The sequence below is a fragment of the Eretmochelys imbricata genome, chromosome 5 (genome assembly GCF_965152235.1).
Source record: "Eretmochelys imbricata isolate rEreImb1 chromosome 5, rEreImb1.hap1, whole genome shotgun sequence".
In the NCBI taxonomy this organism is placed as follows: domain Eukaryota; kingdom Metazoa; phylum Chordata; order Testudines; family Cheloniidae; genus Eretmochelys; species Eretmochelys imbricata.
Window position 1 is genome coordinate 61,402,995 of NC_135576.1, and position 144,179 is coordinate 61,547,173.

Consider the following 144,179-nt stretch of genomic DNA (forward strand, 5'->3'; position numbering starts at 1 on the left):
CATCTATGGGGCATTGCTGGTGATGGGCCTGGTACCAGTGGAGTATGCTGCACTGCAGTCTGCTCCTTTCCACCTGTCTTTGAAGCCATTGTGACTTGGCTAGCTTGTCTCTTGGCATCTTCCGTGTCCCTCTTTATGGGAGGACCTAGAGCTCCATGTCAAGTTTCTGCACTTGTATTTTGGGTGGCTCCTTTTGGCATGTTGTATTGACATTTGAGGTGTCAAATTTGAAGCTGGCACTGTTAATGGCATCAGCACTGGTGCTGATGATACCAATGCTGGAGCTGGGCCTGGATTTGGTGCTGCTTTCTCTGCAGAGGTCTTCATGGTTGTCTGCATATTAGATGGAACACTGGAAGATATGAGTCTGACTATTAGAGGGGTCTTTGAACTTGGTTTTTCTGGATTTCTCATAGATTTCTCCAGAAGACAGAGCTTCAGCTTCACATCCCTCCACTTGTGGGTTCCTTGCAGAAAAGGAGAGGCACCTGCTTGGGAAGCAAGACTCTCCCAAGCAGAACAGCCATCTTCTATGCCTGTCTTTTAGTGGAATTAATCTGTTACAGGACAGACAAGGCTTGAAGTGGGTTTTGAGTTCACCTTTTTTTTTTTTTTTTTTTTTTTGAGTCCTGTGCAGGGTATGTGTGTTATGGGAGAGGGTTGTATAGGTAGAGGGGCAGTCTGCAAGCACTTTTTGGTTCAGCAAGTGCTAAAGCAGCCTAGGGTAATAAAAATAAAAGAATGAAGGTGGTTCTGAAGAATCTCATAAGTTTTTGAGAAATTTAGCCAGGGCTAAAGTCTAGTGGGTCAGACACCAGCTAGCTTCCATCTTGCTTCCATGGGTGATAAGAGGAAAGTGAGGGAGGGTTGCAGCTGCCTGCCCTCATACTGGAGCATGAGGCAGCACAGGGCACATACACCCCAACAGACACTGCTATTCAAAAAAATCTGGTATTATGTGCTTGGGGCACATGCATACCTACCGTGGGATCCACACTGACACATACACAAAGAATTAAAGATTCTATGACATTTTTTACAGTAGGCCAGTTAACACTGAGATCCTGGCTAAATTCCAGTTCTGGTGATTCTTTTTACTTTTTCTGCAGTTTTAAATAGTTACCAGATCAGGTCTTTCCTGTTCTAAACTGTTATCTGTTGGACTCTGGTGCATGCAACAGAATTTCAGTGGTGAAATAATTATTGTACACAGTAGTTCATGAAGTATTCGGGGTTTCTTCATTCTAAAAGGGCCTGCGTTAAATATATTGACACAGATTCTTTGACCTGCCTGTACTGTGCTCACAGGACTAAAGTGAAGGGCGTGGGACAGGACAAAGATAATTGTATGCCAGTTTGCAACTTCTGAGATCCCAGTGAAAGAGCACTCCCATAACTGCTTAAAGTTGTATGTCCCTAATGGACCATTTTGGCAGCTGCCAATAACAGTGATACCCAAGTTATGCCTTTTTCAAAGAACATCCCTATCCCAAAGGGTGAGAAGAGTGTGTATGCACTTATGCTAATGTTTTGAGCAGGTCCTCTGACTCATTCAGTGAACAAGATGTGTGGCCCCATAATATTTACTGCACACTCTTCAAACTGTGTCACTATAGCATATGAGTGCTTCACAACATACCTGTGAGGTGAAGGGGTGATATTATCCCCCTTATACCCAAAGAGAATTGAGGCACTAATTTTGGGTTCCCAAATAAAGATGCTGAGGGCCTGATTTTTTCAGAGTACTGAGCATTATATAGCATTTTATATGTTCAGAGCACTGGTCCCACTGACTTTAATTGCAGCTGTGAGTGCTCAGCACTTCTGCAAATTAGAGCCCAGGGTTTCAAGCTGGGCACTCACAAAATGAGCAGCACACAATTCATGACCGCCTGTGAAAAATATAAGTGATTTGCCTAGCTTTACACAGGAAGTCTGTGGCTGAGGCAGGGATAGAATCCAATTCACCCGGGAAGCATTCAGTTGCCTTTATCATAGGACTAAACATTTCTTTTCCAGAAATCCCCGCCTCATTCACTACACAACTTCTGACTTGTGCAACAAAGGAAGCAGGGGTCCTACAGACAACAGTCTCGTTCACTACACAACTCTGATTCACCCCAGAGCATGGTACAGTCTGTACACTGAATGAGGCTGGGTTCCTGTGGAAAAAATAGTATGTGATAATGTAATTAAAGACTACCATAATGCATATGCACAAGGTAGGGTGACGATATTTCCTAAAGGGAAAATGGGACACCGTGTGGGGATTAGCCCAAGTCCTCCCTCCCTGCCCCCTCCCACAGGGGGCTGGCCAAGTTGCTTGCCTGAGCCCGTTCCCCCACCCCCACCTGCACGGGACTGGCGTCACTGCTCACCCAAGCCCTGCCTGCCCCCCCATGTTCTTCCACACCCCACATTTTTGACAAAATGGGATATTTGTCCCATTTGCGCTTGCCAACTGATGAAGTTGGCAAGAACAAATAGGACAAATGCCCGCTTTTGCCAAAAAAATCAGGACAACCAGGACAGGGCTTTAAAAAGGGACCATCCTGGCCAAAATGGGACTTATGGTCACCCTAGTACAAGAGGACTGAAGATAGCACACACAACTCTAATACTGGCATTTCCTAACTTCTGAGTGCTGGTGAAGGTTGAAGTCATTCTTTTGACCTAGTTTTTTGTGTGATTTCCTAGGTTTTTTTTCTTTAAAGCAATAAAAAAAAAGTAATTCTACCATGTGGCATAGTGACACCCCATATGGTTCATCAGCAGGGCTGAAGCCTTTAGATCCACTTCATGTACCTTTGCCACTCGATGAAGCTGTAGCTCACGAAAGCTTATGCTCAAATAAATTGGTTAGTCTTTAAGGTGCCACAAGTCCTCCTTTCCTTTTTGCGAATACAGGCTAACACGGCTGCTACTCTGAAACCTGTAATTAACTGACACAAGCAATAATTTGTCATCCCCTATGTCAGGGATCTCAAACTCAATTTACTTTAGGACCAGTGCCAGTACTCAAACCCTACCAGAGGGCCAATAATGTCACTCATGCCACCCAGAACCCACCCCCCAAAACTCCGCCCCCCACCTACCTAAGGCTCTGGGAGGGAGTTTGGGTGGGGGAGGAGGTCGGGGGCAGGGGATTGGGGTGCAGGGTCTGGGAGGGAGTTTGGGTGCTGGGTGCAGGCTCTGGGCTGGGGCAGAGGGTGCAGGCTCTGGGAGGGAGTTTGGGGGCAGTGGGTGTGTGGGGATGGGGTGCATGCTCTGAGAGGGAGTTTGGGGGTGGGAGGGGGTGCAGGCTCTGGGAGGAGGTCAGGAGTGCGGTGCTTACCTGGGCCTCCGTCATAACCGTACAGCTAAGGGTAGCCTAGAATTCCTCCTTACCTGTAAGGGGTTAAGAAGCTCAAATAACCTGGTTGGCACCTGACCAAAAGGACAGTGGGGAAAGAAGATACTTTCAAATCTTGGAGGGGGGAAAGGCTTTGTTGTGTGTATTCTCTTGGGAAGCAGAGAAGCATTAGGTCAGAAAACTCTTTCTCCTATAAACCTAAAAGTCTCTCATATTACAAAAAATGTAAATAAAAGCCAGGCAAGGCATGTTAGATTATCTTTTGTTCTGCTTGTGAATTTTTCCTTTGCTGGAGGGAGGTTTATTCCTGTTTTTTGTAACTTTGAAACTAAGCCTAGAGGAAGTTCTCCTGTGTTTTGAATCTTTTGTTACCCTGTAAAGTTATTTTCCATCCTGATTTTACAGAGGTGATTTTTACCTTTTTTTTTTTAATAAAATCTTTCTTTTAAGAACCTGACTGATTTCTCTATTGTCCTAAGACCCAGGGGTTTGGGTCTGTGGTCACTTCTTAACCAATTCGTTAGGATAGTATTCTCAAGCCTCCCCAGGAATGTAAGGGCTTGGGGGGATATTTTGGGGGAATAGGAACTCCAAGTGGTCCTTTCCCTGATACTTTGTTAAATCACTAGGTGGTGGCAGGGTACCCTCCAAGGGCAAAGAATTTGTGCCTTGGGGAAGTTTTAACCTAAGCTGGTAGAAATAAGCTTAGGGCGTCTTTCATGCGGGTCCCCACATCTGTACCCTAGAGTTCAGAGTGGGGAGGGAACCTTGAGAGCCTCCACGCGCTGTTGCCCTCAGGCACCACCCCCGCAGCTTCCCATTGGCTGCAGGGGTGCTTGGGGTGGGAGCAGCGCGCGGAGGCACAGCCCCACCCCAGGGCCGCAGGGAAGGGCCAGCAGCCACTGGAGCGAGCAGGCAGACACCGTTCAGCTCGGCTGTGGGAGCCCCTGGCGGGGGAGCACCCAGGGGCGGCAGGTGGGGCCAAGGGAGAGACCCAGCTCCAAAACTGCTGGAGTCCTGCGGGCCACATTGGGGAGGTCACGGGCCACAGATGGCCCATGAGCTGGGAGTTTGAGACCCCTGCTCTATGTGGACCAGCCCAAGCAAAGGATGAGACATGTACTCTGCCAGTATGTTTCAGAGACATTTCCTGGCAGCAGAGGAATGGTGAGAGTCAAAAATCTTGGGTTCCATTCCAGATTCTGGAGGGCAGTGTCCATGTTTATTTGACTGAGCAAGCAGTAGTTTTCATAGTTGGGCAGATGCCAGGTGTGTTCCACTTTTGTTTGTAATTTGATTACCCAGTTTGATTGGTACATCTAGTTACTAGTGAAAAGAAATATTCAACTACACCACAAAGCAAATAAGGATTTATAACAGAAACATCAATTCCACATTAATGTACATTAAAGCTAAGAAAAAGTTTGGCTTCCACTATAATTGCAGTACAGTTATGAAAATTTTTCTCCTGTAGTTAAGATGTTAAACTTTTATTTTAATAATCATGTTTGAACAAGCACAGCCATGAAGACATAATACAGTATAACAATACAAAGCAAACAAAACAAAACTCAACCAAACAACCCCCCTCTAAAAATAAATAATAAGCAGAGTATAAAAAAGAATAAACAAGTATAAAATTAATGAATTAAAGGAAGAGTTTGGAAAATATATGGAAAAAAATTCTTGAAGGCCTTAATGGATGTTGAAAGCTAGTAATTAAAAAAAAAAAAGGCCAGAAACAGAATAACATTTTAACATTATCTTGTCAGTCCACTAATAAAGGTTTCAGAGTTTCCCTTTCTTTTGTAGTTATTTCCCAATAGCTTATTCTCATTATTAGATTTTTGCTGTTGATTTTGCACCATTATTTTTATGGGTCAGAAATTAGTTTTAAAATAATTCCTAATATTGCTGATCACTTATGATTACACAAGAGGTCTTCCTTCTAAAACATCTAAAATATCATTTAAACTATACTCAAGGCATCTAAGAAATTCTTGTAGTTCTCTATTTAAATAGCCAGTTGTGTTACATCCTACCCATGTATCAAATACATTATATCCAATTCCAAAACCATCTGGCACCACTGGCCCAAATCCACCAAGATGAACTGCAGGACTGTGTAACGTACTAGTTGAAAGGATAATATGGTTTAGTTTTTGGTAGGCTGAGTCAAGAAAAAGTTCAGGCATAGGATCACCTCTGGACACTGAAAGATGTTTTAATGCAAATAAATGGCGATCAAATCCTCTACCTAAATAAAACAAAAAGGTGCAAAGTATGTTAAGAATACGGAAAAAATGTAGGTTATTTATTAAAGTGCAACATTATAAAACTTTCCTGTAGCTAAGAATAAATGTTGGTAAGCTCCAACATTTTAATCGATTAGATATTTACTGTTCATCCTGTAGCTATAATAATACAAGAGGCATTATCTTACATTAAAGATTGACAATCTTATATTTTCTGCTTGTATGTAAGCCAATTATTTAGGCATCTAAGTAGGAAATTAAGAGCCTAACTTTAGCCACCCATTTTTGAAAATGTTGGCACTTCATAGGACTCATAATGTAAGCATAAATTTCTCTTAATAATTAATCAATTCCCTTATTACCTCACCTTCCCTTCTATCCCCCAAAATGAAATTGCTTCGTTAATCTGACTCTTTCCCAAAACCAACAGATTAAAACAAACTCTGAAATTTCCAGGCCAGCCTTTTATGCATTTAATTTGGTATTCTTCTGGCACTCACAGTGGGAGTCAGGAGAGGGTACAGGGAGAATAAGGGTATACCGAAATAGCTCCCTGTGTGCACACTATTTCAGAATAAAAGTTACGTTATACTGGATCAATTACTCAATTTTGGAAGCACACTAAGGTAATTATTCTGGAATAAAATAATTTTAAATAATTTTATTATGCAACAGCTATTCCAGTCAATTTCCCAGCACAGACAAGTCCTAAGAAAAGGGGAGGAAGAACAGAATAGAGAGGTGAGGCTCCTACTGAGAATGATCAGGGAAAGGACATCAGGTAAACTTATTCCACTTAAAATCCTAAAATCAAAATAAAGAATTCTAAGGATTAAGCGCTCTTCCGTTGCCTATTTTGTCACATCACCACTAGTATTCAATTAATTACTATTTAAAGATTTAAGATACACTGGAGTGTGAAAGGCATTAGATATAAAACACATAATTCTATTCTTTTACTTGAAACCTAAGTAAATATTCAGAAGTTTCCCATATTGCCTTCTCTTGGTTACTGGGACATATTACATGCTCAAAGGCTGTATTTACTTCATACTTAAAGCGAACAAAATGATGGGCAACATACATCCAGCTGTATTACTAATTATACAGAGCTATGATGCTTTACAAACAATACATGTGAAAAGTTGATGTCCCAATGAGCTTGCAACTTAAAAAAGAATGAACATGTAATGATTTACTTAATATACTTTTCATATCCAAATAGAGATGAATCAGCTCAATGCACCTCAGCTTTTATTACACCCAACATTTTGTTTCCCCTTATCTTTTTTATGTTGACCATTCCTTTTTCCAGCTTTGTTCCTCCTTCCGTTCTATTATGTACTTACCCTAGCCCTCCCCTTCTCTTATTTTTGCCTTTCCCGTGTTACTCCACTTCATTGTGTTATATGTGAGCATAATAGAACTGACTTTAATTCTGATCTTTGCCTGGATGAAACACAAGACAGGAATTCTTAAAGGTGATCTGCAAGGCAGATTTGGGGAAAAACCTGGGGTGGTACCAGTTCTTGACTTCACTATGAAGTATACAGAAGGCCTGAAAAGACGCCGGGAGGAGTGCAGGGGGTGAGATCCAAAAAAACCATGAGCAGGGGTTGTGTGTGCGTTTGGGGTGTCAGACTGGTTGTTTTGTTTTTTTTTTACTTTACAAATTCAGGTATTAGGTATTATCTACCCTGGAATATTTGATGGCAACTAAATTGTCATAAGAGAAAAGGGACTGAACTATGGGTAACTGAAAAGACATTTAGTCAATCTTTAAAACTTTTTGTTTTTGTTAACATTTAAATTCAATGCCTAATAAGTAGTTTTGACAAAAGAAAGTGCTTTTGTTAATGATTCAACAACCCTAGCTGCTTCAATTAAGATGCAAGATCTAAAAATATATGTCATCCAAGACCCTCCGACAAATCAGAGTTGACACTGATATTTCTAAGCTAAAAAAACAAGCAAAACCCATGTATAAACAATGCCATGGTTTCAGACAACCTTTATAAATCATAAGGAAGTGAAAAGGGCAGAAGGTCAATTTTAAAAAAACCCTTTCAGGTTTAAAATGAGTATATAATAACAGGATTTGGGATCTTAACATACCTCTCTAAAGAGGACTTCAGGTATCAGGACACCTAGAAAAAATATTACTAACATTTGAAAGATCACAATGACATGGAACTAACCTAATGCAGCTTCCAGTTGCAACCGTCTGTGATATTTTGAACATTCATCAATCATATTTCTCAGTTCTGCTACACTGTGTTTGCTTCGTTCTTCAACAAATGCATGTGAACACTGTTTTGTTAGTATAGATGTGGGTCGAATAGTTTCCGTGCGGCCATGTTTAAAAGCAGCAGTGCTACATGCTTCGTAAGAAGAAATAATTTTTCCAAACTGTCGATAAGCAGTAATCTGACATGCAAGTTGAAAAACAGCATCTGGACTCAGCTTTTGTTTCACTAAAAATTCTTTTCCAAACTTTCTGAATTCAAACATTCTCACAGATAGTTTCTCATTTGTTTCTTTAAATTTAATACGTGCAGCATTTATAGCAGATTGGATTGAATCATTCAATTTAAACTCCAGTCTCTCACACCTGGTAGCACTTAATGCAGGAGGACTAGAATGTGGTACAATAGCTGGGTGTCTTGTACTGTTTCTATATACTTCATTAACAAAACGAAGGACTGCAACTCCATCTCCCCAAGAATGCTCAAAATTTACCCCTGCAGTGCCATCACTAGTGATAATCAGACTAAAGGATTTGTCAAACCAACGATTAAAACCATGTCCATGAAGCATACAATGTGACAGCTCAGTATCATTCTTTGGGGAAATATTGTCTAAGCATAGGCAAAAGACTGCACTATCAATTTTTTGTAAGTTGTCTTCATTGCCGGCTTCGAGAAGCTGTTGTCTTACTGCTGCCCAAGTATTCCTGTCTTCAGTGGTGAGGTAACAAAGGGGAAACTCAGGCAAGCGATCTGCATCTTGTAAAATATAAATTAACTGAGCCTGGATTTCAGACGGATGCAGAATATTACCAATAGGATCCAAAACATCAAAAACATAAAAATGTCCATTTCTCATCACCAACAAATGTCTTCCCCGTTCATCAGTAAACAGTTCATCTTTGTTTAATTTAGGAATTCTGGAACTGTTGAAGAGACGCTTATATTGTGACATATCTAAGGGATATGCGTTTACCATATAAGCTCCATACCAAGACACAGAGGTTGGAAGAAGGCGGATAAAGTTTTTGAAGAGCCTACTTTGGCTCCATTTTGGATTGACATAATAGATATCTGGCCGTAAAAACTCATTCTTTAGAGAGTTAAGAAATTTTATTGATGATACTACCAGATTTGTTGCCCTCACTACCTGACTGTTGTATGCTTCTTTTGGATCAGGATTTAAAGAAATAAAAGGGTTGAAGTTTAAAACAACAGGGTCTCTGGCACAGAGATACATATCAAACCAGGGATCTACAAAAAAATAAAATCAAAAATTAAGTTAATAAAATCAATTTTATTATTTTGATGTACAAACGTATTTTTATAGACACATAATTTGTATACAGCATCTCATTATTTTACTAAATTATTTGTTTCAAATGAGTACACAGACATTTATGAACGTAATCTAAAAAGAGTATAAAGCACTCAAACTATAGATACGTACTGAGTTTTTGAAAAGATAACCAATTTATCTTTTCTATTTTCAATTTCCACTTCAGATCTGAAAAGGACACACTTTCATTGCAGTGCATAGGGATTAAGGGGTAAATTCATCCACTGGATAGCTCCACTGAAGTAAACAGCATTAAACCCAGAATTAATTTGGCCTGAGGCATAAAACTCCCAATCGGTTGGTTCTTCAATACCAAAGTAACTGGTGTCTAAGAAATATCTATGATAGGTAAACACAAGCTGTACATCTCATTTCCCACACAAACTATACTGAATAGCAGTTTTGAATGTAGACTAGGAGTAAGGACCCAAATATTCTGTTCCCTTCCCAGCAATACCACTGATTTGTTTTTTTGACATAGGGCATGTTAGTAAATTTGTTAGTGCTTCGGGTTTACCTATCAGTAAAATGAACATAACAGTTATCTATTTCATAAGAGTGTTTTGAAGCGTAATGTATTAATATTTATAAAATACTTGTAGAGCCTTATGTGAAAGCAACTATATAAGCACAAAACATTGTAAAAAAAAAAAAGAAATATAAACATTTGGTTTTGCTTTTCACTGCTTCTTTATAATGCATGAAAATTGTTTCAATTCCCTCCCTGTCCACTCCTCAAAATAACCATTTCATTCTGCTTCCTTTTTATATTTAAAATTTCATATCCTTACTTCCCACTCTTTGTTGGAAGTTCCTGGCTACAACTTCAGAGGACCCGAATAGTGATGTCACACAAGACTTTAACCCAAATTGCATTTCTCCCTACCACCGTTTGAGAAGTCAAGATGGATGATAAAGTTTAGGACTCTCTGACAAAGAGAAGGGAGTGAAGACATAATATCCCTGACATTTCAAAAGTAAACAACAAGCAAAAATACCCCAAACAAACCTATTATTTGGGAAAAAGTCTGAAGCAGTCTTTACACATTATAAAGAGACAGTGAAGAATAAAAACAAAATAGTATATTTATGCTTTAGTTTACCTCTATGTAATATTCAATATTTTACTCCTAAATGTTCATATGTCAGAGCATTGTAATGACTTGGAGCCTTATCTAGGTCTCCCTTTGCATTCCGTGTGAGTAACTAATTTAGGGAAAAGGGTTAGAAACCAGTTGTCTGATTAAAAGGACTGAGAGAGTGATTCTGGGGGGACTTATTATTGTTCCTTTTCCCAGGACCTGGGAGAGCAGATGCCTACTATCAGGAGATGAAGGCAAGAGCTAGGAAATACCAAATTCAAACTAAAATGTTTTAAATTAACAAGACAAGTTGAGGTTTTGCTTCTAAAGCCAAATCAAAACCAAATCAGAAGGAATAGTCTGTAAGACTCACACTTGATGTTAGTTGATTTCAATGGAAATGCACAGCAATTGCCATGCAGATCCATCAGAAAAAGTAACCCAAGTACTTTAATAGTAAGTTTCAAAAGAGGTTAATGATTCCAATAGACAACTGAATGTCAGAACTTCAAAAATAATAATAAAATAGAAAACAAACCTGATATATAACTTGTATGCTTATTCTTTTTATCGAATTCAACAAGTTCTCGGTGTAACTTCCTGCCCACTCCTTTTCCAAACTCCCTAGCAATTCTTTCAGTATTTCTATAGTATTGAAAACAGTTTATTATTATAATATAGGTTCTTTAAGAGTAACTTTTAATTATAGTATTTCATAAAAATACTATTCCTTTTTGTATAATAACAAAATTTAGTAAAACTTTATTGTGTAGCTCATTATGTAATGAGATTGTAAAGGCTTTAGGACAGGAACTATCTTTTTGTATGGGTTTGTACTGTACCTAGTAATGTGGCCCAGATTCTTGTTTGGGGCCCTGAGGTGCTGCCACAATACAAGTAATTATTGCTCTATTTCAATGCCAACACAGAAATTACACTGGGGACTAACACTGTCCCTTTTTAAAGTACAGATTAGGGCACCTAATTCCACCGGTCCATGAACCACATCTTCAATTGGTTGATTCAATTAAGTAACTATACTCCCAGTTCTGCAACTAATTCCATATAAGCAGACCACTGTGTTCCCACAGAACTCTACTCAAGTCATTGAGCTGCATGTGTGTGCAACGATTCACAAAGAAAAATGAGAACTGTTCCTCTGTCCACTAATGACTTGACAAAGTACCTAGTACTTGCTGGAGAAATTCTGAGTATTTTGACTTTTGATTAAGTTGTATTTTGGAAAGGAGCTTCTGTTAACATACTTTATAGTTGAATTAGGATATAAAAATTAAAAGTTGCTGCCTAAAAACATAAGTAAACTCTTGCTTCTTCCTGAACTAAATCAAGTGATAGGAAGAGTTACCTAATTTTCTATTCAGGATTCTGGCATATTTTGTGTTCTCAGCTTTGTTTGCAGAATTAATTGATTCAAGAATGTCATCAGAAAACGCTAATCCTGCAAACTGTTCTTGACTTCAACCTCTACCTGCACTGCACAACTTGCAGGATGGGGGCCTACCTTTGTTCAAAAGCAGAAGAGTAGATAGGATATACAGTAGGATGGGTCTAATTATCCCAAGAGCACAAATTTCATGAGTAATAAAGAGATGTCCCTACCTACTTGATTCACAAGTCACAGCACAAGAGATGTGGTCCTTGCACCTACTTGTAGAATAATTTCTATAAAGCAAGGGGACATGGGAAAACCCTTGCTGACCTTGACCTTCCTGCAGAAGGTTAAAAATAGATTAAGAACTCTTTCTTCAAGATATGTAGGGTTCCAAACTAAGGCTCTAATCCTACAGACATTTAAGAACACAAGTTCCAATTGTCAAGCCAAACTTTATCCTCAGTTGCACTTGTGACAATTCAAAGGACTGATGGCAAAATACATAGATGGAACCTTATTAATGGTCATGACCCAGAAAAAAACAAAACAGCTCACTTTAAGATTTAGTAAGAATCTGTAGGGCTGGCATTTAAAAATAGCTTTTTACTTGAAAAGTGAGCAAATCTAATCTGGAGTCATTGAGAGCCAATAAATATGGAACCACAAAATGCCCCCCCCACACACTTTTTTTTTAAACAAAGTGACTTTTGAATATAGAAGCAAACTTCAAAGAAAAATATTTTAATGAAATATTGTGAAAATAACAGTAATGCTGTGCTTGGAATTTGCATGCCAAGTTTTAAAATGAGTGTGAATTCTAATAGCCTATTTACAATCCAGGCTTCATTTAAATGCCTCCTACTCCATGTCATTTTTCATACCTGTACTGATCATCATCCAGTAGAGGTTTCTGAGCAGCCAAATATCTCTTCACACTATCCTCCAATTTTGGAAGAGGTAATCTAGAAGTGCAGAATTTTAACACAAAACTATTAAATAAGTTCAAAATATATTTATTACTAATATGGGGAGAGCAACAAGAACATTAAAATCCATGAAAAAAATGTGTTGCGGTGCACCCATGAATTACGTTATGTGATTAATCAAAGTCTCTTGAATGGGAGGTGAATGCTGTACTGACAGCAAACCTGGGGGAATCGGGGAAGTAGTGGGAATCTGGAAAAGAGAAGTAAAAGAATGGAGACAGAAACTGAAAGGAGAGTGGAGACATAAGTTAAGGCATAGATTCCCCCATCCAAGAGATGGATTTATGTATTGTATACATAATTTTTTTAAATGATGAGGCTGTAATCCCAAATAATTCTGTGACTATAAAACGTATTTGAGATTTGTGCTGAAATCGCCAATTATTCAGATAGTAAGTTTTTCTTCTGTTTATACTGCATGACTTGGGCTCCTAGATTCTACAATAATACACACAATAATAAAATTATAACTGTAGCCCTGAACAAATGCATTTTTATAAAAAAGCAAGAATTACATTTTAAACCAAAAGCCTTTATAATTGTTCCTGGAGAGAACATCCCATTTTATGAACTGTTAACCAATACTAATTTCATTTTGTTAACCACTACATAGTTTACTTATCTGGGTACAATCTCCAATATCTATACTATATTTTTACTTCATTGCATGACTGGTATTTGTGTATAAATAATTACATTTTGTAATAATGAGACCTTGCCACCGTGCTGGGGCTGGGTCAAGGGGAGTCCCATGCAGGGATATGGCTAGAGTCCTGGACTATTTTAATCTGGTCCTGCAGGCAATAGGAGCATCCTTGACCTGTTATGATCCTCTGGTTACGTTTTTGGGCCCACTGACCTAACATACAACATCTGCAGAGTGAAATGCCACAGAGCTCCATTGCATATGGTATTTGCAGAAACCCTCTCTTTGGCCTCCCCACAAATCACAACAGGACTTGCTCAATAGTGTACAAAGTTTCAAGGTCTCATTATTGCAAAATGTAATTACCTATACACAAGCACCAGTCATGAAATGAAGTAAAAATATAGTATAGGTGGCCCTTGCCACTCCCATTTACCCCCCACAATGAGGTAGGTGGGAGTGGACGGGACCACCTATACATGAGACTGGTGGGTGGACTGGTGGGTGGCCCACCATTCCAATTGGGCAGGCTGGGACTCCCACTTCCCTGGATCACAACATTATCCCTTCTGGGAGGCTGGGGTTTGTCCTAGAGCACTCTGACTGTGCCTATACCCAGTCCTCTGTCCAAAGTCCCCTTCTGACGGCATCCTAGCAGAGTCACAATGAGGTGGTATCAGTAAAGGCCTCCACACACTGATTCTTTTGTTGGGATAGCGTTAGCAGGACCTCCCTGCCCAAAGTAGCATGTTTCACAGTTAGCTCCCTATTTAGGTGAATGGGGCAGTTCTTCCATCTCACAATTAGGCTCTCTTAAAAGCAAGAGAGAATGCATCAAATAGGCATCTCTCAAGTAGTTACATAGTTTGTGTTTTCAAGATTTTCTTTACAATTATGAGGGCTGAAAACGATTTTTTGTTTTATTAAAGCTGATATTCTGATACCATCACATATATCAAAGAGCCAAATATCTAGGCATGGGTGTACCGTGCATATGCCTTAAACTTAAGCTGGCCCTACTTGCTTGCAGGCTACAGGAGTGGCCAGTATGGTTGTAGTAGCGTTCCTGGTTTATTTACTCTTTTTGGTTACTAATAATTAAAACATGGTGAACACAACTACCTACAAAGCGGGCATGGGGCTTGTCCTACTTAAGGAACTGTTCCTTTGCCAACTTTGATAACATTTAAAAATTGAAAATAATCACTCTTAAACATGCAGAGTAGGCATCTAAGCTTTCAGCAATGCCTAATAAAACTCTGCCCCCTGTGTAGCATCACAGAGCAAGGAGACCTATACATTCTGACCTGACTACGGCATTATTGGGGGGGGGGGGCAGGGATAAAGGGGAACAAGTAAGTACTGGTCCCATAATGTTAGTCTCTTGGTAATTTTGGTAATTACATTCCACACTAGTCAGCAAATTCTTTTTTTAAGAAAAGGTTATATTTTTCCATTGAAAGAGAATCAGGTCAGTGAAAAGGAAATACTATTTTACACAATATATCCCAGGGTGTATCTATACTGCAATTAAACATCCATGACTGGCCCATGTCAGCCGACTCAGGCCTGTGGGGCTTGGGCTAAGGGGCTGTTTAATTGCAGTATAGATGCTTGGGCGTGGGCTCCAGTATGAGCGTCTACACCGCAATTAAACAGCCCCTTAGCCCGGGTCAGCTGACACGTCAGCTGTGGGTTTTTTAAGTGTAGTGTAGACATACCCATAGAGGCCAACACCTCAGTAAGGACTGAAAAACTACTGCATTTATATGGATGAGTAAAACAAATAAATAGGTGTTTTGTTTTTTAAAAATAATGGATGTAAACTCTCAAGCACCAAGGCATTGGCAACCACTAAATCGAACTCGGAAGGGGGCTATTCCAAATGGGAAGATTATTTCTTAACTATCTATGGAGGGAAGTCATTTTTTGAAATATTTTGTACTAGCCACAGTCAAACAGAATATTAGACTAGATAGCCAATCCATTGGTCTGATCCAGCATGGAAGTTTCTATGTTTTCCAATGGGGAAGATGTGCATGTGCTAAGGCCTTTAGTTATGCCCTTACTCAACTCTTCTGAGACAGGTTGTGGGAGGGAGGGAGACGTTATCTCCTTTTACACAGCCATCCCACTCAGTTTTCCGTCTCTGCTCTGGGACTCTCATCACCTTTGTAGGGAGCAAATGCATTCAGTGGGGAAAAAGAAAAGGAGTACCAGTGGCACCTTAGAGACTAACCAATTTATCTGAGCATAAGCTTTCGTGAGCTACAGCTCACTTAATCAGATGCATTCAGTGGAAAATACAGTGAGGAGATTTATATACACACAGAACATGAAAAAATGGGTGTTATCATATACACTGTAAGGAGAGTGATCACTTAAGATGAGCTATTACCAGCAGCAGAGCTGGGGTGGGGTGGGGTGGAGAGAACCTTTTGTAGTGATAATCAAGGTGGGCCATTTCCAGCAGTTAACAGGAACGTCCGAGGAGCAGTGAGGGGTGGGGGAAATAAACATGGGGAAATAGTTTTACTTTGTGTAATGACACATCCACTCCCAGTCTCTGTTCAAGCCTAAGTTAATTGTATCCAGTTTGCAAATTAATTCCAATTCAGCAGTCTCTCGTTGGAGTCTGTTTTTGAAGTCTTTTTGTTCCAATATTGCGACCTTTAGGTCTGAAATCGAGTGACCAGAGAGATTGAAGTGTTCTCCGACTGGTTTATGAATGTTATAATTCTTGACATCTGATTTGTGTCCATTTATTCTTTTGCGTAGAGACTGTCCAGTTTGACCAATGTATATGGCAGAGGGGCATTGCTGGCACATGATGGCATATATCACATTGGTAGATGTGCAGGTGAACAAGCCTCTAATGGTGGGGCTGATGTGATTAGGCCCTATGATGGTGTCCCCTGAATAGATATGTGGACACAGTTGGCAACAGGCTTTGTTGCAAGGATAGGTTCCTGGGTTAGTGGCTCTGTTGTGTGGTGTGTGGTTGCTGGTGAGTGTTTGCTTCAGGTTGGGGGCTGTCTGTAGGCAAGGACTGGCCTGTAGGTTCTCCCCCCCCCCCCCCACTCTCCTGCTGGTAATAGCTCATCTTAAGTGATCACTCTCCTTACAGTGTGTGTGATAACACCCATTTTTTCATGTTCTGTGTGTATATAAATCTCCTCACTGTATTTTCCACTGAATGCATCCGATGAAGTGAGCTGTAGCTCACAAAAGCTTATGCTCAAAGAAATTGGTTAGTCTCTAAGGTGCCACTAGTACTCCTTTTCTTTTTGCGAATACAGACTAACACAGCTGCTACTCTGAAACCTGTCATTATTCAGTGGGGAGTTGCTCTAAACAAAGGCTGACAGTAAAGTAGGCAAACAACAACCCTTGCAGGGAAGAAGCAAATTCTGAATGACCAGGTAGGCAGTTTTCAGAGTAACAGCCGTGTTAGTCTGTATTCGCAAAAAGAAAAGGAGTACTTGTGGCACCTTAGAGACTAACCAATTTATTTGAGCATGAGCTTTCGTGAGCTACAGCTCACTTCATCGGATGCATACTGTGGAAACTGCAGAAGACATTATATACACACAGAGAATATGAAACAAAACCTCCCCCCACCCCACTGTCCTGCTGGTAATAGCTTATCTAAAGTGATCATCAAGTTGGGCCATTTCCAGCACAAATCCAGGTTTTCTCACCCTCCACCCCCCCACACAAATTCACTCTCCTGCTGGTGATAGCCCATCCAAAGTGACAACTCTCTACACAATGTGCATGATAATCAAGTTGGGCCATTTCCTGCACAAATCCAGGTTCTCTCACCCCCTCACCCCCCTCCCAAAAACCACACACACAAACTCACTCTCCTGCTGGTAATAGCTCATCCAAAGTGACCACTCTCCCTACAATGTGCATGATAATCAAGGTGGGCCATTTCCAGCACAAATCCAGGTTTTCTCACTCCCTCACCCCTATACACATACAAACTCACTCTCCTGCAGGTAGGCAGTGAGTAGGGAAGGGTTCCATGTCTAGGGTGCAGCGTGAACACTTCTGCAGCTCCAGGGCAAGTACAAGCTTGCACTCCAGGGCAGTCTCAGAGCATAGGTGCTCTTGCCAAGTGTTTGCAAGTGGACCTTAGGATGGCCTACGCCAGCTCCAGCCCATGCACTGGCTCTCTAGAGCAGGGGTTCCCAACCTTTTTCTTTCTGAAGCGCCACCAACATGCTATAAAAACTTCACAGCCCACCTGTGCCACAATAATGGGTTTTCTGCATATAAAAGCCAGCCCAAGTGTGATGGGGTAGCAGCCAGGGCAATTGCCTGGGGCCCCGTGCCACAGGGTCCCATTGACGTTACATTGTTCAGGCTATGGCTTCAGCACCAGACTGCAGGACTCAGATCCCTGGGCCCCAGAGAGTGTAGTGCTAGCCCTGCTTGGTGGATCTCCCCTGCTCACGGCCCCCTAGGGGGCCTGGACCCCTGGCTGAGAACCCTGCTGTAGAGTGGGGGTGGGGGGGCGGGTGAAGAAGTGCGGGGAGCCTCAGCCTCATCAGAGCAGGGAGGCTGTCCAGAGTCTGCCCGAGAGTTCGCTGCTGACTCTTCCCCCATTTCGGGCGTCCAGGGTCCGGGCTCCCCGCCGTGCCCCGGGGCAGCACCTGGGCAGGCTGTCCTGGAAGTGCATGGTGGGGATCGTGCTCCTGTGCACGAAGTGATGGTCCGTGTCCAGCTCCGAGATGATGCTCTCGGTCAGCCCCACGGTCCGCCAGTACCCGCGGCGCCCAACAGGCCCCGGCCGCCTCAGCAGGACGCCGCCGCCGCCGCACGCGGGCCGGGCACGGAGCATGTTTCGCTACAAACCCGGGGCCCGGCTCAACACCCCAGCGGCGGGAACCGAGCAGCCGTTAACACCAACACCTCCGCGACGCCAGCGCGAGGGAGAGCGGCGGTTGAAGGAATAAGCGGTGCGGCTGCGCGAATTAGGCCACCTGTGCGCCTGCGCGCAAGCGCCCAGTAACCTGAACGGCCAGAACAAAGAGAGGGAAAGAGCGCGACGAGGGGCAGAGAATGCTCTAGAACGGACCGCGATTCCCCGCCCGCAGCGCGCGGCGGTTTCGGGTTCTGTGGCCGAGCGGCTTTTCGCTGCCCCGAGGACCCTGCCATGCAGCAGCGTGTTGGGACCACGCAGGTAAAATAGGGGACGCGGGAGAGCCGGGGCGAAGTGCCTGGGCTCAGCTCGCTGAGTCGCCGGTGCTCGGGCGCCTCCCGCAGAAGGGACGGGGACTGAAGGATTTAAGGCGCAGGCGGGGAAAGTTCGGCTGCCTGGCAGCTCGGGTTTGACGCGGGCCGCGTCGCCTTGGCCCAGGCTTTGCCGAAGCCCCTGTGGCAGCCTCGCCGCGCCGCTTGCCCCTGAGGCTTCGGGCAGAGGCTTCAGGCTGGCCTGTCGAGTGCGCTGGATGGCCAGGGCCCTAGAGGCGCTGGATGTGGGGGGTGGGGTGAAGCTGTGTGGGGAAGGGCTGTAGCCTAGGAGCCCACCTCCTGCTTTTACCATACCCAGCTCAGGATCTCGCCCTTCTCCTGAGCTGACAGCGCCCCTGGCCCCTATAATCTGGGCCAGACTTGTGAAGAGTTTCTGTCTCTGGCATTGCTGTTGCTCTGGTGTGGGGTTTGTTTTCTTTTTTTTGGAGAGGAGGTGGTTTGAGGTAGGGCTGTTTTGCTCAGCGTACTAAAACAATCTGGGTTTTTTTGTGTATGTGTTTAACAAAGGTGGGAGGTGCACCAGACCTGACTCCACTCTGCTGGGCTTTTCAGTGGTGTGATTCTATTGATGTGCATGGAGTTACTCCTGGTTTACAGAGCTTTAACTCATGATGCTATTTCAGTTCTCCAGCTCTAGTGTTCAAAATATTGACATGCAGTTGGGGACATTTATGTCAATACTTGTCTGAAGCGAGGAAAGGCTGCCGCTTGGTTTATGACACATCTTATAGCTGAAGAACATTCCTGATGGCAGGCTCCCTAAAACCAAGCCTGATGTAAGCTTTTATTTTGTTTCATTAAGAAAAAGAGAGCCATGTTTAATGATGATTTAATAAATGTGTAATCTGAAATGCTTTCTCACTGCTTCTCTCTTTTAAATGTTTTGGAGAATCTTTACCTGTCTGCATTCCTTGCACACCCAAAGCTCCCATTGACATCAGTGGAAGCTCTGTGTGCATAAAGAATGCCGGATCAGATAACCAGAAGAACTATCAGCTCTTCTGAATTCCTGTCGAATCACACACTAACCGAGTGCACCAAGCTCCGTCTTCTCTGCAGTAAAGGAGGCTAAAAGTCATATCTGAAAGACACAGGTAACACCAGCACTCTAGGAAAATGAAGTCTTCATCCATGACTCAGCTGTACTTTCCTTTTCGTCATCAAAACCGAGTATTTTCCCCTCATCAGCAACCAAGAACATCTGTCCCTGTTCATCTTTTTGTCTGACAGATTTCCAGTGGATACATCAGCAGAAATAATTTGAGACCATTTGATGATCTGTTGTTTAAATGTCACTGATATCAGATATGTCATTGTTTTCTGACTTCTGCCAAAGACTGGCGCAGTGTTTTACAATTTCTTTCATCTGGCAGCTGTAACAAGTGTCTCCTGGTTGCAGTGTTCATTGTTCGTGGCATACTCAATTCCTATAGCTGCAAAATACCAAACAGAGTGATCCCCTTTATAATTCTTTTTTCAGCTAAATACTCTGATTTATTGTTTGCTACTGTTGCCATACTGAATAGCTTGACATGATTGTGTGACAGAGATGCCAAGTGTGTTTTTCAGTGTAAGGTTTCAGAGTAGCAGCTGTGTTCGTCTATCTGCAAAAAGAACAGGAGTACTTGTGGCACCTTAGAGACTAACACATTTATTTGAGCATAAGCTTTCGTGGGCTACTGCCTACAGTGTAAGACATTGATTAGTATGAAGCAGGTATTTTCTCAGTTTGAGTTTTATATAATACACAATCTCACTACCGCTGAGGAAATTGGGTTTTGGATTTAACAAGGTAGACAGTTTCCATCCTACATAAATAACTTTTCAAAACTAAACATAAAATTTTTCTTCTTATTGTCAAACCGGCATTAAAATAGAACAATGTCTAGTGCAAAGGGTCTCTGAATGCTGTGGCATAACCAATATGAAACAGATTTAAATCACACATAGAAGTAACATTTCATTACTTTTTAGTATGATGATATTGTCCCCAATAGGGTTAGAAACACCACCTGTGATTATAAATATTATTTTCAAATACATTCATAGTACATGGACTTAAATGCTTTTTGAACTTTCAGATTGCTAGTATGAAAATGTGTGGTTGGAGGCTTCCTTTAAAAAGGATGCAATAAATAGTAGTTTTGATTTATGCATTTTTCCTTAAAACACTGTAAAATAATCCAAATCTTCTGTATGCTGATTGCATTTATCAATATACTTTCAGAAGATTCATTTAATGTGTAATATATTGCATCCCTTCCATGAGAACTTGGAGAACAATGATATTATACAGAAAACCAGATTATTCTCTAAACAGTGAGAACAATCCTGCACTTTGAGGGGTATGTACTAGAGCTAGTAAGATTTTGCATCTCTCGTTTAGGATATTAATGTAGTGTACCTCATTTGCTATGATAGCTGCTAATTTACCATAGCAGAGCATGTAGTTGTGTAAAATGGATTTATCCTGTGCATAGTGCATCAGTATTCAAGATTCCTGGTTTGAAATTCGTGTCCTCCTGGTAACTTTACATGGCAGATAACAGTTCTAACATTTAACTGGACCTGATAATGATAAATACATATTTAATCATAATACAGAATCTTTACAAAGGACTTCTGGACCTTTTGTGGCAGTTCAATCCGGTAATAGCAATGAGCTTGTTTAGTTCACTGCACATGAGCAAATATGTATAAATCTAAATCTTTTTTTTCTTGAACCTTTTCTGTGTGGACTCTTCTACGTCCTGCTAAAATCTTTGGGTCCAAGAGACACTACTGTATTATGTGGCTCCCATCACACTGTAGGGTAGTGCAATATCTCTATGGCCTGAAATGAAAAATAAAAACACAAGAGAGAAGAGCCAGTTAAAAAGTATTTGATAATTGGTAGACAAAGTTCAGATCTAGTATATGACCCACAAGGATTAAATTCAGCATCTGTGGTTTGCAAAGTTCAGATTTCTACTATGTATATATTTGTGTGTGGGTTTTTTGTTTTGCTTTAAATGGAAGCCTTGAGCAATGTTCTGCCTAGTCTTGCATGCCCATGTTAATAGGAAATGGTCAGTTACATTACAGAAAGAGGAGCTAATTTGTCATCTTATAAGGGGTTGGCAACCTTTCAGAAGTGGTGTGCCGAGTCTTCATTTATTCACTCTAATTTAAGGTTTCGCGTGCCAGTAATACATTTTAACGTTTTTAGGAAGTCTCTTTCTATAAGTCTATAATATATAACTAAACTATTGTTGTATGTAAAGTAAATAAGGTTTTTAAAATGTTTAAGAAGCTTCATTTAAAATGCAGAGCCCCCAGACCCGGTGGCCAGGACCCATACAGTGTGAGTGCCACTGAAAATCCGCTCGTGTGCTGCCTTTAGCACACATGCCATAGGTTGCCTACCCCTGTCCTATAAGGAGGAGGAAGGTATGTGTAAGATGAGTAGGGGTCAGTCTTCTTCAGCAGAATTTAGTGACAGGCAGTCTGAGATTTCTGACTTGGGGAACAGATGACTTGCTGTGCAGGAAAAGTACCTGTTTAGCTTAGTGGAATACTGGAGATAGACTTCTCCATAGTTAAAGTTCTTGCCACTGTTTAATAGGTGGGAGTGGAAGGAAATGTTATGGCTTGCCAGGTGAAGATCTAAAGGCCCAAACCTCTGTGTAGGGACATGGAGAGGGTGTGTACCATTATTCCAGCCCACGGGGCAGAATCTGTTAGATCTACGCACGTGGTGGGGAAGGAGAGATTCTGTTAGAGTCAACCCCAGCCAACTTCCTTACACAAAGTTTAATTACCCAGGCTTTGTCCGGAAAGGAGTGAATTTTTCCCTTAAATGAGACTATTAAAATGCGTGCATGTAAATAAGTTGTATTTATTCAAAACCACTGTTTCATTGATTTCATATGTTAGATCATAAGTACGTGTTTGATGAAACCTAAACAACCAGGATGTGTGAATATTATTTACAATATTAAAATTTTAATGAAGCTTTTGTGACAGATCATTGGGTAGCCCACACCTGTAGAAAAACCCATGTAATGGGATCGCAGAGGAAAACTCAGGAAAGATTCCCTTAAACAGTTTCTACTATATTGTTTCATTGGGTGCTGGAACTTGTTCCCCCGGCAGGGATTACCGAAATCAATGAATCTCCAAGTGTCTGTAGGAGATTAGGGCGGTGTCCAAAGCTGTGAGTCTCTATAGCAGGGGTGGGCAAACTTTGTGGCCCAAGGGCCACATCGGCGTCGTGAAACTGTATGGAGAGCCAGGTAGGGAAGGCTGTGCCTCCCCAAACAGCCTGGCTACTGCCTCCCCCTCAGAACCCCTGACCCATCGAACCCGCGCCCCCCCCCCCCAGCTCCTTGTCTTCTGACCGCCCCCTTCTGGGACCCCCTCAGCCCCATCCAACCACTCCCTGTCCCCTGACTGCTCCCCAGGACCCCCTGCCCCTTACCCAGCCCCCCCACTATGCTGCTCAGAGCAGCAGGAGCTCACAGCCTGGCCGGAGCCAGCCATGCTGCCTGTGCTGCCCAGCAAGAGTGGCGGCCCAGAGTGCTGGTGGCGCTGTGGGGGAGAGGCTGTGAGCTAGCCTCCCGGGCCGGGAGCTCAAGGGCTGGGCAGGACCATCCTGCGGGCCATGGTTTGCCCACCTCTGCTCTATAGCAACTCTCTTTTATGACAGTTCTCCCCCAGACCCTGGCAGTGTTGTTGTCTTGAAGTTGTACTGCCAGGGAATTCTTCAGCTGTGCTTGCACAAGGAAGTCACCTTGAAGGAGGCAGCCCAATGCATAATGACCTCCATGGAAAAGATAATACAGACAAAATGTAATATATTTTGCTTGTAATCTCTACTCTTTCTGGGGGAGGGGAGTGGACAATGAGAGTTCCCTCTGGTCATCCTGCTCTAGACCATCCAGTTCCTTCTCCCTCCCTTTTAAACCCAGGACCCAGTGCTCAAAAATGACTGAGCTGCACTGTTTAAGCAGAATGTAGAAAATCTTCACAGCCCACATGCCAAACAAGACTTCAGGTCAATTAAATTCACCTTTTTGGGGGTGTACTTTATTCACACAACCTGTCATAGTCTCAAACCCAGTCATCTTCTGGGGTTCTGGTTCATTCATATTACAGTTATCTTTCCTCAGGGTTATTCTCATAGTCACCCATTTTCAGAGTTCTTGGTTATTCACAGTTCATGCTTCTAAATGTATGGTTACAGGAAACATTCCACTCAAACATCCTCCCCAACCTTGGTCCTACTGTAGTCTAGTATGTTGCAAACCCCAGCTCTTCTGTTCAGACCTTCAGTCTCCAAAGGCTACTTTTACTTACTTTTATGTAAGTGGATTAATGGACACAGTCGAAGCATTGTTTTGGCACTAACTCACTTGACTTTTTATCCAGCATCACTCACTACTAATGAAGGGTGTATTAGGTGACATTGCCGACCACTTTGAGGGCCAAGTGACAAATGTGGTGCATTTTTAAATTCTCTCCCTTGAGAAGAACTGCCAAGAAAGGGCAACGAGACTTCAAAGAGGAAACTACATCAGTGGTCTTTCAGCTTCCTAAGCCAAAGTTAATTGCAGTGGGGGAAACTGGGAAGTGGGACAAAAGAGAGGAAATTTTTGAGAAAACTACCATTTGGTCTCTCTTGCTGTAAAAGTCTAATATTTATAGTTTATAAAAGCTATTAAAATAGGAGGAAAGATTTTTAGAATTTATTTCATTGCTATAATAGCTATTAAATATTTTTTGGTGTTGTCATATATGTGTATTTCATATATGTTAGGGCTTGATCTTGTGCCTCTGGAAGTCATTGGCAATGCTCCCATTGACTTCAGTGCAGAGGGTCAGACACTGAAGTTTATAAAAATGGTCCAGCCAATCAGTATGGATAGTCACAATTGACTGGTATGAAACATGTGTAGTGATATTTATATTTAGTATCTCATATACAGTTTTCTGTTTTTTACTAATTTTGCATTAGTGTTTTTTAAATAATCGAGATTCTGCAGTGGGAGTGTTTTTGTTGATGATTCCATTGGTTATTTTGTGAATGATCATGTTTGAGTGATTCCACGTAATTTGATGTTTTTTCTTTGGATTTACATTAGCCAAACTGAGCGGAGAATTTCCTCCTATAGCCAGTTTTATATTTACCTTATTATTTACACTCTCACACCAACTCCCCCCCTCACTCCCCCATGTGTTTAGACCATAATATGTGCAGTGCTATTTGGTAGAAACCATTTCATTTTAGACTGAATCTAATTGGCAAAAATATGCCTCTTCACACAGGTAAAATATTGCATCTTTTTATTAGACCTAAAAATTGGCCGTTTGAAAATGGGGTTTAACAGCACGTTAGCACTGAAACATACTTTTAGATTTTCTATAGCTATCAGCCAACTGTTAAAAATACTTTTATACAAGTAAAAGGTTTGAATTGCTTAAGTAGAAAGATTCAGCCTTTCATACTTCATTTTTCTTTTTGCAGCCTTTCCTTAGCGGGGGCTACTCTCGTTTATCTTCTCTTACTTGGGTAGGATCTTCATAGTTCAGAAGGCTGTCTTCATACAGATTGGATGGCAGTGAGCTCATATATTTGTTTGTTCTCTCTCTTCCCCCGCACCCCCCCACGCTGCCACAGAAGAACGCCATGTAATCAGCTCCCTTCCATGCAGTCGAATGTGCTGTTGCTGAAGAGCCTTTGTCTTTCTTTGCTGACCTGGCCACATTATGTTGGTTCTGCAGAAATGTCAAGTCTCTCCATTGTATGAATTATGCCCTTGGGTAGGGTTGACGTAAGGAGACGGCTGAGCCTGGGGCTGCCTGCTGCTGAGGATATTTGCTGAATTCACCTACAACAGAAGCAGATTAATAGCAAAGGCTTGTCCTGCTACTGTCACATGCAGTTACATTCATTGACTTAGAGGGGCTGAAGGACTGAACAGGAGGTTAGAGCATTGAAAACACACCAAAGCCACTGAATATGTGACAGGAATCGTTGAGGTTACATCTGTGAAGCTACATGTGGAAATGGACATATAAAAAGCCAAACAAGCTGGTGATTTATAAAGCACTCCTTTCCACTTCTGCTATTGGATTTGAGATCATATATGTAACTCACTGTTGACTCCTGGGGTGTTAGTCTAGTGAAAGAAGAGGCTAGAGAAGGATTAATATTCTTGTTTTGATATGAAAGTATATTCTTAGCCCCCCCATCTCCCCTCTTCACCAGTCTTCGCTAACAGCACTTCTTGTTGTTTTTAGGTCTGTTCATGTTGTAGCCTTTGGAAATGAGAGAGATGGATTTCCTGAAGACAATCAGCAATCAAGTCTGATCTGGACCTATCTTGGGAGAAGTGCTCTCATTTCAGCGACTGAAAGCAGTTTGCTGCTGAACTCTGCAAACCATGTTGGAAATCCTGTGTTTACTGAATATCAAGCCTGTGTGTTTGGAAATGTCAGACTGGTGGTACATGACTGTCCCCTTTGGGTAAGCGACTAGTCTGAAACTATGTTCTGCAATCAACATTGTAGCCACTCCTAATTCAGTCCAAATACTGTGGGGGTATTTTTTTTTTAAATGATTTTGATGGTCTTAGCTCTTTAGTGGTATTTTAACCAGTCAAAATATTAATTTAAAAAGATTGGAAGTTTACTTCTAATGTTAAAATACAACCACCAAAACAAATACTGGCAGTCTCTTGGAGGAACAGGAGTAAAAGACCCTCATGAGCAGGGTCCCAATCTATTGCATCTATATGGAGGTAGTATTTTTCAACTCTGTTCAGTGAAAACTGCATGAAAATAATCCAAAAGAAAACAATGTTTTGTGAAGCTTGAAAATCACTCTTGATCAGAATGTTTTGATACAACAGTTCTTTGAAAATTATTGATTTAAATTTTATGATTGGTCCGTTCTAAGGTACAGTATATGGACTCATTTTCATTTCTAGTGGTTCCTGTTTAATATACTGAATGAGCAAGTGTAGAAAATAAGCTCCTAAATCAAAAGCGTTAAAAAAATTGATAGTTTTATAAATTTAGCTTTTGTTAGCAGTTTTTTTTCCCATTATGTGCAATAATGGACTGATTTCTCTGTTTTTGTGAGAGAATCCGCACCCTCCTCTATTTTTGTGATTATTTCAGAGCACTATTTATTTTATTTTTTTTAATTGTTTAAATGTTTGTTCCATCTGGTGACTTCATTAGTTTCAATTTAATAATATTATATGGGGCCTGATACTGCGTTCCTTGCACACCCAAAACTTCTGTTGGAGTCTACAGGAGTTTTGAGTGTAAGAAATGCATGATGAAGCATTGGTAGCTTAAGACCTGGGTTAGTCAGCATTCTGTTCTCTAGTGGTAGCCTGTGTTTTTGATCAATCATTTTGCTTTAATCAAAAAATTCAGATGAAAGAGGATCCAAGTCTGAAAGTCTCTCACCCTTATATGTGTAGTCCTGTTGACTTCAGTGAGACCAGACCTGTGAGTAAGTGCTGCTCAACATAAATAAATGTTGCAGAATTGAACCTTTAATTAAGAGGCTGTAGGAGAGTAGTAGGATAAATTGGGAGGCAGGTTGGTGGGTAGATGGAGAATGGTATAAGAAGAACATCCTATTGCCTGGCTTGCAGAGAGTGGTCACACATTCAGGAATTTGTTTTAGTTTTACAATCATATGAATTTTTTGGATGTCTTAATACAACCAAAACTTGAATTCAGAAGACCTTAGGATCGCAGTGACTGAACAGCAGTGGCAGCTTATATTGTTGTCACCCACTTCATGCTTCTGGGAATGCTACTAGTGTAACTTCTACTCTAGTCTTTCCCAGCTGGGGCAGGTGAGAGGTTTCTTAGGGCATGTCTTCACTAGCAACGTTAAAGCAGCAGCACTTTAATGCGGCCGTGTAGTCACGGCACCATCGCTGGGAGAGAGCTCTTCCAGCGCTCTAAAAAAACCCACTTCCACGAGGGGAGTAGCTACCAGCGCTGGGAGCACGGTCTATACTGCCACTTTACAGTGCTGAAACTTGCAGCGCTCAGAGATGTGTTGTTTTTTTTTTCACACCCCGAGTGAGAAAGTTGCAGTACTGTAAAGTGCCAGTATAGACAAGCCCTTTGTGAACTGTGGAGAATAGTAGGATGAGCATTTTTTGCTTACGCTTGAGGCTGTCTCTGGTTATTTGTGGTTTTTTCAAGGGTGGATCCCTTGGGGACTTCTGTCTTCTGCAGGCTCTAGGTATATTTGGTGACACTGCCACTTCAATGCCACATGTCTATGGTGGTTGAGAGTTTGCAGTTACTCCTGCTGGTGGCTGGAGATTTGACAGATTTAGTGAGTGAACAGTTCTAAAGAATCTGCTCACATGCCTTTATGACTGAGACTAGACATAAAAGGGCCATTGTCAGGCATAAGACAGATGGTTGACATTTGTGATTTGTTCAACTGGTCTTGTCTGCCACATGTCTTATCTCAGTGGCCTGGAGAGATTGTAAATGGTTGTGCTAACTATTGGCTGATGTTTAATGTTTGGTTGTCACTAATAAGACTGCAGCCATCTGTAGTTTCTTTTTGGAAAATGCACCTGATCTTATCTATATTAGTGAATATCTACTTTAATGTTACAGCAAAAAAGAAAAGGAGGACTTGTGGCACCTTAGAGACTAACACATTTATTTGAGCATAAGCTTTCATGAGCTACAGCTCACTTCATCGGGTTGCATCCAATGAAGTGAGCTGTAGCTCATGAAAGCTTATGCTCAAATAAATGTGTTAGTCTCTAAGGTGCCACAAGTCCTCCTTTTCTTTTTACGGGTACAGACTAACACGGCTGCTACTCTGAACCTTTAATGTTACAGCTGTGTCTGTATTAGCTCTGTTTGTGGCATCTGAATATGCAGTCCAGCATAATTTAGAGAAAAGGGGTTGGCTGTGTGTTTTGTGACTGATCTCAGGTGTGAGACACCTTTTCTCCATATTCAGCTGCATTTATCCTAAATGATCCACAGCTGTGCGGGTAAATTGTTGAACAAAAATAAATGTGGGATTCTGGTGCCAACTTATAGGAAGTTTTCCTTGCACAAGATTATTGCAGAACTCTGCATGATTGCCGGTCTGTAGTTGGGATGGCCAAGAACTAGAATGTCAACAGTGTTGCTACCTAAGGTGGGCGAGAGGTGCATGTGAGGAACTATATAGGAGTTTATACAAATATCTGCCAATGCTATATTTAGGTCAAGTCAGTGCTAATAGTTTCACTTACTTGAACATAGCAGTTAATTCACAAACTAATTTAACAATTTTAAAACCAAATATATATTTGAGGTTATCAAAATACATTCCAGTTAGAATTAAAGCAGTCACAACTGTATGTTGTAGTGATTTTTCTCTTTCATCTGTTCCTACCTCTTAACTTCTGTTTTCTCTTGTTGCCTTTTCTCTCCTTCCTTCCCTTTTATTACTCTTCTCTCCATTTTCAATTCTGTCATTCCCACAACCTCCCTTCACAGATCATACTGCTTCTTTTTCCTTTCCATTCCTTCTGAGCCCTCTGTTCTGCCTTTTTCTATCTTTCTTCCCTCCCTCCACCTCAGGGATGAGCAACTAGTGCAGAGGTGGGCAAACTATGGCCCACAGGTCGGGACCGTCCTGCCCCGCCCTTGAGTTGCCTGCCCCCTCCCCGGCTGTCCCCCTGCCCCGCAGCTTCAGCACACCGCGCCCCCAGCGCTCTGGCCCACCGCTCTTACTGGGTAGCACTGGTGGCGTGGCTGGCTCCGGCCGGGCAGCTGCAAGCTCCTGCAGCTCTGAGCAGCATGGTAAGGGGGCAGGGAGTGGGGAGGTTGGATAAGGGGCAGGAGATCCCGGGGGGCGGTTGAATGGGGTAGAGGTTCATGCAGGGGCAGTCAGGGGACGGGAAATGGGGGTTGGATAGGGGTGGGAGTCCCAGGGGGCCTTTTGGGGGCGGGGGTGTGGATAGGGGTCAGGGCAGTCAGGGGACAGGGAGCAGGGGGGTGGGATCCTGGGGGTAGTTAGGGGTTGGGGTCCCGGGAGGAGGTGGTCAGAGGGCAAGGAGCAGGGAGGGTTGATGGGTCGGAGGTTCTGAGGGGGGCCAGGCTGTTTGGGGAGGCACAGCCTTCCCTACCTGGCCCTCCATACAGTTTTGCAATGCTGATGTGGCCCTCAGGCTAAAATGTTAGCCCACCCCTGAACTAGTGGCTTGGGGAACATTCCTGGCCTGCCAGATCATTTTATTTGTCCTGCCCATAGGTGGGGTCACAGCCTGAGAATTTTTTTTTTTTTTTTTTTTTTTTCAGTTGAACTGGGTTGCTGAGGGGCATGTCTTTTAGTAAAGTTGCTGCTGCCTCAGACCACTTTGCTTCCCCATCAGCACAGGCACTGATTCAGACCACACCACGCAGCTCCAGTTACTGCCTCTTCAGTGGCTGGCTGAGTGGGAGGTAAGAAACACAGGTTCTGGCCAGGCCCCTCTCCCCCCACAAAGCAGTGGGTGGATGAGGGTAGGGTTCACTTCGATCAACAGAGAGGAAGTAACTAGAGCTAGGTGGCATGGGATGGAGCCATAGTCTGCGACTCTGGGAATTGGAGTGAAGCCCATGATTGGGAGCAGGAGCCCATGCTCTCGGTTGCAATGCCTGTGTCAGGGTTCACTCTGAACTGTGGGGTACAGATGTGGGGACCCGCATGAAAGATTCCCTAGGCTTATTTCTACCAGCTTAGGTTAAAAACTTCCCCAAGGCACAACTCCTTCCTTGTCCTTGGATGGTACTGCTGCCACCAGCAAGTGAGCTAGACAAAGATTTAGGAAAAGGACCACTTGGAGTTCCTGTTTCCCCAGAATATCGCCCAAGCCCCTTCACACCCTTTCCTGGGGAGGCTTGAGAATCCTATACCAACCAAATAGGTAAACAGGGTGAGCACAGACTAGACCCTTAGGTTTTTAGGACACTAAAAACCCATAAGGTTCTTGAAAGCAGAACTTTAAAGAATAAAAGTAAAAGAAGCACCTCTATAAAATCAGGATGGAAGGTAATTTTACAGGGTAATAAGATTTAAAACAAAGAGGATTCCCCTCTAGGCAAAACTTCAAAGTTACAAAAAACAGGAATAAACCTCCCCCTTAGCATAGGGAAAATAATGTATTTCCTTGCTTTACTTACAGTTTTTGTAATGTAGATTCTTATTTCTGGTAGGGTTTTAGGAGAGGTGTGTGGGGTTTTTTTTTTCTGCCTTGGTCCTCTCTGTCCCAGAGAGAACAACAAAAGGCACAAAAACAAAACAGATTTGAAAGGATCTTCTTCCCTTATTGGTCCTTTTGGTCAGGTGCCAACCAGGTTATTTGAGCTTCTTAACCCCTTACAGGTAAAGGAGGGATTTTATGGTACCCTTACCTGTATGTTTATGACAGCCTGTCATTGGTCCAACCATGTATCGGTCACTCATGGTGGAGCAGGGCTCTGCCCCACACCCCTTGGCTCTGGTTACTGCTTTCCCAGTGGCTACCCTCTTGTAACGGACCTGACCATGTGAATATCTGGCTTTGATTTGCCATGCTGCTCATGGGCCCTTCTGAACAGGTTTTGAATCGGCCAGGGTAATGTGCAGCCAGCTTTCACACCTGGGGCCAAAGAAGGGATCCCATGTGAAGCTGTGGCCAAAGACAATGTGACTCAATGCTGACAGCCACCCTCTGATCATATTTGATGGTCGTCTGAGGGCTCTGAACTTTGCTGATGAGACTGCCACGCATTTGGCTTGGCAAGCTCTTCGTCTGATAAGAACATAATTGGCTGCCAGCTCCCACAATATGATTGTGCCCAGCCCCATTGTCTGCTTTGCTGAGGGGCGGGGAGCATTTCTGCCAGTGAGGAGACAATAACCAGAGCTGGGTGGCACAGTGGCAGATCTCCTTCCTTTTTGACGTGAAAGAGAATGGCGTGAAAGAGAATGGCATGAAAGAAAATGGCCAGGCAGTGGAGAAAAAACATTAAGAATGTTTTACTTTGTTGTTTTCATTTATTAATCCCCTGCTCTTCAGCACATTGAAAAAAGGTTAGTGAAAGATTTATGTGTACACTGTTGGGTTTTGGGGTTTTTTTTTTTTTTTTTAATTTGAAGGTTGTGCTCTGAAGGGTTTTTATATTTTAAGAACGCTTTGGTTTTACACTGTTAATACACAATTAATTGTATGTTTACACGTATACTATACCAAACGTTTCGGATTTATAAGATATGTAGATTCTTTTAATTTAAAAAAAAAAAAGTATGGCCTGCCAAAGAGTTTTAGTGGATTTTGTGGCCCTCCGCTACCTTAAAGTTGCCCATCCTTGCCTTATTTTCTGCTCCTTGCTTTCCTTGCTTCTTTGCTTTGTGGCTTATTTCATCCCTGGCTTTGTTTGGTTCCAGCTTCCTGTGGTTCTCTGGTTTCCTCTCCTGCCTGATACTGTTTAGAGTGTTGGGAGATCTTCTTTGCTGCTCTCATATTCTTGGGACCACTTTTGAAGTTCTCCAGCTTAGAGATCCTTAGGCTAACTGTGAGATTAAACTGGTTGGTACATAAGATAGGAAATAAGATATGAGAACTATTCCCCTGTTCTCAGTAGATTAGTATCCAGGATGACAATCTCTGAAGAGAGGGCATGGATAGATAAAATGTCATATAGACAACTGCCCGCTTATTCACCTAGAGATGACCCTTATAGGTCACCAATGAGGAACATTGGTGCAGAAGCTCATTATGCTGCTGCCTACCCTGTTTGGTTTTTTGGGGGGTGGGTGGGGGAAGGGAAGGGAGTGGAGATAAAACAGACTTCCCTCTTCAGACTGGCAATCTAGAATCCTTTAACTTACTACTAAAAATGGAAATAAAAGAATAGATTGCCAATCAAAAGCAACACTGCAAAACAGGTATTGGCAGTATAGGACACTGCAGACAGGAGAACAGGAATCTTGAACAGCCATCTGAACAGGAATTCTGATTAGCTCCTCTGTCTTAAGAGGAAAGTGTTGCAAACGGTGTTCGAGACTACTATGGCCCAACTGCTCTCCGCTTCTCTGGTCTCAGTGCTTGTCTACATGGGGACACTCAGGAAGGTTAAAGCAAAGGGATACTTAGGGTTTGTCTACAGTTACGGCACTGTAGTGGCGCAGCTGCACTGTTGCAGCTGTGCTGCTATAGAGCTTAGTGAAGACACTACCTCTGCCGATGAGAGCGCATCACCCATCAACTTAGGAAATTCACCTCCCCAACAGGTGGTAGCTATGTCGAAGGAGAAGCTCTCTTGTTGACATTGTGCTGTCTACACCAGGGGTTAGGTCAATATAACTACATTGCTTAGGGGCGTGGAAAATCTACACCTCTGAGCGATGTTGTATTGACTTAAGCTTGTAGAATAGACCAGGGCTCAGGAAAAGTAAGGTGAATTAACTAAAACAATGAAGTTAATATGTACAAGTTAAAGCACGTCTAACCCTTCAAGGTAGACGTTCTCATTCAGAAGTAAAATGGCCTTAGTTCTCTGTAGCATGGTAAACAAAGGCCACTTTACCTCTGAAATGAGAGCATCCACGCAGGATTTAATGTTTTAATTTATGCATGTTTACTTTGCAGGTTTAGTTAATTCTCCTTAATTTTCCTGAGTGTCCCTGTGTAGATAGGCCTTCAGAGAAGAGGTTTTCTTTAGCTGTAATTAATTAGAAACCTGAAACAACTTTAGTGTGTAAACCTTGTTATGATAAGTGTCAGTGATAAATCAGTAACCATAGTTACTTCTTGTGACCAGAACTAGAGATCGTATGTACAGTTATTATATAGTCTATAAACTGCAAACTCTTAATAGGTAGCTTGTTAGTCAATACACCAGAATCTTTTGTGCAGGCTTTTTAATAGAAATATACAGTGTAAATTTTTAAAATTTGCCTTGAAAGTTCTATAAGTACGCAGCAAAGTGTTTGTGTATCCACCCAAAAAGATCCTACAGTACTTTAACAATATCATAGAAATTACTGCATACTTTTACAATTGAAGCTGATGGCACTGCTTTATTTCCTTAGTAATACAATTTTGAAGTTAAATGATTGAAAGAGCAACGTATATTTCTGCATGCAGTGCTTATTAAAAATACTGTGAGTTTGAACTGCTGTTCTTTCTTAGGATTTGATGCATTCATAAGCTTACTATTAGTGCAAAAATTGTTTCCCAGACAAGAAAATTATACAGAGAAATTACAAAACACAAACCCACTCTTCTATTTGTTGCATCTCGTCAGTTCAAAAACGTAATTTATCTATTTTTTTGTGTGCAAGAATATTTGTATAGACACTCTCTTGCCTATAATAATAATAATAAAAGACTCTTGATGCATTTTTTTTTTCCCCTCTGTAGGACATTTTTGACAGTGACTGGTACACCTCTCAAAATCTTATTGGAGGAGCTGATATCATTGTGATTAAATACTCTGTAAATGACAAATCTTCATTTCAAGAAGTAAAGGACAGTTATGTTCCAATGATAAAAAGAGCATTAAATCATTGTTCAATTCCAGTCATAATTTCTGCTGTTGGCGCAAGAAAAAGCGGTATGTATTAAATCTCCTATTATAAACAGCTGAAATATTACCTTGAAGTTAGATGTTGGGTAAATCACAATGAAGTCTGATTACATCTTCAGTCCAGTCATAGTAAAAAGTTATTGTTTTCTTCAGAGTTTGTCCCATTGACAAAAAGATGTGATGTGTTAAGGTGTTGTAGATTGACACTGATTAATTTTAATATCAATATTATGCGTTTTTAAATTGTTGAATAAAGACAATGAAAATTAATGATATTCTTTGATCTCTCTCAAATAACACTCCTGTATGGCTCATAATCTTCAGGAATTGAACCAGGAGCTCTGGATCTGCTTTTGGAGCTAAAAGTCTGTTAGCTTGGAGGGACTAAGAACTACAGTGTGTTACGGTGCGTGACACTGGGACAGGACTAACCCTTCTGACTACAAAGTGGGGAGAGATCAAGACTGTACTCAAGATCTTGTGGAGCCTCTAGACATCAGTTTTGATTTAAACACATAACTGTAGTGTGCTCTATATTCCAGAGCAGTGGTTCTCAACCTATTTACCATTGTGGACTGCATATGCAGCTCTCTGTGTTATGTGGGCCGCATCCACATTCATATATATAAAAATACCTGTACATCTTCTTTCTTTTTTTTTTAAAGTTTTTAGTATGTGTTATGGCAGCCATATAATGCAGAGACAGGATGCCCTGTCCAGGGCAGGATGCCCTCCCCTCCCCAGGGATGGCCCCCCTCCAGCATTCAGTCCCGCACTGCCCCAGATAAACCCAGCCCTTCACCTAGGGATTGCCCTCCAGACCCTCCCCCATCCAGGGACTGTGCCCCAATATCTAGCCCCCCATCCAGGGACTGCCACCAGTCCCCCAACCTAGAGTCTCTCCCCCATGCACTGGCCACACACCCCTCCCTGCACCCCCTCAAGTCGTCCCCCCCCATACCCACTGGTCTCCTGCCTCTTCAGGTGGCTCAGCTGTGCAGCCCATGCTGCCTGTCTGCTGCCGTGGTCCTAGTACCGGGGAGCCTGCTCCAGCCAGGGTCACTGGACCTGCGAGTGTGTGGGATAAGGTGGGTGCCAAGCACCCTGGTCTCTTGCTAATGCCTCTGGGCCCAATCCTGCAAGGGGAGCTGATGCCTCAGGGCCAGATGGTGTGCTGCACCATTTTTGCACCCTCCTGCCCTGCCCTAGTTATGGCCCTGAGGATGTCACATGGGCCGCAGCTGTGTGCTGGTTGGGCCGCAGGTTGAGAATCACTGTTTCAGAGTTCCCATGTACCAATATTAAAAAAAATAATAATAATAATAAAAACTAGTATAGTGTTTAAAAAGGGAAAAAAGGCACATCGGGTACCAGAATAATTTTAGTAAAATAATTTTAACATAATACAGAATATTTCACTGTGATTAAAAATTGCAGTCATGGTGTGTAAACTTCTCAAAATTCTCAAACTAAGCAGAATTAAATGTGGCCTGTAATGGACTGGGAGACCTCCACTGATCACACGTTACTGCATTTGTTATGTGTGGTACTGTGTTGGTTCTGCCTACACTAGGAAAATTTCTTTTCTTTTGGCTTTTTAAAATTTGTTTGATGTTGATAGTTTGGTGTTTTTCATTCTTTATTCTATACTTCTTCCAAGCATTGTGGTATTGCTGATTTTTTTTTTTTTTTTTTTTTTTTATAAACCTTAAAAGTCAGACCAGGACTTATTAAAGAAATCTGCATCTGTTTTACTTAGGGCAGCATTTTAAATTTGACATGGTATGAATTAAAAAAAGGGATATATGAACTGGGTATTCTCGGAGGCAGATCGTATAAGCAGATTTCTATCCCATGTCAATACTGTATAAACAATCAAACCAAAAGAACTTTATTTTATTTTATAATTTCTGTGGAGATATTACCCAAGTAGGCCTTGGCAAAATTGAATGTATCTCTCTTCAGTGAACCAAAAAGAGCTGCTATTCTGTATTTAAAACCTTGTGAACAGTTTTGTAGTTCATTGACATGGTAAAACATGAGAGCTTGAGTAATGTAGGTGGATGATAAATCTTCCAGTTGTTCCAGAGTAACAGCCGTGTTAGTCTGTATTCGCAAAAAGAAAAGGAGTACTTGTGGCACCTTAGAGACTAACCAATTTATTTGAGCATAAGCTTTCGTGAGCTACAGCTCACTTCATAAGCTTTTGTGAGCTACAGCTCACTTCATCGGATGCATCCAATGAAGTGAGCTGTAGCTCACGAAAGCTTATGCTCAAATAAATTGGTTAGTCTCTAAGGTGCCACAAGTACTCCTTTTCTTTTTGCGAATACAGACTAACACGGCTGTTACTCTGGAACAACTGGAAGATTTATCATCCACCTACATTACTCAAGCTCTCATGTTTTGCCATGTCAATGAACTACAAAACTGTTCACAAGGTTTTAAATACAGAATAGCAGCTCTTTTTGGCTCACTGAAGAGAGATACATTCAATTTTGCCAAGGCCTATCTCTCTTCAGTGAACCAAAAAGAGCTGCTATTCTGTATTTAAAACCTTGTGAACAGTTTTGTAGTTCATTGACATGGTAAAACATGAGAGCTTGAGTAATGTAGGTGGATGATAAATCTTCCAGTTGTTCCAGAGTAACAGCCGTGTTAGTCTGTATTCGCAAAAAGAAAAGGAGTACTTGTGGCACCTTAGAGACTAACCAATTTATTTGAGCATAAGCTTTCGTGAGCTACAGCTCACTTCATTGGATGCATCCGATGAAGTGAGCTGTAGCTCACAAAAGCTTATGAAGTGAGCTGTAGCTCACGAAAGCTTATGCTCAAATAAATTGGTTAGTCTCTAAGGTGCCACAAGTACTCCTTTTCTTCTTCCAGTTGTTGTTGTCCGATATAATGAAGTGAGGGTTAATTTAACTAACTATATATTTGGCTAAGCCAATTCTTTTACTTTTTACTTTTTCCTATAAATTTGTTTCATAACATATGCATCACTTCAAATGACCCTGAACCTTTGTATCTTTTTTTTTTTTCTTCTTGATAGTGAAAATAAGCTTTGGAAATAATTTTATTGGGAGAGTAGGCAATATTTTGCTAAGTTTAGGCTTGGATCCTGTATTGTGATCTGTCTGAGCAGACTGCTGTGCCACACACAGCCTCTCTGATGTTAGTAGGCCCTACTTATAGAGCCCTACTAACTTCAGAGGGGCTCTGTGTAGGCACAGCTATCTGCTCAAACAGATCACAATACAGAACTGGGACTCAAATAGGTATGGAGCAAAAAAAATTGTTGGCATAATTTGCTTCTTGCTGAGGTGGTTGGACAGTGTTTGGGTTGTGAGATGTATACATTATGAAAGAACATGTTTATAGATGGACAGAAGTTTTTTCTATTGTCTGTTAAAGCGAAGCCACCGTGACTAATGCAAAAATAATTGTTCCTTCCTCAATTAACCAGTGGTTCCAGGGAAATAAAGTACAAGGTTCTGAACCAGGGGGGCAAACTTTTTGGCCTGAGGGTCGCATCAGGTTTTGGAAATTGTATGGAGGGAGTGGTTAGGGGAGGCTGTGCCTCCCTAAACAGCCAGGCATGGCCCGGCCTCTGCCTCATTCTCCCCCCCCCCCCCCCGACTCCCTGTCCCCAGCCACCCCATCCAACCCCCCCTCCTTCCTGACTGGCCCCCGGGACCCCTGCCCCCATTCAACCCCCCACTCCCTGCCCTCTGACCACCCCCAAACTCCCCTCTCTATTTAACCCCCGCTCCCTGCCCCCTTACTGTGCTGCCTGGAGCACCGGTGGCTGGCGGCGCTAAGCTGCACTGCCTGGCTGGAGCCTGCCATGCCACCGCGCAGCACAGAGCACCGGGTCAGGCCGGGCTCTGCAGTTGCGCTGCCCCAGGAGATCCTAGCCCCGCTGCCCCAGGGTGGCAGGTTTGTAGAAATTTTGATGGTGCCCAAACTCTGCCTCTACCTGCCTAAGGCTCTGGGAGGGAGTTTGGGTGGGGCAGAGGAGGTCTGGGGTGCAGGCTCTGAGAAGGAGTTTGGGTGCAGAAGGGGTGAGAGGTTGGGCTCTGGGAGGGAGTTTGTGTGGGGGAGGGGGTCTGGGATGCAGGCTCTGAGATGGAGTTGGGGTGCTGGGTTCAGGCTCTGGGCTGGGGCAGGGGGTGGTGGTGCTGGAGGGGGTGAGCAGTGCAGGCTCTGGGATGGAGTTTGGATGTAGGCTCTGGGCTGGGGCAAGGGGTGGGGGTGCGGGAGGGGGTGAGGGCTCTGGGAGGGAGTTTGGGGGAAGGAGAGGGTGTGTGGGAAGGGGGTGGAGGTGCAGGTTCTAGGATGAAGTTTAGGTGCAGGCTCCGGGCTGGGGCAGGGGGTGAGGGGTGCAGGCTCTGGGAGGGAGGGGGTGCAGGGGTAAGGGCTGTGTGGGGTGTGGCTGGGGATGAGGAGTGCAGGGGTGTGGGCTCAGGGCTAGGGCAGAGGGTTGGGGTGTGGCTGGCGATGAGGGGTTTGGGGTGTGGGAGGGGGCTTAGGGCAGGGGTTTGGGATGAGGGGTTTGGGGTGTGGGAGGGGGCTCAGGGCTAGGGCAAAGGGGTGGGGTGAGAGCTGTGGGGTGGGGCTGGGGATGAGGGGCTCATGATGCAGGAGGGGGCTCGGGGCAGAGGGTTAGGGCGTGGGGGGATGAGGGCTGGGGATGAGGGGTTTGGGGTGTGGGAGGGGCTCAGGGCTAGGGGTAAGTGGGGGTGAGGGCTCTGGCTGGGGGTGCAGGATCTGGGGTGGGGTGGGGCTGAGGCGTTTGGGGTGCAGGCAGGCTGCCCCGGGGCTGGGGCCAGAGAGGATGACTCCCCCCAGTCCTCTCCCCACCGGCAGCAGTGAGCTCTGGGGGGAAGGCCCCTCTTCTCTGCCCCAGCAGCACACTCACCACTGTCACTGCACGTTGTCCTAGGGCCCCTCTCAGGTCCAGGAAGCCCCCTCACTTCCCCTGTGGTGGTGGGGGGGGAGGGAGGGGCTGCCATCACATGTGCGCCTCCTCCACTGCTGCTGCTCCTCACTGTAGCTTCACTGGGATGAGGGATGGGGCTGCCCCTTGCCTGGGATGGGGCAGGAGTGGTGACTGCGGGCAGAGGGGTCCCCTGTGCTGGTGGAGCATCCCACCGGAAAAGGGAAGGGTCCGAGGCAGAAGGGCAGGGTCAGGGTCAGCCTGCCTTGCCACTAGGGATGGGGGACACTAGGGCCCTGCGGCGGCAGTTGATGCCGAGAGCCTGCAGAGCAGAGTCAGTGTGGAGCTGCAGGGGACAGGCAGGGATGGTCTGGGGGCCAGGGGACACTTGCAGGAGGTGCGGGGGTGAGAGGGTGGCAGGCAGGGCCAGGGGACAGACCTGGCCCCAAACATTGGTGGAGCCCAGGCCCTGAATATTGCTGAAGCTTGGGCACCATGGGCCCATACAACTTGCCGGCCCTGCTGTCGCCTAGAGCATTGTGCCGGCAGTGCTGTGAGCTGAGGCTGCAGGGGAGGGGGAGTAGTGGAGGAGGGGCCGGGGCTCAGGTGCTGGGCAGGAGGGTCCTGCGGACCGAATGTGGCCTACGGGCTGAAGTTTGCCCACCTCTGTTCTGAACAGTCAGTCACACAGGACACAATCATGACTCACTATATAAACTTGCACAGGGAAGTAAAGGGACCATAAAGGTAATGCTCCCCCTTACCTCTTTGCACATGTTTCCTGCATCCCCAGTCACACTGCAGGGGACAGAACAGTCTCTATGGGGCTGCTGCTTCTCTCCCACATATAACTGGAATCATGTAATTACTTCCATAGCACATGGGGGCTAATTTAGATTTGCACAAGCATCTTTAATGCTGATGATTCCTATCTTTTCAGTGCTTGATTTCACAACCTTCACATTCTTTTAGTGTGGTGGTTTTTTGTTTTTGTTGTTGTTGTTGGGTTTTTTTATGTTAAATTCAGTCTGTGTCAGATAGTTAATATTCTGACTTGCAAGAAAATGTTTGATTTCGTAATGTACCAGTATTAGAGACACAAGGTGGGATAAAGAACATCTTTTATTGGAGCAACTTCTGTTGGTAAGAGAGAGAAGCTTTCAAAAGCTTTTCTATCTCACCAGCAAAGGTTGGTCTAATAAAAGATATTGCCCTACCCACCTTGTTTCTCTAATATCCTGGGACTGACACAGCTACAACAACACTGCATGTACCAGTATTAATTAGTTAACTCTTTGATTTGTTGCTTACTATATATGTTCTTTAAGAAAAATGTTAATAAATTGGAGAGAGTCAAGGGGGGCAACAACAATTATAAAAAATTTAGAAAATGAGGGCTATGAGGAAAGGTTGAAAGAACTGGCTGGGCATGTTTAGTCTGGAGAAGAGAAGGTTGATGGGGGGTCATGATAAACTATCTTCACATGTATACAATTGTTATATAGAGGATGGTGATGGATTGTTTTCCATGCCCACCAAGAATAGGAGAAGCAGTAATCAGCTTAGTTTGCAGTAAGGGGGATTTAGGTTTCATGTTAGGAAAAGTTTCTAACTACAAGAATAGTTAAGCACTGGAACAGGTTACATAGAGAGGTTGTGGAATCCCTGTCATTGGAGGTTTTTAAGAACAGGTTAGACAAACACCTCTCGGGTATGGTATAGGTATACTCACTCCTGTCTCAGCAAGGGGGATGGACTAGAATTGATCTCTTGAGGTCCTTTCTAGCCCTACATTCTGTGATTCTATGATATAATGTATATCTTCACTAGTATTTACAAGCCAATGGGTAGTGGACTATTTAATTAAAATGTCTTCTATAAATCTTTTGTTTTCTCAGAAGTACCTTGTACTTGTCCACTGTGCAGTTCAGACAGAGGGAGCTGTGTTACTGCTTCTGAAGGGATTCAACTCGCTAAAGAGCTAGGAGCTACTTACCTTGAATTGCACAGTCTCAGTGATTTCTATATAGGAAAATATTTTGGAGGAGTGGTAAGTGAGAAACTGTACTAAGCATGAAGATTTTATCTTTGCTCTGCTATCTCTCTAAAGCCAAATTTTGGCTTTAATTTAAAACAGTGTGTACCATGTAAATGAGAATTGGATAACTGGGACAGTGACTCTGGGGCCTTATCTACACAAAACTTTTTTATCTAAAATTTTCCACTGGTGGTGCATTTTCCCCAGTTTTAGCAATATTGGGAGTACTAGAACTCCCTCTGTTGCAATCAACTTCAGGAAGTTTTTTGACAAACTCAAGGAACAGATCTTTTTCCTAGTCATATAATCTACTGTCCTGTCATTTTAATAATATGCTCCAAATTACTCAAGATGCTTAGGTGAGATGTTTGGTGTTAATTGCTCCATTGCTTACAGTTGTGTTCTACTTGTAAATGAGCATGTTATTGTGTTTGAATTTTAATGTATGCCTGAAATTTTTTTGTTTTCAGTCTTTAAACAGTTTAGAGTCTCCAGCAGTCTGTCCAGTCAGTTAAAATAAAGTTGAGCTCATTTCTTTTGCCTGAAAATGCAAAACAAGGGGAAGGAGAGTGATGAAAAAAATAAACCATGAACATTTTTATTACAAGTGAAACGTACATTTGTTGAGGCAAGGACTTTGGCCAGGTCTGCACTACAAAGTTTTGTCAGCATCGCTGTGTCTGTCAGGGTTGTGAAAAAAACACATAGGTATGTGGTCATAAATCCAAGTGTAGATGTAGCTGTACCACAGAAGAGTGCTTCTGTGAACGTAGCTAATTAGAGAGACAAGATGGGTTAGGTAATGTCTTTTATTGGACTGCTCGTGAGAGAGACAAGCTTTCAAGCTTACACAGAGCTCTTCTTCAGGTCTAGGAAATGTACAAAGTGTCACAGCTAAATACAAAGTGGAAAAGATTGATTAGAATAAATAGTCAACACACATTTTGAAGGGACCATTCAAGGTGAAGTGGACTGTTAACACCTCTCCAGTCATAGGGGAAAAAATGGGTGGGTGTGGGGGAAAGGTTGGTGTTAACACCTTCAAAAGACAGGCCTGGGAGCTTAAATTCATAACTTTTGTATGCATAACTTTGCATACAAAAGATCATGGACTAGATAGAGACAATGAATTTATGGCTTGTTACAACAATCTGTAACCCATTTAAACCCTCCACCCAGTTTCCCCGCCTCCCCTCTCCTCCTCCTTATGACTGGAGAGTTAACTGGGCACTTCATTTTGAAGGACCCTTGAAATGTGTGTTTAGCAAAAGTAGTTACAATCTGTTCTACCTTGTATTTAGCTGTGACGCTCTATACATTTCCCAGACCTCAGTGTAAGCTTGAAATGTTGTCTCTTTCTCCAACAGAAGTTGGTCCAATAAAAGATCTGACCTCACTCACCTTGTCTCTTTAATATTCAGTAGGGACCAACACGGCTGCAACAGCACTACATACAGCACTGTTAATGTCCTTCAAGAAGGTGGTGTTACTGTGCTGGCAGAACTCCTCCTACTGTCGTCATGCTGCATCTGTGCTAGGAGGCTGTGCTGTTATAGCTGTACTGGCAAAGCATTTGTAATGTGGAAAAATACTTTCTTTGTGTTTTTATATCCGTATAGGTAAAGTGGTACAGCCTCCCTCCCTGACTGTGGATGAGTTACGCTGGTATTAAAGGTGCCTTAAAACTGTTTTCACAGTTGGGGTTGTACCAGTATAACTATTTAGGTTTTAAAAAAAAAAGTTCTTCTTTGAATGATGTCCCTTTTGGGTGCTCCACTGTAGGTGTGTCAGTGTCCCCTGTCTGGGATTAGAGACCTTCATTAGCAATGCTGGTTGGACCACACGTGCGCACCTCCCCATCTCGCGCCGTGCGTGGCATGTGTACATACAGCACTGTGCAGTCCAGCTGCCTCCCAGTTCCTTTTAAACTGCCTTTGGTCTGGGATGGAATCCGCAGCAGAGCCCACCTATCCTTTGAATTGTTAGATAGTGCCTTACCTGTTAGTTTTTAGTGTAGTTTAGTAGTTAATACTTTCCTTTATCATCCTCTACCTTTATTTAAAAAAAAAAGTTTCCTTCCTCTTACCCTCCCTGTTAGTTCATAGCTTAACATTTTGTTTTCCTGTTTCCCGTCCTTCCTGATTGGGAAACTTTCTCCCTCGTCCTTATGCTCAGATCTCCTGAGTTTAAGTGGTGTGTTTCCTGCCAGGAGGCCTTCCTGGTAAGTGACAGTCACCCACAGTGCATCCACTGCCAGGGAGAAGGACATGTCCCGCAGAAGTATACACATTGCTTCAACCTGACTGCCAGGGCCAGAAAAGATCAAGACATTTTGGCTGTGACTTCTCACTGAGTACAGCATTGTACCCTGTACCAGATGCTTCCGCTGCACGGTTCTCACACTCTGGTAGCTCATCCACTGATCCTCATTCGCCAAGTCATTCTAAGAGCACATCTTTTCCCCGTGCCGACAGGAAGAAACAAGCCCCCTCATTGCTCACTGCCTGCCAGAACATCATTTCCTGCAAGATCAGTTTCGGATATGAGATATAGCTCCAGAGACTGTCCGAGTACCTACAGTATCGCAGCTAAACATATGTCTAAAGGCGCTAAACGAGCAGACCTGCAGGCATCAGCATCATTTCTCAGCACCAGAGACCGCAATGCAAGACCTTAAACAATAGTGCTGACTGCCCCGACCAGATCAACTTTGTGTGTCATGGCACCAACGAAACCACTGGCACTGGCAGCTCTGTCAGTACTGACATCGCTTTCGGCACCAACAAAACATGCGGCACTGGCCATGCTTGTGTCACTGGTTCAGCCTCCAGCACTGAGCAAACCCTTGGCACCGAGCAAATCCTCGTCTCCATCTGCTGGCTGCTCAAGAGAATGCACCTTTCCCTCAGCATCGATTGCATCTGCTGATGGGGCTTTCTCCTCTCCAGGAGGTCAGATACCCCAGGGACCTACTTGTATCTGACCTGCCTGAGTCACAAGTACTCGGACATGAGCTCCCTCCACCTCTGTTCTCTTCTCTGGAGTCACAGCACTGCTCCCTTTCCCCTCCGAGGATGGCACCATCCTTCCCCCATGAGAAAGAAGAAGAAGACTACACCTTCCCCTCCTCCCCCCCCTCCTTACATCTGGGACAGGCACAAAGCACATCATCTACACATCCTCACTATCCATGATGCCTAATCACCCCAGGACAACACCATGTGCCATTTCTGAGCCTCCTATAGAAACCCAGCCAGAGGTGGTGGAATGAGACTCCAGACCAGAATCTGTGGCAGCAGTTGTAAATCCAGTTCCAGGAACCCAGTCAGAACCAGCCCAAATATCGAACTGGCAGAGCAGTCAGTACCAGAGCCCATGCTTGCAACCCCACCGGAGTCAGGGGAGCCAGTACCAAAGGACGCCACAGAACCTACACTGCAGCAGCAGCTAGACCAGCACAAGAGGCTCAACTGGAGACTGAAATACCACCTAACGCAACAGCGGAGAGCGGTTCACAATCAACGGAAACAACCCCATCACTTGCATTGCTTCCAATGGGACTAAGCCCAAGTCCACAACCCAGCGAGGAACTAATGTCTCCCGCATCAAGGAAACAGTTCCAGGTAGAGCAGGAAGCGGATGAGAAACTCACAGGAGTTGTGGACGACGGCACAGAGCGACCCACCACCTCTCAGCTTTTCTAACAGGTCCAGGTTTATTATAGAAGGAGGACTCTTATACAAGGAGACTCTTTCTGGTGGGCACAAAGAGAACTGGCATCCTCAGAGACAGTTGGTAGTTCCAGCTAAGTATAAGGAAAAGCTCTTGAGCTTAGCCCACGATCACCCTAGTGACCATGCTGGGGTGAACAGGACCAAGGACCGTGGGGAAGTCATTCCACTGGGAGGGAGTGGGCAAGGATGTTTCTACCTCTATCCAGTCTTGTGAGGTGTGCCAGAGGATAGGAAAGCCCCAAGACCAGGTCAAGGCCCCTCTCCAGCTACTCCCCATCATTGAGGTTCCATTTCAGCATGTAGCTGTGGATATTCTGGGTCCTTTCCCTAAGAAGAAACCCAGAGGAAAGCTGTAGATACTGACTTTCATGGATTTTGCCACCCAATGACTAGAAGCAGTAGCTCTAAGCAACAACATGGCTAAAAGCGTCAGCCAGGAATTGGCAGACATTTTTGCCAGGGTAGGTTGGCCCTCCAACATCCTTACAGATTTGGGAACTAACTTCCTGGCAGGGACCATGAAACATCTTTGGGAAGCTCATGGGGTGAACCACTTGGTTGCCACCCATTACCACCATCAAACGAGTGGCCTAGTAGAAAAGTTTAATTGGACTTTGGGGGCCATAAGTAAATTCATGAATGAGCACTCCAATGATTGGGACCTAGTGTTGCAGCGGTTGCTCTTTGCCAACAGGGCTGTACCACATCCAGTTTGGGATTTTCACCCTTTGAACTAGTTTATGGCCGCGAAGTTAAGGGGTCATTACAGTTGGTGAAGCAGCAGTGGGAGGGAGTTACATCTTCTCCAGGAACTAACATTTTGGACTTTGTAACCAACCTGCAAAACACCCTCAAGGACTCTCAAACCCTTGCTCAAGAGAACCTACAGGATGCTCAGCAAGAGCAAAAGGCTTGGTATGATAAACATGCGGAGAGCATTCCTTCAGAGTAGGTGACCAAGTTATGGTCCTGAAAGCGCTCCAGGCCAGTAAGATGGAAGCATTGTGGGAGGGGCCATTTATGGTCCAAGAGCGTCTGGGAGCTGTTAATTACCCAGACCCTACCCTAAAACCTAAAGTATACCATGTTAATTCTCTAAAGCCCTTTTATTCCTGAGAAATCAAGGTTCTCCAGTTTACAGCCCAGGAGAGAGATGCACTGAGTGGCCTGAAGGAGTCTACTATGACGGAAAAAACAACGGTGGTGTGGAAGAGGTGAGCCTATCCATGACCCTTGGGCTCAAGCAGCGACAGCAAATGCAGGAGCTGGGCATCAGCTTCATGCCAATGTTTTAAGCCACCCCAGGATGGACAGAATGGGCAGACCGCTCCATTGACGCACGTGATGCTGGCCCAATTAGAGTCCAACCCTACTGGATGGCTCCTCAAGCCAAAACCGCAGTTGAAAGGGAGATCAAGGACATGTTACAGATGGGTGTAATCCTCCCCTCTGAGAGTTTCCCAAACCAGATGGAGAAATCAGCTTTTGTATGGACTACTGTAAGCTAAATGCCATAACTAGGCTAGAAAACTATCCAATGTCACGCACAGATGAGCTGTTGGAGGAACTGGGACATGCCCAGTTCATGTCCGCCTTAGACTTAACTAAGGGGTACTGGGAAGTGCCGCTAGATGATCCTGCCAAGGAAAGGTCAGCCTTCATCACCCATGTAGGGTTGTGTGAATTTTAATGTACTCCCTTTTGGACTGCGAAATGCACCCATCACCTTCCAGGGATTAGTAAATAACCACCTGAATAGATTTGGGGAATTTGTAGTTGCCTACCTTGACGATGTGGCAATATTCTCAGATTCGTGGGCAGAACACCAAGCTGTCTTCCAGCGCATAAGGGAGGCAGATTAATCATTAAGGCCAAAAAGTGTCAAATAGGCCTAAACAGGGTAATGTACCTTGGACACCAGGTGGGTCAAGGTACTATCAACCCCCTACAGGCTAAGGTAAATACTTTCCAAAATTGGCCTGTTCCTAAGTCAAAGAAGCAGGTCCAATCCGTCTTGGGCTTGGCCAGGTATTACTGACGATTTGTACCACATTACAGCCAAATTGCCACCCCACTGACAGACCTGACCAGGAAAAAACAGCCAAATGCTGTTCAGTGGACTGAGAAGTGGCAGACAGCCTTTAACCAGCTTAAGGTGGCCCTTACATCTGATCCTATATTGAGGGTCCTAAGCTTCGACCACCTGTTCATTGTAACCACAGATGCCTCCGAGTGTGGTGTAGGAGCAGTTTTAATGCAGGAAGGACTAGATCAACAATTCCATCCTGTCGTGTTTCTCAGCAAAAACTTTGAGGGGGAAAGCCACTGGTCAGTCTCAGAAAAAGAACGTTACACCTTTTGTGTATGCTCTGGAGAAGCTACGCACATGCATTTGGGGACGGCAGTTTCACCTGCAGACTGACCGTGCTGCACTGAAGTGGCTTCACACAGTCAAACAAACAAAACTTCTTTGGTGGAGTTTAGCTCTTTAAAACTTTGATTTTGAAATACAGCACATTTCAGGAGCCTCTAACAAAGTGGCTGATGCACTCTCCCAGGAAGGTTTCCCAGAATCAACCGGGTAAAAATGTCTCTGCATTTTAAGTCATTGTAGTCCTTGAAATGTAAAAATCACTGTTTTAGTTTTTCATGTAATTATTAGTAAAGTTAGAGGTGCATGTGTCTTATTAATTCTGTTTCCTAAACCTCCAGGAAGAAATCCCAGTCAGTGTGGACCTGACCTGAACCAGGCTGGGCAGCACTGTCTGTGATTTGGGGGGCGTGTGAGACATGAAGGGGGAGGAGTAGCTCCTTTTGATGGACAGCCAGCCAGTTAGCTGTAAAATCCCTCTGAGTCTGTTCTCCGCTTGCTTTACCCGTAAAGGATTAACAAGGCCACAGGTACAAGAGAAGAAATGGGTACCTGCCAAAAGAGCCAATTTGAAGGTAGAACTTCTTAAAATTGGGGAGAAAAAACTTTCCCTTTGTCTGTTGCTCTCTGGGCTACAGGGGTGGAGCAGCAATGCTATGTAAATCTTGAACCAGGTATAAAAATTCATCTTCCATACCTAGAAGAAATTATTTGGATACGGAATGTTTAGACACAGTCAGGTTTATTTTTTATTTTGGCTTGTGAATCGCCTCTGTGCTAACCCCAGATGCTTTTGTTTGCTTGTAACCTTTAAGCTGAACCCCCAAGAAAGCTATTTTGGGTGCTTAATTTTTGTAATTGTTTCTCTTAAGATCTAGGAAAGCCTAAGTTGCAGGTGTATATTTTCCCTTCTTGTTTTTAATAAAATTTACCTTCTTTAAGAACAGAATTGGATTTTTGGTGTCCTAAGAGGTTTGTGCATGTTGTTTGATTAGCTGATAGTCACAGCTAATTTCCTTTGTTTTCTTTCTCAGCTCTTCCCAGGCAGGGGGGTGTGAAAGGGCTTGATGGTATCCCACAGGAAGGAATTCTCAAGTGGCTCCTTCCTGAGTTCAAAGGGTTTTTTTTGTTGTTGTGTTTTTTTTTTTTTTTTTTTTTTTTTTGCATTTGGGTGGTGGCAATGTTTACCAAGCCAAGGTCAGAGAAAAGCTATTGCCTTGGGAGTTTAATACAAGCCTGGAGTGGCATGTATTGATTTTTAGATCCTTGCAGGCCCCTCTCTTCTGCACTCTGACTTACAGAGTGGGGATTCAGCCTTGACACCTCCACATTAGCCATACTGAAATCCGTGGGTCAAATACAGATGGCAGTTTGGGAAGTCTCCCATAGAACAAAGCCAGAGGCCTACAAATTCGCCATCCCTATCCATCTCTTGATCACCGGAGACTGATAATGGATGAAGAAGAAGAACCGGAGGAAGAGGTTACACTGCCACTCTGTTTCTCCTCTTCTTTCCCCGATGAGGCTATCATACCTCTACCCCCTATGTCAGCCAACGACTTTAAACACTTCCAGGAGCTGTTTCACAGGATAGCAGACTCCCTCCAGATTCCTTTGGAGGAAGTGAAAGAACAGCATAAACTGCACAACATTCTGCACACATCCTCATCCTCCAAAATAGCCCTCCCTGTCAATAAGTCCCTTCTCGACTTGGCCAACGTGCTCTGGCAGACCCCAGCATCCATCTGCAAGTGGGCCAACAAAAAATATTACATCACCCCACTCCAAATTCCTTAGTTGTCAAGGCAGTGCATGAAAAGGGATGCCAATACCAACCTAGATCCACCCCTTATGACTGGGATTGGAAGTGATTGTATCTATTTGGCTGCAAGATTTATTGATCTGCTATGCTCCAATTCCACGTCTCCAACTGTGAGGCCAAATAAAATTACGTCAGTTATTACAAAATCCTGGAACTCTGTCATGACCTTCCTGATGCCATGAAGGAGCAGCTCCAGGCGCTTATATCTAAAGGATACCTTGGCCCATATAGCTTTACAATCCTCCTTGGATTCTGCAGTTACTGCTGCCTGTTCCATTGTGACTGCTGTAGTCATGAGTTGGGTCTCATAGCTGCACCTTTCTGGGTTTCCCAATGAGGTACAAACCATAGCTGAGGACCTGTCCTTTTGAGGTTCCCAAATTATTTGCATAGGGATGAGTCATATATGGATATATACTCATATATGGATGAGTCCCTGCACTCCCTGAACGCTCAAGTACTCTATGCTCTCTCTGCATCTATATGCTAGTGCTGAAGAGACGACTGCGGAAATAGCAGTACCCCTGCAATCCTGAGCACTGTTCTCTCCTCATTTATGGTACAACACTGTTAACAGAAGCCCCCTACCAAGTGCAGACATACAACTTCTCAAGGGCTATGTCTCTCACACCTTCGGCCAAACAACAATTTTTAAAGGTGTGGTTGAGGCCCCAAGAAGCCTTCCCCCTGTTCAGGTCTCAGCAGCTATGTCCAGCATCCCACCAGTTTGACGACCATTTAGCCCCTTTCCATCATGGCAGCTAATTACTTTGTGTAAATGGGTTCTAGAGGAGTGGTTCTCAACCAGAGAGAGGGGTATACCCTTGGGGGTATGCAGAGGTCTTCCGGGGGGTTGATCAACTAATCTAATATAGATATATGCTTGGTTTTACAACAGGCTATATAAAAAGCATTAGCGAAGTGAGTAAAAACTAAAATTTTATACGATGACTGGTTTATACTGCTCTAAATACTATACACTGCCACAGCCTGACTGCCAGGGACAGAAAAGATCAGGACATTCGGCTGCAACTTCCAATTGATTTATTTTCTAATTATATAGTAAAAATGAGAAAGTCAGGAAATTTCTGGTAATAGTGTATTGTGTAAAAGTGTACTGTGACACTTTTTTGTATTTTTGTGTCTGATTTTGTAAGCAAGTAGCTTTTAAGTGAGGTGAAACTTGGCATACGCAAGACAAATCAGACTCCTAAAAAGGGTACAGTAGCCTGGAAAGGTTGAGAGCCACTGTTCTAGAGGTCATCAAGGAAGGGTACTAGATCCCATTCCTATCTATCCTTCCTACCCACCCACCCACCCTCCCTCCCAGTCTCTTTAGAACACATTCTACGGGAAGAAATAAACCACCTTCCACAACTGAGAACGATAGAACCGGTCCCATCCCTTCACAGAGGGAAAGGTTTTTATTCCCATGATTTTCTGATCCAAAAGAAATCCAGCAGGTGGAAACCGATCCTAGACCTTCAACAAGTTTGTCAAACTGCACCACTTCAAGATGGTTACCCTATCCATCATTATGTCAGCACTGGAACAGAGGGACTGGTTCTCAGCCCTTGACCTCCAAGGCACGTATTTTCATATCACAATAAACCCTGCCTACAGACAGTTCCTCTGATTATCATGGGAACCAATCGCTATCAATAGAAAGTATTGCCCGTCATACTTTCTACAGTCCCCCTTGAGTGTTCTCCAAAGTCCTCACAGTAGTGGCTGCCTACCTATGCAAAGAGGGTATTGTCATATTTCCATATTTAGATGACTGTCTCCTCAAGGCCCCATCTGAACAGTATGCCCTTCATGCTGTACGAATGACAATGGACCTCTTCTTGAATCAAAGGCGGCACGAGAGCTGATTTTCAGTGGCACTCACACTGCCCGGGTCCTGGCCACTGGTCCGGAGGCTTTAATTTTAAATGAAGTTTCTTAAACATTTTAAAAACCTTATTTACTTTACATACAACAATAGTTTAGTTGTATTTTATAGACTTACAGAAAGAGACCTTCTAAAAACTTTAAAATGTATTACTGACCCACAAAACCTTAAATTAGAGTGAATAAATGAAGACTCGGCGCACCACTTCTGAAAGGTTGCTAACCCCTGGCCTATAGTGTAAGCTCATGAAATTCGCTCTCTCCCTCAATGTGGAGGAAGATATGCACAGCTTTGTGCCCCCCTCCCCATGAATTACGCAAACCGGTTATAGAATAAACAAACAAGTTCATTAACTACAAAAGGTAGATTAAGTGATTATAAGGGATAGCAAACAGAACAAAGCAGATTACTGAGCAAATAAAACAAACCTGCAAACTAAGTTCAATACACTAAAGAAACTTCAGATACAGAAATCACACTTGCATACAAATTGGATAATCACATTCAGTAAATCAGAACCTTTCAAATGATACCTCACATGACCCATCTTGTATAAAACATATCTTAGTTATGCCATATTAATATCATCAGCATATCTCTATGAAGAATATGGGGTGTAGCATCACAACGCATTCCTCCTCACATGCGATGTGCCACTGTTATATGTCTTTCCTCCCTTTCCCCTTCTGTTCAGAGTACTTCACAAGATCCAAGGGGTCCGAGCCCGAGTCATCCTTATTCGCATAATGGTATTCCCTCCGAATACTCTGCAACCGACTCCATGTCTCCTTTCACAGGATGCGGATCAAGTCCTCCATCCCAATCCACAGCTACTCCACCTGAAGCCATGGTGCCAGGATTCAGAGATGACCTGTTCAGAGGCTGTTAAACAAGTACTCTTGAATAGCAGATGTGATACAACTAGATGCACTTACTTCCACAAATGGACTAGATTACAATCTTGATGCCCTTCCAATCATGTCAAGGCAATGAGCACTCCAATTCCACTCATCCTGGACTATATTTTACACCTTAAAAGATGGGGGTTATCCACCAGCTCCATTCATGTGCACTTGGCAGCCATCATGGTCTTTCACCCCTAGATAGACGGCCACTCTTACGTTCACCCACCAACCAACCGCTCATGAAAAGTTTCCTGAAAGGCTTCCAAAATCTTTATCCTCACATATAGGATCCCACCCCAGCTTGGGCCCCTTACGTTGTCTTACATTATCTTACTAGACTACCATTCGAACCAGTGGCAACGTGCTCTTATGTTCACTTCTCCATGAAAACAGCATTTCCTGTTGCAATCACCTCTGCCTGTTGGGTTGGTGAAATTGGAGCGCTCATGGCATTCATCCCCCTCGCCCCTCCCGCTTCTCATAAAGACAAGATTACGTTACGTCCGCAACCTAAATTTTTACATAAGGTGCCATCCTCTTTCCATCTAAACCAATCTATCCACCTTCTCTGCTTCTTTCCAAAGCCACACAGCAACCAGCACTAGGTGGCATTACATACCCTGGATGTCAGATGAGCATTAGCCTTGTACCTGGACAGAACTAAACCTTTCAGATGCTCGCCATGTTTATTCCTGTCAGTGGCTGAAAGATCCAAAGGCACAGCCATTTCTAAGCAACGCCTTTCCAAGTGAATGTCACAGTTTATAAACCTGTCCTACCAACTGCATAATCAACCACCTCCTTCTGGCACTCAGGCACATTCCACCTGCTCTCTCTCCACCTCTTTGCCTTGCTCAACAATGTCCTGATTGCTGACATTTGAAAAGCGACCACATGGACATCTGTGGACATGTTTAGCTGTCACTACGCTATTACTCATGATGCAACATTAGATGCTCTATAGGACACGCTGTCCTATCGTCCGCATTAAATGCTGCTCCGAAACCCCAGCCTTCCAACTAGGGGCATTGCTCTATAGTTACCTACAGAGCAGCACCCATAGGGACATCGCTCGAAGAAGAAGAGAAGGTTACTCATCGGGTGCAGTAACTGAGGTTTTCGAGATGCGTGTCCCTCTGGGTGCTCCACTACCTGCCTTTCTGCTTTGGAGCTGAAAGATGAGCTCTGCAGTAGAGAAGGAACTGGGTGATGTTTGGACCGCACAGCACTTATATATACATGCTGCTCATGGCGTGAGACTGGGAGGTGCGCATGTGTGGTCCAATGGGCACTGCCAGTGAAGATCTCCGATCCCAGACATGGGGCACTGCAGCACCTACAGTGGAGCAATAGAAAAACTAATAGAAAAACTGTGTGTACAGCAGGCCTCCGATAATAATCAAGATGACTCTTCCTACCACTTGACAACCTAGTTTAAGTGGATAATCATACTAGCTTTTTTCTCTCCCACTTCGAGATGTAACTTAATAAGGTGGGTTTTTTTTTTTAAGTGCCCGCTCCTACTCCCATTAAAATCAATGATGTTTCCACTGATCTTGGTGGAAGTAGGATTGAGCCCTAATAGTTAGGACTAAAATTTCAAAAACACGTTTTTTACAAATACGAAATGAGCAATGACATGCGTAACACAAATTAAACAGTGGAGACTTGCTTGTGAGATTGCTAAAGTGCATGTTTTTTTAAGTGTATTCCATACTGGTAACTTGTAAAGAATTTAAAAAATGCCGGGTTGCACCTTTTTTGCTTCTTTCTGGTGTATGAAGAAGATCCGAAAGTTTGTTTTTGTTTCTCCAATAAGTTTATTTTCTGCGGTTTTTTATTAGTATTTTAAGAGTATCAGAAATGTTAAATGTGATCTTCCCTATCAATTATAACGTCTTGGGATCTCAGATGTTTATTTTGAGTTCTCACAACTTAGTGAAAAGGATTTTTTTAGACAGTCTTTCAACCAAGTGTTGATTAGACATTGTACTTAAATAGAAGTTAAACAGAGTTTTAAATGTGTTGACAAAAAATCCCTTTCACTCTCATTTGCTAGTTTTCAGTCTTAATTAATTTTTTCCACTCATCATATAGCCTTCCAAATAGTGGATTTGATTTAAATTGATTTAAATCGCTAGTAAGAAAGACTCAATTTAATCATAGATTTCTACATAAAAATGCATTCTTGTTGGTTGTTATATTCTTCACAACTCAGAAATAGATGTAGGTTTCGTTTTTAGAAGGTACACAGTACACATTTTTAAAAATGATTTATTTTGAAAACTGATTTCAGATTTGTTTTATAGCTATATCAGAAAATGAATGATTGTTTGGTTATTTCACTTACCAAAGGTAACTGAAGCAGAGAGCTCACCTCCCAATGACTTCATAAATATCTCCAATTCAATAGGTTAATTATTAATATTTGGAGGATTCTCTTGCCATGCTGTATTAGGAGGAGAACATCACCAGACAGACATTTAAATTGTTTTATTTAACTAAAACAACAACATTATGTATTCTGGATTTTTTTCTTCAACAGCAAACATATTTTAACAAAACAAGCATATGAATTTTTGAATTTAGTTAAACATTCAAGTTTTTAAAATCAGGTTTGTTTTTGTTAAAATTGTTTTTAAAATAGTTAAATGAAGTATATTTTTTTAAAAAAAACAAAAATTAAATTGACTATGTCAGCCAGGTCAACATGCGAAACTTAAAATATTGGCTTCTGCAGCTACCTCCGTCATTTTCACTTTCGTTTTCCTGTTTGTTCATAATCTGGAAAAGAAAAACAAGCTTTCCTGCTTCTTCAGGTCCCAAACAATTTCTCAGTTTGGAATGAATTATCCAGCGGAAAAATATATTCTTTCTACACCAGCAGAAGAAGCTACTGCTCTTAAAAGTGAGATTATCATTTCAGCAGTCTCTGAATCCAAGTGCTTAAGTGACTTCCACCAGTTCATCATTAAAACCTCATCAGCAAACATATTTCTTGAATGGTTCACCCTTCGGTCTGAAGTTTATTATAGTTGGCATTATGGAGGAATGATTGCTGGATGTCCCTGTCATAGGCAACTCCTCTTTTTCAGCAGTTAAGGTTTGACCCTGGTACCTAGTATTGAGAGTATATGCAAGCAAATGAGCTGGAGATAGTGCTTGTCCCATTCATTAATGCTTGTAATTTAACTCTGTCATTGCATATTTCTCTTTTTAAGATCTCACTCAGTTCCTTCCAAATTTCAACAGCGTCAGCAAAAAATCAGCTATTTCCCTGCATTTTGTTCAAGGCTACAGAAATAGGCTTCAGGGTACTCAGCATGTGTTCAACATTTCTCTTACAGCCAAAGTTCTCAACGTTGGCTTGACAGTACCATCTATTTTCTCACGATTTTGTTCACAAACTATCATCAGATTAGGCCAGTTCTTGATATAGTGCTCAAAACAGTCCACTCCTGAGTTCCATCGCATGTCTTGTGGGAGAGTTAGCTTGATTCCTCCCACTTTTTTCAGAGCTGCTGCTGCTGTAAAGTGGTTGAGATGGAAGTATTTTGCAATTTCAACAATGTTAGCCTTTATTTCTGGAACACTTTGGCTAGGAGATGCATCAGATGAGCACTGCAACTGTATGTTATTAGCTTGGGAATCACTCTTCTAAATATCTTCTAATCTTGGATACATTTGCAGCTTTGTTTGTGACCAAGCTGCGTAATAGACATTTGAATTTTTTTTTCCACAGTTTGTTACAGCTTTTACTGCCACTTCTTGTGAATATTCTGCTGTGTGTGCATTTCCTGATGTATCAATTGTTTCTGTAAGGAAGACATTCTCTTCTTCTGTTGTCACACAAGCAAATACAACAGGATAACTGTGGACATTGCTCCACCCATCAAGACTCAGGGTAACAATTCACCCTCTACACCTTAAGCACACTGGTCAATTTTTCTTTCATATACTTTATCCAGCAATTTGCCTTCGACATCTGCTCTGTTGGGTGGACTGTGTCCTGGTCTTAATGATTGAATCGTGTTAATGAAGTGTGGGTTCTCAATCATACGGAAAGGAGAGTTTGTTGCATAAACAGACGAAGCAATTTTCTCATCAATTACCTCTTTTTGTATCTGCTGGTTCTTATCACAAACTTATCTATGGTTGTTTCTGGATGATGGAGATTTTTTCTTTTTGCTACAGGTAATATACTGTGGCTATGTGATATACGTGATGCGACTGGAATACTATCCTTGGCAGATAACTCTGAAACTATAGAAAATGATGGTGATCTTGAAGGTGGATGATCTTCAGAATCCTGTATGTTCAGGATGGATTTTCCTAAACAAAATAAGTCCATGCAGTTATTTAATTTATTACCATACTGCTCATTTAATATTACTCATTGCGTTCACTGACATTCAGTACTACTTTAAAGGTGAAATTATAAAAGGAAGATCTACCTATTTCAGTTATTTATTTTTTATCACAACTGCATCTAAAATGATAGTACCGTAGAGTAACAACTATATTTTTTGCTCAAACATGAGAATTCAAGAATAGTCCCAGAAGAAAAACAGGCAGTCCTTAAGAAAGAATTATGAAATAAAGTTTACAAACCTGAAGATCCTGCGTGTTCAGACATGTTCCTTTCATCATCTTCAATGCAGCTTCCTCCTGAGAAGGAACACTTTTCATGATGTTTCATTCGGGAAACCAGGCCTTGCATTTCTTTGTTGCACTGTTTGCATTTTGCACGTGTGTCTGTCTTACCCACAGGTAGAAGAACTTCATTAAAATATTTCCAAACTGGGTCTCTCTTATGGCCTGCTGCCATTATAGGTTTTTCCTTCGAGTTAGAGAATGGTATGGTAGATTTCAAATCAATGAAGGCTACACTCAGAAAGACCTCAAGACTTCTGGAATATGCTGCTCAAACAGTTCCACTTCCGTTTCTACTGCCTGTCCCTTGCTTCTCACATTTGTCTCCAGACTTCTTCTCCTTGTCCAGATTTATTCCGCCCTCAATAATCTTCTATTCATTGAACTTTTTGAAACTTTTGCTGTTCTAGAGAGAGGTGAGGGATTGACTCTGTGTACACAAATTTGCAGAGGGACAATAGGGTTGAGGTCTGTTGTTTCTCACCTCTATATATTATTTATTTTAAAACATTTTTGCTGTTAACAAGCATGTTATCTCTGAAGAGACAAATCCACAATTTGAAAACTGCAAAACTAAGCATCTCTGATGGTGTCTTCTAGACTGAGCACTGAGTAGATAGAAAGATTAATCTATACAGAAGCCCCTGGAACCCCAAAGATTGGGTCCCTAATCCATGAACTATTGGAACTCATTCACAAAACTTTTCTTAAATATTACATGAATATATTGTCTCATACTATAGAATTAGAATTTATAATCCCTATTCCATGATGCGATATTTTTGAACTATAATGTATCTTAATTAAAACTATCTTTAGATAGGTTTTTCCTCAAAAAGCATTTTATCAAAAGAAAACTATTTAAATAAAAAAAATCTGATTTTTTAAATTTTATTTTTAAAAAAATCATTGATTTTTATCCACCTTGATTCCAAAGTAGATAGGACCAGAATGTCGAATGTAAAAAAAGTGAAACCCTTTTTGACAAACATCTTTTAGACTAACATAAAAAACCAAAAAATTATACAAGTCAGTTATTTCCCCCATTGCAAGTCATCTTTCGTGTCTCCACTTTTTATAGTGAACTGAAAGTTCTTTCTCCATCTTTTAAGGTGAAAGACTCATGCATATAGGGAGCGCAGTACCTTAGTGAAAATTTGTTAAATATGTAATCTCATCAGTAACCGTATTTTGTAGAAGCAACTTTTATCATGCATGGTTGTGGTTATTTTTAAGAAGGAAACTATATAACTTCACCTCATTTTTTTGATTAACGTATTCTCTTCTTGTGCTAGACAAAAAATAATTTTTAATCTGTATAATGTTTGAAAATGAATTATACTGTTAACACTAAGAGTGTTAACTTTATAAGCATTTTACAACAGTGTTTCTCCTTTAGTCAGAAACTGGCCTGTTTCACTCACTGCATGCCTGAGCATGTGATACAGATTAAATGCCCTGAAATAAAACTAAACAGGACTTTTTTCAGGATACAGAACCTGTGAGAATATCATATTGCTCTTTTGTTTCAAAAATGCATGAAGTTTCAAAAGTATAATAACTTATGTCAATGGGAAAGGGGAAGTAAATGAAAAGCTGAAGTATTAAAAACATACTGAAATCACAACTATGGCCATTTTTTCCCAGTATAGAGGTGTTCAAATTCAAAAGCAAATTTAAGAATTCAAAACATGTATAGTGCTCTAAGGTGGAAACACCCCCTCCCCCCACCCCAAGTGGATATATGATTGGTGCAATGATTAGGGAGGCAATATACAAAAACTGGAAATCTGAAACTACTTTTAAATGCAAAAGCAAAATGCTCCTGAATGTTTAAATCATGTTGAGTAGTTTCCTCCAGATAACCATATCACTATACTTGATAAGAGTTGTTGATTTTACCAAAAATGTAGTAATAGTATATTGCTGGGTCAGTGGTCCTAGTGCAGAACAGGTGGGAATTCTCTAAGCTGTAAATTAAACCTCAGCAGGCAGTGCACATCAGTTATGACTGAAGACTTACAACACCCTCTGTTGCCTGTAATTTTTTTTTCCATTGCTGTTGTTGGGGAAATTCCTCTTGACAGCTGTTGCTATTGTAGCAGTAGCTGACTTTAGTCTTTCATATTATTTTTTACATGAATTTACCTCTCCCTCTATCACACTAACATGTAATTCTGAACATTATGAAGAGATCCAACCTCAGCATCTCATGGACCTTAAATTTACTTTTATAGCCTCATTTGAGTTTTCTTATAGACACTGGGTTTATACTGTATTTGTTGTTGTTGCTTTGTACTGTTCTGCTTTTAGAAAAGATCAGAGGAGTAGTCCAGTAGCTTAAAACATCTTATGACTACATAGCTTATGTAGTCATAAGATGTCCATTACAGATGGACCTGACTATTGCTTGAGATGTCTCTGTGAGCCATAACTTGTTGGTTTAGAAATCTATGCTCAGATTCCACTCAAGCTGCTAGGTCTCAGTGAGCAACACAAGCTTCTCTTGATCTCATAAAGCTTCTGCTAAGTAGCTGAGAAGGCCTCAAAGCATACGTCCTTAAGTACTTCAGTACTTGTAACCCAGATGAGTCTTTGTTTTGGTACCAAAATAGGCTTCAGGGTAGCTCCTCTGACATTTTTACAAGTGGCCAGCTGCTCCTTCCAGGTTAGTCAGTGAGCACACCAAAGCTTTGGTACCCTTACAGCATTGGTTATACTCAATTCCAAATTTAAGTTTGAAGTACCACCTCCTTAGATGGAAGTCTACCTCTGGGATAGACCCTATATCTCCACTGATAGTACCTTATCTGTCTTTAATTTATTTCTTTGCAGAGATCTCTTTCTGGTTACTTCAGTTTCAACAGCATTGGTGGTGTTGGGACAGACCTCTGGCTCTGAGCTACAGTTAAGCTTGTATAGCCTGTAGAACACGTTTCATTACATAGCTTTAGCTTTGTCAGTGACACATGCACCACATTTAATTGCTGACTGAAACACTGATCTAGAGCCAGCTTTGAGCTTTCAGAGCTGTTAGTGTGCTGGGTTATTGATGCCAATACCTACGTTCCTGTTTTCAGTGCTCTTGATTTTCTTTGAAATACTTCAGTATTTACCCCAATGCCATTATTGCATTGTTTATCCAATGGTGTCAAAGTTTTTGGCATCAGTGTCTTTCACACTATTAGGGTTTACTTCAAAATGTAGCCAATGTTGTGTTTCCATCTATGTTCATGTTTTTCTAGTTCTTCAATTTGGAGTACTTCTTCCAAGTGCTTAAAACATCTAGAAAAAGTCTCCATTTCTTTCTGATAGTTAGGACCCAAAGAAGGATGTTTATTTTTCCTCTCTGTGTTTTCCTATGTATTGTATTATAGGGGTAGTTCAGAAGTGATGGAATTGCTCCCTTTCCCTTTAAGGCTGTGTGTGGTACATCTACTGATTGAGAGAATTTACACCCCAAACTTGACTCTGGCATAGTTCTGTCATTTGATTACCAACTACATTATTCAGATTTCTAAACTGTACCACAATTAGGATGAAGTTAGTATTTCTGAGACTTAATGAGGGTCTGGTTTCACTTACTTTCTCATAATTTGCATCTCATTTGCATGACCTCTAGTCTACCTTTGTCTGTGTCATTGGTTCCAACATGGGAGGAAACTTTTTTCTTATTCCAAGCCCCTGACCAATACTTGTCCAGTCTTGAAATGATATCTCCCTACTATCTGTGGGGCAACAAACCATATAAGATTCAGTAATCGTGTATAACTGCCTTACCCTACTCATTTGTAAGTAATTACCTTTCGCTACTGCCACTTTTCCTTCTGTTCTATGATCCCTTAGTTCTATATTTACACTTTATCATCTTTACATTATCTTAAGACTTTTGCAAAAATGGATAATTTTACTATATGTACCATTCCTGTTACAGTGATTACATTTTTATCTTCTGCTTTTAGAAAACTAAGCTCTTAAATATATTCTTTATATTTTGACTTTATTTGTATAATAAAGCAGCTAGTAAGTTTGATGTTATAAAGTGTTGCTGGATAGGTCTTAGTAACAAAGCCCTTATACTGTTTACCATATTTCTGGGACTTGCATCTGATTACCCATTTTTACCTATCAATCCCCGCTCTTCCTCCCACCAAATCCTATAGCAGTACCTGTTACGGTTGATGTATTGAATTCTTTTCTGGTAGCACAGCTGTGGTTTCTGCTTTCATTGCCCCAGAGAACAAACGACTAACTTTTGAATTGATAGTCTTTTTAATTAAGTTAATCCAAACTACAGTTCTTTATCACAATTCACTTTACTTGATTACTTATGTAAAATTTTAGTACTCAGTCAACATTGCACAGCTACTCACATTGGAATCAGTGTCAGTTCTGCATACAAACTGGGAAAAGTGAGGATGTTGATGTTTAACTTTAACTTTATTTGTAGTTTTAAAAAATGCATCTCATGTTTTAGTTGGAGTATTTTATGATCCAAAGCTTGAATCAGAAGTCCTCTGAAAAAATGAAGAAAAGAAAAAAAAGCCACAAGTGCCATGGAGTTAAACCGCCTCAGCTTGAACAGCCAGGTGATTATAGTGTTAATTTAGTTTTTTTCAGTGTAATACTGATCAGATTATTTAAAAACATGTTTAATGAATTACCCATTAATAGCAACTACTGTGATCTGTGATTTTTATCTCAGAATGGATTACTTAATCATTTAGGGAAGACTTTGTGAATCTTGAGGATTTTATAAAACTATATGTATATGTAAGATATGTGATGGGTGGTCACTTAAACTACTCAAACTTAAAATTCGTATATGTTTTATAAAAAATCTGGGGTTGTGCTCATAGAAGTGAACTCAGAATGTGGAACATTTAGTGAAATTATGGATGAAGCCTGAGTTTATACAAGTTGCACGTGAAGAGGAGATAAGAGAGGATAGTAGTAACACAAGAAAGTAAAGGGAGATGTTAGGAAGAAGGCGTGAAAGGCTAAAAGGTAGTTTGTCTTTTTTATTTTATGTTTCAGCAGTTTAACATCATATTAGTTTTTATAGTTCTTTTGATCAAATTTCAGTGCATAAGAATGGCCACCCTGGGTCAGACCAATGGTATAACAACTTGAAGGTGTTTCGTGTTAACTCTGTGTAATATAACTTTTTCTAAAAAATGCCAAATATTGGACCTTAGCCTAGGATCTGGAGCCCAGTCCTCTCCCTAGTTCAAGTCAATGGCAACATTCCCATGGATTTAAATGAGAAGAGGACCAGACCACACCTCTTACCTTTCAAAAATGAAGTTACCTTAAGTTAAGATAATAAACATATTAGAAATTACCTTTGCAAAATATATACTCTTATAAAACTTCTCATAATTATACAATCTCCTAAATCATTTTACACTCAGTTCTGAGATTGAAATCAGAGTAGTACTTGTAATCGATCTGAGCTCCGTCTATGAAGTCAGAGGGGTTGCGTGGGTGTAAGGGAAGGAAGGATTTGGCCTAGTACGTTTAATGGAGTTGTTCTATAAATAATTTTGCACTGAAACATTTTTTACGGACAGTTAACTCTTGCTGTGAGTCTTTCAGGCTCTGTCTCTAACCTCTCTGATTTCTGCAGAGTGTAAGGTGTTGAGACTGCATTTATCTTGTGGGTATGCAAAAAATTGAGTTGTTGAAGTTCTGAGTTCAGAAAGATTGTTTTACTAAACCATAATATTGGTAAAGTATACACTTATTTATAGTTTTTTATTAAGTCCCTTTTTATGTAAAAACCATGTGAGATGACATGAAAGATTAGACATGTCTATAATTATAAATTTTTAAAAAAATGTTTGGAAGATTTATAAAATGGTGGAAACATTTTTACTAAACAGTTCTAATGTTAATTATTCTACTAACCTCACTCAAGGTGAATGAAAGACTGGATTTGTTCTAATGGTGAAGGTGATGTGTAGTTTTTAAAGAGCAAATTTTTATTGAGGGTAATTAAGAAAATACCCTTTTATGTCCTCATTTGATCCAGTTTCTGAGAATAAAGATGCTTTTGTTTGCATAGCCACTAATAGGAGTTTAGAGTTACAAAACAGTTCATTCATTATTATTTTTAATATCTCACTTTTATAGAAAAAATGCCAATCTTAAAAGGTGAAGCCTCGCATTATAATTCCGATTTACATAACTTGCTGATCTGCTGCCAGTGTGTGGACGTGATATTTTACTCAGAAGATTTAAAGGAAGTAGTAGAAGCACACAAGATTGTTTTGTGCTCTGTAAGCCATGTCTTCATGTTACTTTTCAATGTGAAGAGTCCAGCTGATATTCAGGATTCCTCTATCATAAGGACTGCACAGACTCTGTTTGCAGTGAACAGTGAGGCTGTGTTTCCAGTTTCTAACCAAGGTTCACCATGCGGTCCACCGGTTAGAGTCATTGTTAAAGACACTTTCTTCTGTTTTTGTTTGTCAGACATTCTGCACTTCATTTATTCAGGTATCCTGTCAGAATGGTTCCAGTGTTTACTATCTTTTTAGAGAGCAAACATATTGTTATGAAGTGTGTATATTACCCTACCAAAATATATTCCTCTATTAGGATTAAATCAATTTGATTAAAAAGTCCATCTCTATAACCCATTATTTCGAATAACTTCTACATGGAAATGGAGCTTAACCTTAAAATTATTGCTTTCAGCACTATACATTCAGTTCCAAAGTCACTGAATCTAGTAAACCAGAAGCTTCTAAAGTGGAAAAAAATTTCCTCCAAAATTCTAAAAATGATGATAAATTTTCCATAAGTAACAGGTAAAAATGAATGTAATGCCAAACATCACCCTGCTAAAAACAGCTTTTCAGTGAGATAAATTTCAGAACAAAATAAAACTGTTAAAAATGGTTAAAAACATTGTGTACACTAGTATGTTAAAGAGAATGGGGAGCAACATTATCTGGTTTGTTGAAGCGGAGGACTGGGAGTGATGTGATCAGTGTTCTGTTTTCATTTCTGCCATTTTCATTTTGTAACCTTGGGCAAGTCACTTAACCTCCATTTCCCTATCTGTTAAAATGGTGCTAATTATATTTTTCTGCTCTGTAAAGCACTTTGTGAGATTCAGTTAAAGACACAAAGTATTAAAGAACACTGAATCATCTAGCAACTCTTTTTTGTTTGAATAGCCTATTACTTTGTACTGATACGACTTCTAGTTGTATTACATATGACATCCCCACTAATGAAAACTATAAGATATTTTTGGGAGGAAGTAGTAGTTCTCTAAATAATGCATCATTACATTCACAGTAATTAGAAATGTGTACCTATATATTGTTAAAGATGTTATATGTAAGGAAGCTGAGTTTATCTCCAGAATGATGGTTGTTGAAAGCATTTAAAGGACTGTTCCCTTAGAATGGCAGTCCATAGCCTTTGGAAAGGGCCAGGAATATTTTACTATAATTCCTCCAAGACTGATTCCAATCTTATGCCTTCAGTAAAACAGCGTGGAGCATTAGCAAACTTTTTTGTAAAAATAATCTGGATGTAAATTATCTGGTTGGCTGAAAGAGCCTTCAGTTTGTGTACCATATTGGGTGTAAGCTGATTTTTTGTTTTTTGGCCAAAGTCTCATGCCAACCTTTGGAGGAGTGATCTTATATGAGGCTTGCATTGGAGGAAGTAGAGAGCTGAGCCCCCCAGTAATGGCATTTAACCTCTGAGGAGCTCTGCATGCTTCCTGATTCTCATGGCTTATCTATCGCTGCAGTGGGGTTGGATTTAGAATCATAGATTTCCCTGGCAGGACTTAGTGCTGCTACTTGGCAGTTCAGTACTGCCTTATATACATGTGTATATTCCCACTATTTATATGCTGGTCAATAATTTGAAACAACATTTAAAGTGGAAATTAGGAGATGAGCATCCTATGTGATTTTCTGTACTAATTATCTCCCACTGAACACACATGAGGTCTATAAAGTAACTTCACCAACTAGATCACTATGCTACATGCAGACTTATCAAATAATATTCATATAGGAAATGTTTAAAATATCCTTTTAATGATTTTCTGAAATTCTTAATTCTCATTTCTTTCTCCTTATCTTTTTCTTTTGTTTTACTTCATTTCCTTTCCGCTTCTACTGCTCCAGAACTTCAGAGGAGGATGATACTGTCATTAATCCACTGAGTAATGGTAGCAGCTTAAGTAGGGCTTCAGAAGGAAAACCTCTGCTGGTCCCATGTATTTTAGCTGAGTGGCTGGAGCAGTCCTTACTAGGAGAAGCAGCACTTGAGTGAACTGCTTCTCTGTGGATCTTTGCTCCTTCCTTTCTGTTCAACTAGTGGTGGCAGCTTCTCTGAAAATGCTCATCTCTTCAGCATCTCTGGACTGATAAGGGGGTTATTTTTTTTGAAGTAGGCAGAGGATTGAGGAAATAAAGATGAAGGAAGGGGGGTGGTTGTAAAGGTAGGGAGAAATAGGGCAAGAAGAAGGAAAGGAAAAGAGAAGGAGGGTAAGGAGAAAAGTGAGTATAGGTAGGTAGTTTACAAAATCGCAAAAAGAAATGTATTTGAAATCTATGCCAAATGTTTTTAATACACTGTTTTGGAACCTTTTTCTGTTTTTTTCTCGTTTTTTTGTTTTTTTTTAAAATCAGTCTACATAGAATAAATAAGTAATTTTCCTTACTTTAAATATAATACTTATTAAAACAAATAAAATTTAATAGTATAAGTATTATATTTAAATTGTTAAACTTCTTATAAACCATTTTATAAGCTTAGTAATATGCTCAAGGGTGTGTGCTTTACCCAGAATACAAACACTGAAAATGTGTGCATATTGGCTGAATGCACACCTTGTTGTGAGCTATTGCTTCCTCATTCCGTAATGTTGTTCTGCATTAGATGCAGAGGACAAAACACTATCTTGGAGAAGAAGATTCCTCACATTTTGTTACTCAAGCCCTTGATAATGCTGTAAATTCAGCCTCTTTTAACGGTGACTGACTTGGAGATGCGGGGGGATTTTCAAAGACACAAAGGAATTGAACAGCTAACTCCCCTTTAGTACTTACCAAAGTGAAGAATTTATAATGTTGGTTTAAATACCATATGGGCATGCACTGTGAGAGCCTCTGTCAACAATACCTCATTTGTGACTAATAATAATATCCCTTTTATTCTAGCCCTAGGCTTTTCTTGATCAGTCTGCCAATCCTTTTATACTGTGGAGTTTTTCTGATGTGCACCAATAGTGACCGATTAATTTAATTTCTGTTATAAATCAGGGTTTAAATTTAGATCTTCAGAGAAGAAAGACTAGTGCAGTAATCCTTTGTGCTTTGGCTTGTAAATACAGTTTGTTGGCCTATGCTGGTGCTCTGTCTTAATTTTAACTTCATGTATATTAGCCAAAACACACAAGCAATTTATATTTGCATAGATCAAATTCTTCCCTAAGTTATAGCTTGCGATCTCATTGAGATCACAAATGGTGTAAGTCAGTTCAGAATATGGTGCCTATCAGACTTGGGTCTTCCCATTTTAGAGGATTTTTAAGGAAAATATGGAGTCAGAAAGAATAGAAGTCTAGTTTTTGAGATACAGTGTAGATGCTTTGTGCCCCATTATCAATGGATTCTATTCATAAGGTTGAAATAGACTTTCCCTCTCTCCCGCCACTGCTGGTATAGTGGCACGACTAGCAGATGGGGGGTGAGATCAGGGTATTCCATACTGCATCAATGCCTAGCTGCTGTTTCAGCCCCTTGGGTTTGACTACAGTGGGTGAATGCGAGAGCACACTGAGGTTTGCTCTAACTTATGCATGGTGACTGGCCTGCACAATGTGGGGCCTAGCATCACAAAAGGACATGAATATGAGCTGTATGCCACCTTTTCATCTCCCTTACCCCTTCAGACTATGTGCCTCTCATCTATAGTTGAGTCCCTCAACCCGAATGGTCATTGAAACAAAGCATTGATGTTTGAAGTTTATTCAGACAAAATATTAGACCATGTTTTTTACCTTGTTTCTTCAAATGATACCATATGATACCAGTTAAGTATACATTATTGCTAAATAAAGATATTTACTGTGCAGTTTGGGCTGGATCCTACCCCCATTAAAGGCAGTTGTGAATAGAATAAGGGTCTCCGAAAGAGGAGAGAGTTTTTTAAATGATGGACTATGCTACCTATTGCTGAAAGAGACTCTCTCTTTGCTAACCTTATAACCATTTGGTAATGTTCAGATGGAAGTTCTACAGATTACTTTAAAAATGTTTGTTTTTCACATTTACTACCAAAAATTTTAGCAATTGCAGTTTAGTCTTTTGAAAATATAGATAATCCCTCAGTTGGATAATTATCTTTAAAAATCACGTACATGTAATTCAGATGCACTTTCTGGGGATACAGTGACTTAAAAATGAGCTTCTGAAATTTTCAAAGGTGTATAATTGTGTGTGTGTCCATCCTCTGACTGACTTGGTCATAGGGGTATCATGTTTCCAGAGGCACTTTTTATCCTGGCAGCACCATCTCCTCGATCACTTGACAAATGGGAAACTGAGGCACAGAGACCAAGTGACTTGCCCAAGGTCACACAGGAATTACATAGTGGAGATGGAATTGAACTCAAATCTCCCATGTCCCATGTCAGCACTTCAACCATTGAGCCATCCTTCCTCTCATGTACAAACAGTGAAGAACGCATGAATATTCACAGAATTTGCCACTTTAAAATTCTTCATAGTCAGAGATGCTTGTGGCTCTTTATAATCAGTATAGAAACCAAACATCAAATTATCAGGTAATGCTGTTCTGTTCATCTGTTTACCAAATACCTTAAATACAATTGCTTAGTAAATACTTTTTGTTTAGTGTACCTTTGTGTGTATTTGGGTTCAGATTTTTAGTAAAATAAGTCTGGTTTCTTTGCCTGTGGCAGTAATGCCTATACACCAGAAAACCACAGCATCTAAGGCCCTTAGCAACAGCAATCCCTTTTTGGTATCCTGTCAGCCAGTATTCCACTATAGGATGGTTTATCTCTTTGGAGACAGCTAAAATTGTCAATCATAAAGCAGATAACCCAGAAAGGCTTTCTTTGCTCCTTTAGAATCTTGAAAGTTTCTTTCCTGTAGCAGGGATGAGCAACACTGGGAACACCTATCTTTTTGGAAGTTAGTGTTTTCTGTTTACACCTACTTTTCTTAGTAGCAGTAAAGGTTTCAATTAGTTTTAAGTTTATTTTCTCCTGTATATTCATTTATGCATTTTTCATTCTTCATTTTATTCATAAATAGGCTTATTTCTTCCAGACCCATGAAAGAAGCAGAACAGTCAAAGTAATAATGTTCTTTCTAGCTCCATATCTTTGAAGTCCATGATCTTTTACTTTCTTTCTCCAAAGTAGAACTGCTATCTGTGGAGAGCCTAACATATCACTTTGACCCACAGGAAGCAGATTTTTTTGAAGATGTTAGAAGGTGCCATTTTTACATAGTCACTTTTTGGACTATAACTACATGTTAAACTTTTTTTCTTCAGATGACAGCTGGGAGCACATATTTTATAAAGCAACAGCTCTCACAGTCGGATGCTAGTGGACTCTCATATTCAGCAAGTTTTTCAGTATCCTTTCTGAGGGACCAGTTGCCCTTTATGGTGATTGGGCTGGATGGAGTCATAGAGTTCTCTTCTGAAAACAGAATATCTGCGGCAGGGGTCCCCAACGCCTTGCCTGCGGGCGCAGTGGCGCCCGCCGGGGCAGTTGTGTGCGCCCGCAGGACACCATGCCGCCAAAATGCTGCTGCCGAGCGCGGCCACCTGAGAACCCCCCACCGAAATGCCACTGGCGAGGCTTCTTTCCGCTGCCCGCCACAGTCTGTTGGAAATACGAATGTGCTATTCCCACAGAAAGGTTGGGGACCACTGATCTGTGGAATGCTTAATCTTGCATTTTGGCAGTTTTTGGAGAGGTGGGATTTTTCTCTCATATAAGCAAGTACTATAAATTTCTAGGAGAGCAGCTACTGAACAACTGGAACCTATGTAAGAATTATCAAGACCCGAGAAATCTGTGGATATGTGATCTTTTTTCTCTTTCAGAATAGTTTCCAAATTTTGATCGGGTAGGATATTTATGGATACTTTAGTGTACAGTTCTTGATCTGTAGATACTAGGCTTTCACTAGGGAAGATTTCACTTGTTTTTTTAATTTTAATATTTTGATACTTATGTGTGTTTCCTCTCAATCTAGCTTTTTCTACTTGATCTTGCAGGAAACTTTTGATTTTAACGTTTTAGATGTTGCTGTAGTTTCCTTGGCAATTAGAGATATCAAATATAAATTCAATCCAGAATCCGAAGGAGAAGAAGTTGGTTTGTAAAGGAAGATCTTGAAACACAAGTATCTTCCACAATAGATAGCTTTTATTTTAGAAAGTGTTATAAAAATAAAACCTAATTTCTTCACAGTATCCTAGGATTTTAAGGAAGAGAGCGCCATATGCCAAAGAACAAACTTATTTTATACTGTTGAGAGCATAAATACTAGGGGGGTGAGCATAGTATAAAACCCTATATAGAGTTTTCAAAATTTTAGAACAGATTTTAATAGAAAAGTTGTGTCCCATTCACATTTGTGAAGCTTACCTCCTCTCAAATTTAGCAGCATTTCTGTGGAAACTACAGCAATTGCTTACATGGAAAAGTAATATTAGAAAAATAATGTAGTTTCTAGTCCTTTTAATGTAATAGGAAGGAGCCAACACTATGTTATCAGCCAGCTCTTTGCAGGCCGCTAATGGCCCAAGGACAGTAGTTTGAGAACCTTGGGACTAGAAAACATAACAGGGAAAACACAGAAAACGAAAATCTAAATAAACTGATTTTGGTAGAAATGTCCTCCCCCTTCCCTGTTCTGCCTCGTGTGTAAATTGCTTTAGGTAGCTGATCCTTTAAGCTTCAGCAATGTAGGCATCATTCAAAATGTCAAATAACTGATATATTAGGAGAAATTAACATAGTTAAATTCCTGATTCTGTGCTTAAACAGAATCTTTTCTGAAATTGTCCATACAAAGTTTATACAGGACCTTGAGTTAAGTTCATCTTGATATTTTTGAAGCAGTCGAGGGGATTTAGACTTTTTTCTATGATATGCACATATCTAAATTGCCTAGACTTCTTTGAGACTCTAAATCAAGATATGCTGGCCTTATCTTGCAAAATCCTGATAAAGTCAACATTACATCAGTGCATAGAGTTGACCATTGCAGAGTTATAATTTGTGCTTTCTAGGGCACAAACTTGCTGAAAAATCTAAGTAACAAAAGTGCTGTGAAATACTTTTTTCTATAAAACTGAATTGTTGGGCATAGGCATTCTTTTATCTGTCCATGAAGTCCCATGCACATTAATTTATACGTAATAATATGGACCAAAAAGCTATTCCATGCCTTAAGGATGTAACTTGGTTTTGTCATAGGTGCTTTCCAATGGGAATTGTTGGAAGAAGATATAAAAAAGAAGTTGAAAGACCCAGGAGAAATTGAGCTCATACTTGAGAAAGTTAAATGTATCCTGAAAACTCCAGGAAAGGTCAATTGCCACTATTTTCTTTTGTAATCACTTCTAGCGTAGAATAGCTGGACTCATGAAAAATAACTTTTCGTAATGATCTTTGTTGTACAAGTATTGTGGTTTGCAGAATCTTGTCTGTCAGCTGTTTTTAAAAAATAAATATAACAACTTAAATGTATTTTGTAGCCATGTTGATCCCAGGATATTAGAGAAACGAGGTGGGTGAGGTAACATCTTTTGTTGGACCAACTTCTGTTGGTGAGAGAGACGCTCAGAAGTTGGTCCAATAAAAAGATGTTACCTCTCCCCCCATTGTATAATAACATAGGTGCACTTCCAAAGTACAGTATTACTGTAAGTTTGATCAGTGAAGTCTATGTAACAGTAGGTTACTTAAAACGATAAATAATACTTTCTCCATCACAGTCTGCCCACCAGTATTAACAGTAATTCAGATGTAATAGAGGCTGCCCCAGGAAAGCTCTGCCATTATGTGTATCTGCCAGAAGTTCTGCCTCTCTAACAGAAATCAGGAGGTGGTTTCTTTAAGTGGGTGTTGAGAAGTAAATATCTGTCTACTAATAATTTATATTTGAACCAGAGTTACTTCACAGGGAAATGTAGTTCACATGAAAATAAGTGTATTAGTCAAAAATACATAGTGGTCTAATTTTAAACAGCTCTTAAATAAATTTACCTCCTCCCTGCTACTGCAAACCTTATACAAAGGTTTTTTTTATTGACTTAAATGGGAAGTGGGTTGTACCCTAAATTGTGTGTGTTAAACCTCCCCCTGCCCCAAGACAAAATGTGAATCAACAAGTCAGTTAACTTTTGTGAATAGAAGTTGCTGCTCTCTGAATGGCAAAATTGCCAACCCCAAGCATTCAAAGGTTATGAGCCAAACCCAAATATTCATGAAATTGGTTTAAAAATAATCCAATATGTATTTTTTGACGGGGACAAAAAAAATCTCATGATTTTTATTTGCCTTTTGATTTTTTGAACCTTAAGTGTGCACTTGCTTAGCACTGTCAAGCTTTACTTCCCAGTCATGAGAGCTAGACACATACTTCTTTAAAAATGAAAGTTGAAGCTCTCACAAGCTCTTGATTTCATATTTGGGGCTTTAAGAAAAGCACTAAATATACTGAGACTCACAATAAAATTGCAAGAGTTGACAACAGTGCAACTGACAGGTGGAGGGTGCTTGAAAGGGAGTCCTTCTTTGTAAAGCTCCATGGCTAGGCATCTCTGCATGCTGACCCGTCCACAGGTGCCATTGGCCACAGTTCGTGGCCAATGGGAGCTGCAGGGACAGCATGAAGATTGGAGCCCCCTGGCTGCCCTTATGCGTAGGAGCTGGAGCGAGGCCATGCCGCTGCTTCCGGGAGCCGCGTGGAGTGGCCCCCAACCCTGCTCCCCGGCTGGAGCGGGGCAAGCCCCAGATCCCGCGCCCCAGCGGGAGCTTGAGGGCTGGAGTAAAATGGCTGGCTGGCTGCATTTTGCCTACCCCTGTCTTAAATGGACCTTTTATTTCTCTTGCTTCCCTGACTGGCAGATGGAAGGGGCATGGAAAGAGAGAGAAGACTCTGATTGAAAAGAGAATCTTTTAAATTGGTACTCCCTCTGGCCCCTCTAGCTGCTCTGGATATATAGTCAGGTTTTCTTGTAAAAATAAACATAAATACATAAATTAGATCAGATTTTAAATATCAGTTGAGCCCTGTTTAATTAAACTTCATTCAGGAAACTTAGCAGTACGATTTTAATTACTATTATTTTTAATTTGGTTTCCCTTCTTAATTACTTATATAGAACTTAATTTATGAATTTTAGCTTTAGGTAAAGTTTCTAAATTCATAAAAATTATTTGAAATCAATAATTGAAATCAAAGCAAAAGAATTAGCTTTTGAGGAGGGATTTGAAGGGAGAAAGTGAGGGCACTTTGGTTTGGTTTACACTACCAACTTAGGTCAGTATAACTATGTCACTCAGGTGTGGAAAATCCACACCCCTGAGCGATACAGTTATCTGACCTAACTCCCAGTGTAGACAGTGCTATATTGATGCGAGAGTTTCTCCCATCGACATAGCTGCTGCCTCTCAGGGAGGTGAAGTACCTATGCCGATGGGAGACGCTCTCCTGTCAGCGTAGGTAGTGTCTTCACTAAATGTTACAGCAGCGCTGCTGCAGTTGTGCCACTGCAATGCTGTAAGTGTAGAAAAGCCTTTGGTTTGCAGGAGAGGGGTATCGTTGCAGATGTAGACTGTAGTGTACTGGGAAAAAAACACAAAGGTATAAGTGGGAGCAGGAGACAACGGGAATAATGACATGAGGAATGGTCTAACCACAAGCTGACATGAGATGTAGAAATGGGAGCTTTAACAATGAGGATGAGCAATTACAGCTTTTCAAAGGAAGAGACAAGGAACCAGTGAAGGGTCTTGAGAAGGGTAAAGACATGACTGAAATGGCAAAAAGATTTTTATAGCTTTTTATGTTGAAAAGGTGAGAGATGAAATGACTGGAGTGGAAGAGTTTACAATGGTCTAAATGAGAGAGAGAACAGTGGTATGAAACAGGTTGTGATAATGGGGGTTGTAGAGAGAGAGAGAGGCAGATTTTAGAAATGTTACAGCAGAAGCAGTAGGTTTTGTCAAGATTTTTGCATGTGGGCGGAGAACAAAAAAGGTGCTAGGGATCTTCAAGATTATAAATTTGAGAGATGGGGAGGATAGTGGAGTTGTCAACAGTGATGGAAAAAGGAATTAGGAGGAAAGATGAGAATCATTGCATTTCATGGTAGAAACAATATGCAACACCCATGTACAACTAGGAGGCAATTATACATGTCAGTATCTTTGTCTTGCAGGTGAATAGTGCCAAGAATTGCAGATCTCATCAGACAGCAAGACCCTTGCAGTTATCTGATACTTCTCTCAAGCTTTTTTTTAATACACATGTCTTAGCTGATGTCATCTTCCAAATACAAGGTACAGTGTCTCAGTTTTTCCTTGTTTTTTCATAGATTCATAGATACTAAGGTCAGAAGGGACCATTATGATCATCTAGTCTGACCCCCTGCACAATGCAGGCCACAGAATCTCACCCATCCACTCCTGAAAAACCTCACCTATGTCTGAGCTATTGAAGTCCTCAAATTGTGGTTTAAAGACTTCAAGGAGCAGAGAATCCTCCAGCAAGTGACCTGTACCCCATGCTACAGAGGAAGGCAAAAAACCTCCAGGGCCCCTTCCAATCTGCCCTGGAGGAAAATTCCTTCCCGACCCCAAATATGGCGATCAGCTAAACCCTGAGCATATGGGCAAGACTCACCAGCCAGATACTACAGAAAATTCTTTCCTGGGTAACTCAGAATAAAAGCTTTGTAATAAAAATATTATGAGCTACCAACAGCTTATATGTCTGCCCAGAAATATGCTTAATCAGATCATGCTTCCCAGCCCATATGGGCTCCCAAGGGTTAGCTCTTTTTACTGCAGGCAAAGCTATACAGTAAATGGGAAGACATAAAGTAGGAAGCTGGAAAAAGTGTAACTTGCTGCCTCATGAGCTGAAAAGTTTGTGACGAAGCTACTTAGAGAAAACAGCACGAGCAGTTGCAGTAGAAGCAGCCAAGTTAGCTGGAGATGAAAGAATACCTTTTGCTAAATTTAGAATGTGCACAAGCATCGTAGCTCTAAATTTAGAACAGAGCTGGAAGGCTTTGAGATCTGATTCCCAGTCTGGCAAAGTGCTGCTTCTGGGATGCTGCTGACAGCACCTGCACTCAGCGAGGAATGCATCAGTGCTCGCAGCCATCACGTGGAAAAGGAAAGAAGAAAAGAAACTCTGGTGATCTTCTTCCCCCTCAACTCCCTGGGATGGGGGGGGGAAGATGCTTGTGGCAGGTTGTCAAGGTTCCTTCCCCACTCTGAACTCTAGGGTACAGATGTGGGGACCTGCATGAAAGACCCCCCTAAGCTTATTCTTACCAGCTTAGGTTAAAAATTCCCCAAGGCACAGATTTCTTTCTTGCCTTGGGAACCAGCTTAGGTTAAAAACCTGGTACACTGCCACCACAAAGTGATTTAAACAAAGAACAGGGAAAGAGACCGCTTGGAGACATCTTCCCCAAAAATATCACCCCAAGCCCTACACCCCCTTTCCTGGAGAAGGCTTGATAAAAATCCTCACCAATTTGTACAGGTGAACACAGACCCAAACCCTTGGATCTTAAGAACAATGAAAAATCAATCCAGTTCTTAAAAGAAGAGTTTTAGTTAAAGAAAAGGTAAAAATCACCTCTGTAAAATCAGGATGGTAAATATTTTATAGGGTAACCAGATTCAAAACATAGAGAATCCTTCTAGGCAAAACCTGAAGTTACAAAAAGACACAAAAACAGGAATACACATTCGCTCCAGCACAGTGAATTTCACAAGCCGAAAAACAAAAGAATATCTAATGCATTACTTACTAACTTTAGAAGAGCTGGAAGGCTTGCATCCTTGATCTGTTCCCAGCAAAGGTATCACACAGACAGACAAAATCCTTTGTCCCCCCCCTCCAGATTTGAAAGAATCTTGTCCCCTCATTGGCCATTTTGGGTCAGGTGCCAGCGAGGTCACTGTAGTTTCTTAACCCTTTACAGGTGAAAGGATTTTGCCTCTGGCCAGGAGGGATTTTATAGCACTGTATACAGATAGGTGGTTACCCTTCCCTTTACATTTACGACACAGGCAGACCCTTCCATTCAGACACCATCTGCTTCCCTGACAACAGACATAGGTCTCCCCTCTTATCTCCTGTTTAGATAAGTTTTCTGAGAAATGGGCAGTCACCTTTCAAAACCTCATTTTTGTAGATTGTTTTTCTCATTCAAAAAATGCAGTTTGTTCAGTTCAGGGCTCCAGGCAGGCTAATAGCCAGCCAAACAAACGTGTGTGTTTGGCCGGGGGCGGTGTATGGGTTGGGTAGGAGCATATTGCCTGTGCTCCCTCCCTCCATTTGTATCATAACACCACCAGTAAAAGTACTTAGCTTTTATCTAGCACTTTTTATCCATAGATCTCGAAGCACTTTAAAATGGAGGCCAATATCGTCATCCCATTTTACAGATAGGGAAACTGAGGTTTGGGGGGTTGAAGAAGTGACTTGCCTAAGGTCATCCAGAAAACCAGCGGCAGAGACAGGGATTGACTCTAGGTCTCTTGTGTTCAAAGCCAGTGCCCCATTCACTCATCAAGACCGGTTATAAATACTGCAACTTGGATGCGATCAGAGTGGGACATCTATCCTGACATAAAATTAATCTTCAGGAAACTATCCACTGTGATTTTTCCTCAGGGGATTTTGACATTTCCAATGAATTTCCTTCATTTTTGAAGTTTTTAAGACCTTTTAAGGGGCATTATAGTTAAAATTATTTTGATCCTGTGTTATTTATCCTGCTCCCCTCACTCATACCCCAGAGAGGACAGTGAACTAGAGAAAGCAGAGCTTATTCCTGCCCTCGCCCTTGAAGGGATAAATCTTCCTTCAGTGGTACGGCAGGTTTAGCTAGGACAACCCTAGCAAGGTCCTAGGACTCAAGTCCTGAGTGCTTGTTGATCTGAGTGAGACTGATTTGTGAGTGGACAGAAGGAGGGGTTGGGCTCAAACGTCATCCCAGAGTCTTGTGTGCAGTATAGACATACTGTTGAAACCCCTTCCTATCCCCCTAGCGAGTCACTGCTGCGGCTCCCATTTCAGATTTCTTTGCCTGGGGAGTCGTTATTTAATCAGCCAAGTGTATTTGTCTGGCACTTCAGGAGCAGATGCTGGGTTTTGCTCTTAATAACACTAAGGTATTCAGTTTACTTAAAAACATTACAGACTTGTAGAGTTGCCTGCCTCCAAGGATCTTAAAATACTGTACAAATATATGTTAAGCTTCACAACAGCCTTGCAGAGGCTAGTTGGATTGCCTAAGGTCACCCAGAGATTAGTGACCAAAGCCAGAGGTCCAAAGCTGTAGTGTTGACCTGCTCTAACCCTGGCAGACTGAAGAATGTCATGTCCAGAAGAATACTGAAAATGGATATTGCTCCCTAACTCCCTGGTGGTTCTCACGGGAGGGAAAAACCCCTCAAGTGGAGAATTTCCTTTCCCCCCCAATTGATTTCTCTGTGGCTAATTAGAAGGGTTTGTATTAAATACTAAATATTGATTTCTTTAGTATCTTTTGTTGTTTCATATTTCAGAACACTTGTTCCGACATACTCTTGACAAGGAAAGCTCATGTTAATGACTCTTACCTGCGCGGATAGCCCCACAACCAATTAAGAAATTCCCTGCTATCTTAATGAACCTTAAATATTTTAGAGGCCGAGTAATATCTTCTGAAGCTCTTTCCAGAAAGAGATTATGAAAGGAAAATTCCTTCTTGATTTTAGTTTGTGGTGATGGTATAGCCATGTTGGTTCCAGGATATTAGTGAGACAAAGGTGGGTGAGGTAATTATCTTTTATTGAACCAGCTCCTGTTGGTGAAATAGACAAGCTTTCAAGCTCTTCTTCAGCTCTGGGAAAGGTACTCAGGGCTTGCCTACATTTAAAACGCTACAGTGGCACAGCAATCTCATCTAGTATTTAGCTCTGACACTGAGTAAGTTTCCCAGACCTGAAGAGCTCTGTGTAAGCTTGAAAGCTTGTCTCTCTCACCAACAGAAGTTAGTCCAGTAAAATATATTATCTCACCCACCTTGTCTCTCTAATATCCTGGGAGCAACAGTGCTACATCACAGGTGGAAAAGATTGGTTAGCATAAACAGTTAGCACATAATATAAGGGACTATAGTAGGGCCCCCCTTGGTCCTGTCTCTGCTTTGCTCCAAAAATCACTCAGAGACTTTCTGACTCAGCAGTCACTGGTGCAGTTTATTTACACAATGTAAACCCACCGCCTTTCACCATATATCGCTGGGGGTTCCAGCCTGAAGGGCTTTTCTTTCTTGCAGCCAGGGGGGAATAGCTACCCCTCTCCTTCCGCTCTCTGGCTTCCCACTCCCCTCCTTTCCTCCCTCTGAGTCTGTATATAGCCTCAGGCTAATCAGCCTGGCAGCTGTTCCGCCTCTGCCAATCAGGCTCAGGTTCCTCGAATCCGCTCCAATTCACCTCCCTTAATTGGAGCTGGAGTGACAGAGGGCTGGCTCAGCAATTCCTGGTCAGCACCCTGTCACAGGGACCATTCAAGGGGAAATGGCCCATTAACAACCATATAGTCATAGAACAAAAAAGAGGAAGTAGCATATTACAGATTGTTATAATAAACCATAAATCCAGTGTCTTTATTAAGGCCATGGTTTTTAGAGTGTAGCCAAGTTATGAATTTAAGCTGCAAAGCTTGTCTTTTGAAGGTGTTGTGCAGGTTTCCTTTAAGGACAAGGACTGAGAGGTCATATATGGAGTGATGCTTTTGTGAGACGTGATATGGTGCGAAACAGTGTTTGTCTTTTATAATTTTTCTGTGTGAGTTAGTTTGAGAGTACAGTGATTGTCTGGTTTCACCCACATAGTTGCTTTTGGGGCATTAGTGCACAGACAAGGTACACCATGTGTTGTGGTAGGTGTGCATAGGATCCATGATCACCGTATAACTTTCCAATAAATTTCCACAGAAAAAAGAAACTTTTCTAAAAGCCAGTTATTAGCTTATAAAAAAAACAGCCCATCCAAATACTTTAAAATAAGGTAATGCCCAGTTCAGGTATCCATTTTAACATACACCACTCCAGACACGTTACATTCGTACTTTTCATAGACTTTGCCCCGCTATGAATAATCCCATATGCCACCAAGAGGTACAGTAATACTATACATACACCACATTCCCCACAACAGCACTAGGACACAAAACTTGAACTTATCCTGGAAAATAACACCCCTCATACTTTTTAATGGAAAATAATACATCATACACTTCTTTCTTTGATTGGTGTCTAACAGTTATGTATGGTGATGTTGGGATTAAGGTTTTGCTTTATAGTGAGGAGTGTGCTGTTTGTATTACGTTGCTGTATCTATTGTAGGTGTAACTTGCTTTTTACGCACTTTTTTTCCTTTGGGATGTCATACAGATCTTGAAGATGAACAGATTTAAATTGCTAAAAATAACCTGTTAAAAGAATTTGCATAATTTTTCTAGCACTCTTAATAGTGAAGACTTAATTAAAATATTTAATGTTGAATATCTTGATTGTTATTGAAGTGACTGTGAAGAGTACAGGCTAGCTCCTCTATCACCAGCTTTCTGCTTTGTGCAGCCTCTGTGCCTGCTGAGAGAAACCTGGGTTGGGGGAATGCAGCCAGTTTTTTTAGTCCCTTCATGCTACTGGAGCTGCCCAGAGAGTTTGCCCATCTGTGATTTAATACAATACAGGAGACCTTTTTAAGAAAATTGAATGGATAATTTGAAAGGCTATTAACTGTTAACTGAGGAGGATTGATTGTTTATAAAGATTTGTAAGTATTCCTTGGCAGAAGTCCAAAAAGGGACCAAATCACTGGATCTGTTTTCTCACTGCCTCTGAAGAATGTGTGTGCACCACAAAAGTAATGGCATACTCTAGATAACTTTCACAAGAACTAAATGCACTTATCCAGTAAAGGAACAGTTGCATGGAAAAAATAATGATACATCTGGGGCATGCTTTGCAAATCAGTATCAAACAAGATACTTATCTGAACACTAACAATTTTCCTGACTTGTCCACTCCTACCCCATATGCAAAAAAACCTCGCTCCAAAGACTAGACAATTGTTGAATTATTTTGTTTTCAACTTGAAACACCCAGGGTAAAATATGAAGATTTAATCCCTCAAAAATGGGTGCACGGAGAAAGGGGATTTTTTTCTGATGTTGTTTTCAGTATGCAATAAAAACAAAAGGACCTTTGATAATGAAAACAAAACACTAATGCAAAACGTGGCAACACAACAGTTTAGTTCTAAGTTCTGCTCTTAGGATATTCCTTGTGGGAAGCTGATGAAACAATAGCACCCACTACATATTTCCAAGAAAATATCACTGATGTATAAATTGACATTTACAAAGGAGCATGCCATCCATTACCAAAATGGCTACGTACTATTTTCACAAAGAGTAAGTTTTACTCTAATTTTCCAGTCACCGTTGTAGTAATTGATTTGATTTTTTAAGTAGGACAGTTAGAAAAGTTAAACTGTGCAATTAAGAAATTTTTATATATTGTGACAGGGCTTTGGTCATGATCCTGCAAACGTATGTGCTTAACATTAAGTATGTGAGCAGTTCCACTGAGTTTGCAGGATTTGGGCACCTAGACTACAAAAGTATTGGTACTTCAGTAAGTGTTGTTGAAACATTATACAAATACAGTGGCTCCCAGCTGAAAAAATACAGAAGGTTATTTAATCTCCTAAATACTGAAAGTGTGTATGTATGCAAATATTTTTATATAATTTTATGTAGTATATCTTTTATTTAATGTGCACCTCTTACATATGTGTATGTATAGATATAAAATATATGCTATAGGTGTACCAACGAATTTAATGTGTGCTAATTAGATAATCTGAAAATATAAGCAAAGATTAATCGTAACAGAACAGAAAGCAAACACCATTTACTGATGCCTATAAGAAATCAGTCAATTAGTGATGGTTAGGTTCAGAGGGAAATGAAGATTGTTAAACAGATTAGTTAAATGCTAATATATGTACTTCTCTGAAAATTCTATATATTGACTATATAACTCCTCCCCACCCTTCAGACATTATCTGTCTTGTTAGGCCCTGATCCTATAACTTCTTGCATATGGGTGAATTGCTGCACTTCTGTGGAGCCTATTCCCTTTAGTACAGTGCTGCACAGGTGCAGCAATTCACCTAGACTCAAAAAAATTGCAGGATCAGGGCCTTGATTATAAGCTTTTCAAAGAAAGGACTATACAGCACCTAGTACAATGGGGTCCTGCCCTAATGAGGCCATGTAGGTAATATAAATATTAAATAATAAAGCCGCATATGAGATAATGAGATATTATAAAACATCACAGATTTACTGAAATGTGAACTATTTCATTTAATTTGGGCTAAATTCGTATTTGCTGAAACTCCATTGACTTCTTGGCATTCCACCTTGGATGATTTGCCTTAGTGTGTTTGAATGTGATCTCACAAAGCTTTAGATCTCGCAAAGCTGTGATACTCCTGAAGTCAACTTGGGAACTACTTGGGTATAGTGCAAATCCTTACACATGCCTTTTACTTGCATACAGAAGACACAATGGTCCAAATCCCCAGCTGGTGTAAATTGTCATATCTCCATTGACTTCAGCGGAGTGATGTCAGTTTATACCAGCTGAGGATCTGGCCTGAAGTGATAGGTACTTCTCTAACTTGCAAAACTGGTGTTGAGCGCAGGCTGCAGTAATAAATGTCATAATTTTTTGTTTTAAATCTGACAGGTGCTACTGTACCAGCCCACAGAGCAGTCCTAGTGGCTCGCTGTGAAGTAATGGCAGCTATGTTTAATGGAAGTTATATAGAAGCAAATAGTTTTCTGGTTCCAGTTTATGGGGTTTCCAAAGATACTTTCCTCTCCTTTCTAGAGTATCTGTACACTGACTCCTGTTGTCCAGGTAGGCAAATGTAAAAATATCCTTATATCCTTTAACTCCTTGCATACTTCAGGCATATTTTTGCACCCAGATTTTTTAGGCATAGAGGGGTAAAGGGGGGAAGTAAGGGGGAGGAGATACACCGGTGACTTTTCATTTCCCTGCCTCTGCAACATACTGAATGAAGGATTGAAGTTTTACACTTCTCTGTAAATTAGTATTCAGGTGTAATGCCAAAATAGAAAAATTAAGTGAAAAGTTGCTAGTCGTATTCTTAATAGCTTCATCCTTTCACGTTTTGTGTCAAAACGACAGCGTTGTAAACAAAGTACACTGGGAAGAGTTTTGCATTACCGGGTACTTTAAATTCACTAGTAAAAGTGTATTTTCTGGTTAAGGATTTCTATCAGCTAAAGATATTTCTTAGAAACTATTTTGTCTTAGGTGTAACTTTCTGAGGTACAACATGAAAATGAAGTTCTCTCCCCTTTAAAAAGGAAAACTTTTTATTTTTTTTGTAAGTTATCAAAATATGATGCATTAGTGTATCATTACAATGAAATGCATTTATAATGGAATCAGGGTGAAGTAAAGAAAGAATTTACAAATTGTTTTATTCATCTTCTACTTAAGTAACACACTGAAAATTAAATCTTAAGTCATTTCAAGGCCATTCCAATGCCTGGAGGCCATTTTTTAGATCAAAACAATATTTAAACTGTATTTTTTTCTAGTCAGAGCTCCAGGTTAGTACAAAGTTGTTTCTCTTTGTCAAGTTTCATTTTTTTTAAAGCTTAAATCTGTCTAATCTCATAGTGTAGTTATAACAAAACCGGATGACTACACTGAGCTGGAATAAATCCCCAAAACAGATTTTGGTTAAAGTAATCTTGGTTTTATAAACTGTCATAAGGAATTTTTGAAAGTTTTATGTTGTAGTACTTAAATATTTCAAAAAGAAAAGGAGTACTTGTAGCACCTTAGAGACTAACCAATTTATTTGAGCATGAGCTTTCGTGAGCTACAGCTCACTTCATCCGATGCATACCGTGGAAACTGCAGCAGACTTTATATATACATAGAGAATATGAAACAATACCTCCTCCCACCCCACCACCTAGAGGACATGAATGAAAATTATTTTTAAAAAAATAATGCTCTTTATTTATTTTTTATTTTTCATCTCTCTGTCCAACACTACCTGCTTAAATGTTACCCTTGTACTTTACTGTTTGAAAAAAAGAGAAAGACCTTGCTATATTATGTCTGGTTTTTTTCATGAAACTTTGCATAATTTTACAAAAACAATTTTTTCTACACACAGCAAAATGATATAAATTGGAAGGTCAAATCCTAAATTCACTGAAGACTGCTCACTTGTGTGAGGCCAGCAATATTTGACCCACAGTTGACAACATAGGAAAGTTTAATAACAACATATTGCATTAGCTCATTCTTTTGGAAGATAAAATAGTGGTCACTCTTTTTAAAATTAAATACTTTTCTGCTAAAATAGAGTTCACCTGTCAAAAAATTGTGAAATACAATACAGAAACATAAGATCATCAGCAGCACTTCGATTTTGTGTCTATTCCAAGCAAATTTAAGTGGTTACTGTAAAACTGGTTTTGATCAGCCGCCAGTGAGATTGTGCTAACCATAAGTCGTGTTTGTATTTTTCACCAGCCAGTATTTTGCAAGCCATGTCTCTCTTGATTTGTGCTGAGATGTACCAGGTATCCAGACTCCAGCATATCTGTGAGCTTTATATCATCACACAGCTGCAGAGTATGCCTAGTAGGGAATTAGCGTCTACAAGTCTCAGTGTTGTTAGCTTGCTCAGAAAAGCCAAGGTATGTATTGCTCATACATGGACATGTAATGTATGAGTGATGGAATTTCTTTAAAATTTTTTTTGTTGATATCAACTTTGATTTTTAACTGGACCTGAATTTTCTCAGTCCTAGTCTGCTTTGTGAGACTGTCATGGTGGCTGGCAGCTACCTGTTTGCTGCCTGTTTGCTGCTATTTCAAACACTTTGTGTTTTAGTTTACTGTTTTTGTAAATAGAAGTAATAATTAGAATATAATTTGTAATACACTGTAATTTTCTTTTAAAATTCTCCTGTATTACATCTGTTTTTCAGTAACTGTTCAGAGAGAGTAGCCCCTCATCATTCCCACACAGATTTGGGATTCAAAAAACTATTAAAGTCAGCTTCTTCCTATGACATCTCTTACTCATTTTTCCCTTAATTTAATAGTAGATCAGCTGCAGTAGTAGCACCTGTGCTTGTTTGTAATTCTTCATCAGAGATTTATCACTGGAGGGAGGGGTCTAAGCAGCTGCTTCAACACTTACCTCAGCTAAGGAAGGTTGCCTTTAACAGCAGTTTTTAACAATTGGCACCATGCCCTGTTGTTAACGTGAAACAGTTTGCCTATCCCTATGGTAGTACATTTACTTCCACCTGACGTTCTGAGAATTTGTATGTTGTTGCCAGATTGTTGTGCTATATTTTCCCTCATTTATTTTTGCCATGGATACCATTCTTCATTTGCTATGCCGCTGCTTTGACACTGGAAATCTTAAATTATGACTTCTGCTTTTTTCCTTCTGCTATCTTTTATCTGTTTTAGTCATGAACACTATTTGTATTCTGTTTCACTTCCCTTTTTTCCTTGCAGTTTCACAACTCTGACTGCCTTTCAACTTGGCTCCTTCATTTTATTGCCACTAACTACCTCATCTTCAGTCAAAAGCCTGAATTTCAAGATCTTTCAGGTAGTTAACCAATTCCAGTCTTTTAAAAACTAAAAAAAAACCCAACCTTTTCCACTGTATTTGGACTGAAGAATTAATGCTAAGTAATGCTGCTTCTGAGCATATGAGGAGATAAATAAGACTTCGGAGAGATGTACTTAAGTGTGTTTATTTTATACATGGAAACAACTTGTAATCTTGATTCAAAGGACATGGTATTTAAACACCACATAAGAAGCATAAAAAATTTTTAAAGAAAAAATTTAGGATCTCTATAGCGCTGTTCAGTAGGTGATATAGCGTATTATGAAACCAAATGATTAAATGGCACTTCATTCATGTAAGTAAATCCAAGTGACAAAGTAGTCAGTCAAATTGGTTTAGGAAATAGAAGTGGAAGAGGTAAATTATATATAATTTTTTTTTTTTAAGCCAAACCTTGTGAGGTGTACCCACCCAGTTTGCTTTAAGAGAAATGTAGAAACCCACCTGCCTGATTAATGGGAGTTGTATTAGCTTAGCACCTCTCACAATATGGCCCTATTGTACACTGCTGACATCTGTATTCTGCCTGTCCCTAACCCAAGAAAATTGGCTGTGGACATCCTCTGATGCAATCTGATTCAGGAAATGCTGGGACACTGAGTTAGTAGGAAGGATGTATCTTGCCTAATTATGATGACCTAAAATTGTGTTTCAAAAAAAGTTATTTTTTAGGAAGATCACTAACAAAACCAAAAAACAAAAACAAAAAAGAAAAAAATTAAGCTAAACCCGCAACAAAAAGGAAATTCAGCAATAGGTCTTATTTTACCCTTTTGTCACTATTAGAAGGCTTTTGGTGATCTGTGTAAAATTGAGTAGTAGTTTTAAATTCAATTCTTATTAGAGATGTATCCATATCCCCTTTGTTGTCACTCTCAGTATAGGAAGTCAGGAGTGGAGAACGAACTATTCCTTGTGTGTTGTGATTGCATAAGAAAGTGTTCCGCATTGTTGCTACCTATGTTGTTTCTCTTTTGTGGATAGAGGATTTGTCTCCAGGACTGTCATTTTGATATCTTTTCTGAATACTATGTTCATTTAAAATTAATTAACTTATTTATGCCTAGCACAACAACAAGGGTATTCAGGCAGTTGATTTTTACAGTTTGTGCTGCAAAAAAACCATCGGCGCAATGGACAGAGTTTCAGCCTTAACTTTATTGCTCCCTTCTGTTATGGGTTTGTGTGCCCTTAATGTTGTTTAAAGCAATTTTTAGAAGTTTTTCAGTTTGTAGTGTATGTGTGTGTGTGTATACACATGTTTAACATTAATACTATTTATTTACTTTTAGCGGAAGAACGCAATTTTGTTGAGATGCACAGATGGCCTTCCAGTATGTACCTGAAACAGCTTGCAGATTACAGGAATTATATCAACTCCCAGAAATGCCACTGCATAGTAATGTAACCAGAAGATTGATTATTCACAAAGTGTTCATAGACTGGAGAATCACAGGCTGGGAATTACATGCAGGCTATTAAAACTGTAGCAGGGATGAAAATAAACATTTGAGTCCTACTGTACTCTCTAATGCACTTGCTAATACTCTTTTAATTAATAATGAATTACTGTTATGTTTTAAAGGGATTAAGAAATATACCATAGGACAGCATAAGGAGTTAATCAGGCCTGGTCTACACTACAAAGTTAGGTCAACGTAAGCCGCATGTGTCTATACCTAAATTTGTCTCTTACTGATGTAAGTGCCCCGTTACAGCAATGCAGTAGCACTCCCTCCCTGAGCAGCATTAAGCCATGGTTGATGTACTGAGGTCCACGCAGCGCAAGTGTAAACACTGCGTTACTTACATGGATTCTAACAGCCCTCCAGCAACTGTTCAACAGTGTCTGACATTGACCTCTTTGGTCACAATTGTGAATGCCATTGTCCAGGGGTCATGGAGACTGAAAGACCCTCCCTCTCTTTTAAAACCCTGCAAATTTTGAAATGCCTTTTCCTGTTTGTCCAGCTGGAGAGCATACCTACCAGCTCTCCCATTGTTGTACGCAACTATGCAGCTGACCATGGCGGCCACGTGATCCAGACACACTCCAGCTTGGAATAGACAGGAGATATTGGATCTCCTGGGCCTGTGGAGAGAAGAGGCTGTGTAAGCACAGCTATGGACCAGCCATGTTTATCTATGAACAGATTGCACAGGGTATGCAGGAGAAGGAGTACGACAGGCCAGCTGCAGTGCTGTGTGAAAGAGAAGGAATGGGTCAGCCATATCGAGAGGCCAGCAGTCATTCTGGTGCTAACCCGCAGACCTGCCACTTTTACAAAGAGCTGCATGCCATAATTGTCAGAGACCCTACTGATATCCCACACATAACCATGGATACCTTTGTGGAGCCACAGGTCCCTGGCATGAACAACTAGGAGGAGGATGGGGGATGTGCGACCAGGGAGCTCCACCTATGCGGGGCGCCAGGACCTGTTTTGAGACTCCACCACAGTCCAGTCAGTCCCAGCAGTCGAGCATGGGTGAGCTTGATGCAGGGGAAGAAACTTCGGGAAAGTGTGTAAATGAGTTTCCCATTACAATGACGTACTGCTGGTGCCCGCAATTTAACATGGCACAATTACTGACTTTTCATTAATTTACTTGTACTAAAAGAAGTAGGAGTACAACAAAGACAGGTATTGTTGTTATCTGCTTTTCATTCTCTTGTAGAATTAGGCCAGTGGGGGCATGTGGAGCAGTTTATGTACACAGGGATGTCCCTTGATTTCTCATGAGAGATCTTGATGAAACTTTCATGGAGGTACTCTGCAATCCTCTCCTGAAGGTTTCTAGGGATGGCAGCCTTACTGCTTCCTTTGTGGTATGACACTTTCCCATGCCACCCAGGGATAACTTCAGCAGGCACTCTTGTAGTACACAGGCTAGCAGCAGATAGTAAACAGCAGCTGTGCTTTCTGCACCTTTGTTATATCAGGAGTGAGAGATCCGCTAAAATCACCACTTCCTGTGGACAGTGGTGCCAGTATTTAATACCATTGTCCTATACTCAGTTTCATGCAACTGAGCAAAATTCCCTCATTTCCTTCACCCTTGGTGGGCCATACTCACCATGGCTGACTCATGAGTGGCACCGTGCACAAGCACTCTGAAGCAAAAGTGTCAATACGCATGTCTTGTTTAAAATTTTAGGGATGCAAGAGAAGGGGGTTCTGATTTTTAACTTTCACTTCCTGTTGTAACTATATTGACAGTGGTACCTCTGTGTGTTTTATCTGCAGCTGCTGCTATTGTGGCGCAGAGAGGTTCTCGCCTCCGCACCTGAGGAACACCTGAGCTAGAGAAGAAGGAGAAAGAAGAGGACTTGGGATGACGTGTTCAATGAGATCCTGCAAGCCAGTGCTGCGTGAGACTGAGGAAGGGGTCTGGAGGGTGAACATTACAGACAGCCTGGGGAAGGAAAAAGCAGAGACGAGAAGGAGAGGGAAATGCACCAAGACATAATGGACCTTCTCCAACAACAAACAGAGATGCTGCAGACTCTTGTGGATTTAGTTACAACAATCTCAGTTTTGCCCTCCTTTGCAGTCCATGGGAAACTTCATAACAGCACCTCCCTATGCCCTCCCACCCTACATTCCATGTGGTATCAGGGGCTTTATCCCTATCCCTACCACTCTATCCCAGCAGACATTAAGAACAACCACAATCCCATAAACTGATCTGTGAAAGCCATGGTTGTTGTATATGTAGATTAATGGACAGGAATGTTCTTTCCATTGGTTGTTCTGTTTCATTAATTTATTAAGTTTTAATGTATTTACTTTTAAATTGCACAGATTTTTCTTTGCACTGGTTTTGCTACTGAATAAAATTATATTATTTGGAAAATAATCTTTTAGTTCACAATACATGCTTCAGAGTGCCCAGCAATTCTGAAAGCACCTACTTAATTGTTACTCTACAGTGTGGCACAACTCATAGGATCAGTGACAAACAGCGTAATAATCATAAATGTACAACAAACACCACAAAATTAAGAGATGCATAGACAGTGCTATATTCATAGATGTACACCACACAATTCCTAACAGGCCCCAAAACAGCAGGGCCAGGTAGAGCAGAGTACACCACACATGACTCTGGCTCATTGTTAAAATGCTCTTCAAAGCCTCTCTGAAATGTGTGGTTCAGTGTTGAGCTCTTCTAATAGCCCTTGTGTTTGGCTGTTCTAACTCAGCAGACTGCCAGTCCACTCTGGCAGAAACTTTTCCCCCTTTGCTTCCCTGAGATTATGCAGAACACAGCAGGCAGCTATAACCATTGGGATGTCTTTTTTTCACTGAGATCCAGTCTTGTGAGTAAACAACACCAGCATCCCTTCAGTCTTCCAAAAGCACATTCAACTGTCTTTCTTCACCTGCTAAGCGAATAGCAAAATCTTTTTTTGGTGCTATTGGAGTGCTTCATGAGTCAGGGGAGGAAGGGGTAGGCTGGGTTCCCCGGGATTGCAATTGGTATTTCAACATCATCAACAGAAGAAAGTCCCTGCTTGTAGCTTTCTGAACAGTCCTGTATTTTTAAAGATGCAAGCATCAGACACTTCCCTTGACCAGCCAAAGTTAATGTCAGTGAGGAGACCCTAGTGGTCCTCCAGTGCTTGCATAACTGTAGAAAAGTAGCCCTTTCTGTTGATGTACTCTGTGGCAAGATGGGCTTGTGCCAAAATAGGGATATGTATACTATCTTTGCTTCACCTCAATTCAGTAATGTCATTACTGCAAATCAATCCAGTATGTCCTACGCATTGCTGAGAGTCACAGTCCTGCATAGCAAGAGATGATTAGTGGCCTTGCACACTTGCATAAGAGTGGATTTTCCAACTCCAAAATGATTTTGCACTTACCAGTAGCAATCTGACACTGCAAGTTTCCACAGTGCAATCACTACTCTCTTCTCCGCCATCAGTGCAGCTCTAATTTTGATGTCCCTGTACTGGAGGGCTGAGGCAAGCTCGGCACACAGATTCAGGAATGTGGCCTTGTGCATTCAAAAGTTCTGAAGCCACTGCTCGTCATCCCAAGCCTGCATTATGATGTGATCCCACCAGTCAGTGCTCATTTCTTGGTTCCAGAAGTGGTGCTCTGCCACCTGCAGTTTGAACACCAGCAACAAACAACTTTGAATTGGTTCTTGCTATGTCCCAGAGCAGTCTGTGCTCCAAGATATTGTTGTGTTCCCTGCTTATTTGGTTCGTGTTACGGCTCTGCGAAGATCATGTGTCCTGTGCTCACAATGCTTACAGCAATAGTGCAGAACTGCAAGCGTCATGCTTCTGTCAGAAACGGACATTGAGGAGGGCTGCGTAGGTTCATGGGGGAAAAGGCATGAAAATTATGGGATATAGATGACATGGCATGGATGGGATGAAAACAATTGCAAACTGGGAAGTTGGTCCCTTACCCCCAGTCACCGCGCTTGACGTGTTGCTGCCCCACTATACATTGCCAAAACATCCCAAAAGACAGTGCACTGGGCAGTAGTGGGTTGCACTGAGATACCTACCATGTATTGACACAAGCACTCATGAGGATGTGCAATACTTGTGCAAGGAGGCACGTATGCATGCACGAGTGATGTACTAACAGTGGTAGCTTTATGCTGATGTAACTTGCGTCAACCAAAGTTTGCAGTGTAGACATGGTCTCTGTTGTTTAGCTTCAACCTGTTTTCCCTAAGGATTCTTTGGTGCAATAGTGGTGGTTTCAACTCCTAGATGAGATGTTGAAAACATTTTAACTTTTGTAAATCTTTTGTTTAACCTATGGGTGAGATTTTCAATGAAGTTGGGTACCCAGCTTTCTGAGGCGCTTTTGAATATCCCACCCTACCTGCTTATTTTATCCTAGGATTATCACACAATCCTTGTAACATATTTATGGGCTTGCTCGGTAAAGCGTATTGTCAAAACATTGGGTTAAGTTTATAACTATTCCCTGTATAAGTTGCCCTTACAATCATATGAACTGGTATTTTCTCTCTAGCTAGGTGTTTATATGGCCCCATCATTGAACTGTGTGAGCGCCTCCTTTGCATTTAAAAATAGAAATAACAATAACAATCTTTCTTCCCAACCTGTAGGAGAAAAAGCTGGTTTAATTTTAGGGCATTTTCTGTTATTGTGTGGTAATATTATATATCTGTGTGTGACGAAATTCAGGGAAAGTGAAGGCAAAGAAGAAATTTTGTATTCTTGTGAAAGCTATGAAGTCAACAGTCATCCTTATCTGTTGCAGGAGAAAATTCCATAGAGTAGGCAACTTTCCTGGGAAAGTTCTGTCTCCCACAGTCAAACTTCCCCCCTTTGGTTGACAGTTTAAATCATTTCAGCTGAACCCAGCTGCCAAGGGGATAATATTCACAAAGAAAGAGGTAGGCATGGCCAGTTCCATGGAGAGCTTTGACTAACAGGACAAACCTAGAACTCAACTTTCTTCAATGGGAAGCCTTTGCAGAGTGGTGCATCAGCCCAATGTGTTCATGGTGACCTGTGTTTCTAAGCAGTTGTAATGCTCCATGTTGTACTAATTGGATTGGTTCAGGTAGTGTGGATTCATTTTTTGATATGAGCCAAAATAATCAAGCCTGGAGATCTTAAATAGGATCACCATAATTTTGTGGGATATTCTGGTGAGGCATAGATCACAGTGAGTGGCTTTTTTCAACTATTGGTGAATAGATATTCAGTAACACTGAGTCCAAAAGGAGCCCCAGGCTCAGACCATCTTAACAATTGAAGGATAGATTTCTACAATAACAGGAGTTTTATACAGGAAGCAAGTTCTTCTAAGTGGTTCCCTCTGCCTACCAGCAAAACCACAATCTTATTTAGGTTCAACTTTAGCCAGCTATTCTTGTATTGTAGGGAGTGGTGTTTGTGGTATGTCAGTGTTTGGTCCTAGAGGGACAGTGTAAAAAAGGAAGATTAATGAAAAAGTTTTAGTCCTGAAAACAAGGCAGGATAAGCCATTTTAAAGGCACCTGCAGAAAAAATTGCAGCCAGGTGAAGGTGAGACCCACCATATTAACTAGTACCTATAGTGCTTTTCTGTTAAAAAAGAGGAGTTTTTTTGTATCTCTACACAGTATTCTTTTGGGAATTACACACTAGAATCACAGGGGATTTTCTTCTGGTGCAGTTTTAGAGGCCCAGATAGCATTTCCTATTTTGGGACAAAAATAATGGTACTCTTCTGGCTCCAAATATTGAAGGTTAGCTCAGTATAGGAATGTTAATTAATAGTATTTATATATGGCTTTGTGTCTGAGGATCTAAGAGAGCTTTATAAATGTGAGCAGCATTATTATCTTTGTTTCCCAGATGAGGAAGACTGAAGCAGAGAGGGGTTGAGATTTGTTGAAGATCACATTGCTAGTCAGTGATGGAACTAGGAATAGCACATTGTCTCCTGCAAGGAATAAAACAGATGAGTCTGCTACAATGGAGAAAAAGAGATGTTAAAGATGAAATAAAAATGGTCAGACATGAAAGTAGAAACAATATATACCTATAATTTTTTAAAAATGTAAAAAAGATTTAAGTACCGCCTTATTTCCTAATTTTTATATCTGTTACAGTAGAAATTAAAAATTCTAGATGTAGATCAACTGGATGAATGACAAATTTTGAAGTTTTGAAAGCTTAAGGCCATCAGCAAAAATGACTACAGAATTGTAAGTCTAATTTGCATGAACAATTACCAGTACTTAACATGCTCTGTCACAGTATCTGCACATACAGGTGGCCAGTTTAATCATTTAACTGATGTTTGTATGCACAAATATTAAATTCACATGTGCAGTCATGGTAACTACATATACAAATTCTGTGTGTGAATGTTTGCCCATATTACATGTGGCCCTAGATTTTTAATATTTTGAAAATCTGATCTGCTACGTTAGTATTTTTTGCCAATAACTCAGTGTAGTGGTATTTATTTTCACGAAGGAGATTTCATAAATCCTTTTTCCCGTTAATAGCTTTTTTAAAAAAACAAGGTAAAATGGAAATATGGACCATTTCTGTGGATCAGAGAATATTTTAAGGTATTGTATATTTATTTTAGTCTTTTGTGTTAATCATCCACAAACACTTTATATAGTGAGGCCAAGCAATGTGAGGAGACACAGATTTATAACTTGCTAATTACTCAAACACAAAATATCTTTCCATTCTTTGCAGGTGCCCCTATTATGCTACCTATATCAGGTCGAGACACTGGGTCAAACCCAGAATGATGTGATAATTTGAGAAAATGAGTGATTTCTCCACACAAACAGAATAACAAATGGATGTTTTTCTTTAGAAATGTGCTTTTTAAATTTAAAATCTATGCCTTAGATATAGGTTTCGCTAACAATATCTTGTTACTTAGGTACAATTCAGAAATCCACAGATGATATTCAGAAGTTAGTCAAAGCACCACTAAGTTTGATATATGTGACAACTTTACATGTATAATATTTTTGCATTGGTTTAAATTAAAAATTAGGAAGTTCCTGAAAACTTGATTCAAACAACTAAAAGATCTGGAAATATTAAAAATAGCTTAGAAAAGGAAAACCAGTAAATTTAGTTTAGGAAAGTAACTCTGTTTGGGCTTTGTATAGACAATCAAGTCTATTTTAAGAAAGCTATTCTGCTAATAACTTGCACGTTTTTCCTGAGGTAAGATTATCACCTCTTATCAGTTTAATATATAGTATAGTAGTATTCAAGGATCTATTCTTTTATAACTGCTTTGAATACATATTGAGAAGAGACTAGACCTCTACCTTATTAGCGAATCTTGTTAACAATATTGTTACACACCTTTTTTCCATGTTTGTTTATGACACATGTACACTTATGTCAATCCAGTATGAGACTTATATTGAGGCTAACATAGGAAGTCTTCTGTCCTAAGAAACATTAATTTCCCCAGGACAAAGAGTCTCTGCTCTCGTCTTTAGATCTTGGTGAACTAGGTAAGAAAAAGGTTTAGGAGAAAATAACTTATTTTACTAAGGCATGTGCTGAAATTCAGCTTTTGATATTTTCATAAGTTATGGAATGGTATTTTCTCTTTGACTAAAATTTACAGTTTCTAGATTTAGTATGTAACACTTTGTAACAAAACAATAAATATTTTTACTGCATCTCAATTTCATGTGATTATTTACCTATTTTTGTTTAGAAAGTTTGAACAGTGTGCTGGAAAGAATTAAACAGCAAAACTGTGTAATTCATGTACTGGTAGATAAAGTGAGAGTAAACAATGTTGCTTTCATTATTCTGCATTTGTAGTGTTCCAGAGCCCAAATTAGAATTAGGACCCCACTGGACTACATGTTGTACGTAGGAAGACATTTTGTAATAGGATTTGTGTTGAATAGCATTGCATTCTTCACATAGTTTGTATATAAATACTGAGGATACATTTTAATGAAGCTTCCAAAATTCAGTCATAGAGATGCAATAGTCTCTTCATAGCCACACTTCCATCTTTATTTTCATCCCTTCTCGAATACTCTCAGAATTTTTTTTACTGAGTTTGAACTAGGCTGGGAGATGGGGAGGTGAGGAAAAAGAATGACGTATGAAGTGTTTCTGTTCAGTTTTTGTCTTAGTGATGCATCGGAGTGTATCCAGCTCCATCAGAGCACTTCTATCAACACGTGCTCTTCAGTGCTGATCTCTTAGATGAGCTGAAGCTCGGTAATAGAAAAGAGAACTAGAACAGGATACTTTGGTATGAAGCTAGGACGGATTTGAATCCTGATGCTGCATATTAAAGATTGACACGGATTTATGCGCTGAGGATTTTTCCTTTGAAGTAAATCTGGGCCATAACTTAAATGCCAGAAGGGACCATTCTGATCATCTAGATCAGTGGTGGGCAACCTGCAGCCCGTCAGGGTAATCTGCTGGCCAGCTGCCAGACAGTTTGTTTACATTTGAATGACTGCCCACAGCTCCCAGTGGCTGCGATTCGCTGTTCCTAGCCAAGGGAGCTGCAGGAAGTGGCGTGGGATGTGCTGGCCTCCGCTTCCCACAGTTCGCATTGGCCGGGAACGGCAAACCGCAGCCACTGGAAGCTGCAGGCGGCTGTAAAAATGTAAACAAACTGTTTGGCGCCCCACCAGCAGATTACCCTGACTGGCCGCGTACCGCAGGTTGCCCACCACTGATCTAGATGCTCCAATCACTGTACATGCTGTCACCATTGTGGGGTAACTGCATCTTTGACCCCTTTGTGGTATCTTTGAAAACACCCCACTTAGATGTCGGCTAGAGGCCTGAGCCCTAAGTGGGGTGTTGTAAAGGATGGTATGAAGGGGTCAAAGGTGCAGTTACCCGAGATGTGTGACAGCATTGGAGCATCTAGATCGGGGTGGGCAAACTTTTTGGTCTGAGGGCCACATCTGGATATGGAAATTGTATGATGGGCCATGAATGCTCACAAAATTGGTGGTCAGGGTGGGTGGGGGGGTGAGGGCTGTGGGGTGCAGGACAGTGCTCCAGGCTGGGACCGAGGGGTTTGGAGGGTGGGAGGGGGATCAGGGCTGGAGCAGGGGGATGGGGCATGGGAGGAAGTCAGGGGTGCAGGCGCCGGGCAGCGCTCATCTCAAGCCGCTCCCAGAAGCAGTGGCAGTCGCCCCTCCGGCTCCTACCTGGAGGCATGGCCCTGGCCGGGCAGCTTTGCATACTGCCCTGTCCGCAGGCATCGCCCCTACAGCTCCCTTTGGCTGCGGTTCCTGGCCCATGTGAGCTGCAGAGCCAGCACTTTGGTCAGGGGCAGTGTGCGGAGCCCCCTGGCTGCCCCTATGTGTAAGAGCTGGAGGGGGAACATGCCGTTGCTTCCTGGAGCCGCTGCATGTGTGGAGCAAGCCCGCGACCAGAGCTTGAGGGCTGGATTGCCCACCCCTGATCAAGATGCAATTGTCTTACAAGCAAGAGTCTCAAACATACTGATTGATTTTTTTTTTTAATTTTTTAAATTTTTTTTACCTTGGACAGGATTAACAATGACCAGCCACCTTTTCACAAAGCACAATACATTTACTTTAGGACAAAAACATTGCAGAGAAAACATACCAAAAAATAAAAAGTCTATATGCAGGCTAAGCTTACCAGTTGTTACCCGTCTTTCCCATGAATACCCTGGTATATTTCAAAGTCCTTCAAATTCTTACAGCAGAGTAACACTCTTGGTTAAAGTCTCATGTCAATTTTTGGATTGAATGAGAGTCTCCCCTCCACTACATTAGACTTTCCACTTTCTACCATTCTGCATTCTTTTTCTCCTGGGCCTCTTAAAACTAGTCAAAACCAGTAGCTACAGTTCCCCCTGCCCCGGTCCCCCAAATGGTGGTACTTCTCTAATGTTGTTTAACTGTCCAGGGATTTGCATTAGTGTGTTTTCTTCCCCCTCACTCCCAATTTTAATTCCCCCCACCAGAACACAATTCACAAATATACATAAAGCATTTATAGACATAGTAGTCTATGAATATCCTATGTGCCAATAGTATCTGGCACATCTCATTACAATAATGTAAAGTTTCCATGCTTCCACAGCCTCACATCTGTCACACATACATGTAGTAAGATACTGTAAATAAAGACAGAGGGTGGGAAAAAGAAAATAGTTACTCCCCTGTTGTATGAAATGGGGAACGAAAGACTACATAAATTAAATGACTTGTGCAATGTAAAACAGACACTCCATGGTGGAACTGGGATTCAAACCCATGTCTCCTACCCATCCAGTGCCTTAGCCAGACCATCTTTCCTTTCCAGCTGAATCTTTAATTGTTTTATCTCCTCTAATGCCTCTTAAGACTATGAGTTCCTTGGGAAGTTGTGTGGCCACAGGCACGCAGACAGCGTTCCATAAACACCCGCAGGCCACTACCTTGCTGGCGAAATAGTGATGAAAGTAAGAGGAAATCCTCTGCTTTAACAAAATGGATGCCCGGTTGGTTTATAAGCAACCCAGACACACATTTAAAATAGAAATGATCTATTATTATCTGGTCTGCTGCCAGCAGCAGAAATGTTGTTTTCCTTCTTATTGCAATTTGACCTTTTCAAGTAGTGTTTCAGTGACTCACATCCTATAAGCAATTTGATTTATTGCTTCCAAGTAAGTGACATTTTAAGGTCACAGATATTCCATAAGGGGAGCTATTTGTGAAAGACAAAATGCTCTATAATAAAATCCCAGAGGGAAAGGAGAGCAGTCATCTATTATCCTAGGGTTGAGGGGGACAGGGAAGGGAGGTGAAAGCTTGTGCCAACATCTTTCTTTGTAAGAGAGGATTTGTTACGGTGCAGGTGGGGAGGGCTAGCTTTGGCTTGTTACTGCAGCTAGGCCCATGGGAGGCAGGTGAAGCTTACCGTTGGGGTGGTTGGCCGTCTGCCCCTCCTGGCCAAGACCTGCTCCAGCTTGGTACTCTCAGCCCCCCCTCAGGGGGGAGGAGCTAAGAGCTCAATGGGGGCCACAGAGTGTGTGTATGAGGGAGAGTAGTGAGAGCTCAGCCCCAGCCAGGGTCAAGCTCTCAGCCTTGTCCAGGACTGCAGTGGAGCCATGCGTGCCAACTCCATGGGTGCTCCAGGGCTCAAGCACCCACTGGAAAAAAAATAAGGGGTGCTCAGCACCCGCAGGGCAGGATTCATCTTTTGTGTGCTGCAGTGCCCTGATCATGGCCCCTCCACTAATGCTCCACCCCGAGGCCCCACCCCCTAGTCCACCTCTTTTCCCCCAAGACCCCTTCTGTGCTCCACCACGAGGCCCTGCCCCATTCGAACTCTTTCCCTGAGGCCCCACCCACTTCTCACACAAGGGGGAGGGGGCGGAGAGTAGCACCCATTGGCAAAACCAAAAGTCCGGTTCTGTGGGTGGAGCTCCCAGCCTTGGCTGGAGCTCCAAGCCTGGAGCCCCTCTCCCATTCTGCTCCTTCCACCCATGGCCCCACCTGAGTTCACCTCTTCCTGTGTGACCCTACGCATAGTCCCTTCCCCCATGGCCCCATCCCACTCCCACTCTGCCTCTTCCCCCTAAGGCCCTTCCCCCCTCTTACTCCCTCTCTGCTGTGGCCCCAAGACCAGAAAAGCTCTGTACCCCTTCCAGAACCCCTGGGCTGCTTCAGGGAGCAAGATCTACTCCAGTCCCAGGGCCGCAGTGGGGGCAGATTTTTCCAGGGGCTCCAAATGGGGGCATAAAGTTTGGGAGGCTTAGCCTCCCTTAGGTGCCACCCATGGCTGTACCTCTGTTTAAAAAAAAATGCATTGAGGGGTTCTGTTGGTGCTATGCAAGGATAAGTCCATCAATGGCTATTAGTGAGGATGGGCAGGGATGCAAAACCATGCTCTGAAGAGTCCTTAGCCTCTGTTTGCCAAAAGCTGGGAATGGGAGACAGGAGATGGATCACTTGATGATTAGCTGTTCTGTTCATTCCTTCTGGGGCACCTGGCATTGGCCAGTGTCAAAAGACAAGATACTGGGCTACACAGACCTTTGGACTGACCCAGTATGGCCATTCTTATGGATTGTTCCAACTATTATGATTAGCATAAGGTACGACATACAAGTTGAAATGTTTTGACTTTAGTAGTAATAATATAATATAAAAGTTCAGTCAATAAGGTCAAAACAAAATGTCACCATTTCACTCTGCAGCAAATTTCAATTTTTCATTCTAATTTGGAACCAAAAAAAAAGGAAATTTCAAAATTTCCCATAGAAGGGGAATTTTGGGTTCTGACTCACTCTAGTTGTCTCTGTCTTACAAATGAGCAATGTGTGGTACACAGAAGTTAAGTGATTTATCCCACGTCACACAGGAAGCCTGATAGAGAGTTAGGAATGCAGCCTAGGTGACCTGACTTTCCAGTTCTGAGCTTTATCAACAAAACCATACTTCCTCCCTAACTGTGCACAAATTAGTTTCCATCTCATGACACACTGGATCTGCATTTCTTTATACTAGGAGAATTTCCTTGCCTGTTTTTCTCCAGAAATAAGCTCCTTCTGCTTCCTGGGAAACAAGCACGTGGTACATGGGTATGTCCCAGCCCAAATCCTTGTGTCTCAGCTAATAGACTACATTTTAACCTTCAGCCTCACCTTATCCATGTATCACACAAGCAAAGGCAACATAAAGCTCTGTCTTAATATGGTTTAAGAACAAATGCAAGGTGATTATACAAACATGTCTAGCAATACAATGTATTTCTATGAATTATCAGCTAGTTCTTGTTCAAGAGTAATTTGCATATTCTACACTGAGGCAGCCAGTTTAGATTTAAGAGCATGCAGCTGATGGTTGTCAGTGCATTTCACCCATCTATAGAGAGCTATTCAGTTTTCACTCATCCCACAACATTCCAATTCCTTAAAGACGCTGTTAGAACTTTCCCTCCAGCAGCTGGATCTACACCTCCCTGGGATTCAAATTTAGTACTAGCAGCATGTATGTGGCTTACCTTTGAACCCTTTGCTAAATACAGAAAGGAGCATGCAGCTATGAAGGTGGCCTTTTTGACAGTGACCTCTTCAACGTGGAGGGTAGATGCCCTTGGTGCCCTCTGGGCAGACCCACCTTATACCATATTTCACAGAAACAAGGTGTTCCTCCAGCTACATGCTAAGTTTGTTACTAAGGTCCCAGTGCGACTTTAATGTGAATCAAATGATTAATTTACCAGTATTTTAGCTGAAGTGGCATGAACTGGAGAGCATAGGACATTATGCTCTCTGACTGGTTGAAGGGCCATGGCTTTCTACTCAGATCAGACAAAGCCTTTTCAAAAAGCTCCTCCACTGTTCACTTTATTTGCTGAGAGAATGAAGGACAAAGTCCGCTCTTCTCAGAGACTCTTGAGGTGAATCAAAGCTCACCCAACTAGGGCACAGGCTGCCTGAGTAGTGTTACTACATAATGTCCCCCTTTCTAAAGTCAGCAGGGCAGCTACTTGGTGAATTTGGTGTATGCGTTCAGCAGGCCGTATGCCCTGACTGACGCCTTGGCAGCTGGTGCATACTTTGGTTCACTCCTTCTGACTATGGTGCTAGGTACCACCTCAGATCACCTGCCTCAATTAACATTGCTTGGGAACCATGCACAGTGACTACCCATAGGGACCAGCACTCAAGGGATTATTACTTATTTTATAGCAACTGGCATTCTTAGAGCTGTATGGTCCCTGAGTATTCACAACCCACCCTCTTTCCTCTCTGCTTTGGATCATCATGTGAATCACAGTAGAGTAGGAACTGAGAGATGGTCAGGCCATATCACCATGTATACCCTCTGTTTGCAGCACGAGGCAACGTAGCACGCAAGTGCAAACCAACAGCCACTGCTATTGAAGAATTTGCAATCCCAAGCACGTGCACACACTCAGGGAATACCCATGGGGATCACATATCTGGAAGAACTCTAGGTACAATAAGGTCAGTAACTTTCCTTTGTTGTAACTCATCCCCCAAAGAAAACTATGCTGAGAGAAAGGATTTTAAGAACATAAGAACAGCCATACTGGGTCAGGCCAATGGTCCATCTAGCCCAGTATCCTGTCTTCTGACAGTGGCCTATGATAGGTGCTTCAGAGGGCACAAATAGAACAGGCAATCATTGAGTGAGGTATCTCCTGTTGTTCACTCCCAGCTTTAGGGACACCCGAGCATAGGGTTGCATCCATGACCATCTTGGCTGATAGTCATTGATGGCCTAGCCTCCATGAATTTATCTAATTCTTTTTTGAACCCCAGTCGAGTTTTGGCCTTCACAACATCCCCAGGCAACAAGTGCCACAGGTGAACTGTGCAAAACTTCTGTGCTGTATGACTAGAATACTGCAGATTTTTAGTTGTGAAGTCTAAACTTAACTGTTTTAATTTTTGCTTTGCAGCTTGTAATGATGCTGGTTCTGGCAGGACCCAACTGAGAGTGCCAATTCAGGACAAATTGCTTAAAGCAGGCCAGTTACAGCCCAAGGCTGGGGTTTTTCTACCTCTAAGGCAAACCAAACCAGCCAAACAGAGAGGACTTTGGTTTTACCCCACTGGTTAACCACAAGTCACACAAGCAATTCCCTTAGACACTCCAGTTTCCCAGTATCACCACCAGTGCCACTTGTTATGGGGACAAATGGTTGTGAAAACCAACACCCCAGTAAAAGAAAAACGGTTCTCCTGATTCCAAAGGACCAAGCCCAAGACCCAGGTCAATATACAAACCAGATCGTACCCACAAATCACGCTGTTGCCAATCCTTTAGAATCTAAAATCTAAAGATTTATTCATAAAAGGAAAAAGATATAGAGGAGAGCAAGAGTTGGTTAAATGGAATCAATTACATACAGTAATGTCAAAATTCTTGGTTCAGGCTTGTAGAAGTGATAGACTTGATTTGAACCTGCACTTTATTCGCTGGAGTACATCCACAGCTGAGATGGGTCATCAGTCCTTTGTGTAAAGATTCTGTTTGTAGCAAAGTCTCTCCAGAGGTAAGAAGCAGGATTGAAGACAAGATGGAGGAGCTGCAGCAGCTTTTTATAGGTTTCAGAGTAACAGCCGTGTTAGTCTGTATTCGCAAAAAGAAAAGGAGTACTTGTGGCACCTTAGAGACTAACCAGTTTATTTGAGCATGAGCTTTCGTGAGCTACAGCCAGCTGTAGCTCACGAAAGCTCATGCTCAAATAAACTGGTTAGTCTCTAAGGTGCCACAAGTACTCCTTTTCTTTCAGCTTTTTATAGTTTCTTGCCATATGGTCTCTGCTTTCTTTGTCCCAAGGATAAGCTGTCCATCACATGGCCTGGAAAAACCTCAGAGTTCTGACCAAAGGCATGTCTCTGCATAGCTTGCTGAGTCACAAGGTGTGTCTGCCTTCTCTCAATGGGTCAATTGTACTGCTTGATGGCCCATTAAGGACCATCAGCTAGCTAGGCAGAGCTGACCCCAACTTGTCTGGGGTGTCACCCAGAAGCATAGCACAAGTTTGAAATACAGACAGTATAGAGCCAATATTCCTAACTTCAACTACAAAAATGATACACATATACAGATAGCATAATCATAACCAGAAAACCATAACCTTGTCTTAGACACCTTATTTGACCCCCTTTATACAAAATTTGGTGCCACTACAGGACTTTGGTTGCAACAGTGATCTATATGGTTACAGAGTCTGTCAATAACATCACACAGCTCACCTTAGATTAATATAACTGCATAGGCTCCCCACCTCCCTCTGAAGAATCCTGTAGTGGATGGTGCTGGAGGCCAAATATTTTACTAGGTCAGTGGTCTAAGTTAGTACTTTCTAGTGAATATTCTTTATTGAGACTAGTCAATAGAATAGAATATAGTGTGGAATTTATATGCCTTTCACTGAAAGAGAGAGCGTAAGCATACTAACTTGCATCATATGCATAACACAAAAAAACCAGCTCTACCCCAGAAAACGATGAGCAAGGAGCCCAGCTGCATAATGTAATAAGTCACTACAAATAAAATACTCCTGCATATACAAAAAGAAAAGGAGTACTTGTGGCACCTTAGAGACTAACCAATTTATTTGAGCATGAGCTTTCGTGAGCTACAGCTCACTTCATCGGATGCATACTGTGGAAACTGCAGAAGACATTATATACACACAGAGACCATGAAACAATACCTCCTCCCACCCCACTGTCCTGCTAGTAATAGTTTATCTAAAGTAATCATCAAGTTGGGCCATTTCCAGCACAAATCCAGGTTTTCTCACCCTCCCCCCCCCCACACACAAACTCACTCTCCTGCTGGTAATAGCCCATCCAAAGTGACCACTCTCTTCACAATGTGTATGATAATCAAGGTGAGCCATTTCCTGCACAAATCCAGGTTCTCTCACCCCCTCACCTCCCTCCAAAAACCACACACACAAACTCACTCTTCTGCTGCTAATAGCTTATCTAAAGTGATCATCAAGTTGGGCCATTTCCAGCACAAATCCAGGTTTTCTCACTCCCCCCACCCCCATACACACACAAACTCACTCTCCTACTGGTAATAGCTCATCCAAAGTGACCACTCTCCCTACAATGTGCATGGTAATCAAGGTGGGCCATTTCCAGCACAAATCCAGGCTTTCTCACACACACACCCACCCCCCCGGAACACACACACACACACACACACACAAACTCACTCTTCTGCTGGCAATAGCTCATCCAAACTGACCACTCTCCAAGTTTAAATCCAAGTTTAACCAGAACGTCTTGGGGGGAGGGGTAGGAAAAAACAAGGGGAAATAGACTACCTTGCATAATGACTTAGCCACTCCCAGTCTCTATTTAAGCCTAAATTAATAGTATCCAATTTGCAAATGAATTCCAATTCAGCAGTTTCTCGCTGGAGTCTGGATTTGAAGTTTTTTTGTTGTAAGATAGCGACCTTCATGTCTGTGATTGCGTGACTAGAGAGATTGAAGTGTTCTCCGACTGGTTTATGAATGTTATAATTCTTGACATCTGATTTGTGTCCATTTATTCTTTTACGTAGAGACTGTCCAGTTTGACCAATGTACATGGCAGAGGGGCATTGCTGGCACATGATCTCATATATCACATTGGTGGATGTGCAGGTGAACGAGCCTCTGATAGTGTGGCTGATGTTATTAGGCCCTGTGATGGTGTCCCCTGAATAGATATGTGGGTACAGTTGGCAACGGGCTTTGTTGCAAGGATAGGCTCCTGGGTTAGTGGTTCTGTTGTGTGGTATGTGGTTGTTGGTGAGTATTTGCTTCAGGTTGCGGGGCTGTCTGTAGGCAAGGACAGGCCTGTCTCCCAAGATTTGTGAGAGTGTTGGGTCATCCTTCAGGATAGGTTGTAGATCCTTAATAATGCGTTGGAGGGGTTTTAGTTGGGGACTGAAGGTGACGGCTAGTGGCGTTCTGTTATTTTCTTTGTTGGGCCTGTCCTGTAGTAGGTGACTTCTGGGAACTCTTCTGGCTCTATCAATCTGTTTCTTCACTTCCGCAGGTGGGTATTGTAGTTGTAAGAAAGCTTGACAGAGATCTTGTAGGTGTTTGTCTCTGTCTGAGGGGTTGGAGCAAATGCGGTTGTATCGCAGAGCTTGGCTGTAGATGATGGATCGTGTGGTGTGGTCAGGGTGAAAGCTGGAGGCGTGTAGGTAGGAATAGTGGTCAGTAGGTTTCCGGTATAGGGTGGTGTTTATGTGACCATTGTTTATTAGCACTGTAGTGTCCAGGAAGTGGATCTCTTGTGTGGACTGGACCAGGCTGAGGTTGATGGTGGGATGGAAATTGTTGAAATTATGGTGGAATTCCTCAAGGGCTTCTTTTCCATGGGTCCAGATGATGAAGATGTCATCAATATAGCGCAAGTAGAGTAAGGGCTTTAGGGGACGAGAGCTGAGGAAGCGTTGTTCTAAATCAGCCATAAAAATGTTGGCATACTGTGGGGCCATGCGGGTACCCATAGCAGTGCCGCTGATCTGAAGGTATACATTGTCTTCAAATGTAAAATAGTTATGGGTAAGGACAAAGTCACAAAGTTCAGCCACCAGGTTAGCCGTGACATTATCGGGGATAGTGTTCCTGACGGCTTGTAGTCCATCTTTGTGTGGAATGTTGGTGTAGAGGGCTTCTACATCCATAGTGGCCAGGATGGTGTTATCAGGAAGATCACCGATGGATTGAAGTTTCCTCAGGAAGTCATTGGTGTCTCGAAGGTAGCTGGGAGTGCTGGTAGCGTAGGGCCTGAGGAGGGAGTCTACATAGCCAGACAATCCTGCTGTCAGGGTGCCAATGCCTGAGATGATGGGGCGCCCAGGATTTCCAGGTTTATGGATCTTGGGTAGTAGACAGAATATCCCAGGTCGGGGTTCCAGGGGTGTGTCTGTGCGGATTTGAGCTTGTGCTTTTTCAGGAAGTTTCTTGAGCAAATGCTGTAGTTGCTTTTGGTAACTCTCAGTGGGATCAGAGGGTAATGGCTTGTAGAAAGTGGTGTTGGAGAGCTGCCGAGCAGCCTCTTGTTCATATTCCGACCTATTCATAATGCCATCCAGAGCCTCAGAAACAACTCTGACATCATAATCAAAAAGGCTGACAAAGGAGGTGCTGTACCTCCTTTGTCAGCCTTTTTGATTATGATGTCAGAGTTGTTTCTGAGGCTCTGGATGGCGTTGTGTTCCGCACGGCTGAGGTTATGGGGCAAGTGATGCTGCTTTTCCAGAATTTCAGCCCGTGCACGTCGGCGGAAGCACTCTATGTAGAAGTCCAGTCTGCTGTTTCGACCTTCAGGAGGAGTCCACCTAGAATCCTTCTTTTTGTAGTGTTGGTAGGGAGGCCTCTGTGGATTAGTATGTTGTTCAGAGGTATTTTGGAAATATTCCTTGAGTTGGAGACATCAAAAATAGGATTCTAGGTCACCACAGAACTGTATCATGTTCGTGGGGGTGGAGGGGCAGAAGGAGAGGCCCCGAGATAGGACAGCTGCTTCTGCTGGGCTGAGAGTATAGTTGGATAGGTTAACAATATTGCTGGGTGGGTTGAGGGAACCATTGCTGTGGCTCCTTGTAGCATGTAGTAGTTTAGAAAGTTTAGTGTCCTTTTTCTTTTGTAGAGAAGCAAAGTGTGCGTTGTAAATGGCTTGTCTAGTTTTAGTAAAATCCAGCCACGAGGAAGTTTGTGTGGAAGGTTGGTTTTTTATGAGAGTATCCATTTTTGAGAGCTCATTCTTAATCTTTCCCTGTTTGCTGTAGAGGATGTTGATCAGGTGATTCCGCAGTTTCTTTGAGAGCGTGTGGCACAAGCTGTCAGCATAGTCTGTGTGGTATGTTGTCATCATGAATAGGTCGGAATATGAACAAGAGGCTGCTCGGCAGCTCTCCAACACCACTTTGTGTGTGTGTTCCGGGGGAGGGTGGGGGTGAGAAAGCCTGGATTTGTGCTGGAAATGGCCCACCTTGATTACCATGAGAGTGGTCACTTTGGATGAGCTATTACCAGCAGGAGAGTGAGTTTGTGTGTGTATGGGGGTGGGGGGGTGAGAAAACCTGGATTTGTGCTGGAAATGGCCCACCTTGATTATCATGCACATTGCAGGGAGAGTGGTCACTTTGGATAAGCTATTACCAGCAGGAGAGTGAGTTTGTGTGTGTGGTTTTTGGAGGGGGGTGAGGGGGTGAGAGAACCTGGATTTGTGCAGGAAATGGCCCACCTTGATTATCATACACATTGTGAAGAGAGTGGTCACTTTGGATGGGCTATTACCAGCAGGAGAGTGAGTATGTGTGTGTGGGGGGGGGGGGGCGGGGGGTGAGAAAACCTGGATTTGTGCTGGAAATGGCCCAACTTGATGATCACTTTAGATAAGCTATTACCAGCAGGACAGTGGGGTGGGAGGAGGTATTGTTTCATGGTCTCTGTGTATATAATGTCTTCTGCAGTTTCCACGGTATGCATCTGATGAAGTGAGCTGTAGCTCACGAAAGCTCATGCTCAAATAAATTGGTTAGTCTTTAAGGTGCCACAAGTCCTCCTTTTCTTTTTGCGAATACAGACTAACACGCCTGTTACTCTGAAACCTGCATATACAGTAATTGTAATGCTGTATTGAACATATTCTCTCATCAGAAGTGGTTGTGGCTGCAAATGGTCAGCTAAGTTTCTGCAAAAGTAGTCAGATGTTCTGCTTACAGTATCATATAAGCAGGTGGAGTTCTGAGGGAGATTGATTTGAGTTGTGAGTGGAGCAAGGGAAATTCCTGTAGGAGAGCCAAAGCATGGTATGCTAGGACTTGCTATTATTAAACTTACCCAGTCACTAGCAACTCTAGCTGCTACAGTAGATAGTTGGAAACACTGTACATAATGCTAGGCATACAGTACTGAGCGTAGCTTAAACACAGTTTTTTAAAAAAAGCAGCATTTGTTACTCAAGAAATCCCTACTTGATAAATGTTAAATTTAAGGAACAGAACATTTTATTTGCTTCTGATAGTCTGCTAAATTCCACCAAGAAGAAAGAGAGAGTGATAGAAAAGGTTTTATGGAACAAGCTGTGCAATACCCTACAGTCTAAAGCAGGGGTCTCAAACTCAGTTTACCTGAGGGCCAGCACCAGTCCTCAAATCCTCCCAGCGGGCCAATAATGTCACTGAAGATGGTGTTCAGAAAAGAAAATGTTTATATTGTGTTTTTGATTTTGAATTTCTTACAAATAATAAAACTGTCATACAACTTTATACTATTCTTTGCCTGCCAGAGTGTTTTTAGTGTTTGCCAGATAAACTGACAGAACTGCAGTATTGCCAGGTGTTGATGTCTGGCGTCAATGGCTGAGCAGTTGAAACCTTCAGGATTGCAGCAAGGGGGGCATCAGATAGTTGTGTTCAGTATTTTGACTTGTTTATATTCATTGTGGAAAAAAAGTGATGCTGCCTCCCTGGCTGACTCTGCCTGGCAACTACTGATGGTATCTCTGTCCCTCTTCCCCAGCCAACAGGAACTGTGGGGGGCAGTGCCTGCAGCCAACATTGCCGGCAGCATGTCCGCCTATGTCTCTCCTCTGCAGGATGCAGAGGGGAGGTTCTCGGGCCGCAGATGGCCTGTGGGCCGGGACTTTGAGACCCCTGGTCTAAAGCCAGCTAACTTATAGGTGTGTGACCTTTATTCCTCCAAGAGGAAGAGGGTATTAAGCTGGCCAAGACCCTCATTGCTTTTTCCCTCCATGGGTTTTCCAAAATGGAAGGAAACACATGGATATGAGAATGCTGCATGACTGACTAAACTTGGTCCTAGCCAGGAAGTTTAGATGACAGACTCACACAGTCACGTTGGGCTGGCCTGCTGGAGACAAATTGTGCTGTCTAGCACGCTTTGCTGAGAGCGATCCCAACATAGCCAAGTCCCTACCACAGTACTTCACCCCCATCAACCAGCCTGGGTTCTTATTCCCTTACCAGTACTGTGAGTTCTCAACACAAAATTTCCTCAAGACAAAAGTTTTCAGTAGGCCCTCCCCACACCTTTTTTTTTTGCGGGGGGGGGGGGGGTGCTTTTTACCAGGGAAGGGAAGGAAGCACAGTTGTGGAAACAGTTAAGGAAAAGTTAGTATATGTGACTTCATTTTGGTTTGGGGCTCACAATTGTCTAAAAGCAAGCACATCATGCACCAGGAGGAGTGTTCCTTAGATACTGCATTCCTGTGAAAACCCTCCCCCTTGTTTCCTGTCTCGACTCCCGGTTTCTGTTCTTTGTCCGTTCCTAACTCCCTGTCCTGGCCTTGTGTTGTGGGCCTCCCATCCTGATAAGAAAGGTTACTGATGCATTGCTTTAGGACCATGTTGTGTAGTTGAAGTAATAGTTTAGCATGCGGAATGTACCTAGCAGGGAGAGGTGGTAGATAAGGAAAGGGTTTATCTATTGGCTAAGGTTTCCGATGCAACGAGGGCAACATGCTTTGCTAAAAGGTATATAATCTTTGTATAACCTGCATTCGGGGTCCCTTTCTGACTAGCAGGGGGGCACCATGCTTGAGCATAATAAACTTAATATCTTTGGGAACTCTGCAGTTGTGGACTTTGTTCGTGTGCTTCAGCCTAGACTTGAACTGTGCGTGACCTATCAGGTATAATTCGCAACAGTTCTTGGCGACCCAGATGGGACTCTAGGCTCGCCCTGACGAGCGATACTGCACTCCTCCTCTCGCACAGTTCCAGCCAGCACAGGGTGAGTTCACCTTTGAGAACTCCGAGGAGCGGGAGTGTGAGCCGTTGCTTAGGCGATAAGGTGGCACATTTGGTGTCCTTTTTGGTAGCCCATTATGGGTTCTGGTCAGAGTGTAAGTAAGGGGACCCCTTTGGCTGAAATTCTCGAGAATTGGAGGAATATTTCTGGTACCCATGGGTTAGGTAAAAAGAAAGCTGTAATCTTGTGCAAGGTTGAGTGGCCAGCACTAACAACTCAAACACCTCTCGAATGGCCACCGGATGGGTCCTTTGCTGGGGAAAAATTAACAGCACTTAGGAAAAGGCTGGAGGACAAAGCTCCAGCCCAGATGGATTATTGGTATGTATGGGATAACTGGGCTTATGCGCGTGCAAAAGGACGTCCTCTTTCCTCCTCCTTTTCTTATTTATCTCAGGGGTCTCCAGCCCCGCTCTGTGCTATGCCTGCTTCTGCCCCTCCTCCGGCTTACCCTCGGCTTTCTGACTTATGCCCGTCACCTCCTTGCTTGCCAACCCCCCAACCTGTACAGGCCCACTATTGACCCGTCGGTTGCTCTGCAAGCTCCCCTCGTTCAACAACCCCTTGTTAGCCATGGTACGGACGGTGGTGAACAGATCGTCTTCCCCCATGTTCACCGCTCCTTCGGCCCAGGCGATTTAGTAATATGGCAACAGCAGATGCCCCACCTGCGTGACGACCCAGAGAAGGTTCTGCAAACCATTCGGTCTGTATTTACTGCGTTCAGTCCTACATGGGGAGATGTTCAGGTAATCCTGGACACACTTTATCCCCCGACAAGAAATATTCCATTCTGGATGCCAATCGGCGCTGGGCAGGGGAGAATAATACCTGGACTCCTTGGCCCCTGACTGATCCTGATTGGAATCCCAATATGACTGACCAAATGGGCCTTTTAAAGGCTGGTAAAAACAGCCTTTTGGAGGCTATACGCAAAGCTGGTAGTAAAACAGCTATTTGGTCTAAAATTCATGAATGCCAGCAGGAGCTTAATGAGCACCCCTCCGCCTTTTTGGCTTGGTTGTCCAAACAGATTCGCATATATGGGGGCGATATAAACCCTGAGGCAGAGGAAAACCGTCCTATGATGGTTTCCTTTTATGTCGATTAAGCAACATCAGATATAAAAAAGTATTTCTCTAAACATGTTCCCGATTGGCCGGGAAAGCCCTTACATGAAGTAGAGCACCTGGTCACTTTTGTGTTCATTGGTAGAGATGAGGAAAAGGCAAAAGAAAAGCGTAAACAGAAGAAGGAAGAGGTTAGTATGCTGGCAGCAGCATTGCAGGTACCCTTTGGCAACCAGCCCTGGCAGGGTAGGGATGGTTCAGGACGGAGGGGTCGTGGGCGAGGAATGGGTCGGGGAGGAGCATGGAACGGGGAAGGAACGGGAATTGCAACTACTGCAAACAACCGGGACATTGGAAAAGAGAGTCCTCCTGCTTCCCCGAGGGGCTCTTTGGAAAAGTCAGGCAGAGACTAATTCTTCCTTTTCCCCTAACGCTCCCCAGGACCTTGTTGACCCCCCGTGACTAGAGGCAGAGATTTTGGGAACCTTGGGAGAGTTGGAATGGGATTTGGGGTTACAGTCACAAATTTATCTAAAAATTGGGGAACAGCTTGTGCCTTTTTTAGTAGATACCGGTGCCACCCTCTCCACTTTAACTTTAGTTCCGGGCTCTCTTTCTGATACCAAAGTTTGGGTGCAGGGTATATAGGGCAATCCGTGCCCGGGTCCCCTATCCTACCCTGTCCCTTTTGAGCTTGGTTCTTTAAAGTTGTCACATAGATTTGTTGTAATGCCAGGGGGCCCCGCAAACCTTCTCAGGGGGGATGTGCTGAGCAAACTGGGGGCACACATATATTGCGTCCCCGAGGGGCTCTGCATGTCCATCCCGGACTCGGCTGTTGCTTCTCTTATGGCATCGGTTACCCCTGTTCCTGATGTCCTCTCTGAATTGTCCAGTGTTCCACACAGTTTGTGAAGCACGACTTTTACCAATGTAGGCCTTCTTAAATCAGCCGTTCCAGTTAGTCTGGAAACAAGGGACGGACCGCCTCCCTCCGTAAAACAATACCCCTTGCCGAGGAAGGCGGAAGAGGGCATTTCAGTTCTTATTGACAGCTATTTGATTCAGGGGGTTCTAGTCCCCTGCAGTTCGCCCTGTAATTCTCCCATTCTTCCTGTAAGGAGGCCTAAACCAGGACCGGATGGGCATCCAGTCTATCGGTTTGTTCAGGATTTATGGGTTATAAATGGTTATGTTATAGCCCCCCATCCAGTTGTCCCTGATCTGAGCACCATTCTAACACTGATTCCTCAGTTGGCCACTTGTTTTACTGTCGTAGATTTGTGTGCGGCATTTTTCAGTATCCCTTTGCACGCCGATTCTCAATATTTGTTCGTGTTCACCTGGAAGGGCCAGCAGCTAACGTGGACGCATCTTCCCCAAGGGTTTTCAGGATCCCCCACTATTTTTTCCCGGATTCTCACCGAGGATTTAAAAGATATTGTCTTGCCTAGTTCGTCTGTCCTAGTTCAATATGTGGATGATTTGTTAATTGCTGCCTCTGATTATAATGCATGTTTAATTGACTCTGTTGTTTTGCTTACTGCCCTAGCCAATAAGGGTCATCGTGCATCTCCATCCAAATTGCAGCTGTTTAAAGATCAGGTAATTTATTTAGGCTTTGTGATTCGGCCCAGAGAGCGTTTGCTCTCTCCTGACAGGGTGCAGGCAATTCGGGATTGTCTGCGCCCGGTTACAAAAAAGCAGTTACGGGCTTTCCTGGGGGCTGCGGGGTTCTGTCAACCCTGGATAGTGGCCTTTGGGGAACTGGTCAAACCCCTAGTCCAGGCCACCACAACATCGACCCCCGATCCTGTCTCCTGGAAATGGAAGCTGCTTTTGAATCCACCAAGAAGGCTTTGATCTCTGTGCCCGCCTTGGGATTCCCGGATTACGGTAAACCATTTTCTCTTTTCACTCACGAACACCAGGGGGTGGCCAGCAGCATCCTTTTGCAATACCTGGGGGATCGCCCACGCTCCACAGCCTATTACTCAGTGCAGCTGGACCCTGTCATTTGGGGCTCTGTCTCCTATGTACGATCCAGTGCCGCTGCCGCTGTCACGGTTGAACAGTCACGACCTATTGTTTTGGGGCACCCTCTGATTGTCTGGGTCCCTCACGAGGTTGAGGTTCTCTTAAAACAATATTTTACACAGGCATTGTCTCCACAGTGGGCTCCTAAATATGAACTAATCCTGTTGGCTGCTGACGTTACTTTACGCCGCTGCAACGTCCTCAATCCAGCCACGATGCTACCCCTCCCGGAGGGCAGTACCCCTCACCATGTATGGATTGATGTCATCGCGCAGGATGGTAAGCTTCGCCCGGATTTAGCTGACTCCCCTTTAACCAAGCCCGACTTACTCCTTTTCACCGATGGGTCCTCGGATGGCCACCAGATCTGGTGCTATTCAGTTACCTTTCAGGCAGACATTATCGAGGTTGCCCCCGTACCACCTTCCTTCAGTGCCCAGGGTGCAGTTATACGCGCTTACCAGGGCTTGTTTGTTGTATTCGGGAAGGACTGTTACTATCTACACGGACTCTAAGTACGCTTTTGGTGTTTGTCATGCTATGGGCCAGCTCTGGAAACAACGAGGATTTTTAACCTCCTCAGGCACAAAAATCACTAATGGCCCTCTAATTTCTGCCCTTTTGGATGCCATTCAGTCCCCTCGCCAGCTGGCAGTGGTTCACTGTTATGCGCATAGGCAGCCTAACACTTTTGTATCCCAGGGCAAAGCATTAGCTGACTCAACCGCGAAGCCTGCAGCTCTACAGCCCCTCCTGATTTCATCTTCCCTCCCCCTGGATATGCCCTTCCCGCCTGCTGACTGGATGCTGTTATATACTGACGTATCCTCGGAGGAGCTTCGAGACTGGAAACGCTGCGAAGGATCTGAGGGCCCTGATTAGGTTTGGCGAATCGGGAACAAACCTATTCTCCCCCGTCGTTATCTACTCCCTAATCTACGCTGCTTATTCTACCTTATTCTCCCCCTTATCCGTTATCTACGCTGCTTATTATTTTCATTCCTTGGGTCACGCTGGTATCTAGGGCACAGCAGCTGCTATACTAAAATCTTGGGCGGCGCCCCATGTTTATTCAGCGGTGAAGCGGGCTCTCGGCTCCTGCCCTACTTGCCTGGCCTTCTCTGCTAAGACTCGGCTTGATGCCGACTTGAAGGGGGGGAGACCCTGGGCAAACTTCCCGTTTCAACGCTTGCAGATGGACTATGCAGAAATGTCTAAAAGCTCAGGGTTTCACCACCTCCTTGTCATAGTGGATCAACTTTCCGGATGGCCTGAAGCAATACCAACCAGAAAGGCAGACGCAAGATCTGTGGTAAAGTTTTTAATGAAAGACATTGTACCCAGGTTTGGTGTCCATGAAGTCATCGATTCAGATCAGGGCTCACACTTTACTGCAAAGATTTTGGAGGAATTGTACCGGTGCTTGGGGATTATCCAACAATTACATACTCCATACCACCCCTAGTCTGCAGGTCAGGTGGAACGCATGAACCGAACAATAAAGACAATGGTAGCGAAGTTCTGTAAAGAGACTGGACTTAAGTGGCCAGATGCCTTGCCTATAGTCTTATGGCACATAAGACGAACCCCACGCATGCCCCTAGGCCTGTCCCTGTTTGAGGTGTTGTTTGGGAGACCAGCTTTAGTCCCGGGAACTTATGTTCCTGCACATGCTAGCCTCTTGGATGGAGATGAAACTTTGGCCAGATATGTTGCCAGACTGCAAAAGGAGCTGACTGACAACCAATCTGAAGCTCAATTGTTTCAAACCGCACCCTTAGGGTTACAGGTTCATTCTTTTAACCCAGGGGACTGGGTAATGGTAAAAAAGATCCCCCGCACTGACCCCCTGGAACCCCAGTGGGAGGGGCTGTACCAGGTTCTGTTATGTACTTATTCTGCTTTAAAAGTTGCAGGTAAAGGTTCCTGGATCCATCATAGCTAGGTTAAGTTGGTGCTGGGACCCCCACCTGACCTTGACAAGCCATCGGACGAGCCACTTCATGAATGAACGCCACTACCAACCCATGGACTGAGCTTTCCAGCTATTGGGACGTTTACAGCCCACCAGGACTTCTTGTGTTCCTGTTTATTGGACTTACATTGGTGGTGTGTTTTTTGTATGATACAGAGGAGGATGCCGACATTGGTATGGTTTGCCTGGGGGGGTCCTCTTCCTATTCCCAAGTCCAGTACAAGGATGGGAGGGCAATAGCTTCTTGAATTTAACCCACTCTATAAAACAGGGTGTGAATTGAACGCAGTGTTGGATTTGTATTCATACCTCCACATATTTGGGTCAGGGGGTCCCACTGGTAGGGGTACCTATCCCTCTTAATTGAACACTTCAAGCTAAGCTATGGGCAACTACATTTAACTGGAACATTATGATCCAAAGATGGTCTATTGATATGGTGGCCCAGGGGAATTATGCTTTATGTGTGTCACGATGTAAGGGCATGGAAAATAGTTTTTGTGGGGAAGTTTGTGGGGTGCAAGGACACCACCCAGATCAGCTCTGGTGTGGCAGGCCCCTCCACTTACTCCGGGGCCCCCTGGCCAGTCCCTGAGGGTCTGGCTGGTATTGGTTATGCAATCACACAGCCTATAAGGTTCTCCCGGCAGGATGGTGTGGTACATGTACCTTAGGGGCTAGAGTACCCGCCGTGACAGTACACCAGACCCTGACCCAGGGAGAGATCCGCAATCTAGTATGGAGAAACCGACAAAGTATTCCTTTAAACCGTCTTTCACAACGGCCCACAGGCTTTCACTCCTTTGTGTGCTGGTTTCTGCCATAGCTAGGAGTAAGCAAGCTAGAAAAAGCTATAGTTAACATTTCAGCTGCTTTGGAATTAATGGCAAATGCTACTGCAAATGCCTTATCTACCCTTCATACTGAAGTAACTCAGTTATCCCAAACTACATTGCAAAACCGCCTAGCACTGGACTATCTCCTCGCAAACCAGGGCGGGGTTTGTGCTCTGGTTAACTCAAGCTGTTGTGTATTTGTAAATCAGCACCACAGGGTGGAAACTGACATCCACATCCTCATGCAGCAGGCAGCCCTCTGCCACCACGTCAGCCTCGACAATACCAGTGCTGGATTCCAGGAGGTCTGGAACTGGCTCACCTCATGGCTACCAGATGTGGGTGCTTAAGGATGGCGTATTTTGTATTTAATTCTTTTGGCTGTTATTGCTTTTGTGTTATTTTTTGTGTGCCTACAATTGTGTAGTATGTGCTGTTGGCAACTGCTAACCCTGCATTGCAGTTACTCAGCCCTGATATAGCTTACTGACATACAAAAGAAAAGGGGGGACTGTTAAGGAAAAGTTAGTATATGTGACTCCATTTTGGTTTGGGGCTCACCATTGTCTAAAAGCAAGCACATCATGCACCAGGAGGAGCGTTCCTTAGATACTGCATTCCTGTGAAAACCCTCCCCCTTGTTTCCTGTCTTGACTCCCGGTTTCTGTTCTTTGTCAGTTCCTAATTCCCTGCCTCCTGGCCTTGTGATGTGGGCCTCCCATCCTGATAAGAAAGGTTACTGATGCATTGCTTTAGGTCCATGTTGTGTAGTTGAAGTAATAGTTGAGCATCGGGAATGTATCTAGCAGGGAGAGGTGGTAGATAAGGAAAGAGTTTGTCTATTAGCTAAGGTTTCTGATGCACGAGGGTAACATGCTTTGCTAAAAGGTATATAAGCTTTGTATAACTTGCATTTGGGGTCCCCTTCTGAGTAGCAGGGGGGCACCAAGCTCAAATGTAATAAACTTAATATCTTTCAAGTTATTTCCATTTAAAGACCCAACACAGTTTACAGGCAGGCTGCACCTCCCCCAGAAAATTACACTTCCTCATGTAGCATTCCTTTCCTATCCAGCTGCACCCATTCTGAACTAGCTGAGCTGCAACTATCTGCCTGTAGCTGTATGTTGTAATAAGGGCAGCACAGCAGAGAATATTGTTTTCTCAATCCTTGTTAAGAGACTTGTCAGGGTTACCAGAGGGTCATATGCTTGGCAGATGGCTGGGATCAGTATGCACTGACTCCAGCAGCTACTTTCAAACAGGGTTCCAGGATCCCATTTGGCCCTAAGCATCAACATCCTACACTTCCCCCTATATGGCTTCAGCTTAACACATGGTCAAAGTGGAAAACAGCTAAAGTTCTCTACACTACTAAGGAAGAGTTGAGTTGCTGGATAACTATCCTGAAGGGTGGGGGAGGGGCCGAGAGAGAAATGTGCGCAGAAGGGAGACAGCAGGAGTATAATAAGGCTTGAGCAGTACAAAGAATGTTTGTATTGGTAAACGGGTAAACACACCTCATTAGTGCAAACATTTTATTCCTTTAGGCAAAGTCCAACCATTTTCTGGGTTTGTTCCCAGGGCTAGACAGGATGAAGGGATATAACATATTGCACCACTATTACCATCACCAAAAGAACAGATGCCCAATATCCACATCTCTTGTAGATTTAGAAGGAAATCAGATGGCAACAGGAAAGTCACTGTTAAGGCTCCGGTGGCAGGTGATGCAGTCACAAATTCCAGTCATTTTTGGCCTGAAATTAGAAATGATATAAGTAGAGATTACAGGTTCTTTTTGGAAGAGGCCAGTTTACCAAAAGAATACATGCCTAGAAGAGCTCTTAGATTTGATTTAAGAAGTCTAGTTACATTAGTGACATAAGTGTAGCCGTCTTTGACTAAGAGATCTATTGTTCAAATCGTTAAGGAAAAAAAACCAGTAGGGATTTTTCAGAATGAAGAGTTCAGGCAGATTGAGGATATGATTGGCTGACATAGTCCAGAGTGCAGCTTGTCAGGAATTTTCATGAACAGCTTGTCAGAAGAGGCTGATTTGTTGAAACCAAAACTTTTCATGGAAATGTATCAGTTTTGACAAGACATGCCTCAGTTCCATGATGAAATTTCTGGTCAAAAGAAAAGAGACCAGAATAACCAATAGCTCATTGGTTATTAGGGAGCTTACTTGGAAAGTGGGAAAACCAGATTCAAGTCCTGCCTAATTCTGAGCAGGACTTGAATCTGGTTCTCCCACATCCCTGGGCTATTGGCTATTCTGGGATGGTCTCTCCTCCCCCCCCCACCCCACCCCACCTCCCCCCTTTTTTTTGTTGGAGATATAAAAATCAAGTGTCAAAACTTCAACATTTTTCATTAAGTGGAATACTTGTTTTTTTGGCCAGCCCTAGTTCAGGGCAAGATAATTGCTTTCCTATCAGAGGGTAGAGAGTGTTGTAATGTGGCAAGCACATACGAAATTTCAAGAAAGCAGGAAAGCTAGTTGACCACATACTGGATAATTTCACATATGGAAAGTGCATATTTAGCAGAGGGTTATTTAGAGGCGCTGCATCTAAGTTACCAGTATTTGGGCAGTAAGCAGGGTATTGCATGAACATTAAGTTTACAGTAAAGTAAGGAGTATTATTTCTATTTATCTGCTGGCCGAGATGCCATCCACTGAGCTCCATGAAGCACCAAAGACAAAGAAAGACTGAGTTTAATGAGTAGTTCAGTTAGTGGGAACAGAAAACAGATCCAAGTTTAAATATTTGCATTACTTATATTTGCGTAGCAGCACTCCCAGTGACTCAAGTCACTATGCCAATGCTAGTGATGCCAGTACAGTACTGGGATTTCAGTTCTAATAAGGTGGATTCCCAGCGCTCTGTCCCATCCCTTTTAAAAAGTGATAGATAATACACAGCTCATGCTCTCCTAGCAACAGTCACCGTGACTACGTTGTGCTGCACTGGCTAGCCTAGTGCTTTCTCCAGTCTGCAACCCTTGGGGGGGTGGTTCTCGTTTCAGCAGCAGCAGATCTGGTGCTTTGTAAATCTAGATATATAGGAAGTTCTGCACTAGGGTGGCTACCTCACATTTTCATAGGTTTGAGATTATGCTGAGTTTCTATAAAACCCATCAATGCTTTACCCACCTTTATCTTCCTACCCCCCAGTCAAGTGTGGCAAGTTAGGAAAGGCCACTTAATACTTCCCCCCCGCCCCCAGGATTAGACTAAAATGAAGATCAATCCCTGCCCATACATGTTAGAGCCCCAAGATAAATAGCCATCTCTTAAAGGCCTTTTCATCCATAGGTGATGAAGCACTTTATAGAGGTGGTAAGTGTTGTGTCCATTCTATAGATGGGGAAATGGAGGCACAAAGAGGTGAAGTGACTTGGCTAAGGTCATTCAGCAGATCCCTGGTCCAGCCAGGACTAGAACCCAGGTTTTCTAAGTCCCACTCTAGTACCCTGTCCACAGGATCACAAAGCTTTCCACTGACTTAATACTCCCATGTAGTTTTTCTGGTATTATGACAGACATCCTTCCAGCTAACTAAGCAATGCTGCCCGATTCATTTCCACAACCTTCTGCCTCTAGTTTCTGATATGAGACCAATATGAATCCCTTATAGATTTAATCCATCCCTGGCTATACAACATCCAAAGACCACTGGTGAGCGTGTTGCAGGTCCCCCTCTCTACTCAATCCATGGAGGATACAAGTCTGTTACAGCCCCAGCTAGACAGCCTTGACTATTTAACTTAAGTTGTATCAGCTCGTGCTTATAGCTCTGTAGGTCCCTGGTTCCAATTCCCTCCGCGTATCAATCAAAATGGTGACCGCCACACTTGTATTACTACACAACACTGTCTTTTGGTTCTGTTTGTACAGCCCTAGCACAATGGGATCCTGGCCCATGACTAGGGTTCCAAGGCACTGGGAATACAAGACAGTATCATTTTAAAAAGTAGTACCATCAGGTAACAAATATGGTAAATTAACAGACTGTGGGAACTTGCAATGGATCTCTTAGAGCACACATGATGATACCATGGCCCCATCTTCTCCATGGTTGTCAGTCAGGCTACATCTATCTCTACTCCAAAAGGAGCTTCTGCCCTGTGATGTAAAGAGTCTATTAGCTGCAGTAGTTTTCAGCAACCTATATCCTACACAGACCAGCTAGGAAAGGGTAAAACAGTTAAACACTTGGGCAAGTGTAACATTCTTTCCGGTAGGGTAGTCAACTGGTAGGCAAGCTGTTGCAAGTAGAAAGAAACCATGAGCGGACCTGGGAATCAAATGCTGGTCAACTGCATCACAGCACTCACCATTATGATACTGAGTCAGCCATAAGCATTAAAACAAAACCCCAACCACCACAAGAATGCTTCTGTTTTTAACCTGAGAAACACAATGCTCCACCATTCTGCAGGAATGAATCTTCTTGAAATATATTTGGATATGGGCAAAAGTGGGGACATCATGTATTCACCTGGATCTGAAATAAGAGCTACCAATAACGTATCCTTGTGTGGTTCTGCATCCTCATTATCCCTGCAAGCAGAGCGGGCTTTGTATTATCCTCCACTAACCTTTCACAAAACAACCAGCAGGGCATTTGCATTTGTGTTACAGAGTGAAACTGACGGTGTCCTGATTTTGTTTCCCTGGAAAGGTGCAGTAAGCACAGTACCAGTTACAGCTGAGTCAGAAATAGCATTTATCTACCTGATGACATTCAAATTTCTTCTCTGATACAGGAACTGGTTCCTGGTGGTTCGAGTATGTTCCCCCTCACTTACCTTCATGTTACTATAGAGCACCAATTTGCGTTAGCTTTTGAGAGAGTTTTCCTTGCTCTTCTAAAGCAACCAGATCAGAATATCCACCAATGCAGACTTCTCCAATATACACACGGGGGACCTAGACGTGCACACAAATTACATTTGTTAGTCAGTGGTGAGGAAAAACAAGCTGTACAGCAGGATCTCTGAAGACATTAGGGCCCAGATTCACAATGTTACTTACATGTTACAAAGCCTAATCCCTAGATGCTCTGCCACCCAGTGGAATTCACAACCCTGCATTAGGTACCATCAATTTTATGGCGAGAACAGGAGTACTTGTGGCACCTTAGAGACTAACAAATTTATTAGAGCATAAGCTTTCGTGAGCTACAGCTCATCCGATGAAGTGAGCTGTAGCTCACAAAAGCTTATGCTCTAATAAATTTGTTAGTCTCTAAGGTGCCACAAATACTCCTGTTCTTTTTGTGGATACAGACTAACACGGCTGCTACTCTGAAACCTGTCATTATATATGGAGAGAGGTAGGCACCGCAAGTTGAGCAGGGGCCATCTAAGTTAGCCAGGAGTGAAATTCAGAGGAAAGGGGTGGAACAGAGGCTATTGGCTATTCTGCTCTGTTATCTTGTGAGAAAGATCTGACCTAGTTAGGCACCTCACTCCAGGAGAGGGTTCACAGCTGAAAATCCACAGCCCCCGCCCCCGGTGTCCCCCCCAGAAGCATCTCCCTCTGGCTGGTCAGTCCAGGCACCTAGGCTGGCTTCTTATCAGAATCCTTTCCTTAGGCACCTAACTCTTCCCATGTATTGTATGGAATGCCTGGGACACGAACTTGGGGCTGTAAATTCCACTGAGCGACAGGAATCCTAGGATGTAGGTGTTGCAACACCTAACTTGCCTTTGTTAATCTAGCCCAAAGCTCTTAACTGGACCTTTGCCAAACCTCAAGAGGTTTGGTTTTAGGACTACAAAAAAGAGTCAGGGTTGGGGAGAAGTGTGTCATCATTGACTCTACTTGCCCATCCCTATGAGATATCTGCAGATTGACAACTCAAAGGCAAATCTCTATGCCTGTCCAAGTGATTTTGACACCAAAATCTATTTTGTGTTCAAAACAAAACTACGTTTCCTGTGTAAAGCCTGAGTCAAATTATTTTTAACTTATTAGAACAGGCTGGCCTGCTACTATGCAAGTTGTTATCTGGGAGGAAATCTGTTTTCTAATCCTTGTGCAACTTTGTGAAATATAAAACTGAAGGGTCACAAGTGAGACTTGCATAACAATAAGAAAAGGAGTACTTGTGGCACCTTAGAGACTAACCAATTTATTTGAGCATAAGCTTTCGTGAGTACAGCTCACTTTATCGGATGCACTTTATGCATCCGATGAAGTGAGCTGTAGCTTACGAAAGCTTATGCTCAAATAAATTGGTTAGTCTCTAAGGTGCACAAGTACTCCTTTTCTTTTTGCAAATACAAAACACGGCTGCTACTCTGAAACCTTGCACAACAATGTGTGTCCTCTGTGCTGCAAATGAGGAAGTTGCTTCATAAGTAGTTGGGAAAACCTTCCACCAGGGGAATTCCAATTGCTTCACAAGTATTATGACTCACAATGAGGGCATTTTGAAGTAGATAATAGTATAGCTACTTTACTGCTACATAAAGTGGGGCAATTCAGATAACCGCTCTGCCTAAAGCTATATATATATTATATAGAAAGAGTGGCAGAGCTGAGTCTAAAGCCCAAGACTTCTAGTCCTACGCTCAAACTACTAGACCATACTTTCACTTTGCTTGTGTTGTGAAAGGTTCTCTTGTGCACAGGTTTTCCATGGTGTTTATCACCATAGTGTCTATGTACATTAAGATTCCATGCCACTCTTACAGTGCAAGTGACAGGGCAAGAACAGTGTGTTCAGAGTGAGTTAATATTAGGCTTATTATGGATTGTGCCGAGCCTGCTGTGAAACTGGGGGAGCGTATCCACCATCTTCCATTTAGGATAGTTATAAGAAGCCGTTAAGCTCATTTATATTACCAGATAGCTGACACAATAGGACCACCACCCCGAACACATGCACTTAGCAAGGTTTGAGTAGGTTTCAGAGTAGAAGCTGAACTGTAAGGGTCAAAGGGTATCCCTGATGAATTGTACAGCAAATGCAGGGGCCAGAGCATTGACTGGATCGGAGCTGTGTTCATCTGGGTGTCTGACAGAAATAGCAGAAAGACCGGAAAAGCTTACAGAAGGCAGCAAGGAAAGCCAGACACAAAACACAGCCACAGAAGCACAGACAGCACGGCCCAGAGAAAAAGCCAACAGAGCTTGTTGACCCAGTACTGGCTGAAATAGATTTGGAGCTAGCAGTAGATAACCATATCTGGGTGTGTTCAGGGAAACAAAGTCTTTGTAAATAAACAGGGATTGCATTGAACAAACAGCTGATTCCATCATCCATAACCTATCCTAAAGGATGACGCAACACTCTCACAAATCTTGGGAGACAGGCCAGTCCTTGACTACAGACAGCCCCGCAACCTGAAGCAAATACTTGCCAACAACCACATACCACACAACAGAACCACTAACCCAGGAACTTATCCTTGCAACAAAGCCCGTTGCCAACTGTGCCCACATATCTATTCAGGGGACACCATCACAGGGCCTAATACCATCAGCCACACTATCAGAGGCTCGTTCACCTGCACATCCACCAATGTGATATATGCCATCATGTGCCAGCAATGCCCCTCTGCCATTTACATTGGTCAAACTGGACAGTCTCTACGTAAAAGAATAAATGGACACAAATCAGATGTCAAGAATTATAACATTCATAAACCAGTCGGAGAACACTTCAATTTCTCTGGTCACGCAATCACAGACATGAAGGTCGCTATCTTACAACAAAAAAACTTCAAATCCAGACTCCAGAGAGAAACTGCTGAATTGGAATTCATTTGCAAATTGGATACTATTAATTTAGGCTTAAATAGAGACTGGGAGTGGCTAAGTCATTATGCAAGGTAGCCTCCCCCTCCCCCCCCCCCCCCCCCACGTTCTGGTTAAACTTGGATTTAAACTTGGAGAGTGGTCAGTTTGGATGAGCTATTGCCAGCAGGAGAGTGAGTTTGTGTGTGTGTGTGTGTCCCCAGAAAAAAAAAAAAAAGGGGGGGGTGGGTGTGAGAAAGCCTGGATTTGTGCTGGACATGGCCCACCTTGATTACCATGCACATTGTAGGGAGAGTGGTCACTTTGGATGAGCTATTACCAGCAGGATAGTGAGTTTGTGTGTGTGGTTTTTGGAGGGAGGTGAGGGGGTGAGAGAACCTGGATTTGTGCAGGAAATGGCCCACCTTGATTATCATGCACATTGTGAAGAGAGTTGTCACTTTGGATGGGCTATTACCAGCAGGAGAGTGAGTTTGTGTGTGGGGGGGTGGAGGGTGTGAAAACCTGGATTTGTGCTGGAAATGGCCCAACTTGATGATCACTTTAGATAAGCTATTACCAGCAGGACAGTGGGGTGGGAGGAGGTATTTTTTCATTATCTCTGTGTGTATATAATGTCTGCTGCAGTTTCCACGGTATGCATCCGATGAAGTGAGCTGTAGCTCACGAAAGCTTATGCTCAAATAAATTGGTTAGTCTCTAAGGTGCCACAAGTACTCCTTTTCTTTTTGAGAATACAGACTAACACGGCTGCTACTCTGAAACCATCATCCATGTGCCCTCCCAACAGAAACAATCCAAGGGATCACAACTTTTGGCTGTTTGGATCAATCAGGTTAATTGTATCTATGATGCCATAGACATAACAATGAGCACCTTCCAAATACATAGAAAGCCAGTAGGGAAGCTGAAAGGTTTCTATAAAATGTATCACACATCTTAATTAAACTAGTTACACAATAGCTCTGGAACAGAGCAAGACCCACAGAGACGAGCATAGTGAACCAAAGAGATCTAAAATACTACAGCACACAAGACAGAAATACTGCAGTTACTCTGAACATAGGAAGCCATTTTACAAGAGAACAAACAAAAGACACCACAAAGAACATTAAAAACCAATTAAACAGGATTGGGAGAAAAAAAGCCTTGGGCTGTATTTTATTTTCCCTTCTATTCCACCTAGCTAGACTGCAAATTCCTCAAGGGAGGGACCTGCCCTCTGTGCCTGCTGAGCACCTAGCACACTGTTGCACAGTGCATAAATCAGAAAACTGTGACCACGATTAAGCAACTATCAAATATGAATAATTGAAAAACTTACTGTTCTTGCCCCTGTAGTCTGCTGGAAATAATCCTGAATGCCATCCATATCATCTTGGGTGGTGATGTCAATGAATTCTAGGTGGCCTTTCTTGAAGGAATATTTGTTGAGTAGTTTAATTGCATTACGGCAGTAAGGACAGGTTGGCTTTATAAAAACAGCCACTTTATCAGGTTTGATTTTGCTCTGCACAAACTCCTGAGTCATGTTTACAGTATTGCTTTCTAACACAAGGAGGAGTCAGGCAGCTCTATCCTTCAAGTAGAACAGAAACAGTAATAGCTAAAGCAGTAAGTGACTGTAGTTTTTGTAAGCTGCAAACTGCCTTCCTTATAGGGCCCCCACCCTGTAGGAGGAGTTTTCCTTCACTCAGTCTTGGATGTTAAAGAGACAATGAACCTAGCTTCTGGGCACTATTTTAGCAATTCCATAGTTGCAAACAGATGAATGGTTTTCAAATGTGAAGCAATTTGCCCATCAGCTGTTATTTCAGCATCTCTGAGTTGTGATATGAGAAAATTTATACAAATGGGCTACTCTGCAATGTTTCCTTATTAACTAATGCATGCAAAAAGGGTTAAACCTTAAGCCTTGCCTCTCTCGCCAGACTTGAGTTTGTGTGGTGGCTTGCCTGCTGCTGGTTTCAGCTGTACGGAAGGGTGGATATCTCTCTAATGCAGTTTTTCTCAACCTTTTTGTGCTGGTGACCCACTTTGGACTCCCCCCCACTAAGGAAAATTGTAATTCTGTACCTTATGTTTGGGGCTTCACCCCCTTGGTGCTCAGGACTTCAGTCCTGTGCAGCTTGGGCCTTCAGTCCTGCAGGGTGCGGGGTTTGGACTTCAGCCCCACATGGGGCACAGGACATGAGGCTTCAGCCCCACCAGGTTCAGGGCATCAGGCCCATGAGGCATGGGAAAACTGAGATACAGAGAGGCTAGGGGTCTTGCTCAAAGTCACACACTGAGTCAGTGACAGAAAAGAAATCCTAAATCCCAGTCCTGTGCTCTAACCTCTACTAGACCAAGGCAGTTTACTGAACATGGCCCCAATCCTGCAAACAGTTATGCACATAATTATATATAACTGAGAAATTCCATTGAAGTAACTGGGCCTATTCCCAGGCATAATATTAAACTTGTTTAGCTGTTTGCAGGCTTGGGGCCTAATACAGAAGAACGATAAATACACTTACGTCTTTTTAAATAACAAAAAGAAAACTCTCTCTTCCACTTGGTCTACCTGGTAATTCATGTGCAGGTTCTAAGACCCCTCCACTGCACTGAAAACTCCCTAGGCTTATGTGTGTACCTGCCCAGTTCTTAATACTGGGTCCAGACCTAGGAAGATCCATTTGTTTCTCTAGCTGTGAAGGGTTGGGATCACTCAAATGGAAGCCTATAAAGATCTTAACTAAAATTTTGACTGGTGGGTGATTATGTTATTTATTGATGGAAGGGATATGTGTGTGTGTGTGTTAACGGCAGTAATCTGCTTTTAATCATTCAATTTTTTACAACATGTCAAGATGAGCCTAGAATACAGACTAAGGGCCCCAATTCACGGAATGTTTATATAAATCAAAAGAAATAAATAAAAGTAAATAAAAAATATAGTTTAAGGGGGTGTATTGAGAGCTCTGTGCCAGATTGTGAACTGCTGGCTCCCACAGGTGAGCAGTTCCTCATGTGAGTAGTCTCACTAGGAACACTTGTGTAACTGCTCAGCGTCAGAATAAATGTTTCACAACCTGACCCATCTTAGACACATATAGAGCTTTGGAAGGGAGGTAGGGGGAGGAGTGGCTGCATCTGATACTGTATTGGCTTGGCCTGATCTAGAAGGGAAAGGAAAACAAAATCACTACTCACTTTTTAAAACGTAATTTGAGTTTTTTGAAATTTATGTAACCCCTTTGGGGTTTAGAGAGCATGGCCCCTTTAAATCTTTTTCCTAAAAGCTGGGGGGGAAGCAGTAAGAGAAAGAAGGAAAACTCCAGGGTGTTGCTCTGGAGCTCAAAAAAAAAAAGAGCTGCAGTCCATAGGCCCTCACAAAGTGAAGCAGCAGAAAACTTGCCTAAAGCCTGGGAAGGAGAGGGTGGCCAATCGGGAACACCCCAGGACAGGAGCCAGGAGAAGCACTGTGCTAGGGGGGAATCACCCAAGAAGGACAGGCCAGAGCTGGATCCAGTATCACAGCTGCCCAGAGCTGCATGGGGCAGTGAATACTGGGGCTTGTGACTCTGCATTGGGAATAAGGAGGGAGGCTCTGAGCTAGTTAAGTGAGGAGGTGGTCGCTCTGTGTAGCTTTGCGGAGAGCAGTAGAAGAGGGCACCAAAGGGGTTTGTTGGGAAAAGTTTATGGGCGCCAAAGATGACCAGAAGCACCCAAGACTCACCACTAAACTTTGCTTGGAACTCCTAAACTCTGTGTGCAGACACATTGCTCGGTGTCTGCCCTTTTGGACTCTGCTACCACTGGACCTGTGGGGCCTTGGTTTGGAGGCAACCCTGTTTTACCGCTCCCCCTATATTTCCCCTTGTTGTTTTTCTCCCCTCATCCCTCTGTAAATAAATATTTCTCTTTCTTATATCTGTTGTACTTTTCCAGGGTGTGTGTGCGTGTGTGTTCATGCTGGGGCGTTTGGAACAGGTGCCTCTGGGGTGAAAGGGACTTTTCCTGCTCCATTCCTGCACGCGCCATCTCTTGGCCAAAGCTGCCTGCAGAGCAGGCTCCATCTTGGCTATGAGGCTGCTAAAGTTACATTTAATTGAACCCTGCCCCCTTGTACAATGAAACAATCCAATTAATGAAGAATGCATCCCATCTGCGCATCTCTAGCATCCAGGAGACCCTCACACAAATGGCAGGTAAATCAAAATCCTGGTGGAGTTCAAGGAACGGTAACCAGCTGCACCAAGCCCAATCAAAGAGGCTTTCAATTAACTTTGTATTAACCCAGTCATCCCCTGAAATAGCAAAAGTCCTGGCCAAACATAATCAACAAGGAGAAGCTTTTCAAAGCCACATTCTGTCAGGAATCTAAAACATACGTTTCCTAGAAAGATATAAGGAGTAAAACTTGCACTCATAGTGCAGCAAGGAGGAGGTTGCACTGCTGTAGACAGGGGTTAGAGTTTGGTTTTGTCACTAAAAACTGCTAGTGGAGATAGCAGAACTGATGGTTCTTTTAAGTCCCATTGAAAGTCACTTTTCCAGTGACAGGCAGACCCAGCAACTTTCAATAGGATTTATGCTCCCAAGTCACTTAGGTGCTTTGGAAAATTTTACTCACAGTGATTAAAACACTTGATCCACACTTGCCGTAAACAGGACAGATGCATTATTAGGGACAGCTGCTGATACAGGTAGGGATTTTTCTATTGCAGACAAGGCCTTAAAGGCTAGATTATCAGGTATTTTGCACCTACAGTGGGGGCTAGATTTTTCAAAGGGCGCACTGCATTGAATGCTGAGCATTTTGGGAAACCAGGCCCTTGTTTAGGTTGCCTGATGGGAGCTGAGCTTCTCAAAAAAGTTGCCCCTGTTGCAGATGCCAAGCACTTTTCAAAACCTGGGTCCCCATGATTTTGGATTGGGCTAGCTTGAGGGACTAGCTAACTTTCCATGCAGTGCTGCCACAGCCAATGTAGTTGTCTGAGAGGGAACACCTCCCCGACCCCCAGTTTGAAAGAGGACAGTTTCTGTGAGGTGCATTGTATTTTTGAATTTACTCCTTCTGTCAGTCATAAACAACATGGATCTGTTGGCCTGTGGGGTAAGCTGCAAAGTCCGTTTCCCTTACCGGACGCTTGCAAAGAGGGACAGTGCACCAATGACTGAGATTTGTAACTGGGTTGTTTTTTGTGGTTTTTTTTTTTCTTTTCTTTTCTGGTTTTGGGTTGGTACTGCATTTATTTTTGCTTGGCTATAATACATGGTTAAGGCACCTAGAGCCCTGGCTGGGTACTTTATAATATTTTGTATAAATCTAAATGAATAAAATAGTGAGTTACCAGAGTTCAATAGGCAAAAAGTCCAGTAATTACCTACTGTACTTACCACATAAAAGAGCCTCAAGGTCTCTGCTGTCAGCTTTCAGTAAGTAAGTAACTGAGATACCAACCCTATGTTTAAATGATGTAAAGATTATGACACAAACAGACAAATGCCAGGAAATTCAGAGTTACAGTTTGGCTTTCGGGAGTCACTCCTGATAGTTGCCACCCACCCACATTACAAAGACAACAGCTTGTATTTCCAAACGAGAGGGTGACAGTTTGCGTCTTATACAATGCGTCAGGAATATTTTGTTTCTAGTCATCATCTGACTAGTTTTATTATTCATAATATCTCACAGGGAAGCAGCAGAACATAAGCTCCTGACAACATGTGGTAGAGATTGGGTTAAAAAAACCTTACAGCTGAACAGAAGCTCTTCAGATGGCTGCCCTTGATATAGTAACTGACAGAGCACTCCAGACCTGGGCATGGCTAATATTGCAGTAGGTAAAGCAAAAGGAGACTATGAGGCAAGAGGGAGGTTTTGGCTGTTATTCACTTGTTAAATTTAACTTGGTCTCCATTCATTCTGGAATAGGAAGCATGAGAATTCTTTGTGCATGAGGTTATTGTCCCGTTATGGAATGCATGGGTGTGAAGCCACAAAGCTGGGCAGGGGTGGGTTTGGACATTTATATGAGCTGTAATGGTGGAGTAGACGCCACATCACCAAAATGACAGGTCACCTTAGGGTTAGACCTTATGATAGGAAGGCTATATTTTTGGGGCCTGGGGATAAGAGACACTGTTTAACTCACAGGATAGTATGATTATTTTGTTGTCTGGCACTGTGAAGCTGATTAGGCTGTTACCATTCTATCCTGCATTTCTATGAGTTTCACTCCCTGGCATTGTTATGGCTGTGGCAGGCCCATCTCACACCAGCCAAAGGTTCACCACAAGGATATTTGACATTTAATATCCTTCTGGCTTAGGGGTCTCTGTCACACATTGCAGTCAAGTCTAAGCACTAGTAGGCACAGTGAATTAAGCCCTGGAGTTACCCCAGAGATTAATTTGGGTGTGATATGGCTATGCATCTCTCACAAAGAGGAGTCTGCTAAGAGCAAGGGTATGCTACTCAGACTTCTGTTCTAGGGTCATCATGGACATCCTGGTTGAATTAGAAATACCGTATATACTCGATCATAAGACGGTTTGTTTATAAGCTGACCCCCCTTCCACCCCCCCCAGATGGATAAGTAAAAATGGAAAATTTTTATAACCCATTCATTATCCGACCCTATAATTCCGGGGTCAGCAAACTTTGGCTCCCGGCCCACCAGGATAAGCTGCTGGCGGGCCAAAACAGTTTGTTTACCTCGAGTGTCCGCAGGCACGGAGGTAAACCTAAGTAAACAAAGTGTCCCAGCCTGCCAGCTGCTTACCCTGATGGGCCAGGACACCAAACTGGTGGGGACATTTTTTTTTTGGGGGGGGAAGCTGGGGGTCAGGGGAGTAACCTCTGTGCCCCCCCCATATGACCCCACCCCTAGCCCAGGATCCCCACACTCTTCCCATCCTATCCCTTCCCACCTTTGCTGGGGCGGGCTAGGGGAGGATGTCTCTGCTCTGGCAGCCTGGGCAGCAGGGCCGCAGCATGGTCCGGTGGGCGGGGCGAGCAGCATAGCTGCAGCCTGCCAGCTCTGGAGCAGCAGCTGCTTTGGAGGCGGGGGGGGGGAGAAAGCAATGTGGCCAGAAGCGGAGAGACTCTGGCCCTGCCTCTTCCCTTCTTGCTCTGCTGGCTGTGCCGCCTCTTCTTGCTCCCTCTGTTGGGAGGAGGGGCTGTGTCCCACCTCTCCCTCTCTATACCTGTTCATAAGCCGACCCCTTCTCTGGTGCTTCCCTTTTTTACTAAAAAAAATTTGGCTTACGAACGAGTATCTAGGGAAAGTAGCTCTAAAAGGTACTGGTAGGTGCAAATGCTTCTATCTTTGACCTGTAAAAGTTAATTGTTTTTTTTTCCTTAAGAAAACCATGGGTGTAAGAACCAATAAAAATATACTGTGAGGTTAGTAAATGAGGGCAAGAGATAGGACAAAATGTTCAAAGTTAGGTGCTTGCATTTATGTGCGTACATTTGTTTGTATTAAAGTATGATTGTAAGTACTCCCTATGTGTACACTTAGGCACCAGCTCTGTACAGACCTAGACATTTAGTTAATTTATGTGGATTGGGGAAATCCTGACCCTATTGAAGTCAGTCCCAGTTTTCTCCGAGTACATCCTGTGACTTTAATGTGACTACTCCCAGGGTGAGATTTTCAGAAGGGCACCCAAAGAGAAGAGGCACTCAGGGGAGGGTACAGAAGGTGGTGGCCACTGTTCCCTCTAATCACACAGATCCTAAACCGCACGCACATAGTGAAACACCGCACGCACAAAAATTTGCACAGCAGCACAACAATTTGCACAGAAGAAATTTTTTGTGCACACGGCCTGTCAAAAATTAGAGGGAACACTGGTGGCGGCTGCTGCTGTGGTATCCAGTCTGATCTGAACAAGAAGGGAAAAGAAAACAAAACCACTAGGAAGTTTTTAAAATTGTCTCAGTTTTTGAAATTTAACTGAAACAAACAGCAAATGAAACAATCAAGCCATGATGAATGTGAACCATTGAAACACCTCTGATGCCCAGGAAACCCTCACACACTGCAGTTAAATCAAGGGTCCTCCTGGATTCAGGGAACTGTAGCCAACTTCAGCAATTCAAGTCAAAGAGGCTTCCAATGAACTTTCTATTACCCCAGTAATTCCCTGAAACAAAAAAAAAAGCCTGGCCAAACAACAATCACTAAGGAGAGGCAGTGTTTTAAAGCCACATTCTGGCAGGAACCTAAAACATATGTTTCCTAGAAAGATACAGGGACAAAACTAGCAGCCATAGTGCAGCAATGGCTAGCACTGCTGCAGACTGGGATTAGGGACTGCTCTATCCACAGTTGTTGCAGTGGTATAACAAGGCAGTCAGGGGTGTGATTATTGTTTTTGTTTGTTTTGTTTGTTTTTTTAACCTAAATAGTTATACCAGTACAATCCCTCTAGTGTAGATGCAGTTATATTGGCAAGTCTTACACCGGTATAGCTGATTCCCTTTTCTGTATGGGAATAAGCTATACAAATATCTATACCTTTATACTGGTATGATTGTATTAACACTAGGGGCCTATACTGCTTTAACTATGCCAGTATAGTTAAAACAATATTGTTTTTTGTATGTAGACAAACCCTAAGCGACTTGGGAGCACAAGTCCCATTGAATGTCCACTGAATGAAGTCCTACTGAATTTGAAATGCAAGTGGGACTTGCCCTTCTGAAAATCCCACCCTCCATGCATAACACTGAACAAGTGCTTAAGTGCTTGTATGACTGGGACTTCAGAAGGTATTTGCACAAGCCCATAAAGTGCTCAGCATAGCTGGTCTGTAAGTATGTGGTAGAGATTTGCAGGCATAAGTTAGACACATGCAAGTGTCAGAAGTGACATTAAAAAAAACTGCGAAAACCTGGCACATTATATTTGATCAGTTTGTGTGGCAAGCACGCTCAAATAGTAGCAAGACCATAACTTTGTAATTCAATTGAGTTTTTAATTAAGCCTATGGCTACACTACAGTTTATGTTGGCATAACTTAAGTCGCTCAGGGGGGTGAATAAACCACCCTCCTGAAGGACTTAAGTCACGCCAACATAAGCGCTCGTGTGCACAGCATTATGTTGGTGGGAGAGCTTCTCCCGCCGACATAGTTTCTGTCGCTTACAGAGAGTTTTGTTATGCCGACAGGAGAGCTCTCGCCCGTCAGCATAGAGCGTCTTCATCAGATGTGCTACAGCTGCACCCCCGCAGCGCTGTATGTGCGGACGTGTCCTTAGTTTTTGTTGATTATCACATCAGTATAATGGGAGAAATCCTGACCCTACTGACATCAATGGCAAAACTGTAGGGAAATAAAATGTGGTGAGACTGCCCAATGGGGGGACATGAGAATGAGTGTTTCTGACAGTTGCTTTGTTTTTAACATGGCAGCTGTGTGAAACAGTTCAAGTGATCAGAAATGTTAGAAGTGGCCTGCGGAGGTCAACTATTAACTAGAGGTCTGGTGAGAGATCATTGATAACATGAAAAACACAATTTGTCACTGCATGTGTGGAACATATTCACTTGTTACCTAGAAATGTGGTGGTGTTTTAACTGGAGAAATTTAGAAAATGAATAAGGTATAAAGAAGGGAGTTAAGATCTGATATCTTACTATTGTAAAGTGTGTACAATATTAACAGGTAAAAATGAATGTTCTCAAATGTTTGAGAGTTAGAGGTAATGTTGTATATGAATAAACTGATAATTGAAAAATAGATTTAATTACTTTAGTGCAGATGCACATCGACTATATCATTTTAAAATAAATGTGTGTAATTTACTGGCAGCAATTTAGCATATAATTGTTAAATCCTCAGCATGAGATGTTAGTTCATTCTAACTCATAGGACATGATGTATAAAAGAATAAGGTATGTAACTTAAATGCCAGTTAATACCTAACATATTTACTGGCTGACCCACTAGTTGCTGTGCAGTGTGCTGAGCTGCTGACCTAAGGATCTGACTTGGGCTCCTTGTTTCCCAGGCCAACAGGGACAAGATATTCCAAAGAAGCAACATGTTTGGCTCCTGTTGTCTCTGTGCTCTAACTCCCTTCTCGCCAATGCACAGCACAGAATTGTCAGTCACAATAGGAACCTGTGTCCCATCCTTGTCATCAGAAGGATGGTCACTTAAACACAGGCCCTTTGAGTTGGAGAAATTAGGTGGGAAGCATCCCGGATGGGTGGAGGAGAGTGGGGGGATATATTTGGTGTTTAGATAAGCTACAAACTACTGTGATTGACGGATATTGCATAGTCGGCAGATGTTTTTAGCAACCTATTAGTATTCAGTGAACATCACAAAATCCACAAGGCAATCACACTCGCAGGCTTGGGCAATGCTTTTTATTTAATATGCAGCAGTGATCTTATAGCTAAAGGAAATTAATATTTGGGGATCTTAATTTGAAACATGGCCTCTATGCAAAGCCTTTGCTGTTTCTATAGCAGTGATATACACGCAGCATGTGCTCAGAGGGGATTTACTAGAAGAGCAGAAGGTGCAGTTCCTTTGTATTATGTTACATTGTCTTATTTGCCGATTAGCAGGTTCCCAGTTTGTGTGAGCATGAAATGATCCTATTGTGATAAGTGATGGATAAACTTCCAACAGTTCAGAGGTTTGCTTTGGTTAGGAGAAATATTCTGAAATTCAAATGAACCCCATGCTGCTATAGTGTTTTCTCTGTTCCGCCTTCCTCTCACTCCAGCTCCCTACTGGTAGCTACTTTTCAGGTTCTCAGCTTCCATACTTGAGGCTAGATTTTTTTTTTTTTTTTTAGAGGGGAAGGATTGTCCACTTGTTAGGACACTAGCCTAGGCCTCAGGTTCCCTGCTGTGTCACAGACTTCCTGTGTGACCTTGGGCTAGTCATTTAGGACCAGGTTTTCAGAGGTATTAAGGCACCTAAAGTTGCAAGTAGGGCCTAATGGAATTTTCAAAAGTGCCTAGGAGCCAAACTCCACAGGCATCTATCTGTGTCAGTCGTTGCTAAAACACCTTTAAAAATCTGCCCCTTAATCTCATTGAACCTCAGTTCCCACCTGTGAAATGGGGATAATAGCAGTGCCCTACCTCATGGTGACGATAAATACATTAAAGATTAGGAGGTGCTCAGATACTATGTAGACAGGGCCATATAACTTAGGCTAGATAAATTTTTCAAAAAAGCTCAGATCCCATTCAGGCATCTTAATGAGGTGGCCAGATTTTCAGAAGTGCTCTGTACCAGAGCAGTTCCCATTGAGAACAGTGGGAGTTTCTGAGCACTTTTTTGAAAATCCAGCTCCTTCATTTAGGTATCTGAATGGGAACTGTAGCGTGGTGAATTCTTCTGAAAATCCTGCCCCATACAACTTGGCCAGGAACATCACCTGAGATCCAGCCTAAGCCTCAATACCATCCCTTCCTCTCTCTTTGTGGGGTTGCCCTTCCCCCACTTGTATGTTCTGTGGCTCTCCCTGTTAGCAGCAGGCGGTAACCACTGGTCCCTATTTTGAATTTAGCCTGGTTTGGAGCTGCCCTGGCAGAGAAAACGAGATGGGAAGCTTAAAGCAGGGAAATGTGGCTCCTCCTAGGTGCAGTGTGAATTCTTGGGGCTTCATTCCGCACTGTCATGTACCTTGTATAATCATTTGGTGCAAAGTGAATGTAAAATGCTACCAGATCAGACTGGCGGTGTTCTACCCCCACTTGGCATATGAGTAAATGGCCACACAGTGGCAGGGTAGTGGCCAATCAAGCACTGTGAGATAAACCCTATATAGGAAAGGAGAAGCCAGAATGTTGGTGTCTTTGGGGCTGGCTGGCTCTGTTATATGTAGTGCAGTGTCAAGCATGCTGATGGAGCTCAACAAATAGTAATTTTGCGTGAGATCCCAGCCAGAGGTAGGGGAAAGGGTTAACCAGGTAGTTCCAAACCTCCAAAAAGATTTGACTTTTGATCTGAGGGAAAGGCCAAAGTTTAGGCCAGTTCTTATTTTGTCAGAGCCATTTTGTCCCTCTGTAATTGTGGTGCACACTGAAAAATAAGGACAGGTAAAGTTGATGGTGGAACCTTAACTGAAAAATTTCCTAACAATTTGCAGCTGCTTCGCTTCAGGTACTTTGATTTAGACTGGTGTATTTTCATGGACTTTTATGACATTCCTCCTCATTTATAGTGGCATGAAAGCAAAACTGGGTCCTTTGGGTTTATGTTCTCTTTATAGTTTCAATTAACAACAGTTACAAGTGCTCAGCGCTTCTCAGGATCAAGCCCTTTTGTGTTTGGTAGGAAACTTTTAATAAACTTCTGTTCTGATCAGCTTCTTTATTGCCATACACATTCTGTCATGTCATGATGTCCATGTGCTATGCATGCTGTCCAGCAGGTAGCAGCATCACATTAGTAAATAACATCCATTTCTTTTTGTTAAAAATATTAGCATATGTGGCTGTCCTACTGCCAATTCACTTTCAGTAAAAAAACAAGTCAGCCCCTTTCAAGATCTCATTGTTTTCCACTTATTGTGTAGGTCTCATGGCCCAATCAAATGTTTCACAGCTAACAAGAGAATTAGAAAAAGGAACAATTCAGCCACATAAAGCTGTGCTATTTCTTAAATCAACTACCCTGTACGTTACATTAAATGTAGCCAATTAAGGGCCTGATCCAGCACCCGCTGACACCAATAGAAAGGATCTCATTGACTTTAATGGGCATTGGATCAGGCCCTACATGGTCAAATTGAACGAGAGTCAGTTAGGGTTTATTTGTCCCTCTTAGATCTTTCAATAGAGGAAAGAGTTAGGAGACACTATTCCCATTTCCCCCACCTTTACCCTAAAACTAGAGACAAATGGTAGCAGAAGTTTGCGCCAGGGAAGCAGGGGATGTAGGTATCTTCTGGGAGGATTTCCCAGCTGGGAACAGTGGCATCAGGTTATACTTGGTATAAGAGGGTTCATAGATTCTGAAGACAAAAGGGACCACTGTGATAATCTTATCTGCCCTCCTCCGTAACCCGGTGCTGGCTGTTTGATGAAAGCGGCTTGTCAGAGGGTTTGGCAGCCTGGGAGAAGGGCTCAGAAGGGCTGCTTGCTAACTGGAGTGTGTATATGAGGGCTCAGCAGCTGGGTCCTGTTAGAGATATTTATCACTTGGACGTTAGGGGATTCTAGTTAGGGGTGTGTGGCTGGGAGGGCATGTTCAGCAGTATAGCAGGAGAGAGTTTTCTCATAGTGTGCACACCCCTTTTTGGGGAAGGAAAAGTTAGGCTGCCTACTGTTCCCCTTCTAGCAGCAGGACCTGGCACCTACTTACACGAGATGTAATTAAATGGGAGCCGGGGTTCAGCAGAGGGTGCTGCGCTTCTGCAATATCAGTGAGAGGTGACGAGTCTATTGGAGGGTGTGTGGGTGTTGGCAGCCAGCAGAGCTTTGGTGAAGGCATAGGGATAACAGAGTGGCCATGTTGCGTCCAAACACATCCCCTTCTCTGTGGCATGTACTTGTACCCATAACTTTTTAATGGGTGATCTGCGAAAGCTTGTGTCCTTTATTGCTTCTTTACACTGTATAAAGAAGGAATTATTTTTCTTAAGGTTACTTTCTATTTGGGTTTTTTCTGTCAGCGGATGAGGATCCTCATCTGCTGACTTCAAGAGTTGCAGATAGACAACTGGCACAGTGGTAAGTCCCCTAGAAGATCAGATCTTGTCTACCCTCATTTATGCAAATACTAGAAAAATGAAATCTGATTACTTGAGATGTGATTTATATTCTGTTCAAAACTCTTAGCTTTTCATTAATCCTGATTTATCTAAAAAACCTGAACATCTCCCAGCCCACTTCCCTGAGTCCTTTAACACAATGTTTCTCAACAACTGATCTGTTATTGAGGGACTGGTGCTGGTCACTGAGATCTCCCTCACACAGTTTAGGAAGGCAGCAAGCTAGTCCTGGGTATCAAAAACGTTGAGAAACACCACTTTAAAGTAGACCTCCAGCAGAAAACAGGGGTGAAAAGACTAGGTATGCTTGATATTTATAAGGTAAAAATATTTAGGAACATTTAACCCCCCAGCCTTTCTGGTATTTCTTCTTTCTCTGTCATAAAGTATTTAAAAAGGCAAACAGCCAGCCTGTTCTCCTTCACAGGTCACCTTGAAGTGCTAGTTAGACAGTGGGTATGTAAGGCAAAAGGCATGTCAGGTGTCCTCACCTGAAGAGCTCATGTAGAAGTGATCAATGGCTCCATGTCTAGTTGGCAGCTGATATCAAGTGCAGTGCTCCAAGGGTTGGCCCTGGGGCTGGTTTTGTTCAATATCTTCATTAATGATCTGGAGGATGGCGTGGATTGCACCCTCAGCAAGTTTGCGGATGACACTAAACTGGGAGGAGAGGTAGATACGCTGGAGGGTAGGGACAGGATACAGAGGGCCCTAGACAAATTAGAGGATTGGGCCAAAAGAAATCTGATGAGGTTCAACAAGGACAAGTGCAGAGTCCTGCACTTAGGACAGAATAATCCCATGCACTGCTACAGACTGGGGACCAAATGGCTAGGCAGCAGTTCTGCAGAAAAGGACCTAGGGGTTACAGTGGACGAGAAGCTGGATATGAGTCAACAGTGTGCTCTTGTTGCCAAGAAGGCCAATGGCATTTTGGGATGTATAAGTAGGTGCATTGTCATCAGATCAAGGGACGTGATCGTTCCCCTCTATTTGACATGGTGAGGCCTCATCTGGAGTACTGTGTCCAGTTTTGGGTCCCACACTATAAGAAGGATGTGGAAAAATCGGAAAATGTCCAGCGCAGGGCAACAAAAATGATTAGAGGACTGGAACACATGACTTATGAGGAGAGGCTGAGGGAACTGGGATTGTTTAGTCTGCTGAAGAGAAGAGTAAGGCGGGATTTGATAGCTGCTTTCAACTACCTGAAAGGGGGTTCCAAAGAGGATGGATCTAGACTGTTTTCAGTGGTACCACATGATAAAACAAGGAGTAATGGTCTCAAGTTGCAGTGGGGGAGGTTTAGGTTGGATATTAGGAAAAACTTTTTCACTAGGAGGGTGGTGAAGCACTGGAATGTGTTACCTAGAGAGGTGGTGGAAGGTCCTTCCTTAGAAGTTTTTAAGGTCAGGCTTGACAAAGCCCTGGCTGGGATGATTTAGTTGGGGATTGGTCCTGCTTTGAGCAGGGGGTTGGACTCGATGACCTCGTGAAGTCCCTTCCAACCCTGATATTCTGATTCTATGTTTCAAAGGCATACAAGAGCAAATGGATTTGAAGCAACATGGGATGGGTAAAAAGTCTGATTCTTCTTTTAGGAAAACTGCTTCATCCCTTCCTTCATACAACATCAGACAACCTCAGTATTTCACAGGCCTAAATTTTATTTAGCAGAACCATATTCAAGCCCTGTATCTGTAGACACCTAAATATTGTAGCTTTATGGATTTTTACAGTACTCCATTTGGACACCTCACTACACTTCTCTGAGGTAGGGAAGCATTATTATCCCTATTTCACAGAGGGAAGAACTGAGGTTGAGAGATTTAGCAAAGGTCGCACTGGAAGCCTGTGGCAGAGCCAGGAAGAGAATCCCAAGATCCCTGTCTCCTAATCTGAGCCTTAAACATAAGACTGGCATCCATCCTCTCCAATGAATTTGGAACTCTGCCTGCGTGTACAGATCATCTTTGCAGTGATTTCTGGTGAGGGAGCTTTGTGTGTGTTTGTTCACCATGATAACAATCAGTATGCTCTTTTAAAAATGGTCTCAGTGCTATTTGCTTATCAGCTGAGAAGCCATTGGTCTTACTTGGTCATGCAGAAGAAGACAGGAGATCAAGTTCATCCTTGGTGTATTAACATGGACTTCAGTGGGGTGACATCAGGAATGAATTTGGTCCAGCATCTTCAATTTAATGGTGGCTTTCATTAGTAACATTTCCCCCTCTGTTCCTATTGTATGTTTGCACAGCTGAGTAGATTTCCTGTATTCTCCAGCTGTAATTTTCCCCCGTTGCTAAAGTATTGCTCATTGACTCCTACTACAGCAGAGATGCTGCTCAGTCATCTGTTGACTGTTGTGTGGACTTAATGTATTTTTTTTTTTTGCCTTTATAATCCCACTGGAAAAATCAATGTAACTTCATGGCACTAGTGATCCTGCTCAATTGTTCTTACAGTTGAGGTTATATTATGAATGTATTCAAGATTCTAAGTCACTACAGTGCTCCCAGATAAATAAGGCTTTCCTCTCACTTACACCGGTGTGGACTCAGTGTACACCAACCCTCGAGGTCAGTGGGGTTATTCAGGTATAAAACTGGTGTGAGAGAAAAATCAGGTCCATAGGTTTCATAATTAAAAGAGAATTAAATGAACAGAATAAGAGGAAGGGCCATCAGAAGGAAATGACTTTGAGAAAATATAAATCACACACACGTCACAGTGATTCCTCTTTTGATTGCTGCACCACCGGTTTTATATTTGGGTGTACTGCTCGGAGCATCAAGTTTGCACACACAACTGTTGTGCAATTTAGGCTTCTGAGCCTTATGGTTAAACAACTGAGTCATAACTTTGATTCTTTGCTGCTATGACAAACTGTATCACTTATTCCAATATTAGCAGGGGTGTTGGTCTGAAGTGAAGCAGAGAAATGTAAATGAGGATTTGAATTCTGAACCACAGAATAATTATTTTCACTGATCCAGGCTCTCCTCCATAGTCTGTAATTAGAGTTGGGAGGACAAAGACTCTTGCTTGTGCTATCCATCTAATTTAGATGATAACTTCAAGGTAGGGTAGGGAGCTAGTCTCAGGTATTTGTAAACTGCCATGATGCCTATGGCACTCTATTAATACATTTTAAAACACAAGTGGAACAATTTAAATCCTTTTAAATTGAGAAGAGCAGATGCAAATCAAACAGAACAAATCCATCTGATGTACGTTGGAGCAGAACTGACCCAGCTACAACTTTTAAATAACACTCTCCTATTCACAGTAACGCCAGTCGGCCAAAATTAATCTGAAGAATACAATTTGACTTCTCAATTCTGACAATTTTAAAACAAATTCAGGGTTTGAGTCTGCCACTTGTACACACCTGGACAAGTACTTGCTTGCGTAAGCAGCCTCAATAGGTCCACTTAGAATTAGTAGGACTTAGGCAAGTGACGGTTGCAGCATTACCCCCACAGGTTAAGCCAAAACCTCAATATCAAACCGCATTAGGCACGGCATGCTGCATCGTCCAAAGGAGGTGACACGACTAAATGCTAAAGTAATTATTGCCATTGCGTGTATAAGAAAGCAGCAGCCAAACAGCTGCTGATAAAGTTCTTTATTAGATGACAAATCGGGATGTTTATAGTACATGGTTGCCACTAGACACATCCTGCCTGACCAGGTAGCCAGGTAACTCAGCGAGCACAGATTCTAAAGGAGGAAGAGTAGGTGATAGCTCAGGGCTTCTGAGAGTGGCTTTCAAAATATAATAGTGTTTAAAAAATTTTTAGAGTGAAAAACGTCTCTTCTCCCTTCCCCGCCCCCACCCCCGGACATTTTATTTAATTAATTAATGTTAATTTTAGCTGAGAAAGGGCCCAATCCCATGAGGTACTGAATGTCCACAATTCCAAGTGAAGCCAGCAGTTGTTGGGGCTGCTCAATAGCATCTCACAGGCCCATACAGATGATGTAGTAGCACTATGCTTGATTAGACCTCAAACAGACAATCCACTGGCTGGATTTAAAATGCCATTCCTGTCTTTCGGCTCCTCTTAGGTACTTTGAGTGAAGCATGAAAGCCTGTGCGTTGTGAATCACCCTTTGGTGCAGGGTGGCTTAAGGGAAAAATCCTTGGGATCGAAGTCCCAGATAGAACCGTGAATGAGTGCAGAGCAGCAGGTTGCCGTGCAGTGAATAATTGATTGCTACCTGCAAGCTATAGGCTGGGATATGCTTAGCTTGCCTGGGTTGCCTCACTGGGGATGAAAAACAACAATCTGGAAGAAAGGGCTAGAGCCGTTAGTTAGCCTTAAATTGTGGCTGGGGCTCTAAATCATTTCCTCGACTTGGTCCACTGGTGTCTCCGCACCGTGTCACCCAGCTCCTCTGGTGCTGCTACAGGGTGGGATGGAGCTGAGGCAGCAGCATGAAAGGGTGGCGTGTTTGGCACTGAACCACTGGAATTTGAAGGGCTCTGGATGAAGGTGTTGGCTGCAGCATGCCAGGGACCCAAAGCCCTGGTGCTAATAGAGCTCTTCAGGGGACAGTGCCTCAGCCTGCAGCCAGCGAGCTTCTCCCCACACAAGATCCTCTGCTCCAGGACTTTGCCTTCACTTGTGTTTGCCTCCCTTTGCGGGGAGCTCAACCTCTTTCGCCTCCCCAATTTGCCCTACTCACTCTGCCTGCCTGCCTGCCCCTGGTTATCTTCTTCTCTCCAAAAGAGCCTAGCTTGGGCTGGTGCAGAGGACAGCTGGTGGATCAGAGAAGCAGGCTGGGAGCATCAGAAAACAGCTGTAGCGGACAAATCTGAGCCAGTCCTATGGGAAAATGTTTATGTAGCTCAAAGCAGAACTTTTAATTTTAAAAATTTCAAAAATGGCTTATGTCTGAGATGTGATCAGAAAAGAATACATAGAGAACCTAATCGGCGTATGAAGAGGTATTCTATCACATGTGGGGACTCTGTTTAATCAGAGTGAGAAACAGAGATTTTAGTTTTAAGTGTAAATCTCAATGCAGCCTTAACTGTGGAATTGCTACCAATAGATACAAACACATGCACTCAAATGTAACCTACACACATCTTTCTGGTGCAGTTAAAATACCAAGATTAAAAAAATACAGAGGGATTTTTGGAAATGTATTGTGGAATGAAATATTCCATCAACCAATGCTGGAGAGGCATCACTAGTCAGAGCTAAACCTTCACCATTGAGTCAGCTGCTTGTTTTGATGCTACTGAGAGAATTGCTGTCTAAGAGATTTTTTTTTTTAATTACCAGAAAACATTTACTAAAAGAAAACAACAAAGGCTATTGGTGGCCACCTGTTCACATAACTAGATCTCTCTAATAGTATATCACTAAACCTACACCTTCAAAAATAGAAAATGGCTAGACTGTGTCCAGTACTTGGGTGGAAGATCCCCAGGGAAATCCTAGGTGGTGCAGGAAGTGGTGCATTTCCTTGTGAGTCAGTATGGACCAGGCATGTTCTTCGGTGACACTGTGCTGCTGGAGGTGCTGTGTAAAACCAAAGTCCTGGCCCCCCTTCAGGTAATTAAAAATGATCTCACATTTTTGCAACAGTCCAGGTCTGTTAACTCTGATAGCCTGGCCAATTTCTAAGTTAGGTAATGATATGCTGCTGGTCTAAGTTCCTTGTGGAGTTTTATTTGGATACAATATGTTTAGGCTGTCTCTCTCTCTCTTTTTTTTAAGGTTAGACCAGAAAACCCCATATTTTACTTAACTATGTGCAGCTGCTGGTGTGCCACTGACCAATCAGGTTTGTGTCAAATTTTCAGTGCTGGCCCTTAGCTCGCTTGCAAACAGGCCTTTGACTGACTAAAAACAGTTTAAGTGACCACCACCACCACCACCACCAAGAAGTTGCTGCCTGAACTCCTGCTGCCATAATCAAAGATGTGCCACCACAGTCTCTCTCCAGTGCTGCATGTAAATATTTCTGTTATAACCGGAGTAGGAAGCAACACAGGAAGTTGCACTGACAATTGAACTGATGATGAACGTACAGTCAGCCATGTTCAAAATCTGTTTTGCATGGTTTGGAGAAACCATAACATGCCCTCTGATGCCCCACAACCCCAAAATTAACCATTCCAAAACTATGGGTCACAGCTCTGGAGGCAAGGCAGAATCTTACATCAGGTGGATACGGCTCCTGAGGTTTCTCCCTACCCATGGAATCTGCTCCTGGCCCACAGCGTAGAGGATAAGTCTGTAGGCATAGTATCTACTTTTTGCCTGGGACTATCCTGGCAACCAGATGGCCCCATGATCAGGTTTACCACATCCTTTGCACTCACCACTCCTCAACCACAGACCAAAATCTGGGCCCAAAATATTAACCTGAGAAAATTGAGATTATGATTACATTGTTTTAACTAAAAATATGAATGAAGGATCCCCAAAATACTATTTCTAAATTAGCTTCTTCACTTCCTATCAAACTCCTGAAATGTGTCAAACATATCATACAAGGCATTGAGTTCCCTCAACATCCGTTGACATAAATGCCAGGCCAGGGCCATCAGTGTCTTGTAGGATTGGACCCTTAAACCCACTGATAGATTTTATTTTGTGGCAGAGTACCCTAATATATGTTGTGCATACAAGCAGTGACAAAGGTTGGCTAAAACATGGATTAAAAAGGCATTTTACTGTATCAGTACAAAATTATTAGTTACATTTCATTTTTCAGGCTGTGTGTTGCTTTACAGTGGTATATGACATAATTTATAGAAAGGAACTTAAGCTAACCTACATATCTAATGCGTGCTCCTTATTTTTAATCTTGTGTAATCAAACGCGCAGCCTTGTCTCGCACATCAGCATTTTTTTGCTTTTCTAACTTTGTGTAATACAAGGAGTGTTTCTAAAAGTTAGCAGTTTTGTAAGAGGCGTAATAACCTTTGCATGCTAAGGCAGATGGTGCCCAAGACATTTTAATAGGACACAGCAAATTTCAAAGGAATGAGGAAGATATGACACACATCCTTAAGGCGGGTGGTGACACAGGGAATTTTATTCCCCCAAACAGTTTTGTACTCATTATTAATCTTTTTAGAGAGCAGTTTCAATTGACTTGGTGTAAGGAAAGAATTATGTGCTGTGATTAATCAGTCTAGAGGCATGTAAGATGCGCTTATTACCTTAGTATCTCCGTTTCTGCTACAAGTCAAAGCCTTGAATTCTTGTGGAGAGGGAAATCTAAGTCCCCAGGTCTGTTTAGGCACTTCAGTCCCAGTTTTCCTCCACTACAATCTACAAAACTCCCCCTGGATGCCTGTAGGCAGCTAAACTGACTTGATACCTACATTTTCAGGATGAAAGTTCCCTAGGAGCTTATGTTTCTGCTTTTGAGCATGTGCACTGCCCCAGAGCAATCTACAAACCAGGGGAAGAGAGACATTCAGCCGCCAAGTCATATGCAGTGCTTGGCCACTGAGCATGCCTACTGGACTATCTGGGAGATTGGGTCCAATTCAGAATTCTCCCACTGCTGCCAGAGGAGGAGATGGGGCCCATTTTACAACTTTTAGCCTAGTGGTTCAAGCACTCAGCTGGGATGGGGGAGACTCGTGTTCACTCCCCACCTCTCTGCCAGAGAGGGAAAAAGGATTTGAACAGTGATCTCCCACTTCTAAGCAGGGTGCACTAATCACCAACCGATGGCATATTCTGCTGTGAGACTCCCTCAGTCTCCTGTTTCACTGTGGCTAAACATTTTAATGGTCATTGGACCTGAGCAAGGAAGAAGGACTCTGTAGTTCAGTGGTTAGGGCACCCACTAGGGGGGTGGAAGAACCCAGATCTAGTCCCCCTGCATCAATCCCTCTTTCATACTTCTCCACGGTGGGACAGCTTCAATTAGAGAGACTGAGAAAGCACCCCATCAGACTATCCTCTAGCCCCCTGGTGAGAGCACTCCCCTGAGAAGTGGGAGACCCCTGTTCAAAACCTTTCTCCTCCCCCCAACCCTCAAGCGGAGGAGAATTGAACCTGGGTTTTCCACATCCAAGCTGATTGTGTTAATCACTGGGATAAAAGTTAAAGGTTGGTCCCACCTTCTCCTCTTTTGTAGTAAGTGAAGCAAGCACCTAACTCATTCCTGAAAGAAACCAGAGTACTTAGGCTCTGAAGACGCCTGCTACAGGTGGCAGCAGGTTCCTGTTCGTAGATTGCCAAGCAGAGATCGGTGCCTGGGTGTGGGCGGCAGGGAGGCACCTATCTCAGAGAGGGGTGGGGCTCTCGCACACCTCTCACTGGCATCTCCCATTGACTAGTTTAGGCAGCTCCCCCACCTAGCATGCTGGCTTTTGTGGAACACATTCCAAGGCACCTTTCTCTCTCCATTCATTGTACAGGGAGCCTGACTCAGGCTTTTTAGATAGCAGTGTTGGTGCCTGTAATTTTTCTAGGTGTCTAAAAGTTCGGCACCGTGACGTTCAGCATTGCAACATCTAAATCTCTTTGTGGATCCCACCCTATGACACTTTGATATCGTAGTGACAGGCACTTTAGATAGATGCTCAGGTGATGCAACTTTTGAAGGGCTGGCATCACAAGGGAAAGTGATTTTTTTCCCGTTTGTTCATATCACCTCACCACCCTATAGTCTCACATGATTGGCAGTCTCCCCTTCAACAGAGGCCAAAGACAAGGATAGTGGGGCAGCCCCAAGTTTATTTTAATAGCAGATATAAGTAAATGGCCATTTAAAGCTACAAGCCAAACATACTCTGAAATCATATGAGAGCAACAATGTAGTCATAATTGCAGAAGAGTGCAGGAAGACAGGGACACAGCGAGTTTCGGCCACACGCAATAACTTGCCTGTTTGCTCATTACAAGCAGGCTTTCTTGTCTTACACCCACTTGTTCAGTGAAATTTCCTGGACTTCAAGGGATGGCATATAAGGCTGGGTCGTACAAAGCTATTTGTTCAAGTATTTATAATTGACTTCCCTTATTTTTGCTGCGATTCTTTGTATTTAAAGAGCTGCATCTCTACTTTGTTGACAATCAACCAGGCACCCTCTCTCGGCAGTGGCCAAAGCTAGAGATATAATACACTACTTGCCTTTCCTAGGTACCCCACCCCGTTTTTGGATCAGCTCAGAGAGAAGCTTCAGACTTCTAGCAGGAGTCCCATTCCGTCTGTGTACTTAGTATTCTCCCTGCCTCTAACTTGTAGCAAATAGCACATCTTGCTAATTGTGAAGCCATTTCATTGTCTGTTGGTAACACATGATTTACTTGGTATAAATCCTCAATGGCTACACCTAATTATAAACAGACTAACATCTCTGGCTGTGGTTTCTGTAACACTGTGCAAGTAAACCTGTGGCCATGCAGTCTGTGTCTGTG

General features: G+C 42.5%; 3 protein-coding genes across 11 annotated transcripts; 1 reads left to right on the top strand and 2 right to left on the bottom strand.

The window, feature by feature from the left end:
• Positions 1-5,280: 5,280 nt before the first annotated feature.
• Positions 5,281-18,148, bottom strand: LOC144265054 (carnitine O-palmitoyltransferase 2, mitochondrial-like). Its single transcript, XM_077817212.1, has 5 exons — positions 17,961-18,148; positions 12,549-12,629; positions 10,813-10,919; positions 7,806-9,107; positions 5,281-5,609 (listed from the first exon to the last, which is right to left on the bottom strand). Exons 1-5 carry the CDS (start codon positions 18,146-18,148, stop codon positions 5,281-5,283), a joined length of 2,007 nt encoding a protein of 668 aa, XP_077673338.1.
• On the top strand, positions 17,884-92,725 carry RHOBTB3 (Rho related BTB domain containing 3). 9 transcript variants are annotated; one of them, XM_077817205.1, is made up of 14 exons: positions 17,884-18,490; positions 19,185-19,337; positions 25,843-26,068; positions 33,981-34,173; positions 40,984-41,135; positions 60,980-61,091; positions 62,638-63,003; positions 70,010-70,122; positions 72,982-73,102; positions 80,599-80,772; positions 82,438-82,604; positions 83,440-83,536; positions 84,853-84,964; positions 86,809-92,725. In XM_077817205.1, exons 2-14 carry the CDS (start codon positions 19,309-19,311, stop codon positions 86,861-86,863), a joined length of 1,917 nt encoding a protein of 638 aa, XP_077673331.1. In that variant the 5' UTR covers positions 17,884-18,490; positions 19,185-19,308; the 3' UTR covers positions 86,864-92,725. The 9 variants fall into 9 exon arrangements, 5 of the variants coding, with proteins under 5 accessions (XP_077673331.1, XP_077673332.1, XP_077673335.1 ...); XM_077817206.1 differs by lacking the exon at positions 17,884-18,490 and having other exon boundaries at positions 18,533-19,337; positions 84,853-84,894; XR_013346160.1 differs by lacking the exon at positions 17,884-18,490 and having other exon boundaries at positions 18,534-19,337; positions 84,853-86,205.
• Positions 92,726-114,771: 22,046 nt separating this feature from the next.
• GLRX (glutaredoxin) lies at positions 114,772-122,635 on the bottom strand. The gene is made up of 3 exons (XM_077817213.1): positions 122,353-122,635; positions 118,070-118,190; positions 114,772-115,008 (listed from the first exon to the last, which is right to left on the bottom strand). Exons 1-2 carry the CDS (start codon positions 122,557-122,559, stop codon positions 118,080-118,082), a joined length of 318 nt encoding a protein of 105 aa, XP_077673339.1. The 5' UTR covers positions 122,560-122,635; the 3' UTR covers positions 114,772-115,008; positions 118,070-118,079.
• Positions 122,636-144,179: the final 21,544 nt, after the last annotated feature.

Excerpts from the sequence above, each read along its gene's own strand:
- LOC144265054 (XM_077817212.1), bottom strand. The coding sequence starts at position 18,148 with ATGCTCCGTGCCCGGCCCGCGTGCGGCGGCGGCGGCGTCCTGCTGAGG. Across the intron at positions 10,920-12,548 it reads CTGGATGATGATCAGTACAG|AAATACTGAAAGAATTGCTA; the intron begins GTATGAAAAATG and ends TCAATACTATAG. Across the intron at positions 5,610-7,805 it reads GCAACTGGAAGCTGCATTAG|GTAGAGGATTTGATCGCCAT; the intron begins GTTAGTTCCATG and ends TGTTTTATTTAG.
- RHOBTB3 (XM_077817205.1), top strand. The coding sequence starts at position 19,309 with ATGGCAGGCTCCCTAAAACCAAGCCTGAT. Across the intron at positions 61,092-62,637 it reads GCCTCAGCTTGAACAGCCAG|AAAAAATGCCAATCTTAAAA; the intron begins GTGATTATAGTG and ends TCACTTTTATAG. Across the intron at positions 83,537-84,852 it reads TGAATTTCAAGATCTTTCAG|CGGAAGAACGCAATTTTGTT; the intron begins GTAGTTAACCAA and ends ATTTACTTTTAG.
- GLRX (XM_077817213.1), bottom strand. The coding sequence starts at position 122,559 with ATGACTCAGGAGTTTGTGCAGAGCAAAATCAAACCTGATAAAGTGGCT. Across the intron at positions 118,191-122,352 it reads AGACTACAGGGGCAAGAACA|GTCCCCCGTGTGTATATTGG; the intron begins GTAAGTTTTTCA and ends GTGCACGTCTAG.